The sequence below is a fragment of the Abramis brama genome, assembly GCF_963993115.1.
Source record: "Abramis brama genome assembly, chromosome: 16".
Lineage (NCBI taxonomy): Eukaryota > Metazoa > Chordata > Actinopteri > Cypriniformes > Leuciscidae > Abramis > Abramis brama.
Genome location: NC_139978.1, coordinates 26,928,710 through 27,072,888, shown reverse-complemented (window position 1 = coordinate 27,072,888; position 144,179 = coordinate 26,928,710). Strand labels below are relative to the sequence as shown.

The 144,179-nt window shown below is 38.2% G+C and overlaps 9 protein-coding genes and 1 long non-coding RNA gene across 17 annotated transcripts; 5 read left to right on the top strand and 5 right to left on the bottom strand.

Moving 5' to 3' along the window:
- Positions 1-28,151: 28,151 nt before the first annotated feature.
- Positions 28,152-30,873, bottom strand: LOC311066402. Its single transcript, XR_014603070.1, has 3 exons — positions 30,481-30,873; positions 30,180-30,364; positions 28,152-28,684 (listed from the first exon to the last, which is right to left on the bottom strand). It is a non-coding gene; the product is annotated as an uncharacterized lncRNA (long non-coding RNA).
- A 13,743-nt stretch (positions 30,874-44,616) lies between these two features.
- Positions 44,617-59,776, top strand: tab3 (TGF-beta activated kinase 1 (MAP3K7) binding protein 3). Of its 2 annotated transcripts, none has more exons than XM_084087570.1 (7): positions 44,617-44,803; positions 47,252-47,420; positions 49,319-50,468; positions 56,045-56,205; positions 56,630-56,723; positions 56,869-56,940; positions 58,905-59,776. In XM_084087570.1, the coding sequence occupies exons 2-7, from the start codon at positions 47,319-47,321 to the stop codon at positions 59,030-59,032; spliced, it is 1,707 nt and encodes a 568-aa protein (XP_083943696.1). In that variant the 5' UTR covers positions 44,617-44,803; positions 47,252-47,318; the 3' UTR covers positions 59,033-59,776. The 2 variants fall into 2 exon arrangements, with proteins under 2 accessions (XP_083943696.1, XP_083943697.1); XM_084087571.1 differs by lacking the exon at positions 44,617-44,803 and adding an exon at positions 45,778-46,031.
- A 36-nt stretch (positions 59,777-59,812) lies between these two features.
- On the bottom strand, positions 59,813-67,120 carry tmem47 (transmembrane protein 47). Its single transcript, XM_084087572.1, has 3 exons — positions 66,628-67,120; positions 61,797-61,937; positions 59,813-61,359 (listed from the first exon to the last, which is right to left on the bottom strand). Exons 1-3 carry the CDS (start codon positions 66,851-66,853, stop codon positions 61,181-61,183), a joined length of 546 nt encoding a protein of 181 aa, XP_083943698.1. The 5' UTR covers positions 66,854-67,120; the 3' UTR covers positions 59,813-61,180.
- Positions 67,121-70,529: 3,409 nt separating this feature from the next.
- On the top strand, positions 70,530-76,489 carry prrg1 (proline rich Gla (G-carboxyglutamic acid) 1). Its single transcript, XM_084087569.1, has 4 exons — positions 70,530-70,633; positions 71,197-71,240; positions 71,661-71,821; positions 73,438-76,489. The coding sequence occupies exons 2-4, from the start codon at positions 71,231-71,233 to the stop codon at positions 73,909-73,911; spliced, it is 645 nt and encodes a 214-aa protein (XP_083943695.1). The 5' UTR covers positions 70,530-70,633; positions 71,197-71,230; the 3' UTR covers positions 73,912-76,489.
- Positions 76,490-77,527: 1,038 nt separating this feature from the next.
- Positions 77,528-82,636, bottom strand: cpox (coproporphyrinogen oxidase). The gene is made up of 7 exons (XM_084086906.1): positions 81,947-82,636; positions 81,005-81,148; positions 80,663-80,773; positions 80,430-80,571; positions 79,910-80,128; positions 79,100-79,204; positions 77,528-78,242 (listed from the first exon to the last, which is right to left on the bottom strand). Exons 1-7 carry the CDS (start codon positions 82,485-82,487, stop codon positions 78,158-78,160), a joined length of 1,347 nt encoding a protein of 448 aa, XP_083943032.1. The 5' UTR covers positions 82,488-82,636; the 3' UTR covers positions 77,528-78,157.
- Positions 82,637-83,622: 986 nt separating this feature from the next.
- Positions 83,623-96,687, top strand: ccdc181 (coiled-coil domain containing 181). 2 transcript variants are annotated; one of them, XM_084138434.1, is made up of 6 exons: positions 83,623-83,771; positions 84,904-85,023; positions 85,327-86,247; positions 86,397-86,543; positions 96,116-96,273; positions 96,378-96,687. In XM_084138434.1, the coding sequence occupies exons 2-6, from the start codon at positions 84,922-84,924 to the stop codon at positions 96,547-96,549; spliced, it is 1,500 nt and encodes a 499-aa protein (XP_083994560.1). In that variant the 5' UTR covers positions 83,623-83,771; positions 84,904-84,921; the 3' UTR covers positions 96,550-96,687. The 2 variants fall into 2 exon arrangements, with proteins under 2 accessions (XP_083994560.1, XP_083994559.1); XM_084138433.1 differs by having other exon boundaries at positions 86,370-86,543.
- Positions 96,688-97,831: 1,144 nt separating this feature from the next.
- On the top strand, positions 97,832-108,659 carry fsd1 (fibronectin type III and SPRY domain containing 1). 2 transcript variants are annotated; one of them, XM_084086599.1, is made up of 13 exons: positions 97,832-97,974; positions 99,227-99,322; positions 99,555-99,686; positions 100,699-100,800; positions 101,184-101,206; positions 101,539-101,660; positions 102,715-102,924; positions 103,010-103,108; positions 104,058-104,205; positions 104,431-104,513; positions 104,620-104,871; positions 105,603-105,691; positions 106,418-108,659. In XM_084086599.1, exons 1-13 carry the CDS (start codon positions 97,960-97,962, stop codon positions 106,526-106,528), a joined length of 1,482 nt encoding a protein of 493 aa, XP_083942725.1. In that variant the 5' UTR covers positions 97,832-97,959; the 3' UTR covers positions 106,529-108,659. The 2 variants fall into 2 exon arrangements, with proteins under 2 accessions (XP_083942725.1, XP_083942724.1); XM_084086598.1 differs by having other exon boundaries at positions 99,227-99,334.
- Positions 108,660-108,826: 167 nt separating this feature from the next.
- On the bottom strand, positions 108,827-119,896 carry stap2b (signal transducing adaptor family member 2b). 4 transcript variants are annotated; one of them, XM_084086602.1, is made up of 15 exons: positions 119,674-119,896; positions 118,534-118,660; positions 116,699-116,770; positions 116,368-116,487; positions 116,110-116,166; positions 114,487-114,638; positions 113,334-113,465; positions 112,976-113,045; positions 112,386-112,488; positions 111,194-111,289; positions 110,974-111,039; positions 110,775-110,840; positions 110,246-110,302; positions 109,649-109,762; positions 108,878-109,525 (listed from the first exon to the last, which is right to left on the bottom strand). In XM_084086602.1, the coding sequence occupies exons 2-15, from the start codon at positions 118,624-118,626 to the stop codon at positions 109,482-109,484; spliced, it is 1,242 nt and encodes a 413-aa protein (XP_083942728.1). In that variant the 5' UTR covers positions 118,627-118,660; positions 119,674-119,896; the 3' UTR covers positions 108,878-109,481. The 4 variants fall into 4 exon arrangements, with proteins under 4 accessions (XP_083942729.1, XP_083942728.1, XP_083942730.1 ...); XM_084086604.1 differs by lacking the exon at positions 110,246-110,302 and having other exon boundaries at positions 119,674-119,872; XM_084086601.1 differs by lacking the exon at positions 119,674-119,896 and having other exon boundaries at positions 118,534-118,982.
- A 55-nt stretch (positions 119,897-119,951) lies between these two features.
- On the top strand, positions 119,952-125,671 carry mpnd (MPN domain containing). The gene is made up of 13 exons (XM_084086600.1): positions 119,952-120,154; positions 120,661-120,863; positions 121,228-121,449; positions 121,541-121,652; positions 121,802-121,880; positions 122,574-122,670; positions 122,783-122,855; positions 122,938-123,014; positions 123,108-123,276; positions 123,376-123,446; positions 123,643-123,732; positions 123,992-124,084; positions 125,076-125,671. The coding sequence occupies exons 1-13, from the start codon at positions 120,151-120,153 to the stop codon at positions 125,160-125,162; spliced, it is 1,377 nt and encodes a 458-aa protein (XP_083942726.1). The 5' UTR covers positions 119,952-120,150; the 3' UTR covers positions 125,163-125,671.
- Positions 125,672-125,675: 4 nt separating this feature from the next.
- On the bottom strand, positions 125,676-143,762 carry sh3gl1b (SH3-domain GRB2-like 1b). 2 transcript variants are annotated; one of them, XM_084086605.1, is made up of 10 exons: positions 143,358-143,733; positions 133,316-133,384; positions 132,213-132,285; positions 131,880-132,023; positions 131,645-131,778; positions 130,965-131,123; positions 130,141-130,244; positions 129,911-130,044; positions 129,551-129,598; positions 125,676-127,976 (listed from the first exon to the last, which is right to left on the bottom strand). In XM_084086605.1, the coding sequence occupies exons 1-10, from the start codon at positions 143,400-143,402 to the stop codon at positions 127,783-127,785; spliced, it is 1,104 nt and encodes a 367-aa protein (XP_083942731.1). In that variant the 5' UTR covers positions 143,403-143,733; the 3' UTR covers positions 125,676-127,782. The 2 variants fall into 2 exon arrangements, with proteins under 2 accessions (XP_083942731.1, XP_083942732.1); XM_084086606.1 differs by lacking the exon at positions 129,551-129,598 and having other exon boundaries at positions 143,358-143,762.
- Between the last annotated feature and the right edge of the window lie 417 nt (positions 143,763-144,179).

Sequence of the window (144,179 nt, the reverse complement as noted above, 5' to 3'; positions counted from 1 at the left end):
CTCTGTTTAGCTGGTGTATGTGTGTGTGTGTGTGGCGCGTGTGCTGGCATGTGTGTAAAAACACTGGCTCTGATTGGCTACCATGAAACACATGACCCTGCCTTAGCCAATCATAATCGCTTACCTCGTTATTAACCCACCTCCTCACTCGCTGTGCGAGCCAGGGGTGCGTTCGGATTACACAGTTTATTCAATCAATGCATAGTAACGCGCCGCATTTAACGTCCAGTAATGTTAACGGCGTTGTAACGACGGGAAAAGTAATTAGTTAGATTACCCCGTTACTGAAAAAATAACGTCGTTACCTAACGCCGTTCTTTTAAACGGCGTTATTCCAAACACTGCTCAGCAGATGGGGACAGCCGCCGTCACCCAATTCACAGGCTGTGCAAAAGTGGCTGCGCTAGGCGCCAGACCGGGCAGGAGGGACTGGACAACAAAATATTCGGCATCAGAGGACATTGAAGTGTAAATAAAGAGTACAAATAATTAAATAAAAAGGCTAATAAAAATGAATTTGTTTTAGTGTGGTGTGTTCAGTGTTTTATACGAGATTTCAAATATTCCATTACTTTTTAACATCCTGGCTGTAGATAAAGCAGGCTATTTAAATTATGGCATTACATTTAAAATTAACATTTAAAAACGATTGAAATTCCATTGAAATCACGTTGATCCTTAGTTTAGTTGAAATTTCAACATTGTTTCAATATTCCTGATAATTGAAATATCATTGAAATTCTGTTGATCTATGGACAGGATTTCAACGTTGTTTCAATATTAAAACAGGGTGCAAAATGATGTAGAATCAACATCAGAGTTCGATGTTGATTCAATGACTTATTGTTGAAAAAGGAATGTTGATTTAACATATAGTTTCAATGACTGTTTGCTATGCTGCCCCACAACCAAAAAAAAAAAAAAAAAAACATTTAAAAAGCATTTAAGTATTCAAATTCTTCTATTATCTATTGAAACCCACAATAATATTTAAAATAGTAGGCTATGCCTAATGATGTGTGCTATCATAAAAATACACTTTGGTATTCAACAACAAATATTTTAGCAATATGCATATTTTAGTAAGAATATTGTGCTCCCATTTATGTGATCATTCTCCGTCTGTTTGGTGCGCGGCCGCGCAAGTCTGTAAAGTTTAGCGGACATTTGCTTACCGAAGGCTCGTCAGCTTCTGACAGCAAAATGGAACTATTTTAATTTCTAACATTTACAGATGGAGAATAAACTTGTGAAATTTATGCACTGAGGAAAACAACAACATCTCAACACATTAAAGTATCTGTCAGCACATATACTGTACATAAATACACTTAAATATACAAATCCAGAGAGTGATTAAAATCATCATCATAGATGACAAAAGTAGGCTAGTCATGATAACAGTAGCAGACAACCAATCAATTGGATAACCATAAAGTTTGTTCAATGTTCTGTATCCTCTTTATGTCAGATTCACTCCAAATTATCGGCTTCTGTATAGTTTGTTGTTTCACTTAACCCTTCATCTGTAATGATAAAACACTCGTTCCAGATGTTAATGACACAACAATATACACACAAAGAGGACAGCATAGGCCTACCCCAAACAACAAATATGAAATAAAGTGCAGTCAGCATCACACATGCATTAGACACATGAATACGAAACGTCTCCGGTTACTTAACTGTAACCTTGTTCCCTGAGAAAGCGGAACGAGATGCTGCGCTGCTCAGCGCATTGGGAACATATTTTATCGTGACCAGCTGTGAATATTGTGTATAACACGTCAATGAAATTGACCCGGAGGTAGTATAGCCTCGGTCGGTGACGTCATCGGCGCGCCCCCGCGACACGAGGCTATAAGTAGATGAGCCACAGGTGCATCGTCAGGATATTTTGTCTGAAGAGCAGTCCTGGGACATCTTCAGCACGGCAAAGTAGCGCAGCATCTCGTTCCGCTTTCTCAGGGAACAAGGTTACAGTTAAGTAACCGGAGACGTTCCCTTTCGAAAGCTACAATCGATGCTGCGCTGCTCAGCGCATTGGGAACGAGAATACCCACGCCGCCGTGCTTGAAAATGTCTGGACCCCCACGGTTGTGCAGGTGTGTTTCACAAGAACGCAAGAAGGCCTAGACATTAGCTTGTGATGTCGACTCAAGGACATGAGAGCCCGGAGTGACATGAACATCCAAACTATAAAATCTTATGAATGTGTGCGGAGAGGACCAGCCTGCCGCATCACAAATAAACTGCAAGGGGCACCTCTTGCCAAGGCAGCAGAGGAGGCGACCCCTCTGGTGGAGTGAGCCCTTAAACCCGTTGGCGAAGCTTGGCCGCGCGCCTCATAGGCAAGAGCAATAGCATCCCTGACCCAATGTGACATGGTTGCTTAGTGGCGGCAGCCATCGGTTGCGGCCCCCACAACAGACGAAAAGTCGCTCTGACTTACACCACTAGCTAGTGCGGTGGACGTAGGCCTGAAGAGCACGGACTGGACATAGTCTATGAGATCTCTCCTGTTCCGGCATCGTGAACGGCGGAGAGCAGAAGGCCTCAAGCGTGACAGGATGTATAGCCGAAAAAGGCACCTTAGGCAGGTAATCAGGATGAGGATGCAAAATCACTTTCACCATTCCTGGGGCAAAGTCTAAGCAGGGTGGCGAAATCGACAGAGCCTGCATATCTCCAATTCTTTTCAAAGAAGTTATTGCCATAAGAAAAAACATCTTAAGAGTCAGAAGTTTGTCAGACGCTGATTCTAGAGGTTCAAAAGGAGTCTCAACCAGACCCTCTAGGACTAAAGCTAAGTCCCATGATGGGATCTTGGTTTTATGAGAGGCCTCAGTCGCCATGAATGACCTGAACGAACAGAGGATGTCTCCCGAGTGGCACCCCGTCAACCAAGGCATGGCAAGCCGAAAGAGCGGCCACATAAACCTTGAGAGTGGCGGGGCATGTGCCTGATGATAATATTTCCTGCAGGAATTCCAGAACTGAAGCAATCTGGCAGTTGACCGGATCTGCATTATGACACACCACCTTTCAAAGACACTCCATTTGTTGACATAACTTTTTAGTGAAGGAAGCACTAGCACTGAGAATGGTCTCAACAACAACAGGCGAAAAGCCCAGTGCCCCTCAGTTGGTACCCATCAGGGGCCAAACATGAAGGTTCCAGAGGTTGGGCCTGGGATGGAATATCGTGCCCTCCGTCTGAGACAGAAGGTCCCTCCTCTCCGGAATCGTCCAAGGCGAGCCGTTGAGGAGAGATATTATCTCGGAGAACCAAACTCTGGCTAGAACTCCTGGGAGCAGAGAAACTGGAGGAAAACGCATACATGCACATTCTAGGCCATGTGTGCGCCATCGCATCCAGACCCAGGGGCTGGGTGATTCAGAGATAGAGGGAACATCGCGCTTTCTGATAAGAGGCGAAGAGGTCCACCTCCGCTTCGTATCCAAATCTGTTTGACTACTTCTGGGTGGAGTTTCCATTCCCCTCTCAGTAGTTTCTGTCTGGACAGTAAATCCGCTCCCACATTCAGGTGCCCTGAGATGTACACTGCCCTGAGTGACAGGAACCTTTCCTGGGCCCAGAGAAAGATGTGCCCCGCTATTCTGTTCAGATTGCATGAGCACAAACTTCCCTGGTGATTATGTGAGAGACTGCCGCTGTGCCGCTCTAGGACATGACAGTCTCTCAACTGAGGGAGAGAGTATTTCAGGGCCAAAAATACAGTCATCAGCTTGAAGCAGTTGATGCCCCTCATTCCCCTTGAGCTGGACGACCACTTAAGACCGCACCCCAGCCCATCAGGGAGGCGTCTGCCGTTAGCATTCTGCGACAGCAAGACACACCTAAAGTGGGACCCAAAGCAAGGAACCGGGGTCTGAACCACATAGAAAGGGAACGAAGCCGCAGCGCGTAACCCTTACCATAAACATGGATTTTAGAAAGTGCACGAAGCGTTCAGCGCGTGACTCACCATAAACATGGATTTTAGAAAGGACACGAAGCACTCAGCGAGTGTTCTTGCCTTTATTTGCCCTTGGGGATTGTAGTTGAAATCCTCCGTTTTGAGCCACAACTAAAATGGTCTCATGCGCAAAAGGCCCAGAGGAATCATTGTGGACGCAGCTGCCATGAGACCCATGTAATGTCCTGACCTAGCTAGATGTTGCTTAGGATGTTAAAATTGGTCCTGACACGAGCGGGAGACAATTATGCCCGATGGTGACAGAGTCTCATTTAACCCCAAACATGTTACCCTCAGGGTGGGAGAGAGAACGCCCTTGGCGTTGACCTCAGCCCCCTAGAGATAACATGGCTAGGTCGAATGGAAGGACCCAATATTGGTAAGCTTTGCCCCCAAAAGCAAACTTGGGAACCTCCTGTGTTGTGGCAATATTCTATATAAAAATATACGTCCTTCAGATCGATCATGACAAATCAAACGTGATGTTGAATTTACGACACGATCGTCTTTACCGTTAACATCTTGAACTTGAGTGCTTTAACTGTACGGTTTAAGCCTTGAAGATCGAAGATTGGACGCAACCCCCCATCCTTTTTGGGGACCAGGAAGTATCTGCTGTAATAGCCTGACTCTCTCTCTGGAAGAGGAACATGTTCTATGGCCTCTTTTCTCAGCAGAGATTGTAGCTCTTGTGACAGTACATGCGCCAGTTCCGGTCTCACGGAAGTGAATACCACGCCGTTGAAACGCGGAGGACGATTAATAAATTGGATTCTATCCTATTTGTACTGTACTTAATACCCAAATAGAAAAACCTGGCAGAAGTTTCCACGCTGCCAGACTCTCTGAGAGTGGTATCAACTTAACACTTCCTTTTGAGGGGATGTTAGATGTTCCGTGTCCTGGATGACAGCAGAAAAGCAACAGAACATCTAACATTTCGCTGGAAACCGCTGCTCCCCGAATCACCAGAGGTGGCGAGGAAGTACAGTGGTTTCGTGAGGGTGTCAGGTAGGAGCTGTTTGATTTACATGTCTCGTCCCGTAGGGGCACACCCCCACAGACCTGGGACAAAACAACCCTCAGGATTTTGTCTTAGGTCTATTATGCAGCTGCTGAGTACAACGAGCCGGTCCCCAGTTTTCACGAGGGGGAGCGCAACTCGTTACACTCTGCTTTTGAACCCTCCTAAAATGATGATGAGCAAAAAGAAGAGAAGAAAATGTCTCTTCAGACTGGCCCATCATCGTATAACCACACACCCCTGCACCCATGATAGTCTTAATACGTCAAGGGCACAAAGATGCACGAAGAATAAGGTTTTCCCATAACCGAGTTAACGTCATGGAGATCCTCAAGGAGGGCAGTCTAGCTGTAATCCGACCATCACACAAGTCACCACCTCGAGAACCTCTCAAACGTTTTAACATAACGAGAGATGTGTTCAGAGGCAGCTTTAATTCCTCAGAATTAAATGTGTCCGGAAAACAGCCAGACAATATTATATTATATATAATACATACATATATATATATAATTATATTATATAAATATTATATATATATAAATATAAATATCAGTTCCTCAGCAATAAACACATCCCAATCAGACAAGCAAACACGGTCTGGATGAGAGGCTGTGTTTAAATCTTTCATAAGATCAACCTGGTATGCCTTTTACACGGCCATAGTGTACAACGCAGTACCAGCCTAACCGCCGAAAATGCATCTGATAAGATAATATGATCCCAGGGGAGAGATAGCCCGCGAGCGTCTCTCCAAACTGAGGCAATATCATATAATCGCGTGCCCTCGCACCCGCGATAGTAGAATGGCTCGATGTCGAGGACACAAGACATAAATATTTACAATCTTTATTTATTTATAGACTGTGTTTTATGTGACTCTTTTTGTTGTGATCAGATCAATCTGGTCACTACACGAACGATCGCCACGAGCGATCTCCTTTTATCATCACGGGAGAAACGCTCGGAGGCGACAAACCCACGAGATTCAATGTCCTCTGCCCGAGCCGAAGAAGCGCCGATGACGTCACCGACCGAGGCTATACTACCTCCGGGTCAATTTCATTGACGTGTTATACACAATATTCACAGCTGGTCACGATAAAATATGTTCCCAATGCGCTGAGCAGCGCAGCATCGATTGTAGCTTTCGAAAGGGAACAGTTCATATTCAAGGTTTTCTTTTGATGCTAAATAAAAAATAAACACACTTTGCATTTTTCTGTGGGTTTTACCTGGTCTTTTCGTCTGCAATCTCGTTACTTGTAATGCATTGCACGGGTTGATATTGTGAAGCAATAATTAGTTTTCTGAAATTTCAGAAACTAGTGCAAAGTGCCCGTGCAAAATCAGTTTTTGTGTGTGTTTTTAGTAATTGTTGGTTTGGTGTGTTTGAGTAGGCTACTCATTGTTACAATCACACAGCAAAAGTTCAGTGACATTTTTATTTGTGCATGGTAGAAAGCAAATACTGATAATGACATACAATAAATGTGGAAAATTAAACTACACGATTGAGGGAGCAGGATACACAGTGAACTCCGAGAAAACGCTACTTAAGCTCTGCTTGTTTGTTTTTTTTTTGTTTGTTTTTTGCTTTTCTGGTCCTGGGCTGTGCTCAACATAGACTGTAAAAAATAAGTGCTCACTCAGTGTGTGCAGTGTGAGAGGGGGAGTGGCCAGCGGCTAGAGTGGCAAAAGCCAGTGTGTGCTTCTTTTATCGATATATATTTAACAATATCTTTTGCATTTCTAATCCAAACGTCAAACTTGGCACTGCACTTACTCATGCCCATAGTAAGACACCTGTCAAGTTTGAAATCCATTGGACTAATGGTTCGAGAGATATGCGAATAACACACACACACAGACAGAAAGACGTTCCCGTAATTTATAGATAGATATAATATAGGCTACAGAAGTAAACGGCGTAGGTGTTATGTTTAGGTAGTATGTCAGAATGTTTACTTTTAAACCACAACCTTCTAAGTGCTTCTTTTACCAATATATTTAATGATATCTTTAGCATTTCTAATCCAAACAATGTCAAATTTGCACTTACCCGTGCCCGTAGCGAGACGCCTGTCAAGTTTGAAATCCATCGGACTAACGGTTCAAGAGATATGCGAATAACAGACATACAGACACACACACAGACAGACAGACGTTTCTGTAATTTATAGATAGATTAAAAAAAAATGTATGTTCATTTTTTCCTTTTAATAAGGGAAAGCATTTTAAAATGTTCATAAAATATATTTTATATAGCCTATATTTATAAAATTCAGAAAATTCAATAAATCATAACATAGCATAACACTGCCAGTTTATTTCAACTCATTAAGCACACAATTTTCAATAAAATTGGCAATATAAATGTTGTCATATAACCACAATAAAAATATACAATAGATTTAGTTTTCTTTACAATAAAAAAAAAAAAAAAAAAATGAAAATAACACCCCCAGTGTATGACTTTAAGTAATTCATTAAGCAGATTTTCAATAGAATGGCCAATATTATGATATATAGTTCATACTTTGGAAGCACACTTTGTCCCATCGATGTAAATGATCAGAAATTGATCCTATCAGATTGGATACAATTTTTAAAAAATGGGTTGTTTTAAAAAAAAAAAAAGGATTCTGGAATCGGATTAGATCACAAGATCCAATCTTGGTTTTGATCTGGATCAAATCGTCAGTTTGTGTTGTTTCAAAACGTTTTTTTTTTTTTTTTGTACAATTGGGATTCCCTTGTTCCAAAAAATCTGATTATCCTGATCCCAGCAGAAAGGTGGATTTCAGAAACAATATGTAATAAAACAATCAAAAATTACAACATTGTTATCATGTAATATATACATTTATTTATTTTTTATTTTGCTAGAAGTAGACATTAGACTAAGCCTTTCAGTAAAGTAAAAAGCATAATAAAATAATCCTCCAACAGCTGTAATTTTAAGGGCCAGATTTACTAACCGCTTGCACCAGCACATTGTGCATATGTATGGTATTTATTTACATTAATTATGCTGTTATATATTTTTCTTTAAAGGGGATCTATTATGCAAAATTCACTCTTATATTGTTTTTGACAATAAGATGAAGATTTGAAGATATGTGTCCGCGTTGTGTGAACACAACCACACTATATGGTAAAAAATCCATGCACTCTCTTATTTTCCCCATAATTCAGAAATGGTGTCTCAAAATTAGCAGTTCAGGAATGCATCTGTTGTGATGTCACAGTAGAACAGGCCCCACCCACAACTGTGACAATCTGCCCTATTATCTTAGCTCCTCCCCTAAATCAGCTGTACACAGCCCACCATGTGTAGCTTTTTACTTCTAGTGATTGTATTTAGGCTTCAAAAATCCTAAATCTTGTGTTAATTTGTGAAGATTATCATGATGAATGAAATGTGTATGCATCATAAACCATTGTTAGCCACATAGCTTATTTTTTGCAATAATCCAAAAGCAAATGGAAAATTTTTATTAGGTTTTTGTTGAGGGAACCAGGATAATGTGAACTTCTGGGTTGGTCTACAAAAAAACATCATCCCTGCATCACTCTATAGAGTGCAACAGTGCATGTCCACTTTTGTTAGTTTGAATATACATTGAACCAAACAATATCATAACATCTTTGTTGATAATTCAATAAACTTTATTTTTGACAAAACATCACATGTTTCGTTCGTGACAGAAATGCGTTGGTAGTGACCATATTTAGTTTGCCATGGCTGAATCAGACTGTCAACATTTTATAATACAGTTTTTCTGAATTGCTAAAACACTAAACCCCATTCTCTGAACCAAATTCTCAATAGCCTATACAAATTTGTAGAATAAATCACTCTTTCTGTAAAGCATTAGTATTTTAATATTTTTGGCTTTTGCAGTTATAGGTCCCTCTATTTTCACAGTATGTAAGTGCTGAATATACAGACATTCAATACTATACAATATTCAGTACACTATATTTGCAGTGCATACAGTATAGAATATATTCACCTTACTAGTGTAAGTTGTCATTACTATACTTTTTTTTAACGTAATTGCACAATTTGTTTACTTTGTTACAATATGTTTTTTTTCTGTAACTGCATGCTTTGGATACTGTGTTCTCCATTTTTTTGATGTAGTGTCTAATGAATGATCTGTAGTGTTTATAATATTGACTCGTGTGTGTATGATCTGAAAGCATTGTTTGATTTTGAGCACAGACAAAATGGTTTTGAGTCAAATGTTTGATTTTGACAGAAGAGTCAGATGTTCTCTGAATGTAGTTTGAAAATTTGGTTTTGTGTTTAAGGTTTTGAGAAAGTGAGTGACGGTTTCAAGAAATGTGTTTTAGCAATTCAGAAAAACTGTAATACAAATAACAATGTTGCACAAGGAACACATTTAACCTCCTAACTGTCCATTTCTGTCACCAACAGTTTGCTTTTGAGTTATTAAGACAAATCTTCAGAACCACTGAACTTTGTGTGTGTGTGTGTGTGTGATCCCCCTCAATGGAAGGTGGTAAAATATCTCCACCTCTTTTTGTTTTTTCACTGTCATCCTGTGTTTTTGCTGTCTTTTCCTCCATGCTTTTCTGACATGCCTTTGCTCTCTGTCTGTCAGATAATTCACTGATAATCTTCAACTTTCCTTCTTCCCTTCATTTCTTATTTCTTTCTCTTTCTTTTCTTAAATAGTCAAACTCATCGCATAGGCCTACTCAAGTGGGAATTTTGCCTGAAAACCACTTATTTAAAATCTTACTTTGGATTTCAAATCAAACTGTAATAGATGCCATCTGGAAAGAGTATGTTTATTCACTCTAAAAGCAAGTGACAATTTAGCTTTATTAATATCAAGTCCTTTTTGAATAAATCAGCACTGCGACACACACTTAACTAGACATAGTATTTTAATAGCTTTTTTTTTTTTTTAGCGTATTGTATAGTCCACATAGTACAGATCTGCACAGATGCACTTTCACACACTTGTTAAAAAAATCCATGTTAAAGCTTTGATATAATGTTAAAAGAAGCTCATTCCATGACAGCAGTTCATTTCTAACATACATTAGCTTGAACTACTAGCTACCCATCCTGGGTTTTCACAACACTGTTTATCATGATCAGTGATAAAGTCACATCACATAGTCTCCAAATTCAGTGATACTCACGGTGTCACTTTAACGTTGATGAATGCGATAAAACGCGTTTAGTTCTTGTAAATTAAACATACAATTTCTGTCGTCCGAACGGACTGGATCTAATCTGTTTTCAGACAAATTGATCATGTTTTGCGGCAGTGTTGTCTCGTGATGATGACGTCCCAGCTCGTTCTCATTAAAACACATGCGGTTTAAACATAGATGATTGGCCACTCTTTTATTTGTTTAGCAATATTATTATTGTATTTTAACTGCCCACTATTCATGAGACAATCAGGTTCATAAAAAAATACATAATATGCAATAGATGAACAAACAATAATCACGTTTTCATTGCGCAGTGTAGTTGTTTTGATTCAACTTTAATGAATGGGTTATTTGTGCACGTGACCAGCAGCAGCGGCGGGTTCCTTCTGTGTGACGTCACAGTCCGCCTGACGTCACCGCGTGGAACTCGGCAGCGGGATTTATAAAGCCGTGCAAACCTCGAGTCGAGTCCCTTTGTGGTGGTGAGTTTTGGAGATACTGAGTTCCTCTGCTGTGGTTTCTTGCAAAATGATACCAAAAAGAGCTACCAAAAAAGCTGGCAAAATGTGGACGACTGATGAAGTACTACTGCCGGAAAAAATATGGAAAGCATTTGTGCGTTTTACCAAGCCTGCCAGAAGGTTTGCGCGAAAACTAATGTACAGATTGGAAGATTGGTATATCGAACTGAATGCAGAAGACCCCTGGGACTGGAGGGACAACATGATTTCAGATTATAATTCCTGTTTTTTTAAGTGGGAGAAGGTGCGTCCAAAACTCAAAACCATACCGGCAGTACATCGTGAAATTCGCATTGACACATCGACTTTGTCAAAAATAACGTATTTCAGGGTGCCCGAGCCAGGTTGGGTTCCTGCTGTTCCTGGTTATCGGGGGTGATGCCGTATTTCCCAGAACATGATGTTCAAGAACATTTAAAATATATACGTAGACGCACTTACAAATACTGACCACCTCAGATTCAATTTGTACATAAAATCACGGACACGGCTAACTAAAACACTCGATTGAATGGGCGTTATCATCCATCCACATGGTTAATCACCGATACAAATACAAGAGAAGACTCCAGATCCAATCCCAGAGGAATCCAGTGGTAATCGGAATTCTACTGGAGGACGCGGAAACGTTGCGATATTTCCGGCTTGATACTAGGCTTGTTTTAGATGAGCAAAATCTGCGCAGAATCGATCACCGGTGATCAGCGCGAGATGCATGCCGGTTAGAAATGTGTCCGAGTGCGGTCCGCCTTGCTCTGATGTCATGCTGACGTATGTCAAAAATCTCTCGCGATCGCAAGGCGGATGTGTCGGATTCTGCAGGCGAGCGCAGTTGCTCTCCACTTACTGCGCTGATCAAAAGGTGTGTTCGACATCGGCTGCGGCTGGATGCAACCGATCGGCGAGAGTAGCCGCGTGCAGGCGGGGAGGAGCTGCAAACGGAGACGTGAAGTCGGACACTTTCTGGTTCCCGTAGTGACTGCTCACGTGGTATTTGCATACTTTACCACAGCTGAAGTGAAATAAATGCAATATTTGACAAATAATACACAGATTTTTCAGATACATTTTTATTCAATACTTTATTTAGGCTACTGCTTCATACAGCGTCTGTTTGAACAAGAATAAAGTTCAACATAAGCTGTTATAAATGAAGTGGAGTCTACGTTTTTTAATCTGTTTTATTTGATAAACATGACACAATATAACATGACAACGACATGAAAAGAGTGTTTACTGTTATAATAAACTGATTTGAGTGCTTTAGAAGAACTAAAGGTGTTCGAATAAACACGAAACACACGTGATCGTTGTCATGCAGTGAATCCGGCCAATCGTGGAACAGCTGTGTCGTCATCAGCCCACGTGCAGCCCAGTGCAGCCGCTCTTGAGAAGCTGCGCTGGCTGAGTTCTCCGGCTACTCTCGAATTGCCCTCGCGGTACTTTGATGGCATACGTCACAGTCACGTGGCGTCGGCGCTGCATCAAGTCGGACAAAATTTCTAACCGGCATGCACTGCTTCAAGTCAGCCGCCGATCGGTCTGCGCAGAGCTGCATGAAGTCGAACAAGCCTATCAGCATGATGGGAAACGACTTGCTGACGACACAGCTTAATGCTCATTGGTTTAAACAACTGTGATGTATTGTTCTCTTTTAAAATGTTTGATTTTAAAACTCTAATATCATGTTTTATGTGTATATTTTATGTGTGAATATTCCCAAACTATCTGACAGTGCGATCTCTTTGGGTTATGCAATTTAATTTTTATAAAAAAATAAAATAAATAAAAACACATATGTCTGTATTAAAGAAAAAAATATTGATAAACATGTATTTGGAATGGAATTAAATAAGTACTTTGGGTGTCTTGTTCATTTTATTTATTTTAATATAAAAGCAACAGAACTTAAATTACATCCAGTTTATTAGCAACACCGTGCACGAGCGTGAATATCGTGAATCCCGCGATATCCATCTTTGATCTCACAGGTGTCAGATCCATTGCGAGAAGAGAGAACTGTCCGTCTTGCCTGCGCTTTTTTCACTCCTCCCCTCACTGCAGCCGCCTACTCTCGCACACATTTCAGGCGAGGCTAGGCGCATCTCAAACAAGCCTATTTTCAGGTAAGACCATTTAAATTATAAAACCAAGCATTAATTAGTCAATAAGGGAAAACAATACATAACGTGTTTTAATGTTGCGTGACATTAGTGTTGACATAACCGCAATTGTTTGTAAACGTTATGCTATTATTAGCCTGTTGTTCCGTTGCATGCTTTATGTGAGCATTAACGTTGCAGATAACGTTAAGCATGATTAAGCATTTCATCGCTCTGCTGCAGAATTTCAACGGCATCAACATTGATTCCATGTGATAATATTAGATCTAGGGTATGATTATGAGTCATGACAATGAGTAGGTCCTGACACATGTTGTCTAACTCCAATAGAGTTAAGAATGTCTTTAAATGCCAATCCCAATGCATCTTTTTCGTTATCTACATGCATATTAAATTCACCAAAAATTATGACTTTATCTGCAACCAGTAACTCTGATAGAAAGTCAGCAAATTCTTTGATAAAGTCTGTATGGTGCCCTGGTGGCCTGTATACTGTAGCCAGCACAAATCTCAAACGTGATTTATCATTTACACTATATATTGCTGTATTAAGCACCAACACTTCAAAATAATTATATCTGAAACTAGACTTTTTAGTAATTCTAAAAATATTACTATAAATTACAGCAACACCTCCCCCTTTGCCTTTCAGAAGAGGTTCATGTTTCTAACAGTAATCTTGCAGGGTGGTCTCATTTAAAGTAATATAATCGTTTGGTTTTAGCCAGGTTTCTGTCAAACACAGCACATCTAGATTATAGTCTGTAATCATATCATTAACAATAAGTGCTTTGAAGTAAGGGATCTAATATTCAGCAACCCAAGCTTTATCATTTGCTCATTTGTGTTATATCTGTTTTTTATTTGTTGAACATCAATTAAATTTTTACCCTTAGATGGGTTTGGAAGTTTTTTGCATGTCCTAATTCGGGGAACAGACACAGTCTCTATATGATGATATCTAGGTGAAAGAGGCTCTATGTGATGGGATTTATCTGACCTTGGTGAGGTGAGACAGCTAGCAGACGATCGGTTTAGCCAGTCTGTCTGCTTCCTGACCTGAGCCCCAGATTGTCATGTTTGAGCTCTAAGACTATGTGCCATATTACTAGAGAGAAGAGCAGCACCATCCCAGGATGGATGAATACCATCTCTTTTCAACAGGTCAGGTCTGCCCCAAAAACTTTTCCAATGGTCTATGAATTCTATATTCTATATTCTATGATGCTCTGCCTCATTCAGACAGTCAGAACAGCTTTTCGTATGCTTTGGCGGCCACACCAAGGGGCTCGCCGTCTCAAAGCCGAGATTATCATGCTGGATAGTTGATGCTATCGTGCTGGCTTATGAGTCTAAGGGCCTTCATTGCCCCTTAGGCGTCAGAGCTCATTCCACGAGAGGCATGGCTCGTCTCCGTCCGCTCTGACATCCTTTATGAATGGCGCTTCTTTTTGCGCGGCTCGAGCAAAGGGAAAGAGAGAGCGGGAAGCATGGGGTGGAGAGATCCATCATGTCGCACTCAGAGCAGCCGCCCCTTGGCGAGTGCAGCTTCCGTGTGGTCACGACCCAGACAGGAAGCGCAAAGGATGTGACGGTCTCCACCGACGAGAGGGCCTTGCACGAGGCACACTTAATGCAAGGTATTTGAAACAACGCCTGGAAATTTTAGAAAAGAGTGACGCAGCTGGTGTGTGGTGGGCGTTCTGGCGCAATATGGCTGCCGTCACATCATCCAGGTGATGCTGCACATTGGTGGTGGTTGAGGAGATTCCCCCCTTCCATATGTAAAGCGCTTTGAGTGCCGAGAAGAGAGCTATATAAATGTAACTAATTATTAATACCAAGAGCTGCATCGGCTACTGGTTTGGACACCAGTGTCATAGAACTAAATTCCTACTTTTTGGGCTAGTCTATTCAGATCAAGGTGGTCAATTGAAGCATTAGTAGTCACAAATGGCTGTGAGTCAAATTATTAGTTGGATATTGGACTCTTATGTAAACACAGCTAATGTATAGTTAATGTAACCCTGGTGGTCGCTGACCACTTATTTGCCACGTGTGACAACACTGTTTTCATATATTGCCAAGCCCTGTTATGAGTTGTTTCTTCAGTGTGTGTTGGATTTTTAAAAGTAGGTTTTGTCTATTTTGTGTATAGTCAATTATTTACTATTTTTGTGGTTGTCTTCTTTATCTAAATATTGTAAAGGTGGCCAAGCTTGAGAATTTGGGTGTGGAAACAGCCATTTTATCACTTGACAGAAGTCCACATTAGAGGTGTTTGAACTGAGCAGCAAAGGAGCCACTGATTTCCTTGATTCAACAGACACTTTGCACTGCATTTCAAAGGTATTGGTTATATGAAAATCCACAGAAATAGACTCATGCCTGTAATAGTGCAAATATACATAATACAGTTTTATAAAATTAATTTTTGTCTGTTGTTACATCTGTAGCCAGCTGCTCAGCCGCAACACCCAGTACCAGAGATCATGTGCAAGAATCTATTCAAAAGTGCAAGATCTATGCAACCAAAAATATAGTAAGCATAAGTTCAAATACTTTTAAGACTGATGTAAAGAAACTGCTTATCTTGATAACCTAATATACCTTCATGAATCCATGGCATTATTATCAAATGAATAAATTATCTAATGTGCCCATCAACCAGTGGTTAAATTGGGCCGGGGCTCTCCGGGGCTCAGCCCCGGCACATAAGCCTGATCGTTTGCAGTCAGTTGCTTACTGGAAATTATGTCACATAAAATTTGATGAAAGTGATGCTTTTGAAAACATATTTCTGATTATAAATGAAAGATTTTGAAATGGCATGTCTATTTAGTCTCGGCGGAGCTGAGATGAGAACAATCGGGACACGGCCGTATTCTTGTTCAGCTGCTTAATCTCGTTGTCAGTCGACCATGATCGCGCACCGCTCGCGCATGCCATGCGCATCTATAGGCTATTTGTCAAGTTCAGCACAACGTTGGTTGTATAAACAGTGCCCTGCATTGAAAGACAAGGTAAGGAAAATATATTTGGCACATTGTATGGGTCACTATATCATAACAAGGTAATACAATGTGTAATCAAGCGTTTTATATTTAGCCTAATATGAGGAAAATAGGCTAGGGGAGCGTGGGGCACAACCTAACGCGGGGTTAGTTGTAACACGCTTGTTTTAAATACTTCCGCACATGCTTGGATGACGAAACTTTGTGTATTTACTATTTGCTATATCAACACTATTATAGAAAAAAAAATTCTGCTAAATTTTTTATTTTTTTGGAAGATATCCATAGACATTTATTAAACCATAGCAAAAGTAAATTTCTTACTTAAGTTAATTTTTCATCTCTATTTTTTGTGTTTATTTAAAATAAGACAAATCTGATATTATTTTAATCTCTAAGATGTTATTTAACAGTTGAGATAGTTCTTTAATGCTTCGCTAACTAGCAGAAGACACTAGCAGGGTTTAAATCCCAGTTGTGCAGGCGGGGCATGTTGTAACACTGCGTTACAATGTGCCCCTATTAGAAATATGCTATTATATTCTATACTTTTATTAATTTTATTGAGAAAACGTGAGAAAAAGGTGAATAAAGACAGAGTCAATGTTCAGAAATTACTAATTATTTATTTGTTTTGAACTATGTTGTATAGCTGTGTTTTCATGTGTTCGTAGTCAAAACTCAAAAATGAGTTTATATTTAATTATTAAAAATTGCCATTATTTTATATGAAAAAGTTTTTTAATTGTATTTTATTTAGAAAATATTTTAGTTTGTTTTGTATATTTTTTTTATTAGATCAGATAACATTTTAAGCTGTCATATGGTCATGTTACAATGTGCCCCACACATGTTACAATGTACCCCACCTATGGGGCATGTTGTCACATTTCACTTCCATTCTTTCGGGGTATATCAAGAAAAAAGTATACACTGTATTAATAAAACAAAAACACATAATTGTAGTAGACATGTGGGAAATTAATGTGGGAAAAAATAAATATTCTGAACCATAAGTAGATTTACACAAACTGAGAAAGTCAAAAAGCGTTACTTTGTGCCCCGCTCACCCCTACACATGCCGTGGACGTGACACAAAAAATCTTTAACTTTTAGGTGGCAAAATATTTTTTTTTTGTAATTCTGTGAATTGACCGCTGCTTGTGTAATCCGAAATGTGCATTTCTCTCTGGCGCGTTCACTACTGCAAAGATTGCGAGGATAGCATCGTCAACTTCATCTATGCAGGCAGGGCACTGACACAGAAAACACTTGTTTATTAATAAACAATTAAAATGTCTCCTTGCTATATTTTACATATTCATAATCATTACTTTTGCCGGTTTTTAGTGACAGCTTTTAGGTGCTTTATTGGCAGCGCACCCTTAAATGTTACATGAACGCGTCACCACCGCATCAGCACAGAAAACAGCATTTTTTTTCAATCCCTGTTTTGGCAGGGGGAAAAACTGATCAGAAAATGTAACGAAACGTTGTAGAAATGTAGTGGAGTAGAAAGTATAATAATTACTGCAAAATGTAACGAAGTAAAAGTCAAAAGTATGCACTATTGATTCTACTTAGGCCTACAGAAACGAAGTAGGCTATTTGTACTTCGTTTCATTCCACCACTGCTGATTAACAGTAATGTAAATGCTAAATGTCCTAATACCTGTTGATACTACAACAATGCAAATATGCTCTTAACCTTGCAGTTTTTCACATATCATGTAATACTCAATTTATCCATTTCTTTTGCACAAAACTCTGCAGAAAATGCCATTTAATAGTTTATTTTTCAAAAAAAAAAATCACGGGGGGGGGGGGGCATACCCCCGGACCCCCCTAGGGAGAGCCCCCCCACATAATAAATCCCAATTTAAACCCTGCCATCAACCATTAGATTATGACACCTTACCAAAATGACTGTTTGCAGCTTGTACACTGACTATCAACTAAAAGGGGAGAGTCACAATTGTCCAACTGTGTAACATGTGCATGCATGTGTGTGCCTGTGTCTTTCAGAGGAGGCCGGAGGTACTGGAAGGCTCCCCTACCAGTCCCTGGTGAATTAGGGCATGACCATTAAAGTTGCTGGACTGCCCACAAGCCTTATCCTCAAGAAGCCGTCCTTTTATGGAAGGAACCAATTGGAAGGCATTTTGAAAGCTGCAGAGGAGATTTCATTTGAAATAAGTAAGTGACATTACCATTGGTTTTCTTTCTCCACTTTGAGTTTTGGGAGACCATTTGGCTCTATGCAAAGTGGGGAAAATAAGTTAACTAAAAAATAATACAGGCCTACATGTGAGTCTTTGTATAGTGCTGGGCCATTGCATCTCTCTCTGTCCCTCCACCCCAAGCGGTCAAGGCGGATGGCCGCCCACCCTGAGCCATGGTTCTGCTTGAGGTTTCTGCCTCTTAAAGGGATACTTCAGGATTTAGCATTAAGCTTTGTATTAGTAGAAAACCTGTAGTATTTTCGAATTACCGTGCTTTTCACCCTTATATCCCCCTGAGACGAGAGATTTATGTATTTTTTTGTCTGGAAAAAATCCTCAGATGACGCAAAAATCGTCATTTTGCGTCATCGGAGGATTTTCTGGCCAGAGGCTAAAGACTACAGCCAGTAGTAGGGGCTGTCCCGCATGTGTTCAACCCGCCCATAGAGGGTGGGATCTTACTCACAGTATGTACACAGTGTCAGCCATCTTCCTTTGGAAGCTAAACTAACAGGCTCTAGTTCTGTGGAGAAAGCGAGTAGTAGGAGAAAGCTGAGTAGTAGGAGTTACCATTCTCTTTTTCCCGGACATGTCCGGCCGTCCAGATCATCCAAAATGTCCGGGATTCGGCTTTTGCTTTCTGCGGTCGCCATTCATTGTTTACATGCACACCTTTTGTTTCAATCTAACTGAATTCATTCCGATCGGTGAATCTGAATGTAGTGTTTACATGAACGCTAAACAAGTGATCGGTTGATGTGCGTTTTACCATTGCTAAGAAAATTCCCGCACCTCCGTGAGAGATGCGAGACCGGCGCGTCTCAGTAATGACGCCACCGGCCTCGCGCCGTTCTCCCGCGGCCATCAGCCTCGTCCTGCTCGCCACAGTAAACATGATGAATGGCGACTGTAGAACGCAAAAGCCGAATCCCGGACATTTTGGGCGATCTCGAAATCCTGGGCAAACTCGTCACGGAGACTAGTAGCCTAATCTTGTTGTTTTCAACTGCCCTCTGTAACCGGTAGGCGTGGCTTGGGAGTGGCCTCCTAGGGCAGCGAAGCAAGTGCATTCTGGGAGTTGTTGTCTTTCATCCACATAAGCCAAAAATACATTTTCTGGCTTTTCATCTTCAGAGTTACAAAGCTCAAAGTCTCAAACCCAAAGAGATATTCTTTGTAAAAGTTAAGGCTCAGCCACACCTTCCTAAAACACTTCGTTCAAACACCCCCCCCCACAAATCTACGTCAGTGTGTGGGGGCAGAGTTTTATAACACCGCCCAAATGTATACGCAAAGTAAGAAGGCCGCCATGTTGTGGAGACGCTGTGTTTTTTCGTTGTGAAAGCCAAACTACTTTGTTTGGCCTTCCAAAAGAGGGGACAGGCAAAGCAGGCGCAATGATATTACGCAGCGCCTGAAAATAGTCCCCAACTTCCAACGTGACCGGCACTAAGTTGCACGCTCCCTCGCCAGGTTGTCACGTTGGTTATGTTGACGAAAGTTAGCCTATTTTCAGGCGCTGCGTAATATCATTGTGCCTGCTGCACCGATGGTATGGCAGCAAAGTTCCTTGATTATTATGCAGGAATGAGAGTATAGTTCCAAGCCATATCGGCCTAGAAAATCGCAACTTTTAATTTTCCATCAGTCTTGGTACACAATGTAACTACAGAAGAGTCAAGTTTTAAATAGGAAAAATATTGAAACTCTTTGGTCATTTTTTTTAGAGAGATGCTAACGGTCTAATCGGATTCAATGATCTATGCTAAGCTATGCTAAAAGTGCTATCGCCAGACCTAGAGATCGGCTGAATGGATTCAAAAATGCTAAAACTCAACTGTTTAACTCTAGGGGAGTTGGAAAATGAGCCTATTTCCAAAAAAAAGGAGTGTTCCTTTAAGTTCGAGCTTAATTAAAACTACTGTTCTGAGAAGTCTGCCATTGACATTTGACACAAAGAGAAAAGCTCACTTGTTTGAAAATTACAATTTATGGATACAATATTTATCCAGGTGACATTTAAACAGAATTGGCTGTTGAGATTTAGATGCAAATAATGGGACTGTCTATTTTTAATCAATGATTTACTAATTAACTATTGACAGTATTCATGCTGACAAATTGAATTATGAATTTGTAATTAAGATTCAAAATTTGTATTAAGAAGGTTGTTATTGTGTTGTTTTGTTTTATGTATTTAGGTGCACAGCAGATGGAAGAGTCCTCAGAAGCAGCCACTACTGTAGCCATCGTGATGACTGCAGATAAAGGTATCTTTCCACATTGTGGTTATTTTTATTTACCAGGAAGTCCCATTGAAACGACTGAGCTCTTACTCATATTAGACCTGGGGCCTATACCATGAAGCCGGTTTAGGTGGCTAGCCAGCTATGTTTCAGTTTAGTTTCCGCCAACCCTGGGTTTTAGGTACTATGAAAGTAGCTTGGCTTTAATCGGTGTTCGTTGCCATGGTATCTTACGCTGCACGGCTAACCTGCTCCGGGGCAGGTTATGTTCTGGATTCGAGATCTCAGACTGAAGTTTGACCAATCAGCTGAGAGCAAAGAAACATATAGGTGACGTAACTTATTCCAAGTGTCTGTTGCAATGACTTCACCTTTTCTTCCAAATCCGGTGGACATCTCAGCGCAAATTGTTTGACGAGCACTTCGTAAAGAAAGAGTTTTAAGCTAGACAAAATCCCCTTGCCTTTCCTGATAGTTATTTGTATGAAAGATACAGATTTTCCGCGGAAGAAATGTCTTATCTTTGCGAACTTCTTGAGCCGCACATAAATAATTTAACATGTCGAATTCATGCACTTACTGTACCGCAAATATTGCGTTGCATTTTTTTGCAAGTGGTACATACTTGCACGGTGGGTGACGCACAGAAGCTAGGGGAAAACACGGTTTGTCGAACCATTCGCAAGGTGGTCCTCGCTCTGCAGGAGTACATGAATAGTTTCATTAATAGTGTTCCTCGGACATTTATCGACCATGTCCATAAAAGAGGGCTTTTATAAAATTGCCGGTAAGATATATTGATAGGGTGACATCACATGAACACTTTAAAAAAAAAAGAAAAAAAAGAAAATTTCACTAATGTACTATACAATACATGTTAAGAATTATTTTAAATCTTTTTATTATTATTCTGTTAATCTTATGATAGGATTCCCTAGAGTCATTGCAATATGTATGCAGTCTATTGCTCCAGTCTCCACTGCTCTAGGGGAACATGAGGCAGATTATGTTAATAGGAAGTCCTATCACAGCCTTAATGTTCAGGTAGAGATGATGTGAATATGTGAGATGATTATTTTCTGTGAGATGAATCTTTAAATTAATAGTAACATTAACAGATATAACAATGATCTACTAAACATTTAATCTGCAGACGACTTGTGATCATGAACGTATGATCACAAGTTTGGATGCAAAATGGCCTGGCTCCAGTGCTTGAATCACAAATTTTCCAAGAGTCTGTGTTGTCAGCACTTTGAGGAAAGCAAGTTAAATTTGGTACAGTACAAAACACTGTTAATTTGAACTGAGATAGAAACCTACACAATAACCCCCTATCATGACCCTCAGACAGGGCGACAGCACCGCTTCAATGTGGCCCTCAGTAAAACCAGAGTGAAGATAGAGATGACCTTTGGCATCCTAAAGGCACATTTCAACTGTGTTCGACGCTTCAGAGTCACCAGAGCGGGCATCACAGATAGTGGCTGCATGTGCCATTCTGCACAATATAGCCACCAGTAGAAAGGAGCGAGAAACACCACAAAACCAGCTTCTCCCCGATGAAACTGACCCGATCACACCTGACCACCCAGCTGGTGCAGATGTAGATGCAATCACCATACAATATTACACTTAATAAAAGCACATTGAAACTGCAGATATGTCTCAAACTGTTTTATTGGTTTTGTGGGATGAGAGGGAAAAAGAGAGCAAGAGAAAGTTGCATTAATAAATATTCATACTAAAGTGTTACTTGGTTAAATAAGTTCACATACTGATATCAGGTTTATCCAGCTGTTTGATCTCCATTTTTTTTTTTTTTTTTTTTTTTGGAGCCTCCTCAGCTCACAGTCAGCTCATAGTAAACAGTCTAGTTCAAGACTCCTTTTGTATTGGGCCCTGACTGAGTCTGTTTCCACCTGAAACATAATTCCACCACAAACATGATCTTTACAAGTTTTCTGGAGGCTCATCAAATCACAAAAAGTTCCTTGACTTCCTACAAACACAGGACTGACTGTAATTTATGTCAAGGGTTTTAAATCCTTACACATTTCTTCTGAAGCCCATTGAGGTAGAGGCCTCAGTTTCTGGGTCAGGTTGTGAAAAATCCTACAATAAAAGTGATGTTTAAGGGCCAGTCCCTTTTTTATGCCACACATTCAAATGTTTGCCATAATAAAAAGCCCAGAGCATTCACATCAGCAACTGTCTGAGAACACACACACAGAGTGTCTTCATCATTTCCTCCCCCCTTATAAATAAAAATAGGCCAATGTAAAACATAACTGTTGTAAAGCAGGTTATGTTTGGTGTCCTGTCTGCTGCATACTGACCTCTGTGTGGGAGACTGTGTGTGTATGTGTGCTGGCTTCAACAGGGACACTGTATTTCCCTCTACTGCAGAACATACAGTCAGCCATATTTAAAACTTAAAAGTAGTAATGTATTGCACACGTACCCAGTGTTACTTGCTTAGAGGAGCCAGCACCAGGGTCAGATTGTACAGCACCTGTAATCACATCCATAATCGGCCGTCCCTTATTGCCTACTCAGAGCCAACTCCTCCGCCAGTGTATTCTGGTTTTCTGAATTTAACTCTTTATTTCTGTTTGCTGCAAACAAGTGTTTGTGATAAAATGTTCACAAAAGTAAAAAGGTTGTGGTAAATACTCACCACTTAAAATTATATTTTTATATTTTGTCTTTATCTGCTGCCAAGAACATTTGGAGTTGGGGTTGCATCTAAAAATCAATGAATATTAATCTTTCTTAGTACATACATGCACATTTATATATATATATATATATATATATATATATATATATATATATATATATATATATATATATATATATATATATATATATATATATATATTATAAAAATAGGCTATAGGCTATATTACACATATAGGCTACACATACATATATACATAATTTTACATAAATATAGAATGTATTTGTTTAACTTACACATTAACAATCAGCAATCTTTCTCCAACAGTCTTCTCTTGCTTTGGCAGCAGAGACCGTATTGTTTCGAGCTTGAAATACATATTTAAATTCATCGTAATTCTGAATGATTATCTCTTGCTCCTCCGTGGAAAAATATATCGCTCTCGCTCTACCCGCGATTGGTTGTTCAGTGTCGACGTCACTCTTTTATGTGCACGTGCGCGTGGAGTAATCATAGCTTGAGGATCAAAGCCTGAGTTGACAAAGAAAGTTGATGAGCTGCATCATGGTACCAATAAAGCCTGATTGCATCGGTTTGGTTTTGTCAACTCAAAACCAATCCTGTAACCCCAAGTTTGTTCAGCTACCTTCATGGTACAGGCCCCTGGCCAAGACTAGCAGCAGCATAGATAAAAACAGGCAGTTTCAACAGATTACAATACTACAATAAGAACAGATATGGAAACAGAGGCATAGACTAAAACTTAAAAAAAAAAAAAAAACATTTGACAGGACAAACTGTGACAAATTGGCCTCCAATCCTTTCCTTTAGGATTTAACAGCATTTAACTAGATTCACTTTTAAGTCTTTCAAGGGGTAGATTGAAAGTGTCTCTACAGCCGGAACCGAACAATGTACTGAGTTCACTAAGCTAGTCGCATCCAAAGCAGTATCTAAAGCCCTTGCACTCTTACTATCCTCGATTAAAGTCTGGATGTGTGCCTTTAGTTCTGAAATCTTCTCCGTCAGCCTGACTGTCTCCCTGCATTTATCACATGCAAATCCTTCATTGCTGACAGACAATTAAATTACATTACATTAAAATAAATGAGTCCACCGCGCAAAATTACTGCTATAAACATGAGCTTCATTTAAAAGGAAAAGGGGGAGGTATTGCTGTAATTCATATACTTAATTTGGCCAAAGTTGCAAAGCCGACTCTGTGTTATAAATATGGTAGAACTATCACTTCTGCCAGTAAAGATTGCTTTATAAATAATCTTCCTGAACAGTTTCATCTTGTCAGCATCCCAGATAGCCTAGAAGAACTCAATGTTCCAACAGAAATGCAACCGGAAGAAAACAAAAAGTTTTTCGCATTTCGTGGAAAGAGAACACGATTGCTTACAGAAAGGCCTTAAAAACTGCTAGATCTGCTTATTTTTCAACACTTTTAGAAGAAAACAAACACAGCCCTAGGTTTTATTCAAAACAGTGGCTAAATTAACTAAAAATAAAGCTTCAACACCGGACGTTTCCAAACAGCACAGCAGTAATGACTTTTTACTTACAAGATTGATAATATCAGGGAGAAAATTATAACTATGCAACTGTCTACTACAGTATCGCATCAGGATGTGTATTGTAGTCTCTGTAAATTTAATTCATTCACTGCTATAAGAGAGGAAGAATTGTCTAAACTCGTTAAATCATCTAAATCAACATGTATGTTAGACCCTATACCGACTAAGTTACTGAAAGAGATGCTTCCAGAGGTCATAGATCCTCTTCTTAATATCATTAATTCATCTTTGTCATTAGGGTTACGTACCAAAAACTTAAAAGCTGGCTATGATTAAATCGCTTGTTAAAAAAAACGCAACTTGATTGTACAGAATTAGTCAATTACAGGCCGATCTCGAATCTACCTTTTCTGTCAAAGATACTAAAAAAGGCAGTATCCTCACAACTATGTTCCTTTTTTAGAAAGAAATGATATCTGCGAGGATTTTCAGTCAGGATTTAGACCGTACCATAGTACTGAGACTGCTCTCATCAGTCACAAATGATTTGCTCTTATTATCCGATCATGGTTGTATCTCGCTATTAGTGTTACTCGATCTTAGTGCTGCATTTGATACTATTGACCACAACATTCTTTTAAATAGACTCGAAAATTATGTTGGCATTAGTGGAATTGCATTAGCATGGTTTAAATCATACTTATCTGACCATTATCAGTTTGTAGCAGTCAATGAAGAGATGTCTCATCGATCACAAGTTCAGTATGGCGTACCACAAGGCTCAGTACTAGGACCGTTGCTTTTCACTCTCTACATTCTACCCTTGGGAGATATCATTAGGAAGCATGGAATTAGTTTTCACTGTTATGCTGATAATACTCAGCTCTATATTTCCTCACGCCCTAACGAAACTTACAAATTCACAAAATTAACGAAATGTATAGGTGATATAAAAAATTGGATGACTAGTAATTTCCTACTACTTAATTCTTAGTGAACAAACTCCATCGCACACCTGCAGGTGATAGGTGCGTAGGATAACAAGACCAAATAGGTAGATCGTTTCAACAGATAAGGAACTCCCGCACACTATCGTTACTTGCAATTAAAATGAATATTTATTAACACACAACGTTTCGGTCACAGCCAGAACCATGAAGTATGACCGTATTAGCCCAGTTCTGTCAACACTGCATTGGCTCCCTATTAAACATCGTATACATTTTTAAATATTGCTGATTACTTACAAAGCACTAAATGGTTTAGCTCTGCAGTACTTGAGCGAGCTCTTAACGCATTATAGTCCTTCACGTCCATTGCGATCTCAAAATTCCAGCCAGTTGATAATACCTAGAATATCAAAATCGACTGCTGGCGGTAGATCCTTTTCCTATTTAGCACCAAAACTTTGGAACAGTCTTCCTAACATTATCCGGGAACCAGACACACTCTGTCAGTTCAAAGCTAGACTAAAAACACATCTCTTTGACCTAACATACACAACACATTATAGACTTCTATAATTCAACGTTAGGCTGCATAGATTAGGTCAGCCGGAACCTGGAACACTTCCCATAAATACTGATGCACTCGTTACATCATAAGAAGAATGGCGTCTACGCTAATATTAGTCTCTCTGTTTATTCCAAGGTTTACCGCAGTCCGCCGGATCCAGGCCGTATCCAGATCTGATGAAGGACCTGCACCTGGACGCGACGACAACGCAGTCCTGAAGTGTCAACTAGTCTCTCCCCTGTGAAGGCCCTCTCCAAGGTCCTGGAGGCCATGAAAGGGGCCCCATTCGAGACACTTCAGTCCACTGACCTTTCGCTCAATTCTGCTCTTTTTCTAGCACTGGCATCAGTCAAGCAAGTGGGTGATTTGCAAGCGCTCTCAGTGAGCGTTTCCTGCATAAAATTCGGGCCCAATGACTCCAAAGTCATCCTTAAGCCAAGGCACGGGTATGTTCCTAAAGTGCCCTCCACTCAGTTCAGAGGACGAAAGAGACGCGAATCTACTCTGCCCTGTCGGAGCTCTCAGAGTCTATTTAGAGCAGGGGTGCCCAATCCTGCTCCTGCCGATCGACTGTCCTGCACAGTTCATCTCCAACCCTAATCAAACACACCTGAAGCAACCAATTAACGTCTTCAGGATCACTTGAAAATTAAAGGCAGGTGTGTTTGATTAGGGTTGGAGATGAACTGTGTAGGACAGTCGATCGGCAGGAGCAGGATTGGGCACCCCTGATTTAGAGCGTTCTGCCCGTTCAGGCAGTCAGAACAGCTCTTCGTATGCTTCGGCGGCCGCACCAAAGGGCTCACGGTCACGGAGCAGAGATTGTCACGCTGGATGGTAGACCTATCTCGCTGGCTTATGAGTCTAAGGTCCTGCATTGTCCCATAGGCGTCAGAGCTCATTCCACGAGAGGCATGGCCTCGTCATGGGCATGGTCGGGTGGAAAACCAATTGAGATTGCTGGGCCTCACCGTCCACATTTTTGAGGTTTTATAACCTAGAAGTAATCCCTTTACAAGCAAGGGTTCTTTCCATATAAATAAAGTGTCTAAAGCTTAATTTACCACATCTATAGGGCCTGAAATCTGTCTGGTCCTGGTTGAACTCGAACTACAGTTCTATATACCAGATAAGCAAGGAGCTTGGCCCTCTATAAGGCCATTCCTATAGTTCCCAATATGAGGCTCATCACTGGTCTGGCCTCTATTAGGACTCATAACTTTACTCTTCTATGGGCCTCTGGGACTCTGCCCTAGGCAATAGTATGGGGCGAAGTTTTATAAGCACACACAGCGTTTTGAAAGGGGTTCCCATAGCGAAAGCTACGTACGCAATACGAGAGACCTCTCGAAAGGGAACGTCTCGGTTACTAGCGTAACCTCGGTTCCCTGAGAGTAGGGAACAAATATTGCGTAACCCGCCGTGCTACTGTGCTTAGATCAGGGGATCGTTTCAGTCGATTTAAACCTGAATTCTATTGCGAAAATGGAGGCTTATATAGTCATAAGCCACGCCCATTATGGCGGGCTCTAACGTGCCTTGGCGCTAAGCGACCTGATTGGTTCACGCATCTTAGCCACCTCACCACAGGTTCGTGCAGTTGCCACAGCACAGCCAATGAGAGCGCTAGACACTCAGCTGTATGTTTGCTGTGCAGCTGCACTGCGTTTAAAAAAAAAATTGGCTTCAGTATTCTCGAGAAAAGGAGTTTTCCCATAGCGTAAGCTACTTACGCAATACAAGAATCCTCTCGAAATGGAAACAAAACACCTCTCATACACTGACCACATTTGTACATTACAATAAAGAAGTAATATCACATTATGGTAAACACACAATTTTGTAATCACACAGACTAGTGGCAGTATGTGCTTAAATACAGTACCTAAGCTTTAAAATGGATGTAAAACAACATGTCTGCACAAGTAAGGCAGTAAAGTAATTATATTCCTCCATCACCATGAAAGGTTTCTATGATCTGCAGCAACATATATATTTTCCGCTTTGTATTTACACTTTAAGACATCATTCTTTTTTCACATAATATAATTATATCAGACAGCACTGGAAATGTAAATCTCCTGTGTTCACAGCAAGGTTGAACTCGGCAGATGAAAGACAGACTGTTAACAGAGATCAGGATAATTTCTTTGGATTCAAAATGTTTATGAAGTGCTTGTGCACTGGTTTGAATATACAGTCTGAGGATTTTAGGCCAGTTGGGACTTTTTTTCTACTCTGAGAGGCTTTGTAAATGGAGGCCCTGTCCTGTCATACCAGTGCTTACAGTCGTATTTATCATTGTCATCCTCATTGTCATCATCATTATCACCATCATCATTGTATACCAGTGTCTGTATGCTTGACATGGGGAGGGCCTGACACAAGTAGGGGTTGTCTACAGGAACAATGTCTGGTACATGTCGGTGAAACATCACAGTGGCTTGATGTCGTTTTCTTTCCAGCTGTTGGAGACGTTGGATGGTCTGTGTCTTTGATGGCAGAGCACAGAAAGGCATGCTGCGGATGGAGGTGTTCAGTTACAGTTCTCATTTCCTGGTAAAGCATGCACTTTTGCTCAGCTGCCCGAGTCTTCATATGTAAGGCATCAATCCCTCGCCTTTTTAGACTCTGGAAGACAAAAGAAATAAAAAGTGCTATGTCATGTTACCAGGTGGTTTCTAAAATGATGGGCAGGTTGTTGTGGTTAGTAAGCAGTTGTGTAAGCCCGTCTATCGGTCCAATGGGGGTTTCCAATAATATGGGGAAGGTTTCTCTGCGTATTACTTGTCTTTCCTTTTTGCAACACAACAAGATTACATTCAGTATATTTTCTCACATGTATTAACTCGTTATTTCATCTGACTCCATAAATGAAAAAGATTTTAATGATGTCTGTGCATCATTAAACGTGAACGAATATTTGATTATTCTTTTAAACTCTGATTATATTTTACCCGCTTAGATCAGGAAACTATATCACTCCGAGGTACCTTTTTCCCGCAAGGCCTCACGGCACAATTTCGACAGTCCCAGTCATCAAAACAGGCAATTGGCTAAATATCTGGGATTTGCCATATTCCCACGTACACAATCGAAGATACTTAAATAGCCCCCTTGAATGCCCCTCAGGAACTTAATTCAATCGTTTTACTTTAGTAGAGGTCTTGACTACCATTAAAAGACGTTAGTCGATCAACTTTACTTTTCTTAAAATGGCTTTGGCTTGGCCAAGCTCGTGGCATTCCACATACACTTATCTAAAGCAACATTAAATTAGAACAGGTAATTAGATGCACCCAAATCTAGGTTGATCAAACAGCATTTTTCTGATTCTAGATGGAAAATAACTTATCTCCTCATCCAAGCACGCTTGAATTTGATACCAGGTATTAGTCACTAATCTCTGACGCAAACTTGTGGAAATATACGAATCCGATAATCTACTTGGGGGAAAAACAAATCTCAGAGTCAGTCAGAATAAAGTCAAACGTTTACAATTTATTGACCAGGTAATGAAACAATAATTCCAATTCATAAGAATAAAATCATCAGTTAAGCATATCATAACAACAATTCAGAAATAGAGGAATTTGTAGAAATTATTACCTGCCAACAAAAATTACACACAGCGGTTGTGTGGGAAGTCAACCTACAGACTCCCCGAACTTTTCTGCTCCTTTTCCTTATATACCCAGATAATTCAATATTCTTACCAAATGGTGGCGTCTGTCATTATAATTAGATTTTGGTTCCCTATTGAGGGATTCACACTGTGAGATCAGAATTTGTACTTGAATGGGTTCTTGTTTTACATACAGGAGGTATAGTCTGAATGGAGGATCTGGGGGAGGGAACACCTTTTAGAGACGCATCACTTTTCTCATATTTTATAACTTCTTTTAGCTTTTCATTATGGTTGGGAGAATGAGACCATTTTACCAGGTGCACTGAGACACTTTAAATGATATCAAATATACAGGAGATAGTTCAAGTGTTAATTCTCAGGAGGGCCTTTTGTTTCATCGAGGGGTCGATCAGACATACTGGCACCAGCCTTACAGTTGTAAGATTGTTTCTAGAGTGACTGCTGTGTGGTTACTATGGTTAGGTAACTAATACTTACAGCGTCATCAAAGCAGAAGTAGACATGCCAAGAGGAATCGCATGCTTCCTGAAAATCAATTGTTGCAGGGAAGATGCTCATTTGCGGTGGCCAGTGAATGCTTTTGTATTCTTTTATTGCCTGTCTCAGTCTCTTGTTGGAGCTGGCTTCCTGCTTGGACAGTCTAATGGCAATGCCCTGCCCATCTGTAGCAAAGTTAGGAAACACACATGCAGAGAAATTAATTTATTAGTTTGCATTATGGTCCTTTTCAAAGTTGATCTTAATATCTTAATGTATCTACTTATCCACAGCACTTTACCTGGATATTTTCTTTTCAGATGGAGGAGGACTGCTCTCTCCCTTGATTCAGTTCTAACCTTGCAGATTAGTTGGCCTCTGAGCTCCCGGTCAACATCTTTAAGGGTAGACTGGTAGACTGGAAGTCTGAATCATATTCTTGCCATCTTCTCCCAATCCGGTGTTTTTTCTCCATGTTCAGCAGAGAGTCCTCAATTATACAATGGTCAGCAAATAAATCTTATTAATTATTTACACACTTGCTCAGAGAACAGTGACGTACAGATTACTGCTTACTTAATCTGTTTCACACTCCATGTACGACTCACGAGTCCCAGATCTATACGTGTAGAGTGTATACGTTATAAGGGAGGCCTTGCTGATAATTGATTACTAATCACACCATATTAAATTACTGCAGTATTATAGCAACTCTCAGTGTATAACCATTGTATACAATGGTTATTGCTTCAACATGGAAGCCTATAGGTTTCATTACAGCATAGTTTTGAAGGAAACTGTTATAACAGTTTCCTTCAAAACTATGCTGTAATGAAACCTATAGGCTTCCATGTTGAAGCTCATCAGCAGGGCACTTAAAGATGCTGTAATTACCATATAGTCTTACATAAACACATTGAACTCTTACTTGAACTTGTAGAACTGAATCAGCTTGATAATGTAGTCCCTTTTCCACAGATAAAGACATTCTGCTCTAATAAAGTGCTTAATTTCATGTATTATATAGGATTATATTTCATTACTGTACACGGAAAGGTAAGTATAACATATTTGCAATATTCTTTGCTAATAATATTCATGACCTTCATACAGTATTCAATACATTCACGCATTCACTTCAGTTGCTCACTTATTGCCATCTCCCTTTTCTTCCATTTCTCCATGTCTCCCTCAGAAACCAACAACAAAAATAACAGAAAACAAGACAACATCAATACTACATACCCCGTGCAAAATGCGCTTGTAAATGGAATCTAAAATTACAACTATTGTTACCTGCTTCTTATGTGCATTGTTTACCTGGTGCCTCTCTGATGACAGATGCGATGTCTTGAGCGAGAATTGATATTTTCTCTGCTTTGTCTCTTTGCAGGAGCTGCATCTCTGCAAAGAGGGTTTAATTTACTTATGCTGACCAATTTGTGAGTGATCATCTTCACTCCAGAAAATATCAAATGTATAAACGGTGCACCATGCAGCAGCACAGAATTTTGACAGGTTATGCAGCAGTGGACAAACCTATGGTCAGTTGATTTCCTTCGTCCATAATGCAAAAGGGCATCAGTCAACAGGTCAAGGCGGTGAGATCGAGTCATCTCCTTTGTGACTCTGGCAAATCTTCGGAGAAAAGACCACAGCCTTTCCATTCCTTCCCCGTCTGTGAGCTCAAGCCCATCGAGCCGCTATAGTGCTGTGCTTGATCTGTGATTAAAGAAAAGTGGTAGAATATCACTGAGCGTGATCAATTCTGGTCAAAACATCCCTTACGAAAATGAACCATTGTTTTATTATAGTAAAAGTGTACCATGGTCTTTTGACAGATTGATTACCACTTGTACAGTTTGATTACAAATACAAATATCATGGTTAAACAAAAACATGGTTAATTTGTGGTTACCATGGTCTAACTATATTATATGTTTGTTTTGTGTATAGCATGATCAATTTTTGTAGCCTAAAGCAACTACTCAATACAATGCATGAGTTACTGGTACTTACCTAAACGGTATCACATTGTAAGGTGCAAACTCAACTATATAACTAGACAAATTAAATTAAAGGGTTAACACGTCTAATTACGTAAATAACTAGCCTACTTTAACGCTGGACTGATTCAGTTCACTCTTTTTATTTTGAATGATCGGCCAAGAAACTTAAAGGGGACATATCATGCCAAATGCACTTTTTTAGCCCTTAAATGCATTTTGTTGTATATTTGGAGTGTTTAGAAGTACAGAAAATATGAAATTATTCTCTTCAGGTGCTTCGTTGATATCTTTATATTCTGTTTTGGTCATATTTTTCAACCTGTTCCGATTTTTCTGTTATCTATGACGTTTTTTGAACTATTACGTCACAGTATTTGCAGCGGAACTGCCAAATAAGGACATTAACTTCCGGCCCAACACTTCGAGCAATCCGCCATTTTTATTTCTCGCTGCAATTTTGTAGTCCAAGCTAAAGGATGCAGAAGTTACGAGAGGGTAAGTTAAAATGTTCGGTTGTTGGATGTAGTAACCCACACGCTTCATTACACCGTCTAATGTAGATGAACTGCCGCGCTTGTTACAGGACGCATGTTTAACTGAAAGAACGAGCAGAGAGAGAGACCCGGTCGCGCGCGCGCTCACTCTCTCTCTTCAGAGCCAGGCGAAAGTGTAAACAAGACATCACCGTCTCCAAACTAGACGCTGTCTTGCTCTCTCTCCCTCGCACATATTAATCAAAATAAATCGACACGGTGGTAAAAGGTCGGAAGACCAAAGTTTCATGTGTAAATACAGTACACACCATTGCAATACATCCATATGAAGATGTTGTTCTACAGGTTCGTCGTCTTCATTTTAATCTCGCTCCTGCTCCGACTCTGGCTCGAACATGTAAGGCTGGCTGGACAAGTCTTCCATTGTTGACATTTTGTCAATAACGTGTGAATAAAAAGTTTCTGTGCCGCTAGCGGCTAGATAATCGTATCTCTGCTATCAAACTACAAAAATGGCCGAACGGGGTGGAGTTGAACCGAGTGTGGGCGGGGTCAAAGAGTATAGAAGTAACAAGAGGCGAAACTCCGTTGCAGTTTTGACAACAGCCACTAGGTGGCGCTTCGGTAGCGCGGCCGCCATTTTGGACTGAACCAACGGCTTTACCGTTAGCACAACTACTGTACAGCATTAACATTATGTCTGGAAATAATTGGAAACAAAGAAAACAGTGTTCTGCCATCAACTGCAACAACTACCAGTGTACAACCAATCAACTAGCATTTCATAGATTCCCCAAAGATCCAGAGAGGTAAAGTAGAAAAGGTTTTTATTAACTTTAAAGTGAGCTAACGTCAACGATAACAGGTGCTGTAACGTTAATGTAAGCTATCCCATAACCGCAGTAACAGTTTGCTAATGTTATGTATTTGGTCGAAATTGTCAAGACTCGAAATTGGCTTTTTAAATCGCATACTTTCAGAGATATATGAACACCTAACCTGGCAAATGACCGCTTTATTAATTCATTGTTATCACTAAATTAACCCTTTAACTTTTTTTCGCATAAACATGAAAATCACTATCCAAACTTAACTTAATGGTTGTAATTCAGGAATGCTTTGGAATTTAGACCTATGGTTGGTCTTGTTTTAATTTGTCAGATTATTGTTGAAGTGAAATAAATTATGAAAGTGAAACAGAAAAAAGTTATATAAGTTTGAGTTTATTAAAATGTACAAATTTAAAATATAATTATTTATATTTTATATAAAATATATATATTACAAAATATATTTTACTCTAGAACTGCAAGAAAATGAAAGCAAAAAATCTGAACAAGTTGTGTTCCACATTTTAGGTTGATATGTTGATATTTCGCTTCCTCACCCTTTCTGCCGTGTGCTCTACGTTACACGGTTTGGAGCTGCGCGCTCTTGCTCGCTCGCTCTAGATTCCGGGTGATTTTAGCTAATTTGCGGGCATCAGGGAGCCGCTATCAATATGCGGGAGACTCCCGGATCTTCCGGGAGACATGGGATGTCTGCTCTAGAGATATTAAAAACTAGAAACTACTTTTTAGTTCATTTAACCGCTTTTGAATTTGAACCGGTATCGTTCAATTCTATGACAGCTGTGTTGCGTTCAGTCCAAGATGGCGGAGCTGCAGCTCTGCGCATGGGTGAGTTTGTTGCAATGGAACGTTCTATTGAGTTTCGCCTCTTGGTACTTCTATACTCTTTGGCGGGGTATGAAGTGTCAATTGTATTTAAAGAGACCGCACCAAAACGATCAGACGCACATCAGAAAAGGGGTAGAAAAGGGGCCTGTGGAGCTATAATAATGAGGAATTCAGACCCAAGCATTGCAGTTCCGCTTTATATAGACTACAAATGTATGATTTATATGTAAAAAGGAACAATTTAAAAGCATGATATGTCTCCTTTAAAAGCTTCTAAACTGGTTAACATTCTTACTTCCTCCTTCTTCTTTACCCAGCTCTTCGTGTGTTCCGCCACTACTGAGTGTGATTCCCTGTGGATGTCGTATAGTGGCAGAAGCTGACAGAGTCTTTCTGCTTGGTCTTAAAGCCTTCGCGTTACGCGAACGTCTACATTTCTCTCTCACCGTCTGTGATTATGCATAATCGTCTTTCTTCTCACTCACTACACGTGTTAAAATATCTACTTTGTTTGAAATGAATGCTCATTGCTTTACTCAAAATATAGTGATTTCATATTTCATTAAAAGCTGCATTTTAAAATATGTGTGTCATTTCTAGTTCCATGGCTGAAATTGCATAATGCTGCTATGTAAGAACTAAATTCTACGATCCTGTTGATGCTGTCAGTGGAAAATGCACAAAACTTACACTATGAAATAATGATGACACAATTTTTTGTTGCATTTCTCTCGCTGCTCAGACTGACCACCACAAATTCAGCAAGTTTTATTATAACAAAGCAAACAAATGCAATAGAAAAGTATGGCTTCACAACATCTTCCTAAGTGCAACATTTAAAAACTTACTAAAACAGCACATTATAATATTAACCAGAAAAAGAAAAATGACCTTCATTTCATTTGTACAAAGAATTGTGTGCTTACTGAGGTTTCAAAAAGCTATTTTTTATAATTTTTTTGCATTAGGCAAAATTATTCTTCATCGCTGATTGGTTATATCTAAGCACCATGAGATGTAGAAATATTGTGGATAGGCAACATGTATTTGCCTCTGATCTGTCAAAAGCTGATGAATAAATGCAGGGGAAAATGTGAATGTTATTTTCTGGTTGATTAAAGTAAGTGAATTGAAAAAGTGAAATGGATAAAGTGAATTAAAAGCTGGTAAAAATCCTCCACTTCAGTGTCTATTTCCTGATTTAATCTAGAGCAAAATAATAACTGTATTTTAAACAATATCTCAGCGAAGTACACCAGCATCTTTAGCATACATTAAATGTGAAATTGACTGTGCATTTCAGATATATATATTTAAGGTTTAACCTGTTTAGAGCAGGAAGATTATAGTACACTATGGAGGATTTCTTGCATAATTTTTAGCTAAAAATGTATTATTGACCCAGTACCTAAAAAAACAGTGTTCAACACCACTTTATTCCTTTAATGAGTCAATATGATAACCTGTATAAGAGGATTAAGATGTTGATAGAGATCCCATTATTCCGTAGCACCTTTATGTTTGTCAAGATAAAATGCAGACAGTTCTAAAAACACTGTGTGTGCACATGATTTAGGGATAAGTGTGGATAATAAATGGATGGATAATTCTAATCTTGGATAGTGTTTAGGGTGAATAGTATGTGACTATATGATGTTTCGGTGTGGTTGCATGCAAACATCAATTTCAGTTGCAAAGCAATAATTTATCTTTTTTTTAAATGTAATGTAAATTCTTTAGTCCAACTGAAATCGTATTGTTTTTTTTTCTTTGTGAAGGTGGACTTTGCCATTAGTCAAATGCATCATTATGCAAAACCATGCATGAGCAAAGTTCTCTGCTTGAAAGACCCATGACCATGCAGCTACTTTTATATATGGTAGGAAGAATTGTTAAGTAAATGAAATGTGGAGTCAGTATATGAAGACATTGACCGTGACAAGATGATTGCACAGTAAAAATACAGTAAACGGTCCATGGTTTCAAGACTTGCCGACTTTTCTGCTACAGATTTAAAAACATACTTTTTCTTTACAAAACGAGTACATACTTTAATGTTATAAATAGGCGAATTTGGACATAGCACATGCACTTATATTTACTTTGTGGAATTTGTGGTTATCTGTTCAAATCAATGGTGATTGTTTGATAGACTGTGCACCGGCACTTGAGGGTTTTACTTGTCTACAGTTTACAGTCTTTAGTTCTACAGTAAAACAGCCCTCTAGAGGTGAAATAAAACCAGTCACATAATCTACATGGATTTTGTGACACATGCCTTATTCTTTGCATGTGAAGAAAAAACACTTTATGTCAGCATTTAACTTAAAGGTTATTGCACGGATTGGTGTCGCCTCTGAAGTGGCTGTAGGGGTCGTTTCTGTTGAGAACTGCAAGGCAGATCCAGCAGAAATACTGTTGACAGGAAATGCAGGTCATCTTGTTGCAGCCCAGGTCTTTCTAAAAAAAAAAATCCAGAAAAGTTGGGACATTTTGTAAAATGCAGTAAAATCAGTAATCTGTGATTTGTTAATTCTCCTGAAGCTTTATTTAACTGACAAAAGTTAATTTTTAACATTTCCAAAGTTGTCACTGACCAGCTTAATTGTAATCGTAAATATAAACAAATTTTGATGGCTGCAACACATTTAAACAGTTGGGACAGAGGCGAAAAGTGAAAAAGCTTATAGAATATCCAACAGTCCACAATTACCAGGGGAATTAGTAGGTGATGGTGTTGTGATTGAGTGTAAAAGGAGCATCCACCAAAGGCTCTTTGCCATGTGCAAAAATCACATTTCTCAATGCAACATTGCAAAGAATTGAGGTATTTCAGCATCTACAGTACATATATATTGTGAAAATATTCAGGGAATCCAAACCTCAGTCTGTGTTGGGCAAGGCAGGAACCTCCGTTGAATCTGCGTGACCTTTGAGCCCTCAGACGGCATTGCATGAGAAACCGTCATGCAACTGTGTTAATATAACCACATGAGCTGAGTTTGCTAGCTAGCTATGCCTTCGTCACGGAAATGCGTATTACCTGGATGCGATCACGTACAAAACAGATCGGTGTCCTTATTTAAATTTCCGAAAAACTATCATATCAACAAGAGGTGGATTAATTTTGTGAAGAGCCACCTTGATGGAGAGTCGAGGATCACCGCCAAAACCCGCCTCTGTAGTGATCATTTTACACGGGATAGTTTTATAAACTTTAGTCGGAGACAACTGGGATTCACTGATAATCCGCTGTTACTGGTGAATGGGGCCGTACTGACAATCTCCCGCCTCGGCGATCATCCTCCCGTCGCGCCGACAACTGGTGCCATCGTCGGCAGTGCGTGCCCACCAATGAGTGTAAGTTGCCTTGTGTGCTTATGTTATAATTATGACCGCCGCTAGCGTAGCTAGCGAAAGCGGTCATATAGGGATTGTCAAAGTTTTTTTTTTTTTTTCGTCATCTACTGAATTTTTCGTCAACGATACCAGGGACACCGAAACACCGGGGAACATGAAATTTGGTGGGCATTTCCCCAAACCCAAAAAATGCAGTTTTTCCTAAATAACTACCTGAACCGTGGCACCGAGGATGAAGAAATTTTTATGGTATGTTGGTCTTACCATCAACATAGCCCATAATCACTCATTTGTGATTTGCGCCCCTTCCCATAAAAAATGAAAATGCAATATTATTCTGCTTTAATCGCCCCTATCTTCAGTTGAGATGTTCAGAACTGCACCATATTTCATGTGTATGATTAACTTGACATCCTCTGGGGGTATGCTAAGTTTCGTAGAATTTCATCCATGGGGGGGTATAAAATAAATTCATTTATGTGCACATTTAGTGACTGTACACTCATCGGCCTGTAGATGGTGGTGTTGAGCGAAGGGTTGCTGGTTTAGGATGATACTGTCACACACACACACACATGCAGGAATACAAACAAACGCAAGCATGCACACACACTGACATCCACACGCACAGACACACACCCATACAATTCCACATGCACAGACACACACACACAAACACACACGCGTACACACATGTACGCACGCATACATACACACACACACACAGACACACACATACACAAACACACACACAGACACACACATACACAAACACACACACATACACACACACACACAGACAGACATGCACATACTACTACTTTTTTTAGGTATATACATAAACACGCAATACAGCCAAATTGCTCCACGTCATTTATTTTTGTGGAAAGCCAGTGCAGGCCCGAGCGGCGGTCATATTTTGTACCGCCATGCGGTACATCTAGTTATAGTAGGTAGTCCGGGCTCGAACATGTATGGCTTTAAAACAAATTAAGCTGCTAGGAGCATCCATTCCGGCTGTAGCGGTGACAGTTGAGTGTGGCGACGGCAGCTTTCCCGCGAGTGGGCGTGGTTTCAGCGCAGCCAGCGGACACGCCCCCAGCGTTTGAGAGCAGAGACTACTGCTCATTTTTTCAAGATTTTGATAGCTTATTTTATGTACTTGCCGGCTTTTTTTATCATTCAAATTTGGCTGGGTGGCTAATAAAACACATTTTTCTGTGGTGTGACAAACTCAGAACACATACTTAATTTTGACTTTACAGGGACTTTAAGTGTTTCCCCCTATATTCATTTATTTAATTATTTTCATTCATTCATGTCATTTTTTATATTGTCTATTTTGGTACTGTTTGTTCAGGTGAGATTCACAGTTAAGACATTAAGATGGAGAAAAGGCTTGTTAAACACTGCAATAGAGGTGATATAAATAGCTCGTTGCTCCAACGGTGCTACAGAAGGACTTCTCTGTGGGAGCGCGGGGCACAAAGTAACGCTTTTTGACTTTCTCAGTTTGTGTAAATCTACTTATGGTTAGAGTATTTTTTTCCCCCACATTAATTTCCCACATGTCTACTACAATTATGTGTTTTTGTTTTATTAATACAGTATATACTTTTTTCTTGATATAACCCGAAAGAATGGAAGTGAAATGTGACAACATGCCCCATAGGTGGGGTACATTGTAACATGTGAGGGGCACATTGTAACATAACATATATGACAGCTTAAAATGTTATCTGATCTAATAAAAAAAATATACAAAACAAACTAAAATATTTTCTAAATAAAATACAATTAAAAAACTTTTTCATATAAAATAATGGCAATTTTTAATAATTAAATATAAACTAATTTTTGAGTTTTGACTATGAACGCATGAAAACACAGCTATACAACATAGTTCAAAACAAATAAATAATTAGTAATTTCTGAACATTGACTCTCAGTCTTTATTCACCTTTTTCTCACGTTTTCTCAATAAAATTAATAAAAGTATAGAATATAATAGCATATTCCTAATAGGGGCACATTGTAACGCAGTGTTACAACATGCCCCGCCTGCGCAACTGGGATTTAAACCCTGCTAGTGTCTTCTACTAGTTAGTGAAGCATTAAATAACTATCTCAACTGTTAAATAACATCTTGGAGATTAAAATAATATCATTTTTGTCTTATTTTAAATAAACACAAAAAATAGAGATGAAAAATTAACTTAAGTAAGAAATTTACTTTTGCTATGGTTTAATAAATGTCTATGGATATCTTCAAAAAATAAAAATAATTTTGGCGGAATTTTTTTTTCTATATAGTGTTGATATGGCAACTAGTAAATACACAAAGTTTCGTCATCCAAGCATGTGCGGAAGTATTTAAAACAAGCGTGTTACAACTAGCCCAGTGTTACGTTGTGCCCCGCGCTCCCCTACAGATGTAGCGGAGGCAGTCTGGCACTTCCTCAACTTGTGAACCGTGACACTTACTGGCCAGCATGCCCTTTGAAATGTATTATTATGGTGGATATTATAACAGATCCAGCAGCAGTAAAAATAAGCAACGATTTTCATTTGTTTACACTGAATCAAAACCCTGATTAACATCCACTCTTCAAATATTGGGAATGATTTTAGTCTTCATTTAGGCATTCCTTGTCTTTTAGTGAAACTTTGTTATATTTTTGTTGTTGCAAGACAATGTTTAAAGTCGCAATGAAAAGGAAGAGGCGACAGATCTTTCTTCCATTTTGTGACGTACATCCGAGTGAAAAAGATTATTGAAAAAAGAAAAACTTGTTCTGTAAATCGGTTGCTGATTGGATAGGGGCAGATCTTAATGCGAGACTGTAAGAAAGGGGGCGGGGTTTAGGCGGACGAAATGATTGGAGAAGTCTGGCATACATCGCCAGAGAAAATGTCATTTAACCAGAAGATAGTTATGATGGATGGAGTTATTTTGATGGATGAATCATTCACAAAAATATCAAGAAGATTTAGAAAATAGATAGGGTGAATTTTTATTTAATACTGGCTTTAATGTGGAAAAATTTCTCCCATAAATACTCTGGGTATTTTTAGGGACTAATAAACTGGATGGACAAATTATGGAGCCACTGACTGTGCATCATCTTGTTGCTCTTTTGCTTGACTTAATGGATTATGTAAAGAGAAACACCCGAAGATTAATGTCAGGTTTATTGGTTGGCCATCACGAAAAGAAAAAAGAAAAAATGATGTGAAATGTCATTTAAATGTATTTCTTCTTCTCTTTGTCTGTTTTCTTGTCTGCCTCGCTCCCTCTCTCAACAAGTCAGCTGTTGGCCTAGCTGGGCATTTACTCTACTACAGGAACAGGTGCAGATCACAGCAGGACACTGGGCAGGATGGAAAGTATACAGTTGGTTTGAAAGAGAAACGGTGGCACTTGAAACACTTGTATTTCTTTCACAGTTGCAACTTAACAATTCACTCAAGCATGCTCCAATGTTTCAGGCCCTGATAGCACAACAGGTCTAGTTATTACCTTTGCTAATTTATCACAGTGATTTGTGTTATTCAAAACACACCGAGACACTTTAAATGCCCTGAAACAATCATCTTATACTGATTATGATATTTTTATAGTTTTTAGCTGTAATCAAAATGAATACATTATTGTTGTTAAATGATTCAAGTATAGTATTTTTTCAAGGAAAATTAACATATCCATTTCCTGTATTTCCTCTGTATCTCTTACCGATAGCTGACGTCTCCACTATCAGGTAGGCTACCAGAGGCAAGCTAAATTAAGGCTTGACAAGTGAGAACTGGCTGGCTGCCCAGGAGCTCAGAGAAAATGTTGACTTATCAATCTCAAATAACTTTGCTATGATCTAAAATCCTGATCTGTGTCAGAGATCCCAAATAGAAATATGACATGTAGTTATTCCACTGTGTATTTATACAGTGGCAATAGCTGGAGTCTTGAATGTGCTCTTGAGACAAACCCTCAAGACCTCATAAATAGGGACTTGGTCTGGATCTCAGTAACCTTTTTTCCTGATCTTGGCTCCTAAGCTTGTTAGCATTACATACAATTAGTCTTAGCTTGTGGAAAAGAGGTCTTCATGTCCTCTTTTGATTTGATTTGGGTCAAAGATGAATTTTTCAGTGATTTTTCATGCTAACACTTTGCATTAAGGTTCCATTTGTTAACTAACATGAACTAACAATGAAAAAATATTAATCTAAGTTAATGTTAATTTCTACATTTACTAATAAATTATTAAGATCAAACGTTGTATCTATTAATATTATTCATTGGACCAAACATGAACTAAAATGAATATTAACCAACCCAATGAATAATAAATACTGTAACAAATGTATTGTTCATTGTTAGTTCATGTTGTTATGCACTAATATCGTTAACTAATGGGACCTTACTTTTAAACTGTTTGTTTTTCAGTGTAATTTTTAGAATGTCATATGCAGGACTATTTATATCAGTTAAATAGCAATCGGTGCATAAATTAGTTGCTTTCGGTCTATCCAGAGGGAAGGTTTAGAGCTGTTTATTATTATGACACTAAATCATATTTTTAGCTGAGCTGCAGTAAATGACTCCCTCATCTGGTGAACTCTAGGAAATTCATCTCAATGCATTACAATTTCACCCCAACTCTTGATGCTTTAGGAATTTCTTAGACTTCCAATGGATCAATCTTTGGGTTGTATCTTTATTATCAAACTGGTATCAATATTAAACAGATTTAACATAGTAAATAGAAATATCTTTTCTGTGAAATCTTTACTGATTTTTATAAAGTAAACGTAAGAATAACTTTTATATTGTTAGCAATATTTTAAAATTAACATGTATCTGGACTGAAGGAACTCATTTTTACTTGATTATCCACACATCATTTTTTAGAAAAAACAAAACAAAACAAAACATAAACTGCGAGTATCAAATGAAACTGCAGGCTTTTGAGGAACATTCATTTGTATCTCTCAATCATCATTGTGTTGCATTGCATTATATGTTTTCCCCACAAAATAAAAAATACAACGCTTTGATCATAAAACATTAAAATAACTAACATGTATAGGAAATATTTTTGGGAGACAAAGTGACAAGTGATATTTATATGCATTATATGTAAATAATCTACTAAAGATCTCACTGAGAATTTTATCCTACCTTTTGGCCGTATAAATATCACCAAACTGCATATTTTTGCTCAGGTTGGGCCTCTGAATAAAATTGAGGGTTTTTACCTCCTCAAAAATCCTGATGTAGGCTAAGGCCTATAAAATATTACAGGCTGCTCAACAAATATATTACAAATATATGCAATATATATTATTTTTTTTACAAATATTTTGTCTAAAGGTTGAATAAACTGTTCCATTAAAACATATATATATATATATATATATATATATATATATATATATATATATATTGTCTTACTATTTCATTTGTCGGGCTTTGCATGGTTAAAGAGTAGCTACACAATAATGTTGTAAGTTTCCACAGGCTCATCTTCACACACAGTAATGAAAGAAGAACTTAAAGGGTCATGAAACCCCCCTCTTTCAGCTCAAGTCTAGCTCAAAATCTTTTTGAAAAATGCTACTTAAATGGGCGTGGTGGCTGTGAGAAGAAGGGAGGGGGAGTTGGTGTGGTCAAAGCCAGTGGCCAATGCAAATCGACCGTCACTGTCAGTGGTAAAACGTGAGGAAATGCTAGATTTTTTATAGCTGGCAAAGTTAAAGTCTAATGAAATACACTGACACCTTATTTTTGTCCTTAAAAAGTAACTGAATGCCCTGCTACACATATTAGCCTACTACAGTAACCATTCTATTTAAAACATATACATGTACATGCATATCGGCCATTATAAAATATATATTTGTTTATATACACTAACACTATAAATGCATATATTTGAAAATAATAAATTTTCCGCTTAAAAAAAAAAAAAACGTTCCGTAAATAGCCTAGACTACGCGCCCCCTAAACCCACTAAAGATGGACAATGAATGTGACATAAATTTGCACAAACTAAGCATGCGTTGATGTATTATCGAAATATCTACATTTTAATAACGAGTGATTATTTAACAAAAGACAAGTAAAAACGGTCAGGGTTACATTTAGACACAAACACACACACACACACACACACCTCTGAAGCGATAGAAAAGTCCTCGGGACCGCATCACTAGCAAGACGAAACCTGCATTGGTGTACAAGGCTGAAGTCCACCATTCTCCAGTTGAATGGTTGCTACACACATATAGTTTAGATGTGCCCGTGGTTGATGGCCAACCAACCGCCCGCAGTCAGAGTCCAGCCCTGGCAGCATCGCGGGGAAAGATGCACTGGAACTTTTGCACCATGAAAACAAACGCGCGTCCCATCATTGCCTCTCTCATCTACTACGCGATATCACAGTTTGACATGTCTGTCTTTGGAAAGATCCACGTGGTATCATGATTAATTCAGTGAAGTGTCGTCTCATTGGATATGAAGGCTCAGCCTCATTAATAATTATGAGAGAACGATGAGTCATCAACGGACGATCCGTACAGAAAAACGTCACATCCTGTGACGTGGACTCGATGAAGATTTCAAACCCGGAAGACGAAAATAGCCGATACAAACTCAAATTTAACCATTTATATCCTATTATTCAATTTTACAGATTATAACATTGTCTTCTATGGTGTTCAACACAACTACCTCTGTTAAAATCTCAGAAAAATTGGTTTAGGGTTTCATGACCCTTTAAGATGGCTAGCCTACTTTTGTACTGTTATGGCAAAGTAAAGCTTCTCTTTTCTCTTACCCCAGCCCGACAGAGGGCATGGATGTGCCATATATCGTTATATGAGAAACCTCCAACCGGAACGAAAGAGGAAGAGAAATAGGCGTAAGTGAAGACGACAATTTTATTGCGACTGTGCTAACCGCCGAGTTCCTTGTAGAAACCCGGTGAATCGTTGTCATTTCCTATCACTTCTGCTGTCCTGTGACACACCCCATGTGAAAAGCCTTGCTTGGATGGTCAATGGCCGTAAGGCTCCGGCGCACGGTATGTTGTCGCACATATACTGTTAACAGAACGGCGAGCAGCCAGCCGTCGTTTGTACTGCACCGAAACTGACAGCAAGTGTTCGTATAAATTCCTGCTTGGGTTTTTACGATGCCAGCAAGCTTTTGGCAGGTATAGCGCGCAGGATTAATTAAATGTCAGTCAGATAAGCACGCGGGAGCGGCGCGCGCTGCGTTTCCGTTTTTTCCCCTTTGGCTAAATACCGGACGGCTAGCGGCTATGCTAAAGCTAACGTTAACGGTTAATGAACAACCACAGTTTTTTTCCTTTCCCTTTCTCATCCCGGTGATAAGTACGTGCAAGTGAAAAGATAATGTAAATCGTGATATGTATATATGTTAAAAAGTAATGCAGAAACTTTTGTTTTATAATGAGACGCTGTTGTCTGAGTTTATCCCATTAATTGAAGCTTTCTATCTTTGTCGTCATGCAAAAATAGCGTAAACGGATTTGGCGGTGGCTTGTCGTAATTTCACCGCGATCAAGAGGCAACAGACACGGGTATCCTGCAGAACTGTCACTGCTCGACTGTAGTAATAGTTACTTTTGGTGACAGATTGTGCTTTAATGGATGCTTAGACGGGCCAGCTAGCAGGAGGCAGTGCTGAAATCAACCTGCGCTTGGTTCTTGTTATGATGTTCATGAGTTCTCTTGTCGGTTTCAGTTCTTCATGAAGTTGTTGTCTTTATCTTAGATGTTGGTGTTCTGTTTTATTTTTACTGGTGACTTAACTGCTGTTGCATTCAAATAGATTGTTTATGTACTTAGTGTTTCTATTTGAGACTCATTTCAGATTTGCACCTCATTTGAATGAGCTTGTGTTCAGTTTAATAAGGTGTTAACAGTGCTGCAATTATGCCTATGGCAGTTAGTAACACCTGTCATATGTGTGTGTTTGTGTGTGGATGTATTGAGGTCGAGCGGAAGAGGTTGTCTCAGATTTCAGGTCGTTGTCGTTGGTGAGATCGCTAAACTCAAAACAAGCCATTCTTATACGCCGCGACACACAAGAGAGCTTCATAAGCCTTTTAGCGTTGAATTTACGTCTGATTCACCTGCGATGTACCAAATAAGTGTCTTTTGTTCTGATAAATAGGAGTTTTAACGTGTCGGTATGAAAGCTCTGTTCTTGTCCAGTTGGGCGACATGTTCACACTGCGGCAGCCGAGAGTCTGAGGCCGTCTGGTGCACAAGCCTTCTTAACAGGTTTAAATGGAACAGTTTATTGAACCTTTAATATTGCTTACATGTTTTCTTGTTTTGTCATATTTGGCTTATAGCTCGTATAGTAGGCTATGATATATAATAGAGCTAATGGATTTTACACTAGAGGAGGTGGAAAAAGGCCCAAAGTGAGAAAAAATATGTCGTTTGGTACAGATATTATTTAGATGGCCAAGAAGTAATCTGACATTCTGATTGCTTGTAATGTAAATCGTACATATCAGTTGTCACTCTATATTTCCTAATGTTTTATTTAGATGATATTTAAATGCTTAGCTTATAAACAAAGCTCTGTAGTTTTAATTATGGTGGAAAACAGTGAGATGTGCAAAAAAAAAAAAAAAAAAATCTTCAAAAGTCTGTTGTATCATAGTTGGTATTTAAATTTGAACACATCGATTTTGACAATCTATTAATAAATTAATGGAGCAGTTGATGGACCCCATTGATTTCCATAGTATAGTAAGTCTTTGGGGTCCATCAACTGTTTGATTACCCATATTCTTTAAAATATCTTCTTTTGTGTTCAGCAGAAGAAAGAAATTCATACAGGTTTGGAACAACTTGAGGGTGAGTAAATGGTTACAGAATTTTTCTTTTTCATTTTTGGGTGAACTATCGCTTTAAGTGATTGTCATAGACTCATATTCCTTATATTCACTGTAAAGTCAAGCTTCTAAGCTTAAAAATTACACCTATTTCTGTTGATTAAGCAAGTGGTTGTTAACATGATAACTTGGTGGCGCCCCCAGCTTCGGACTTAAGAAGTTAAGGTTAACAATTAATCGATTGTTAATATTTTACTACAATCGATTTATGGGAATTTACGTAAATTGGCACCCCTAATGTAGAAGATTGTATACAACTTTTTCTTTTTCTTCCAGCAGTTTTGGATCATGTTGGTCATTTAGAGGCCTTAGAATTGTATCAAATATGATACAATAGGCTTTATAGTGTTAAAGGGATAGTTCACCCTAAAATAAAAAATTATCATTTACTCACACATTGTTCCAAAACCTGTAGGACTTACTTTATTCAGTGGAACATGAAAAGAGATGTTATGCAGAATGTATAATGCATTTTTTTCCCCAATGCTATGAAAGTGAGTGGTGATTTCTCTTTGTTTCAAACAAAGGTATTTTGTTGGCAGTGCTTGTGAGTGGTCAAACTCAATCTGTTTTGTTGTTCATGTGTGTTGTCAGGGGATGAGAGGAGAGCAGGTGCTGCGCTCCTGGCTGCGGACTCAGTGACTCTCTCTTTGGGCTCAGGATGGCGCAGGGAGGGCCTCAGTTGGACTATCACATACTGCAGGACCTCAAGCAGCGCTTCCCAGAGATTCCAGAGAAGGTGGTGTCTCAGTGCCTACTTCAGGTGAGAACCGTCTGGGAGGTTAGAATGTATATATGGCCTGCTCTTGGATTTTGAGTCATTTTGACCCAGAAACCCATTTGAATGAAATAATAATATGTGACCCTGGACCACAAAACATGGGTACATTTTTTGAAATTGAGATTTATACATCATCTGAAAGCTGAATAAATATGCTTTACATTGTTGTATGGTTTGATAGGACAATATTTGGTCGAGATACAGCTATTTGAAAATCTGGAATCTGAGGGTGCAAAAAAATCGCAGAGAAAATTGCCTTTAAATTTGTCCATTTATGTTCGCGATTGTGCGACATTCACTTATAAAAATAAATGTTTTATATATTTACGGTTGGAAATCTACAAAATATCTTCATGGAACGTGATCTTTACTCAATATCCTAATGATTTGTGGCATAAAAGAAAAATCGATATTTTTGACAATGTATTGTTGGCTATTGCCACAAATATACCCGTGCTACTTGTGACTGTGACTGACTTGTGATCCAGGGTCACATATATAATTATGTTTCTACTCTAGACCGTTGATTATATAATCATTTAATTTGTGGCTCTCATAAACTATGGCCTCCAAACTATTTTTGGTCTTTTTTTTTTTTCTTTTTTTTTTTTTTTTTGACAATTAGATTTATTCAAACACTATATTTAAACATATTATTTGTGCTTAACTTTATTTAATGTATTAACAATGTGGTGCATATATTTTAACAATATAATATCATAGTTATTCATATACAATGATAGTATTTATTATTATTATTATTATTATTATTATTATTATTTAGCCTTTATTTTTATATTTTCAGTTTACATTTAAATTAAGTTTCAGGAATTTTGTTATGTGCTTTCTGCTTTTGTCTTTTTCATTAGGTTTTTAAAAATATTTCTATTTAGCTTTATTTTTATTTCAGATTTAGTCAATTTTCGAACTTCAACTTATTTCATTTAGCTGCCAAGGCAATATTTTTAATTTTAGTTTATCTAAAGCAATTTTTAGTTAACAGTAACAACACTGAAATATATTTAGATTTTAGTGATATTCTCTAGTTTTCTTTCTTGCTAACTAACAAGCTATGGACACCAAATGGCTTTCCTGAGGTAAATGTCAAGTCAGGTGACATTGCCGCAAGCTGTTTTATTGATATCTTGTATTGACATGGTTGAATCAGATGAACATCTCATTGGTCGATTACATGATATATGGAATTAGCATCACCCTGTGATGTTCATTCATATATTTTTCATGCTATAACTAGTGTTAATCTGAACACAACTTAGGTGCAACACAACATTTATTGTTTGAATGTTGTAAAATAATACAGTAAATTGTAATAATATTTTTCCATAATATTAAAGTAACAATTTTTATATATTTCAAAATGGAATTTATGCCTTTTATGGCAAAGCCGAATTTTCAGCAGCCATTACTCTAGTCTTCATGAATCATTCTAATATGCTGATTTGGTGCTCAAGAAACATTTTCTTATTATCATTTTTGAAATCAATTGCACTGGTTAATATTTTTGAGGAAACTGTGATACCTTTATTCAAAAGAACAAATATTTTCATTTATTTGAAAATATTCAAAAACTGTAGAAAATATAAGAAAATATTATCTTTTGTACCATTATAAATGTCTGTACTGTTGTTTTAATTTAATGTGTCCTTGCTGAATTAAAAAAAAAATCTTACTGACCCCAAACTTTTGAATGGTAATGTATGTACACCTAAAGCTAATGATGTGCAATGACCATAAAGATTTATCAGTGATAATTGTTGCTGTGTCATTCTGGCTGTCTAATTGTTGCTGTGTCATTCTGGCTGTCAAACTGGTGTCAGATGCAAGAATGTTTACCTCACTGTCTTCCATTTCCTCTTCAGAACAACAATAACCTGGACCTCTGCTGCCATCTGCTGGCTCAGGAGAGTAATAGATACCTGTATGAGGAGTACCACAGTACAGACGATTTGCACTTAAACCGGAACCACATGCTGCGTATTAGCGTGGGTTACCCTGCTCCCGAGGGACCTAAAAACAATGCAGGCGGCCGAGCTTTGGTCCACAGTTCCAGCGACGGGCACATCGAGCATCCTCGAAGTGGTTTCCCTGAGCCCCTCTCTGCTCCCGCCACTATGGCACCATCACCCGTCTTCAACCCCTTCTACATTAACGATCAAGGACGCATCCCCACCCCTCCGCCCAGCATCCAGGGCATGTCTCCCACATACCACCCCGTCCCACGTTACATGACTCCCATAACGGTTACCCTCTCCCAGAACATCCCCTCTGCCCCACAAGCACTGCAAATCCCCCCTGGTGTCTATTGTAACAGTGGGAACACCGTGTACATGCGTCCCTCTCCTTCTCAAAGTCCTCAGCCTACTCCCTGGTCCACATCCGGGACTTCCATATACCAGCAGTCTCCTTATGCTACTCCGACGTACCAGTCCCCATACAGCTCTCCCCAACATCAGGTCCAGCAGCCGCCCCAGGTGTTTCTTCCCATAAGTCCCCCCACCCTCCCTGGGCTGTCCTACCAGCAGACGGCACCTGTTTCCCACAGGCCTTTTATATCCTCCAAAGGCCCTATGAAGAACCAGATAGAGATCACACTGGAGGGACAACGACCACGGAGCAATTCCCCTGTACATGCTCCACAGGGAACGCTCTATATGGCCAACAGCCCTTCCCCGAGCTCCCCATCCCGGGCCATCAATATGACCGGAGCCTCTATTCATCAAGGAATGTATGTCCACCAGGGTGTGGCAAGGCCCCGGCCCGCATCCTCTCCTCAGCCTGCCACCTCTGCCTTCATCAAGATCAAAGTGTCTCCTGGACAAGTACAGCGTTCGTCAAGCTCTCCACCAGTTGAGACCGAATCCCTCCTCAACATAGTGGACCAGGGCGAGCGCCATGGAGCCCCTCCTCCGATCCTGCCCATTTCTGCGCTGCCAGGGAACATCTCCAGCCAGATCAACCGCATGCCTAGACGATCAAGCTCCGGTTCGGATGACTATGCATATACTCAAGGTATGGATATAAATATTATTACGTTTTTAAAAATACAAATGTTGAAGAAAAGTAATACTTTTATTCAGCAAGGATGCATTCAATTGATAAAAAGTGACAGTAAAGACATTTATAATCTAACAAAAGTTTCCATTTCAAATAAATGCTGTTCTTTTGAACTTGCTGTTCAAAGAATTCTGAAAAAAACTCACAGTATCCTCAAATATATTAAGCAAAACTACTGTTTTCAACATTTATAATAAGGAATGTTTCTTGAGCACCAAATCAGAATATCAAAATGATTTCTGAAGGATCATGTAACACTGGAATTCACAGGAATAAATTACACTTTAAAAATATTAAAACAGAAAATATTTCATAATATTACTGTTCTTTCTAGAAATGCACCGATTGATCGGCTGGTGACCGGAATTGGCCGATTTTAACGTGATCGCCCGTGACCGGCGACCGGCCAGTCAGTCTGACAAATGCCGATTTTATGCCGGTCAAATGCACTCGGGCGCCGCATGATTAACATCGCGCATCATCAGCATCACACGTGCACACGGAACACACACACGTAAAAAACCTCGTGAATTACGTCCGTTCAGACTAGGGCTGCCCCCGACTAAAGATATTCCTAGTCGACTAACACTCCTGCATTTTAGCGATTAGTCGAATAATCGTTAATTTATGATATTAATATAAAAACTTGCGTATATACAAGGAAAGGTATAGTCCAAGTTGAAGTTTAACACTTCCATATGACAGAAAATGCTAAAGCATGATATTAGCGCGTTCAAAATGAAAATTAAGCGCTTAAAACAGAATAGTAAAGCGTTTAAAGTATACAGCGCTTACACAAAAATCAGTGGCCAGAATGTTATAGGCTAATTATAGCCTAACATAAAAACAGCAATCCGACTGCCTGTGCATTTTAATAATTTATTATCAAAAATACAAACTGTAACAGTTACATGTCAAAAAAAAAACAAAAAAAAAAAAAACAGTTTTGAATAAAATAAAATAAAATTTGTTCTTTTAAAATAAATTAAATAAACTTATTAGTAACTTAGGCCTAGTACAAAACAAGGCAAAAAAAAACAAATAAATACTGTAGCAAAAACGCTGTTTGGTATAAAAATACAGTGGAAATATAATTTTTATATTGTTCAAAAGGAAAATTAACAAAAACGAACAATTTAATTTATGCACATGGCACATCGCACAACGCCAAAACTTAGAATAAAAAAGAAGGCGACAAACAAATCAACAGCCTAAGTATTTGATTAAATATTGTTTAGAACAACTATATTTAAGACAAAATGTGGAACGAATAATTTAAAGAACACTAATACAAATAAAAAATATCAGAGCAAAGCCGCAAACTGCCATTAAGACGACGGATGAGTCTTGACCTAAAACAACAAATTGCAAACGTCAGACTAATTTTTCTTACAGAATAAAAAACAACTTCTGCATTATATAAAAACGAATAAATAAAAATAATATGTATTTATTTATTTGTATAGCCTACCCGTTATAAAAATACCCGTTTTTTTTTTTATATATAGCCTAACGGATAGCAAACAGAAACACTACAAAAAGGAAATTAAGCATTCTTACCTAAGCTTTCAATTCGATTTTATTTTTTTCATATTATGTGAGAGGAACACCAGCTTGTCCACATTGTTGAAGAAGGGAGCTTCTCGACTTGTTCACAATGAAGCCGGCCTTTGAAAAGATGCGCTCTAATGGAGTGGATGTGGAAGGGATACAGTGGAGGCGTTTAGCTGCTTTAGCGAGCTTTGGATATCGATGTTCATTTTTTTGCCACCATGCCAATGGTCCCGAATCAACCTTTGTTTAATCTGCCATGTACATTTTTAGTTCATCCTTCATCAGATCTCGTTGATCTCTCGTTGCTTTGATGTCATGTCATACACTGACTGCGCAGTGCGCAGCCCCTGATTGCGTAATTTTTTCACGTGATTTTTTTTGCGACCAACCGACTAATGAAAATGTATTCGACCAAGCCCTCTTCATATCGACTAACGTTTAGTCGACTATTTGGGGGCAGCCCTAGTTCAGACCGCAAGCGCGTATTTTTTTTCGCCGTGCATGTTAATCAATGAGTGCATTCACAACGGGAGCAGGAGCAGCGCATGAGCGTCAAGCAGGAGTGTCGCGAGCAGTGAAGCGCGTGTTTCGGCGCCGAGTCTATTTGCTGCACTGCTCACACTCAGTTAAAGGGAAAGCACACTTTCAATGGACAAAATAGCCTAAATAGGGTTTCACAAAAAAAGTGCCCAAAATGCACAGAATTTGCGTGTTTTAACAAGAACTGGAGTAGGCTATGTCAGAAAAGAAAACGAAGACTAATATTTCTAGAAAATGTACCCATTTAAACTTTTTATTCAGTTTGTACAAGTGATTGCAATAGGCCTGTGTGTGTGTGCTTTGAGAAATATCTTTATACTGCAAGGCTATATTTATTTTATTTTTTATTTATATATTATTTTATTGCCATTCCCTGTTTTCATACAGACGTTTAGTTTGCTAAATACATATATAAAAAAGTTATTGGATATTGAATGTGAAAAGGAAATTGTTCTTCCATAACACTGCACTTTAGATGTGTGTGAATTACCCACACCTGGAGTAATTTATATAGTTCTGTTTTATAGCGTTTATCTGTTCAAAACAATATGTATATGCAAATTGTAAAATGTTCTATTACAGAAAAGATATAAAATAAATATTTGTGTGCTGTAAAGTGGTTAGAAAAAATGAAATCGGAATCGGCTAAAATCGGTATCGGCAGGTCAAACTCAATGAAAAATCGGAAATCGGAATCGGCCCAGAAAATTGTAATCGGTGCATCTCTAGTTCTTTCGTAAAATGTGAAATTCCTCCTTCAGACCTTAGACCTACTGTCAATCATTATATATTTAACAAGTGGTAAGAAGAATGGGAAACGTATACAAACAACAAATTGCATGAAATCCATCCCAAAATCCCCAGCAGACTTTTAATCTCCTTATCATGTGGTGTTCACTTTCACTAGATGTCACGTGGTCATACAAGATTTACTCATGCATTTTTGCTTAAAGGCAAGACCCCTCTTTCCATTTAACATATTTTACTGGACTGTCCCACTTTTAATGCAATTAGACAACATTTTTATGTAATAAGCTCACTTAAGGACTTGTTTAGTGAGATTTTACTAGAAAAGGTTTTAGAATTTTTATCAAATGTTAATGTAAAACATCTTGTAGAATACTAACAGCTGTTTTGTTTGGTTTTTATTTCTATTGTATTTTTGAAACTCTGTTTTTGCCATTAAGAGAGAGCCTCAGATGCTGACATGGCATTAAAAAATGTATACTTCTACTACTACTGTTTTTTGTATTTTTGATCAATCAAATGCAGCCTTGGTGAGCATAAGAGACTTCTTTCAAAAACATTTCAAAGTCTTACTATCCCCAAACTTTTAAATGCCAGTGCATGTATATGTGTGTGTATGTATATATGTGAATATAAATATAAAATAAATATAATAAATTATTTTTTTCCTTTATTTAGGGTGGCGTATTTATGGCTGGCTCTTTCAAGGAGTCAAGGAACACATTTTAAAGGGGTCATGAATTGAGAAATCAAATTTTCCTTGATCTTTTGACAAATGAGGTCATTGAACTATTAAAAATATCCTGTAATTTCAGAACTCAAATCTTCCTCTTTAGTACAAAAACAGATTTTTAGAATCCAAGATGGCAAAATGACTCGTTTCGGATTTTGTCATATTACGTCATAGTGCGACAAAAGAGAAGAAAATCAACGCCTACATCATTGCCTCTTTAGCCCCACCGATTTGCATATGTCATGTAGTAGTAAATAGGAGAGAGACGCATAAACATGATTACTCATTCCAGCAACAAAATTATAGAGAAGCCTCTGGGGATTGAGACGTTTTGCAGTGGAAGTTGTGGAAAAACAGTCTTTGCATGGTCACCGTGATTTTAGTAAGACATGTTCCTGGATCAACATATTTTGTTCCTGGAACAACATTCCTGTCTGAAAATGTAGTCCTATTCCTACCCTTAACTTATCCCTAAAATCAGAGGCAGGTGATAGGTGAATAACACTGATGTAGAAGCACCTAACCCTGGTTGTAGGCTTAGACTTGATATAAACTGTAAACTTCCCTCAAATCTGATTGGTTGATTGGAATGTTGTTCCAACATGTTGTACTTGGTGACAACATACATCTTGGCATTGCCTTCCTTGTGATCCTAACAAGAAGAAAGCATGGATAAATTTTATTTTTAACGGAGTTTTAGACCACGTCAGTAAGACACTGTTCGTTTGTTTGCTTCATTTTACCTCGGATTCGTTTTTAAACAAGACACCATTCGGCACAGGCTTTTCAGAGAGACTGAAAATAAAAGATGATGCAGTGACGACTATATCCAACTGCAATGTCGCAACACACTGTGTGAGTAACAATGTTTTTACCATGTGTCACTATTGCTTTGTCTGTTACAGATCATTTGATATGTACTAAGTATTTATACTGTAGCGCTGCAATCAAACTGTAATAGTTGTGATTTGCTGTTCTTTCCTTTGCTTTGGCATTTATGGGGTTAATGCGTTGGATTATCTGATATGGAAGATGGCACATAGAGTAAGTTGCTTTTGTTATTGTTTTGGTCAAAGCCATTCGCTGTAATCCTGAATTAAAGCTTCAGTGAGCGACATCTTCTGTTTTGTCATCTGTAAGACATTACAACAGGTTTCATTTTATTTAAAACACGACACTGCAAATGACAATGCATACGTTTCACTTTATCAAAGGATGAACGATGACTGGGTGTAAGAACGACAAACAATGGTACATTCAGTCCGTCATAATTCCGTTTACATGAAACACCATAAAAAAGAATTGATCATTTGTCAATTATATCTGTGGTGACGTCAAATATTTTACTTGCCACAACCAAGACTTATAAAGCATGTGTAATACACACAAATGTTTCACATTGTTGGCAAATGTTGTAATGAGATATTTTCGCACAATTGCCCAATCATAACAGTGGGCGTTTACTTCGGAGTCTTGAATGCGGCACAACTATCAAAACATAGTGTTTGAAAGAAAGGGTCAAAAACAGGATAGAAAATAGAATCTAAATAAGAATATTTAAAAAAATATTAATAATAACATTGATAACATCATAAGTGGACCTCATAGAACATTACATTTAAAGAAAAATTCAGTTCATGACCCCTTTAACTATTCTAAGAAACAAAGTAATGTTAAAACTGATATATATATATATATATATGTATGTGTCATTTTATAAAAATAATAATAAAATATATATAGTTTCTAAAGGAAGAACTAACTACTGGATATTAGAGGGATTGTAAGGTTTGTAACATCAAATCTCTGAAGGTTATTGAGTCATTGAGAGCTCTTTCCTGTAAAAGTGGTCAGTTTCTGTCCAGAATAAGCTGTTTTTGCATCTGTTTATCATGTGTATGTGGGGAAGTGTTGTTCAGTCTTGTAGCCTTGTGTCTAATGCTGTATGTCTCCTTAGCGCTGCTTTTGCACCAGCGTGCTCGGATGGAGCGTCTGATGAAAGAGCTCAAGCTGGAGCGGCAGAAGCTGGATCAGTTGAAGGCGGAAGTAAATGAAATGGAATTTGACGCCCTGCAGAGACGCTTCAGACGGGTGAACAGCACTAGCCTGATCCCTCGGGTAAGAGACAAAAAACGGGCTTTTAGAGCATGTGAATGCATCTTTTTGAAGAGGTGCTGAACGAACACACCCACTTGTTTTACATCGCTAATAAAGGATGAATGAATCCTCATCAAATTCTCCAAATTAGCCTTGCATAAAAGCATACATACCTAGAATCTACATGCAGAACGTGCAAATACGATGAGGTGGAAATGAATCGCATCTGCTCATTCAGTTCTAGCTCATTCTGCATGCTTCGCCGACTGAATGAATCTTTTCTCATAGGTTAAACTGCTGTACATAATGTACCCATCCAGTACAAGCGTCATCTCGTTCTTTGGAGTTTAACAGGCTTCAGTAAAGTGTGTGACAACGATAAATTGCTTTTATGTGTGCGGTTAATATGAAAAATTCATGTACTTTTTGTGTGTGCGTTTGCTAGCCCGAGGATATGACCAGAATTCGGTCACAAAACAGACAGCTTCAGATTGACATTGATTGCACCTTGAAGGAGACAGACCTGCTGCAGTCCAGAGGTAAAAATAGCATGAATGTAGTCATCTTTATGACATTCAATGTGAAATGAACACTCGCACTGCATTATTTCATGTGATTGCACTCAACTTCAAATTGTGCTGATAACCATTTGCTTCATCCATGTCTCTCTTTCTTTTTTTTTAGGCAAGTTTGACGTGAGAAACATGAACAACTTTTATGATAATATTCAACCTGGCCCTGTTGTACCTCCAAGAGGTGGGAATTCAATCAATTCTGCATAATTTTTTTTATTTTTTATTTTTATTTTTTTTGACTATCTTCTTTCAGACGAACACAATCGGAGTTATATAAAAAGAAATCATTACTCTTCCAAGCTTCATAATGGTAGTGAATGGCGGTCCTGATTTTGTCAAAAAGTCCAAAAAAGTGCATCCATCCATCATAAAAGTAATCCATACAACTCCAGGGGGTTAATAAAGGCCTTCTGAAGCAAAGTGATGGGTTTTTGTAAGAAAAATATCCATATTTAAAACTTTATCAACTAAAATAACTAGCTTCTGGCAGACGGCTGTACGCATGTCGACTTATGCCAAAAGAGTAACCCCTTACGCGATGTATGACGTAGCATATAGGAGTAGCGCAAGTTTTGACACCTCTCGCGGGTCAAACTAATAGGGCTGGGCAACAAACTCAAGCTCCTCTTCTCTTATATCGAAATCCTCTGACATTCTCTTTCAAAATTCTAATTTGTGACAGGCGTTTTGCTCTATCCTTTGTGCTTCCGCGTTCGTCAATGTGTCATGCGTCGGGTCAGAGGTCATTCTTTCGTCATAAATCAATGCATACGGCCGCCTGTCGGAAGCTAGTTATTTTAGTTTATAAAGCTTACACAAACGCATCACTTCGCTTCAGAAGGCCTTTATTAACCCCCCCAGATCCGTGTGGAGCACTTTTATGATGGATGGATACACTTTTTTTTGGACTTAAAAATCAGGACCGCCATCCACTGCCATTATAAAGCTTGGAAGAGCAATGATATTTTTTAATATAACTCTGATTGTATTCGTCTGAAAGAAGAAATTGTGGGGTAATTTTCATTTTTTGGGTGAACTATACCTTTAATACCTTATCCATTAACAAATATTTTTGCTATGCTAGAAAATATCCTGTAGGGTTGTGCCTGAAGCCTAAATCTGAATTCGGAAAGGCATGGGAATTGACTCTACGGACTCCCTAAAGGGACATGGTTAGGGTTGCTTTGGTTGTTGGTTACATTACAGTACATCATATTTCACTTATCACGTGAAGATGGTAAGGAGAGATGACTGATAGGACGATGTTGGATGATTTGGTGCACAAGAGATCCTGAGCATCATTGACATCTTTTCTTGTAAAATGTGTGGTCTGTACCGCTGCTCCCTATACTCAGAGTACACGTGATAGCAAATTCAAACTGTTTTCAATACCCCGCATATTGATAGTGGCTCCATGATCCATGATGCCCGTAAATTATATACTATATAATTACCCAATTAATTGCGAGAGAACGCAAGAGCATTGAAATATATTTTTTCCTCCAATCTAATTTTTCTCCCCATCACCATGTCAACTTTAGGGCAGGGTTCCTCAAATCCAGTCCTGGAGGGCCACTGCCCTGCAGAGTTTAGTTCCAACCCTAATCAAACACACCTGAACAATCTAGTCAAGGTCTGCAGTTACTAGAAAATTGCAGGTAAGTGAGTTCGATCATGGTTTTAGCTAAACTCTCCAGGACAGTGGCCCTCCAGGGATGGATTTGAGGAACCCTTCTTCAGGGGCTCTGTAGAACGCATCATTTCCATTCCGAACATAGTATTCGGCTTCGGGCACATCCCTAATATCCTAGGTAGGTTTTTCACTAAAATATCTCATGGAATTTGTTAGACTAACCTCCCTTGAGCTAAAATTAGCCCTTTGCTCTCTGAATATCCTGTCGGATTTGTCCTGACCTCTGACTACACCAGTGGAGTGGAGGCTATTAGATTGCTTATGATCTAGTGTTTCTTGCACCCTTGTTCTATTTTCATCACTCTTTTGTTGCTATGCGGGGCCAGTGGCCCAAATTGTCAGTGGGTGTGGCAGAATGCTAGAATGCTTTCTCAAGCCCTTAAATTTAGCTCACAGCAGCAATAAATAAGTGCTTGTATGCTGTTTCATAATGTTTTGTCTCCTCTGATTAGTCAAGCCTCCGGTCGTTCAAAGGGACGAGGATTTTGAGGGCGCTCATTGGGACTGTGAAAGCTGCACTTTTCTTAACCACCCAGCGTTGCACCGCTGCGAACAGTGCGAGATGCCGCGCAACACTTGAGCCGGCTTCACCGCGACCCTTCCCGACAGGCCATGAACCTCACTCTTACTGCTAATCTTCTGTTCCGTCATGCAGCGTTCAAGTCCCGCCTATCATTTGACGATTTCTGTCCCTTGTGCCCTCAGCTTCACCCAGCAATAACTGAGCCGTACCCCACAGGAGAAGAGACAACTACTCTAGTGAAATATTATCCAATCAGACCCATCCTGTTACCTCTTGAGGAGCTTCCTGCACTTGTATTTACTTTTTTCTACTGAACGTTGCTTTAAAAGAGGAAGTAGGGTGACTTGACATAACAGAGACAAGCAAAAGGGATTGATTGATTGATTGATTGATTGATTGATTGGCACTGGAGTGGACCAAGAAGGTGTGGTTTAAGAGAGGGTGGAGCTTGCCAGATGTTCCAGAGGTATGGTTTACCAAGCTACCATTCCAAGCAGAATAAGACTGCTGAGTTTACACGAAAAAGCCCAAACAATCCTGTGCACAGGGCTTCTCTCACAAAACATTCAATGAATTGAGATAAACAGGGGCTGAATAATTTTAATGTAGACTTTACACTGTATGTGCTCACTATGAGCTCTTCTCGTGAATGAAGAACACTACAAGACCTGCATATGAACCTATACCTGGTACTTTTATGCATATTATGCCACACTGTATTCTGTGTTTAAGATGTTGATTTCTTGTGCAAATGCCTCCAGTTGCTGTACTTAATAAAGGATCTGATTCTATGTTACTATATGCTGATGTCGAGATATCTCGGCTGTAAAACCATGAACATACCACATTTTTCTTTTTATCCGTTTATTCGGTTAGTATATAAATTAGTACAGTATGTCACAACTGCATTCTGGACTGAAAAATCCTAAAAGAAAGCATGCAATCACTCAAACACGCACTCAAATGATACATGCCCCCTCATTCAAACATCAACATGTGCACAACAGACTGACAGTGCTAAGAAATAACCCTTAACTACCTGTATGGATACTTATGCAAAAGAAGACTAATAACCACTCTTCAGATACCAGTCAAAAACTAGTCTATTTGCAAGGCTTGGTTACACCACAAGACCTAGGTTTTCTACAATGCAAAGTATCTTCTACCAAATCCCTTCTAAACTGAGGGTGAGATATGTGGAAATATGTTTTCAGATGTGCACAAAGTAACCACTTGATGATAATTCATGTGCTATGTACATGATCTGTGCTTAAAATGACATCAGTCTCGGTTAGCATTTCATCTATGGATAAAGGTGTGGTCACGTTTAGAATTGTTTGGTAAATTATCACATTTTAAAGTCATTTTCATGTTTGAAATAAAGTCATTTAGGATGCGATCAGGAATTTTGCTTGAGGCAAAAGATTTCCCCAAGCAGATTTTGCAATGGGTTCAACTAATCCACATAAATTTGCCTATTTTGAAAGTGACTTCTCAAGATTTTGCTAATGTGACCGCACAAAGTGTAAGGACTTTATGACCAATTTATACTTTAATACTAGTTTATACAGTATTATACTTATACTATACTGATATTATATTATATACAGTATACCTATATTATACTGATAACTTCAGTTTGGCTGATTAGTACTTTACTGTACTAATATCTTTCTTTTTTTCCAAATTGCATGATTTCTCAATTTTATGTTCTTGGATGCATTCCAAGCAGTTTATTTTGCCTTTAAACCGTCTATCTTTCAAGTCTCAAAATGAATGTGCCTATCATGGCACAGTTTAATTCTGTCAGATTTGAAGGCTTCTGTCTGCCTTGTTTCAGATCCCGCCACAGATGGAGGTTTCTCCACTGATTACATCACAGACTGGCAAGTATTCCTGTGAACATAGGTTGACAGGAATGTCAGATGCTCATGTGACGATCAGAAGTGTTAGAATAGCACGAGGAGAGAGAGGGAGAAGACAGACGGGAAAAGAATGAGAGTTTGATGAAGAGGTTTAATTGAATGATAAAGTAATCTAAAGAAAAAAGAATGCATGTACGTATCTAACAGCTCGGCATTGCCCTGCATTTTGAGGGTCTGTGTGTTTGCGACAAGAGCAGGTTCCGAACAAGCGTTCAGTGCATGAGCTGCTATCACAACAGTGAAGAGGACATTGAAGTGCATTGTGGGTGTCGTAGCATGTTTAGTAGTAATCTTCGTAGTTCTTAGGGTTCAGGCAGTAGAGGATGGCTCCTCCGAAGGAGAAGATGGTGGCTCCCCAGGCCAGACCGTAGCCCCAGTTAAACTCGTGGTATATTCTCAAACTGATGGTCTCGATGAACTTGATGGGATACAGCACCAGACAGCAGGCCTGTAGGACCACTGTGAGAAACAGAAGCACTGGCAATGAAATTCGCAATCATCAAAGAGACAAAAGTAGGTTAAGAACATTAGAAGTCTTCTAAATCCTCAATGGGCTTTATTCCTTGATAAGTTCCTCTACAAAGTGAGCAAGAGCCAACTTCAAAGCCATGTAAAAATCTTCTTAAAAGAGAAGTGAAAATGTCTGTTTTAGATACACCTTACATCTTTTCCCTGTGATGCGTTCATATCGAGAACGACTGATTACTGAGGCAGTTGTGTGATGTGGCTTGGAAAAGAAAAACAGTTTGGATGCAAATAATGCATTCTGCTGTTTCCTGGTCCATTAGCCACAGCAATTGCGTCTTACATGAACCCTAATTTAACGTGCGTGGAGAACAGAAATGGGAAGCCAACTTGTTAATGTCTTAAACATAAGTGTGTGTGTGCCATTTCACCTGCAGCAAAGAGCATAACTGCGACCGGTCGGTAGAAGCGTCTCCTGGAGCGAATGCAGACAGACACCAGAGCCACCAGGAAGGAAAGGAGGATAAGGAAAGCTCCACCCAACAACAAAGCCAATGTGGCAATCTGCCAATCTGCATTAAATCAATACATAAAAACACAAATAGTAGATCAGTTTCATATTGCATTGCATGCATTATATTCATATTATATAATAATCACATTATATCCAATGAAAGTAAATTATCATGGGATATACACATCATTTAAACGCTAAAGAAAATTTTGGTCTGTTTCTCAAACAAAGATAATGAATGGCTTCAGAAGAATGGCTTAAAATATCAGCCACTTTTATAGTGTTTTTTGTCCTTTTTGAAGCTTTAAAGTTTCGGTCTTCACATTGTAATTGCATGGAAAACGGTAACTAACATAGTCTTCAGAATTTTTCTGAATTAGTTTGGAATGACAAGGTCGAGAAAAAAAAGAAATGACAGAATTAAGACATCCATCTAGCGCATGTTTACATAGAAAAAAATGTTTTGTGTGAATGGCCCCTTAAACTGTTCTTTTTACAGAGCCTCTAAACATGCTGAAAAGTCAATACACGCATGCCTTCAGAATGGCTCACTTGGAACACTTACATCTTGGGTTTGCATAACTGAAAGAATGAACCTCTGCGGGCAGCAGAGAGCTTATCGACAATTCTGGTGGGCTAAATGGGGCATCACGTAATGTATTCCTCCCTCCTTTTCTCTCTCCTTCAGCCCATCTTGTTTCTGCTTTTCATTCAAGCACTCAGCTAGAGTAGGGCCCAGAAATAGCGCTGAATCCTCCATGGAACGCAGGAGTGAGGGAGGGGGCAAGGAGAAAGAGTCAGAGAGGAGGTGCCTGAAACGGTATGCCTGCTTCCATATCTGACGACATGAGAGTAAATGTGTGGAATCTCACATGCACTTTAGGACAACTCCTGAGGAATCTCATTAGTTACGCAAAAGGGAAACGCATTATAAGTAGACAATCTCTGAGGAGTGACTTGCAAAGTTTCTTTAGTTACGTGGGCTGAGGGAGTTTTTTTCTTCTTCAAACAGTCATTAAATTATTTATAACTCAATATGAAAAATTGTTCAAATTAGTTAGCAGTAAGTAAATTACATTTTAGAGACATTATTGACAATTACTTTTAATTTTTGCTCTGTCAACTAAAATAGATCCAAACAAAGCCACATTAGAATGTGTCTCTCACTATGGTGTTTGTGAATGATTCAGTGTTTTTGTATGAATCAGTTAAGCAAATGATTCGAAGACTCACTTGTAAGGACAGTCACTTGTTCATCGCATGCACACTTCAGAATCTCACTGGAAGAAGTAGGTCATCAGGGTACTTTTTGCCTACTCTTTTATGAGTACTGTGAATTCGGACATGCTTCTTTTGTTTTTTGCCTACTATAGTAAGGAAATTTGCAATTTCGAATGCAGCAGTGTTTAGGAATGAGTTGGCTGAGTGAATAATTCAATGACTCATTCATAAAGGCAGTCAATTGTTTTGAATTATGAATGAATCAGTAGACAAATTGATTGAGTGGGCGATTCACTGATTCGCTCAAAGACATTTGTTTTCAATCATGAATGTTTTTGAACAAATCGGGTGAATGAATGTTCAATGACTCATAAAGTCACTAACTAGCATATCAATGTAACTTACAGAAAGGCTCACTTAAAACATTTTTTTTTAATTACAGCATGCTTTGTTGGTTTTTATTTAGCTTTTCAATATGGGAATGGAGAAAATAACTGTTAAACAACAAAAAAGAACAAGAAGTATGTTTTATCAGTGCTACCTTACATCTAAAAAAAAAATTAATTCATTTTCTATTATTCAAGTGCAAGCAAACAATCTATTGGAACACTATGCATCATAAATAAAATCATTGTCACAGAGTGTTTGCACAGTTACACAAGTTAAACAAGAACATTACAGCAACCATTACTCATTAACTATGTAAAACGTATGTTTTAGGTTTGAAATTCCTCTAAAACCTGACCACTGTCTTATTTTACTTTATAAAGAGGCCAACAATAGCGCACTATTGCATTCTGACTCTGCCATGCATTATGATTATGTATTATGTTTACAAATACGTTTGTGAAGAATTGTTTTGAGAAGTTAGAGAAATTGCTGAAATATATATATATACATACACACACACACATTAAAACAAAGACTATGGTGATGTTTTGGTTTAGTTATCATGTCATAAATGACTCAATTGCGGAACCTGAGAAAGGCAACATTTCATAAGACCTCAATGGCTGTTTGTTTAAATGAAACCATAAAAGCACTGGATCCTGTCACAGGGTTTTGTTATTACACAGTGATATCTGTAAATAGAAACATTTTCATCAGCTTGGGGAAATGATCTATAATTTTCTCTGCTGGAAAATAATCATTTCTAGCACTAAATCATGATGTTCAGAGATGGCTGAGAGCTGCTCTGGGCTACTTCAGCTCCATTCCACCGTACTATAGTTTCATAAACAAACCCTTTTACCAAATACGGTTTATGATTTGGCATAATGTGTAATAAATATGTCTGTCACCGCAGGAAGTTGGAGAGAGATGTATGAAAACCGAGCTGCTGACCTTCGCTTCCATATAAAAACAAAACTCTAACCGCTCGACCTCCGACCTCTCTGGATAGCCACCAAAAGCCTGGGAATCATCAACAAGAGTGTCTATCCCCCATCTGAGAAAAAGATTTCGACTTTATGTAACCTTGAGGTCTACGTCTGAGGGGTCTACGGCAGAATAGAGCTTATCCAAAAACCCCTGCAGGACTACAGATGGAAATGAGGATACGAGATAAAAATCAAAACATTCATTACTATAATCTGTTTTTCAGCAACCAAGTGCCCCTTGGCAAGTTCTTTAAATCTGATACCGTGATGAGGGTAAAAAAAAAAGAAGTCCAATGTCATAGATGAGAAACTGAATTCCCTCAATAAGACACAAAGTCTCCACATTCCTCGCCATTCGCAGACAGGGAGAGCAATTGGTGTATAGCGCGCGCCACAGACTCTACATCGAACCGCTGCCTCTTCTCCAGTCGAGCATAACATCCACACAAAAAGACTCTCACACACTTTCGCCACATTCCTGTTGTTTGCGATTATCTCTCCCCGAGAGCTTTCACAACCTCGGATTTCTGGTGCATGTGTGCATGTAAAAGGGAGTTTGTTTATGTTAACATATCTATGTTGTTAAATTGACAGAGATAAACTAAAAAAAGGATGCGCTGGACTCAATGAAAGGTTAGGAAGCAAATATGCTGGTTCATAGAAGACTGGAGTCCGCCGGTAATTGCACAGCTAATGAGATTTAGTTTAATGCACAGTGCATGACACAGAGAAAACACAGCGGAAATGGAGTGACTGATTACAGAAAGCCCAAAATCAATAATGCGTTGCAGAGGAAAGCCATTCACCCAGGCCGCTCCTTTGGTATTTTGACTGGGGCTTCATGACTTTATATGGAGTCAAACTGTGCTTTTTAAAAATGACGGGACAGGGTCCAGAGCCAAACAAGTTGTCATTGCAAAGCAGACCTAAAATAACATCTTAAATCTTAACTGCTTTTTGCTTTCCGAAACTATACTATGGAAAAAATGTGGCAATGAATAACTCTACACTAACTTATGAAATGGATATGCAGGAGGAACGCTAACAAACCTTCACGCATGCCAGAAGGGAAGTTTCTTTTTCAGTGCAAAATGACATTTCTAGAATGCAGCACTTGTTTCCTTGGTAACTAATCTGTCCACATTAGGGCCTCTAGGGAGCTCTCCTCTCAAACTTAACCTCACTCCTTGGCCGGTGAGGAGACATTAACAAAGGCTCATTTTGTAGACAACAAAAGCAGAATGAAACCCCAGCTGGACCACCGATTCCATCACACATTCCCACATCATCCAAAAGCCTTTCCACCAAACAAGCTGTGAATAAAATGCAGTGTGCTATTAAATGTTAAGGATCAATATCAATTAATTAATGAAGCCTTCTTCACAAACATTGCTCTAATGAATTAATCCTGGCTTGCTGTAGGCTGCGAGTCTTTTTTGATAAAACAGGACGAATTCAAGGTTGTTTCCCCTTGCCTCAAGTTGTTTTCCTTTAAACAAAGACTTATTTTTAATTACTAAATAATTAAACAGTGACTATCTTTTTAAACTTCCTATCTATATTTTATACTTATTCATTGCATACTAGTAGCAACTATTAGAAATCAACTATTCATTTCTGACTAGTATTTATTGCAAGTGTTCCTGGTACTTCAAAGATTTTTAATTGAACTATAAAGTAAAAAAAAAAGCAATTGAGACACAAAATGTAACGAGGAACAACTGGAATAGATACTTGTGTTACATATGGGCTCTTCATAGGCTAAGCTGAAATAGATACAAGTACCATTAATGCATTTAAAGGAGTAAACATTAAAACGACTTGTCATATAGGCTATCTGTTTTAACCTGACTAAGAAGAGATTTAAAAATATATTTTCTATACTTTTTCTGTTTTCTCGGTATTGTATAAGAGCTGGTTTAGCGTGAGCTGAACAATGAGTGATAATGATGCGCTAGGGAGCGACGGGACCCTTTTGTTATCTCATAAATCAAATATGAGCCTCCAGGGCCATGATGCAGAGCTCACTAAAGTTAAAAAGACTGAACACTTTTTTGTTTTTTTCTGCATTTTAAATTATGTATCTGCAGCTCATCCTGTCAGAACAATGTTTATTGCAAAGTTGCAAAAGTAGCGGGTCTCACTCACCGGTCCCCAGCGTGCTGCTGCACCGCCAGGTCGCGGAGGCAGCGGGCTTCCAGCAAGACTCCCACAGGGACAGGTGGTACTGGTCATCCGCGGTGACCCACGCCGGACTCAGCACGGCTCCGACATCCAGGCACAGCGCGAGGAAAATGCACACCAGACCCACCAACTTCAGGGGCGTCAACGCCGACACGCGCACTTCCTCCGCTCCGCTCACGGATGAGGCCATGTCTGCTGGATCCGCGGCGATGAGGAGTGATGTTGCGCTGCGTCGCGGAGAAGCCAGGAACGATGATCCCAGACAATGTCTTTGGATCCGTATTCGCGATCAGTGTTTTGAAGATTGTGGAGCAGTTGCGCGAGAGGGACGCTGTAACAGCTGCCCTCGCGCTCCTGTGAACGCGACTGCACTGCACATTATTGAAAAATCTCGGCTGCACCTGCAGGGTCCTAGTGCCTAGGACTGGCCCGTGCCTCGTCTGAACGATTCGTTTACAAACCGAAATTAAACGGCCCGTGCAGTTTTTGAGTCAACAATTCACTGACACGTTGAACGGGCACTTTTCTTGTAAAATGTGCCAATAATCTTTGTTTTATTTACCAATTCTAAAAACATTTTTTTTTTTGAATGTGGCTTCTTTATAGGCTAGCTAACATATTTTGATGAAATATGAAGGCTAAATGTTTTCCCATTCCCACAAAATGTTTGGATAGCAATAGCATTCATTTACATCACATGCAATCCAACGCTCAAGAAGGGTCTATGTGGCAAATAATCCTACAGCAGTCAGTGTTTTATTTATGCTCTAAAATTAACTGTTGAGAAAGTTGTTTCATTATCTTTTTTAAAAGACACATTACTCATTGTGCGTGTTTGTAAGAGCACGAAAAAATAAATAAAGAGAGAGAATCGGAGAAAGGAGCAAATGAGGGAAAGGTGTGAGAGAAGGCAGTGACCGGACGTCTGACATTTTTCAGCGAATCGATTCTTTCGAACAGTCCGTTCCGAACTGGTTAAAGGTATAGTTCACCCAAATATCTAAATTTTGTCATAATTTACTCACTCTCAAGTTGTTCCAAGCATGTACGAGGTTATTTTTTTCATCGGTTGAACACAAAAGAAAATATTTTGAAGAATGTTGGTAACCAGACAGTTGAGGGCACCCACTGACTTCCATAGTAGAAAAAAATAATACAATATTTATCATCTTCTAGAACTTCTTGGAGGTTTGTAACTTACTATGGCTGGGAGAATGAGACCGTTTTACCAGGCGCACTGAGACATTTAAATAATAGCCCACCAAACATGTATAGCCCATAGTCACTTATTGTACACACGGCATAGCCTATACAGAAATGGACCATGGTGAACATATTTAGACAGTTTCTGAATAACTTTCAAAAAAGTCCAGTACCAACGTTACTGTTACTCATCAACGACAGCCGTCACAGTTGCTAGGCGACAAGAGCAGTCCTCTGTAGGCTAGACCGTCCCATTTAAAACAACGCTCAGTCCGACCGTGAGTCCGCCCTGCATGGGCATGGCCTTTGAAGTCCGAGTCCCTCGCTCGAAGGAGGCTGCCTTTGAATTGGTACACATCTTGTATCTCCATCACTGAACTTATGCACATTATAACACATTTGGCCTAATTATATTTAGCCTTTTGTTTATTTTAACTTAATGTTAATTCTTACATTTAATTTGTTTAAAATTTAATTGATAGTTTTTAGATCTGTTATTTAATATTCCATTTTATTCTTTACTATTGTTTATTTGTACAGTTGTGATTTAATCTTTTTTTTAACACATTTTTGACAATTTATGACACAATTTTCATATACAACAAAGTGTGCCAACACTTTGATTTTGTCTTACCAATAAAGCACACTTAAAATGTAATTAAAATGATTTTTTTAGAGAAAAATATGTAGAAGAGTAACAGGCGATGAGTTAAAAAGCAATAAAATGTTTCACTGAATGTAGGCCCACTCAGGGTAAACATAACAATAACAATAAACATAACATTCCTCAAGAGCAATTTTTGAAGGGGACACCAATAATACAGGCAAAATTGTACTTTCTATGGATATGTGTACACAGAGGAAAGCCTTAGGCTACTACTATTATTAGTGTAGCATGGAGACCGTGCCATTATCCTTCTTCTCAAAGTTTCTCTCTGGTTCATTGAAAAAGCTGACTAAATTGACCAAAATATTCTTCATTGGTGTGTGAAATTGACAAAAAATTATCTCTATATTTTCAGGGATTTTATCGATAACGATAATTAGACAATATTTTGCTGAGTGTGTTATTGTGCTGGTAACTTGGCATGTTTAGGACTGTCGTGGACAGCCGACTCCTAAAGTTTTTGATATTCTTCATATTCGGTGTGGTGGTCAGTTCACAGCAGTGACAGAAATCATTTTTCCAATAAGTTTCAATAGATTTTTACCTTCATTAGCATTTTTACCTTTTTACCTTTATACATTTATTTTTAAACCTAATTATATGCATGCGTCATCTTTTGTGTCAATTTCATACATTTAATGACATTTAATCATAATAATAAGACACAATAGGGCTGTTACCAATCAAATTAAATAAGTATCAACAAAATCTTTGCAATGGAGAGGAAACACAGAACCTGCATTTGAAATGGCATTTAGATGCTTTTACACAGACATAAATAATGTTGTTTTTTAAAACATAAAACGTTGAATATTGATATTTGAAATGATTTAAAACGATACTAAAGATACTTTAAATGTGAAATTAAAACCGCCAGTAGGTGGCAGCAATTCATTGTTAATGAGTGAGTCATTGCGATTCAACTGATTCGTTCAAAAAGCTGATTCATAATTCAGTAAGGAAATACCTCATGTGTTTCTCAGAGACGCAAATACAGCGCTGTGGCTTAGTTTTCAATTATTTTCGTTGGCGAAATAGAGTTAAAACAGGCAATAGCCTATGGTGTCTAAAAGTCACTTAATATTAACTTTGTTTATTAAACTTTTCATTTATCAATTTATTAAATCACATTTATTATCATGTTAATATATGGAGAAAAACTGCACTCTTTGTGTGATATTAGATTAGATTAACTATATTAAATGATATAAACTGACTAAATCACACAGTGAAAGCGTGAAAATCTAAATGCGCACCCGCACTTGTCTAATCTAACGTTACAAGACTAACTTACATAATATGCGTACACTCTATGGGTGTGTGTGAGGGAACGGTTTTAAACAATCTAGCTGCTAGGTAAACGCACAGACTGTATAAAACAAGGTTATAATCGCCAACATAGCGAGGCGGACTACATCGGTGACAAAAGTACATTGGTTATCATAAAAAAAAAATTGTCATTATTTATTAATGACGCAGCATAATCTGTATTAAAGAGAAAATAATCACTTCATCCGAGGTTTAAAGTGAATAAAACAGCCTTGACTTACTGGAGTTTCACAACTGAAAAACCTTGTTCTCTCCCACTGGACTTTTTGTGTGGTGAGGTAAAAGGGGAGCAGGCAGTGGACCAAAGCACTGTGAGGCAAGGGAGGGGGACTCAAAATGTTTTTTTGTTGTTGTCCCGTTTGCACTTGTATTGGTTTACTACTTAAACAATTATTTTAAGTATATATCATTATATTATTTACAATACACATATTTTAATTACGCTGACCCCCCCGCGATTTCCGCCTATGCCGCCCACTCAATTCATGCATATAATTCACTTTTCTTTTCTGACAAGCCTCTGTGAAAGCTGATATAAGCCTAATCATTACTCATTTCTTCCTGTCTCATATATCAACCAAAAAAAAGGGGGATTTACAAAGAAAGAATCTTGTTTTGTAATAACCTACCTACTCCTCACGCCCCGAAACCCGCGTCAGCTGCTTTCTCATTACCAGAGCCATGGGCTATGTTCAGTTCATTCTGGCTGCTGACTGCGCATGTGCCAAATCAGGACATTGGGACTAGGCGTTACACGTTTGGGTGGAACGGGTAAACACAGTTTTTGCATATTTTATTAACCTAATTTAAAGTCGCAGCTTTTTCTAAATATTACATACAAAAGGCATAGCTTCGACGCGCCAATGGTTAGATTAATTTGTGTGGTTTTTAATGTAGAAAACCCCGTCGACAAGCTTTAGTCGATAGTCATCGGACTGAATTAGCGACACTATTCTGTATGCTTGTCATGTTTTTAATGTCTCAAAGGGGCAGTTTTACGTTTCGATATGGTGAAAGAACATTCGTTTTGTGCTTGTCAAAACGTTCCCTTTTTCCCTCCCGTGTGCCGTTATGTGTCCTATGCATGCTAGTAAGCTAACATTAACAGTCATTGAGACACACAGAATGATTTATGTTTTTGGACATGTTTTTTTTTTTGCTGTTTATTGTAACTTAACGTATGGACACCGTTCTGTAGTGTTTTATGTCAAAATTCATCTTGAATGTTCCTGTTGTTTTGAATTTGAGATGCTGAAAATGCATAAGCCCAAGTGATTTAAATGTGTGGTCGTTGATTAAATCTGGGTGTGTAAATCTGTTCTGTCATTCTCAAGGTCCAGTTTCCCTCTCTAACAAGCTGCAGGAATCATGGGAGCTGGTGAGTCCTTCTATGCTTTATTTCGGCCAGAGACTGTGAAGATGTGATATTCTCAAGGACGCTATTATGTGTTTCTTAACGTTGCTAAGATACGTAGTAGTCTGTATGCTGAGCCTGCTAGTGATAATGGATGTCATGTCATGTCATGTCATGTCAGTAATTTCCAATTAGTATTAATTACAGATTATCAATAGGGGTCTCAGCCTACATAGCACCTATAATATGTAATCCATGACGAATCTGATATTTATGGCTCACTATATAGCATCTGTTTTATTTCTCCCACTCTCAGTGGTGAGAAATCGTGGGCTACTCTTTTTCAAACTTCCTGTGCCAGGGAGGAACTGGCATTTCAAAGAAATTACTTTGTCAGCCCCCCTCCTTGTTTCTGTGCTGTACGCCTATTGTTTGTATTTCCAGTGTTCCTGCCAGCAGATGCCGCACACTCGGTGCTGCGGAGGCTCCCGAGAGCAAACTTCTTCTTGGAGGAGATGAAACAAGGGAACATCCAGCGGGAATGCAGGGAGGAAATCTGCAGTTATGAAGAAGCCAGGGAGGCATTTGAGAATGATGAGAAAACTGTGAGTTTGGGGTAGATTTGTGCTCCTTTTTTTTGTTGTTGCATGAACTTGAACACTACTTCCTCAGTCTTTCCGCTCTGTGGCATTCCTCTAAGCAGGAAGTGAGCATTATCGACAGGAAAGCCTCACTGGGTTCACATTTTTTCGGGATGGCTAATTATGTGTTATTCAGATTAAGGATGTTTGGGTTGTGTGTTCTTGCAGGAGTTTACAGTGTACAAAATGACAGAATAATGATAAGGTGAATATGTGATGGCGTAATGTGTGCATTTGTTGAGTCCAGGGTAAGGCTGGTTGATTTGAGGGGGGAAAAAATCGAATTGACCCTTTTCACATTTCTGGGTTTCTCAGAAGCGTAAGTCGTCATAGTTGGGTAAACTTCTTTAGTGGTAATGAGAGATTACATGAAATATTTTTTTGTGTTCCCATTTGCTCAAATAACAAAAGGAAATCTCCACAATAGTTTTTCACAACTTTCAACAAGAGTAAAAAATAGAGAGAGATTGATAACGGCAGTCAGAAGAGAGAAAGACGTCGCTCACAGCCGCTGTATTACAAACACCCTCACAGCTAACGTTACGTCAACTAGTTTTTTTTTGTAATTTGATGCAAAGGTAATATAATGCAGTATAGTGTTATACATGTACATAAAAAAATTTAAATATAAAAAACTGAATTAAAAAAAAGGATTTACGATGCAGTCTGTGAAAAAGGTCCATAGCGATTTTTCGAACATGTTTGCTGTGCTTGTTTGTAGATACGCACAGTTGGGCCTGTCACTATATGATAATAATTTTATATTATGCAATGCATAACATTATTATTTTGATTCATTATTATTATTATTATTTTGATTAGTGTTATTATTATTTTGATTATTATTAATACATAAAAAAAAAAATCATATTAAATTACGAAAATTAAAAATAAAATAAAATAGTATATTAATAATTTTAAAGTACAACTTTAAAATCAAGTGACCCAGTCTCACAGCACAGGCAGAGATGAGTTTGCATGGAGCAGCATTTACTGTGAAGTGTGAACCGAGACACTTTGAGACACTGAAAACACTAGATCGTGATCTAGTGTTTTCGCAAACCCAGAGTTTTCAAACTAAACTGGTATCTGCAGCATTTCCAAAAGCCTCCATTTTCTAAGGGTCGAAAACTCCAGAGTAGTGAAGACGCCAAGGGAAACCGTAGCAAATGTTATGCGTTCTAAATCCACTAAACGCACTAGTGTAAACAGGGCCTAAGCCAAGATTTACTATTAATAGACTTTACTAGTTAAAGCTTTCTCCAGAATTACTTTTTGAATTGTCAATACGATTTAATTGTACTACTTTATTCAAATACGAAGTGCAATTCTATGTCATGTTGGCTATCTTGATTCAAATTCAATAATTGAAGTGTAATTCAAAAGGCGTTCTCAATTCAGTTCTGTTTGGTGCACAGTCATTGCTTTGTGTTGTTGTGCAAGGTCTTGGTTATTGGTCTGAATGACATTGAGGGTTTTTTGTTTCGAATACAAACAAATGGCTTTTGCGTATTATTTACATTTATGCAGACAGTGTTCTTATGTTATTTTGTGTTTCTTTCACCTTGTGACCCTTACAGAGGCGATTCTGGGAGGAGTACCAGCGTGAGAGCAGCCCTAGGCCTGGAGGACTGGAGTCCATCGCTGGTGGCGTTCATTCCCTGTACCTGATCTTACCGCTGCTGCTGGTTTTGCTGCTCATTGCTGCGGTTTCCATCACAGTTTGGAGATGTCACTCACGCAAAAGATCCCAGCAAAGCCCTGCCATTGGGCGTCCACAAAGAGACACAACCCTATCTGTGGTGTCAATGGACCAGTGGGGTCGGGACTACCATCCTGACATCAGTCCTCACTCCGAGATCAGTGCCCACAGTAGCCCCGCCTACCCCGGCGCTGACCTCACACCTGGGCGGGGCAGTCGGGGTGACCCGCCCCCTTCATATGAGGAAGCTGTGGGCCATACAGATATACAGATTGAAGCAGAGCCTCCACCACAATATGAAGACATCATCAGTAACCACGGTAGCACGGTTGTCATCTCCCAGGGAAAGTGATGCATCTTCCAGACACCAATACTGTATATTTTTTTACAACTTCACTATTCCATGACAGGCTTTATTTTCAATTCCAGCACTAACAAAACTAAAGCTAAACTGCTTTAAAAAAAAAAAAAAAAAAGAGGGGAATTGACGTGAAGGCCAAGTATGGTAACCCATACTCAGAATTTTTCCTCTGCATTTAACCCATCCAGGTTAGTGCACACACATTAGGAGCAGTGAGTAGTGAACACACACACACACACTGCTGCAGATTTCTTTCATTTCAGAGGTGATCGCAGAACTCATGAAAGCTTGAATCTTGACCCAAGCCCTAATCCAATGACAAGGAAGTACTCAAACATGAACAACTCACACACATTCTTCCTAGTATGACTTACTAAGAAATGAGCTAAACATTATTTTCTTCAGTTGTGGCCTCTTATTGGACCATTTAGAACTATGATACTAAATCGTAAGATTCAGTGAAAAAAAAAAAATTGCACAATATTTTCAGGAAGTTGTACATTTTAATGTTTACTGACATGCTATAATTTAAGGTTCATTGTAACCTTCAGAGATAACCATTTTAGCTTAGGCTATCTCTGCAACCTTTGTAATTGCATAGACGCCTTTATGCACTGGACTCACAGCATCAATGAAACATTGATATTGGGTCTCTAGTTGAGGTTTTAAACACTGTGTTAGATTTAGTTAACATGTTGGAAACTATTCAGCTGAATGGATAACCAATTACAATGTTGGTCAATGTTATCAGCAATGCTGTTTCAAGCATAATTTCACAAATCCTGATTTTACGTAGCATCATGGTTTCTGAATCAGCCATGTGTGAAGTTTTGACTCATATTTGCTGTAGGAAATACAATACTGAGCTATTGTATTGTACAAGTGTGGTTTGAGTTTTGTCATTGCAGTTAAGCCACATTGAGTTCCATGGAAAGACATGTTAACTAAATGGTCTATGCAACAGTGCTCTCTTTTCTCCATATTTTTGGAGCAGTTTACATGGTCACAGCCTTGTGAAATTTATTGTGGCCAAGGATTAAGCAGGCATATTAAGCATCCCAAGCTGGGAATACTAGAACAAGCAAGAAAAATGTTCCACAGTGGAGGTGATTATTAAGGAGCAAGAACCATGCTTTTTGTTTGTTGTGAGCTGTGTGCAGACTTTCTTTTAGAATTGTTTTAGAATACATAACCTGTGTTTTGCTTCTCTAACCTCTAACAGTTATTGACCAAGCTTTTTACTTGTTGAAGGCTGATTTCGCACTTGATTAGATTATTCGAAACGACTTCAAGCCTTTCACACTATAGTTTTGGGTCCGAATTGTGCTACGTTTGAATTAACAGCGCGAGAATAGCAGCAGCTGTTTCCCACTATAAATAGAGTCCACTACAAAGCATAACTCTTCTCAATGACAAATAATTTTTTGGTAACACTTCACCTTGAAGCCTTTATGTATAATGCATTATAAAGGGTTTCATAATGTAAATTTTAATGCATTGTATATTTTCATAAATAATTGTAAAAGTTAAAATGCATTATATTTGCAGATTCTTTGTTACATCTAAAATGGGTTTTGTCATGTTTTAATACATTATATTTTTTACATTTGTAACAATGAATAGATAATGTATTATGTCTGTGGTTGCACTTATTCATGAGACCATAAGGTGCTTTACAAGGCATAATTAATGCATTAAAAACTACTTTTATAAATAATGCATTATATATAAAGGATTCAAGTGATGCGTTACTGATTTTGCCTGCCTGGTGAAAAGTTTCAGACTGTTAAACAAATATGGAAATTTGACACTAGCTTTCAGGTTGGGCTTGTCTGTGTTTAACAGCAAGCAGACACCTTTTAGTTTTCACCTCAGGCCTCAGCTACACTAAAGAAAAACCAAGAGAATTTAAGATTAGGATCAAATTAGGGAACAAGCCGTCCCCTAAAAATAAAAGGAAAAACTTGACAGGGAAACATTCAGTATTAAATATCAGGAAAGTGTTTGTTTATGGGGGTATGGGGGTATAATGGAAAACAGTCAATGCTTTTGTATTTATTCAGTAACTATGAGTGAATGCACTTTTTTTTCAGGGCACCAATTGCTCTTAGTAAAGGAATAATATTTAATGTGTAAAGGAATATTAATGGAAAAATGTGGCAAGGCTGTTGGATTTCTACGGTTTATATTTTCAGTTTATCAACGACATGCTCGGCTTACACAAATATGCAATAAAATACATCACCAGCACTAACTCAAGAAAGCTTCGTGAAAATCAAAACAGTCTCACTTTGCCTAAAATTGTTTGTGTTTTTAAAGATGTTATGAAATAAGACTACCGTCACTTGAAATACAGTCTGATGATGTTGCAAGTTTGGCTGGAGTTGCTGTATATTTGCAGGCTGATATTTCTGTGGTAGTTAGGAGTGACTGTGGTGGTGTTTATTGCTTAAGCCTTACTCAGAGATAGATTAAAAAATGTATATGTAAATGTGTTAAGAACAAATTAATTTTTTTGTAATGATTGAGCTTGACTTTTTATTTGTAATAAAAAGAAATGTGGCCCTCAGTCCTTTGACTTTGTTCTTCCACTGCTCGGTAAACTATTGTTTAAAATGTTTACTTTTTAGTCAAAAGGGACAGTATAGTCTTGTAACAAAAGATTTTTGCTTAAAATAAATGCTGTTTTTTTTAATTTCCTATTTATCAAAGAATCCTGAAAATAGATTGATAACAGGAAGAATTTCTTGAGCACCAAATCAGCATATTAGAATGATTTCTGAAGGATCATAGGAATGAAAAATGTAATAATGCTGAAAATTCAGCTTTGCCATCACAGGAATACATTGCATTTTAAAATATATTAAAATATAAAAGTTATTTTAAATTGTAAAAAATATTTCACAATATTACTGTTTTTAGTGTATTTTTTAATCAAATAAATGCAGTCTTGGTTGCATGCGAGATTTAAAGTTTATCATAATTTGCGATGTTTCTTTTTTGTCAGACTAGAAGTCTAATATAGCATTATGAACATATAAATATCTACTGTAAAATGTACAACGTCTTTGTTTTTTTAGTATTCCTTAAGTTAAACAGAACCAAATGAGTTCGTCTTAAGATCTAATGTTCTTCCTATAAAATTCAGTCTAGTTTCAACATATCCATTAATGCACCACATTTACTACCTGAAATACAGTAGTCAACATTTGAAGTGGATCAAACAAGTTCATCAAAGTTGTCCTAAGACAATAACAGGTAATTCATGTATAACTTTGATGAAAGGTTTTGATCCACTTCAAATGTTGACTACTGTTCATTGCCTACGTCCTAACAAGCACACAGAGGTAGTTTTAAGTTGTAACTTATTAACTGTATGAGCAGATTTGCATGCTAAAACACTGGAAATCATCACACAAAATTAATGTTCTGTTTCCTTAGATACATTTGACTATTATCATTAATGTTTGACCATGCCAAATGTGAACTTAAACGCATATTAGACGATTTAATTACACGTAAACGTTTGGCAGCCATGTTGGAACTGAATGGATTTAATGTTAATGAACACCTTTACTACTTTATTGACATGTAAACCAAATTAAACCACATTTAAAAACACTTTATTGTTTTTTAATACACAGAATAGCAACATTACAATGTCCTGAGAATATTTCTTATTATAATTTTAATATCTATAAAAAACATAAAAAAGGCCAGTAGTGGAATAGAGATCTGTTAGTGCATGACAGGAAACAAAAATGGACTTGAAGTGAGAAAGAAAAACGAACAGTGCAAGAAAAGCAATAATGGCATGGCGCTTGCATCAGCACAGGTTAAACATGACCATTTAGACATACAAGGCTGACACGTCCATTCAAAAACAGCATACCAAGGTCATTAACAGTTTCGAATACACCAGTAATCATAATTAAAGCAGTGCAAGCAGAAACAAAGCTGTAACTAAGTAACACTGTCAAAGGAGTAAACACTGCCTCTCCAGTGAATCCATAGAGAGTTCATTACAGCCAAGCCAGTAATCGTGCAGTGTAGCAGTCAGTCAGCAAAGAGCCAATGAGTCAAAGGTGTCCTGCCATAGTCTATTTTACTGAATGTTGTTATTCTATCTTAATATCTAGAGGTTGCTGATATGTTTGGTTTCCAGAGACAATTTTCCATTCTATTTTCACAGTTCCCACCCAATATTGGTGAGTGGACGAATGAATCTTCCTCCCACTTATATCCATTCTTTAGGGTTTCGTAAGACCTCCAGCATCTCTGCTTCCTTAGTGCCTTTTTTGGGCTCATGCATGTACTCCCACCTGAAATGAAACATTCACGCTAGTGAGTTTGTAATGTCAAACAATAGATAAAGTGCGGTTTTTCATCTTTATTTGATAACTTCTTTATAACTCGCACCCATAAACGGTTTGGGAGTTGAGCTCGCCTGTTCTCAGTACTATTTGAAAACAATAGATAAATACAGTAGACACAATAATTGAAAGACAAAAAAGTTCTACTTTCAAACATTACTGAGTTTTTAAAAGGGTCATATCATGAGGAAAATAATAATTGTTGTGGTTGAGATCTTTTTACATTCAAAGAGGGCTTTTCTTAAAGGCACAACAGCAAAAGTTTATTTCACAGGGTCAGTGAGTAAAGTGGATAATGCTTGTGTAAAAAATAAATTACATCTGTTTTTGGTGTGGGAAAACTTGGTATAAGTTGACCTCAAAAAAAAAAAAAAAAAAAAAAACTTTTAAAAAAATATGTATAACTCATTTAAAGGGATAGTTCACCCAGAAAGGAAAATTCTGTCATCATTTACTCACCCTCAGGTTGTTCCAAACCTGTATGAGTTTCTTTCTTCTTTTGAACACAAAAGAAGATATTTGAAAGAATGTTGGCAATCAGACAGTTGATGGTAGCCATTGATTTCCATAGTAGGAAAAAAAAAATACTATGGAAGTTAATGGCTATCGTAAACTGCCTGGTTACCAACATTCTTCAAAATATCTTCTTTTGTGAGAAACTCCTACAGGTTTGGAACAACCTGAGGGTGAGTAAATGATGACAGAATTTTCATTTCTGGGTGAACTATCCCTTTAAATTATGCAAGTAAACAAAGTTCACAAAAATAACTTTAAAAAAAGCTGTGATAGACACAGTTTGCTCATACCTTGCAGTAAGCGGTAGGGACATCAGGATGCTCTCGATGCGTGACCCAGGTGTGGCCAGGCCAAATTTCACCCCTCTGTCATACACTAAATTAAATTCCACATATCTAAGAAACACAAAGAGAGTTTGGTTACCTGTTGAACATTTATATCGATATGACATACATTTGAAGACAACTTCAGTTTAGTCTCATAACTATGTTATATTACCATAAAAAATATTTATATTAATAATGATGAAATATTATTAATATCTTTATTATTAATTCAATAATATTATTATATAAATATTATTAATATTGATAATAAGAGCATCTGAATTTGCTGAGATGAATAAAAAGCCAAAATAACTTCTATTTGTTGTATATATATTATATTGTATTATATTATATATATTTTAATATAATATTTAATATAGTTCTGTATGTTACGGGTTATAAAATGGTTCTTCAGTATTATACTTTTAATCAATAAAAATATATATTTATATACTACGTTTCGGGTCAGCAAGATGTTTTTGAAAGAGGTCTCTTATCAAGGCTACGTTCATTTGATCAAAAATACAATAATATTGTGAAATATAATAATTTATAAATTTTTGTTTTTAATATATTTTAAAATGTAATCTATTCCTGTGATGGCAAAGCAAAATTTTCAGCATCATTACTCCAGTCTTCAGTGTCACATGATCCTTCAGAAATCATTCTAATATGCTGATTTGGTGCTCAAGAAACATTTCATATTCCTCAGTGTTGAAAAGATTGATACATAAACAGTAGTGTATATAAAAAAGAACTTGCCCTTGAACTAACCTGCCTCTCCTGACTTGCTGCCAGTCCTTCTCCTCCGGGGTAAAGGAGTCATTTAGATGTTTGTATACTATGGGCAAGTAACAGGGCACCACAGTTTTAGCACAGCTCTTCACAAAATTGAAAGCCTCCTCCTGATTGGGCGAATCCAAATCATCAAAAAAGATCCCGCCAATGCCTCTCGTCTCTCCTCGGTGACGGATGTAGAAGTAGTTGTCACACCTTAAAAAAAAAAAAATAATAATAATAATTCTTACTGATGCTAGCCTAATGTTTAGGAAGCAAATATATAATACAAATATATAATACTCTTTCACGAAGAAAAGTAAAGAAAGAAAGAAAAAAAATTAAAAGGATGTTACAACACAAAAGCGTTGACTCACACAATACACTGGCTGATTCAAATAATGGGAAATCTTATCTTTGCTGAACAGTTCAAATCCACCCAGAAGATTCATACACACCCATAACAGCTGTAACACACCCGATTCACACACACACATAACAGTAATGAGATTCCTACCACTTTTTGAAGTCTGGGTAAAATTTAGGATGATGCTTGTCACATGCTTTCTTCAAAGTCTTGTGGAAATGGGCGGCATCTTCCAAATCAATGTAAACAGGAGTGAGATCCGTTCCTCCACCAAACCACCACTGCTTTGTGCCTGAGAGAAGGAGGGAGAGCGAGATGGGTGGTGGACACAGATAACAACATCTCCCTTCACACAGCCTCAAATGACTTCACTAAACACTCACCATCTGCTTCCTCAATCTCAAAGTATCTGTAGTTGAAGTGCACTGTGGGAATGTGGGGGTTTTTGGGGTGTATGACTGAACTCACACCCATGGCACAGAACGGCAACTTCCCTGGAACACAGAGATAATGCTAAACGGTAAAAACGAATGCATCACGTCACATCTTCTCAATCACTCTCAATCCCACGAAGAATGACAAATCATCACAGTGAAAGCCTTGAGACCACTGACAGTTCAAACTGAGTTTAAAAAGAAAAACTAGAAGTAGAACTGAAGATTTAAGGAACTGGTTCCTTCAGTCACACTCTGCATTCACCTCAAAATGGGAAGTCAGTCTCTCACCATCTTTCCCTTTCAGAACTTTTCCACGGCTGCGCATTTGTTTGGCGGCCTCCTCGGTGAGATTCCCAAACACCACGGACACGTTCACACCTGCTTTCTCAAAAACCTTCCCATCTTGCATCACACAGCTGATGCCCCCTCCACCTTTGTCAGACACAAGACAAACATGATTTGTTACAGTATAACACCAGCATGAAGCTTCTAGCTAATAATTAGTTTATTACTGTTTCAATGTTATAGGTTTAACAAAGCAAAACCTAAATCTTTTCAACCCCTGGTTGAGAATCACTGATCTATGGAACAATTGTTTTTATAGCAGATTAATATCATATATAATAATAAAGCACACATCTTTGGCACAATGATACATATCATGACCTATGAAGTCCATTTCTGACTTTGTTGGATAACAAAATAACTATAAAATTCATACTCTAGACAGAAGAGTACATCTTGTATAAGTGTATAGTGCATCTTCTGGGACAAAATACAAGTCATAATTTCAAGATAAAAAGTCAAATTAATGAGATAAAACGTTGAAATTGAGAACGAGTAAAAATTACGAGATAAAAGGCCATAATTATGACAAAAAAAGTCAGAAATTGGAAATTGTGATTAAAAGTTGAAATGAGATAAAAAATAATAATTATGAGATAAAATGTCTACTTTTTATATCATAATTATGTCATAAATATGATTTTTCCAAAACTTTTTTCTTATGTTCTTATCCGAAAAAAGGGGCCTCCATATACTGTACTTTTTGCCCTAAACATAAATCAGGACTTTGGACCTCTACTTATCTAAGGCTTGTTATGTTATGGTACATATTTTTAAAGTTTCATTCACACCAACACTTAACATGTTTTTATATAAATTCATTATATTTTAATATTATTTAAACGTTATAATATTAGTGAAGTAGGGCAGCAAAAACGAGCCAACCTTCTTTTCTAGTCCAGCTGTCCACCTTGAACGTTCCTCCATCCACCTCCTCAAGGGCTTTACAGAACGCAGCCTGGGTCTCCATGATGAGCATCTCCATTCTCGTAGACATCGCGTCTTTCCTCTGCTCTAAGACCTTGATGTCAGTGACTGGTGGAGACATGAACGACTTGCATCTTTCCTGCACGTCTCCCTCCACTTCTTCAACCTTGGATATCTTCGTTGCCATTTCTGCCCGCTGAAAGTGACTTACACCTGCCGCCAGAACCCCAGTGACAGCTGCTGCCCCAGCAGCCAGAAACACACCTTTCCCGTACCGCCCGAGTGAGAACCTCCCCGGCGATGCTTGAGACATCTGTCTCGTTCCTGCTATTATGAATGACCATTTTCCTCCCGGAATAAAGGCACATTTACGGAGGGTAGAGTAACGGGCTACGGAAGAGTGGAAATCAGCAGTACCATGCGCAGAGCGGGACGCTCGACACAGTCTTGCTATTGATCTCGCTGAGTTGTTTATTGTGTACAAAGCTACAGAAGTCATTTTGTCTAATGAGCAAGAACAACTGTATCTCTCCACGAGCTGTGAGCTGATAACAGGATCATAAATGGGTGTAAAGTAACTATATGCAATTTTGCACGTAGCTTCTTCAACAGTTCTACTCGCGGAGGAGTGTCTTTATTTTTGTATGCGAACCGAGGTGTATTATGGGAAATTGAGTTGTTCCACATATAAATAGTACTTCACTGGATTCAATAAGGACTACATATACCACAGACGTGACACAAAAGCTAAAACATGATACGTACTTCCGAGATTATTAAAAAGGAGGTCTTTTAAAAATGTCAAAAACGCAAGTGCCAAGCCCTTTGGGGGCGTTATAATTCACACTCCATCCCAGCCACGGACACCCACATAGGATCAGCCCTAATTTTCTCTATGGCTCTGCCCCATCCTAAAATTGATAAGGCATCTCTCTTTTATAAACACCCAATTTATACACTTTAAAAAATAATATTATAAATCCAAAATTAGTTTCAGTTACATTATTATATATTTTGTTCTACTCACTGTAGTAATGTAATGTTATGTATTATTATTTTTTAATCTAATTTAATCTATTTAATAGACTAATAACTATCTAATAACTTTTCTTAACTATCTTAAATCACATTTTGTATGAATTTATTTGTTTATTATTATTTATTTTCAGTTTTTCTCTAGATTTTTCCACAGACTCACTTGTCACTCCCTTGTGTCCCCCTGGGGGTCCCCGGACCCCAGTTTTGAACCCCCCTGCTCTATCCTTTTATAAATACCTTTAATAATAATAATAATGATAATAATAACGTACAACAATTGTTGCCTTTGTGCTAATGTTGTTGACCTGATTTTTGTAGAATATTGCCAAAGCATATAAAGTATACGAATAGACAAGAAATAAAAAAAATAAGGTAAAATAAGTACATTAAGGACATAAATTTGTTTATTCATGAAGATTTGGACAAACAAACCAAACTATCCTTTGTTGTACCTTGTTTATTTTTCCACCAACTGTATCACAGATAAAATCTGGCTGGCTCTACCTTCTACATTTACAAAGAGTCTGCGCATGCGCGCGCACCCACGACAGGCCGTGTTGTGTGTCTCTATGGCAACACCTGTTACATGCTACTTTGAGGCTGAGGCCAGCAGAGGATTAGAGCTGCTCTCTAATGTACAGGTGTGGGTAGAGACCAGCTCTCTAGAATACATAGGGCGGCTAATGAATTACCATTCATTATTTTTGCTCTCAACGCGAGGCAACACCATACAGAAGTTTTGAAGGTAAGCTGTATTCATTTCATAGTCGCGGGAAAATAATAACCACATTCTAAAAGCAAATCTATCATGCACTGAGACGAGACGGCCACCAGGTTTGGTGTTATTATTAGCCTTAATGCACATAAAAATTAGATTTTATCACGCAGATTTAACATGAATTATTTTGGAATTGCAGTTAGTAAAATTTATCTGGCATTTACAAATATAAAGCCCCCTTTAAACATATAAATTGCATCTGCAAAGTCGTAATTTACAAAATAAAGAATGAATAACAACAATTTAGAATTGTCATTGTATGTGGACCAGTGTAGTTAAAGCTTTAGTAATTTTGTTGTGTTTTAGTCATTTTTACTAGTTTCATAGTTTTATTTATTTATTTTTATTTTAGTTTTAGTTACTTTAGTACACCAAGGAAAACTGAATAATAATGAGAAATGTTGCCTTGGTAACTAGCTGAAATAAAATACGTTTTTAAAATATTTTATTTTATTTCAGTGAGAATTATGTGCTCCTTAAGAAGGCAGAATCATGGACAAATGCTGCTGGGACACAGGCCGGGGTCTGATCAACTCCGGCCGGGTCGCCTGGGCGAGGGTGTCTGACGTTGAAAGACCCGAAACACCCAATGACCCCAGGATACATCACTGATGATGTGTCCCAGCGCATCTGCATGATGTATCTTTTTAACTTTTACCTGCTGAAATAAAAGTAAAAAAAATATTTTTATATTTTATTTTATTTCAGAGAGAATTATGGGTCAGATTCCATGTGTTGCTCTTTCTGAAACACTCTGCATCTAAATCATGAGAATCCAAGCTGTTTTAATGTAAAGCCCTAATGCATATGGATTTTATGTCCATGTCAACAAACACACTAAGTGAGACGTATTTCTGTATGTCATCTATGTAATTTTATGTTTAGATATTAATATCTGTATGCTTTAATGTAACTAAAGTCAATTTAGAATTAAGAATGATCAATAAACTATTTACTAACATTCATGACGTATTTCAAATAATTATAAATATTTATTTACTCTAAAAGATCATTTTGCTCAATAATAAAATGACTCTATGATGAGCGAGACAAGTTTTTTATCTCTATTATGATCCATGTTTCATTTGCTGTGTCTTAGTGAGAAAGTGAAGAAAGCATGAGTGTTTCTGCGGTCAAAAACACTCCGGATGAGTATGAGGATGACTTTGAGAAAGACCTGGACTGGCTTATCAGCGAGGAGAGCAAGAGTGAGGAACAGGTAAGTGAGTATAATAATGCACAATGATGTCAGAAACAGGTTCATATCTTGGAGACAGTCCTCTGGAATAGTCTGTGGTATTCCATTACACAGACGCTGTACCTGTGTGTGTGAAATCCACACTGACACAGATCCATACACACTTTCACTCACCCAGAGAACTATGTCTCATGGCGTTGCATTATTCAACACATACGCTCTATGTATCTGATTCTTCAGAGATCATGCTCTCCTTAACTTGCACAATGCCGTTTTTCTTATTCTGTTTTGCTCAAACTGAACACGTTATTTTCTACAACAAAGGATCCTGATGATGATGACATTGAAGCTCAGATCGACAAAGAGCTTGAAGAAGATGAACCTAAAGAAAGAAAGGATGTGTACAAACACAGGGAAATGGATGATGACGAAGCAGAAGAAAGGTGGCCAACACCTATGGAGCCATTAGAAGGTGCATTAGATCCCGACAGGGATGACCTTATAACCTCTCCACATTTACAGAGCGACGAAGACCTCGATGAAGAGAAGAAATACATTTTGGAAAAGATTCAAGAGGCTAACAAACAACTCCAGGACCAGGATCCTCCAGACCAGAGCCGCCGCAGACGCCTGCAGTTTAAAGACACTCTGGTTGACCTGGTGGTGCCTGCGCTGGATTTCGACACTCAAGAGAGCAACAGCGCCTCCTGTGAGCACTTAGAGGAAGATCGAGAGGTATCCGGACAAATGCAGAGGCTGAAGATCTCTCAGAGAGAGGGAAGCGACATAGGAGACCCTGAGGATGAACACAACGAGGGAGCGAAAGAAGGACGGATTTTGGTTGAAAAAGATGGAAAGTTTGATCTGGTGAGTATAAAGGAGATGGAAAGTCAAGGATTGCTTCCTCCATTGCCGGTTTCTCACAGCGACATTCAGCGAGCGTCTTCACGGCAAAATGAGCTTGATCTCCATCTCAGCAAGAGTCCTGTCTCCTCTCTGAGACAGAATTCTACCTCATCTTTTCCCCCTGGCACTGAGTCTTTGTACATCCCCAAACCTCCACCGAAGCACAGAAATAGACCCAGTTCTGCCAGACTGTCCCAAAGGGGAGCATGGGTCGAGGGCACCAAGCGCAGGGTCCAGTCTGCAAATGGAGCTTCTTCACATGCCACCTTCTCCCTGTCACCACAGCAGAAAGAATTACTGGCCAAACTTCAGCAGCGGAGGGAGAGGCAAGCCAAAGAGGTGCAGTGTGGTTTCAATATCAGTATAATATCATATAAGATATAATATCTTAATGTATTATAAAATCTGATTTCAGTTTCTATTTGACAGCTTATTTCAAACAGGTCTAACGTTTTTTTTAGACTTCTCCCTCCTCTTTGCTTCTTCAGGATGAGTTGAAGAAAAAAGAGGAAGAGGAACAGAAACGTCAGGAGAACGAGATAGCCTTCCAATCGTGGCTAATGAGGAAACGAGAGCAGCTGCTGGACGAGAGGAGAGTTCAGAAAGCCCAGGAAATGGAAAGGATGAGCTGCATGGTATGTCCACTAGGGGGGGCCATTTAAACAGAGACAGACTGAATCCAGAAAAACTGGCAATGTCTATTACGCTTGAAGAAACCTACCTGCAAAGTTACAGTACTGTGAAAAGTTGTAGGCACTTGTGTAAAAATGCTGTGAAGTGAAGATGCTTTCAAAAATAATCACATAAACAGATTTTTACAATTAACTTTTTGTCCTAGTTGAACTTGCACATAGTTTTTTCAGGTGGCTTTGCAGGTAGGTTTCTTCAAGCGTCTTGGAGACGTTGCCTACTGTTGGATTTAGTCTGTCTCCGTTTATTTCTGTTTCTTCATGTAATCACAGATGGATTTGATGATGGTGAGATCAGATCTCCGTGTGGAGCATACCAGCTGTTGTCAGACTCCTTGTGCATACAAAAATATCACTGGATTATTACAATTAATGACAAAAGGAATGTTTGGACTGATATTTCCTATGATATTTCCTACTGACACACTACAGCAAAATATATAAATAACTGGCTTAAAACCTTTTTTTGGTGAAAATACTAACAGACTTTTGCATAATACTGTATACATGTGTATATATGAACATTACTTGGCATATATATATATACAGTGCAATGCATAAGTGAATACACCCATGCTAAAGTTGACTAAAAAGAGGAATAAAAAATCATATTTTGGAAATTGAACTTAATGCCTTAATTTAAAAAATTAGGAAAAATCCAACCTTTAAGGACACCAATTTTCTTTGTGAATGAATAATGTATCGTAAATAAATAAATGTTCTTCCTTAGAATACATGGTACATAAGTGAGTACACCCCTATGTTAAATTCCCATAGAGGCAGGCAGATTTTTATTTTTAAGTATTTTTTTTAAAAATTTTTTAGGATACTATGCATCCTGATAAAGTTCCCTTGGCCTTTGGAATTAAAATAGCCCCACATCATCACATAGCCTTCACCATACCTAGAGATTGGCATGATTTTATTTCAGTTAGCCTAAAAGCTAGTTTGATTTGCATTGAGAGATGATCTTATGGAAAGTACCCCATGCCAATCTCTAGGTATGGTGAAGGGTATGTGATGATGTGGGGCTTTTTTAATTCCAAAGGCCAAGGGAACTTTATCAGGATGCATAGTATCCTAATTTTTTTTTTGAAAAAATACTTAAAAATAAAAATCTGCCTGCCTCTATGGGAATTTAACATAGGGGTGTACTCACTTATGCACCATGTATTTTAAGGAAGAACATTTATTTATTTACGATACATTATTCATTCACAAAGAAAATTGGTGTCCTTAAAGGTTGGATTTTTCCTAATTTTTTAAATTAAGGCATTAAGTTCAATTTCCAAAATATGATTTTTTATTCCTCTTTTTAGTCAACTTTAGCATGGGTGTATTCACTTATGCATTGCACTGTATATATATATATATATATATATATATATATATATATATATATATATATATATATATATATAGGCCGGGAGCCAGGTCCACTCCTCAGGATGTTTTTGCTACCTTTTTTTCACTATTATTTCCTATTATCTTATACCTTGGGCCATCACAAGTTGATAATGACCACCCCCAACTCGGCCCCGTTTGGTCTCAGGGGCCAAAAAACACCCTTTTTGGGAAAAGCTTTTGGCGGAATGATGTAATTGTGAATATTAAGGTACTGCAGCTACATAAATGGCCATATAACCCTAAAATTTTGCATGGTGTATCCTGACACATAGGGGACACATAGCAGAAAAAGATTCTGGGGATTGCTGCCTTTTTGCTGTCAAATATCACCCTCAACATACCCCAAAAGACAAAAAAATGTCTGTCCGCCTGACACATTGTCATCAAAAGTGATCATTTTCAAGCATTTTATTATACATATCACTGCCTCAAATGTACATGAAAAACTTCCCAAGTTTATAAGCTTCAATTTAAGTCCAAGATGACCTTTCTATCTAGAGGATTATAGCTGGTATAACCAAAGTTCTCCACTGTACCTCAAATCGGAGAAAACAGAACTTTCAAGCATTACCATTCCATATGGGTTCCATAAGTCCACAAAGTCCTCGCAACACAAGGAATAAAGATGACTCTAGTGTGCAGTCTGTTATCAAAAAGCCAACCTTCAATAGAGTAAACGTTAGTAACCTTCTGTACAGGTAAACATTCTTTACAGCCAAATGGTGAAACTAAAATACAGCTCAAACATCAAATAGAAAACAGTTATTTGGTTTTTAGATCTTTTTGCTGCTTATCCATGCTGTACTTCGACTACTGGTCATGTTAGTGTATTGTATTAGTGTAGAATATAAACTCTCAATCATCATGTTCCTCCTCTTCCTCATTTTCATCTATATTCGTATAGATTTCATCAGTCAAATCATCATCTGTTTCATGCTCTCCATGATGGTGACCTCAAACGAAAACATTTTCAATAAGACATCAACATCTATACCTCTGTTAATTCTCAATAAAAATTTCTGTAGACGTGTGACAGAAAATAAAGTCAGTCTGGTTCGTAATATAGTAATATTTATATTCTACACTAATACAATACACTAACATGACCAGTCGTCGAAGTACACCATGGATAAGCAGCAAAAAAATCTAAGAACGAAATAAATGTTTTCTATTTTACATTTGAGCTGTATTTTAGTTCCCTTATCGGTCGGTCACTCTCTACATACATCGTGACCCGACTGATAGGAATCTCGCTATAGAGGCCAATCTACTTCAAGTGAAACTAAAACGAGCCAATACACATTGGCATGCAATCATTTGCATTAGCTGTTCAGCCCCGCAGGGCGGGAATATAATGAGCAGAAGGTGCGATTGCATTTCAGTTTTTTGCTTCGGAGCCAAGCACTTCAATGTGTTCTACATATCTTCAAGGAGATTGTGAAACTGAGCGATAGTTGTTGAAGCAGTTTAGAAAAATAGGCAGAAGATGATGCATGTGGTAGGGATTTTTTTAATGATAGTAAAAGCATAGTCCATATTAATACGTTAAGACTGCTCCTCTAAACAATTCCCAATCTAGATTAGTCTGTAGGCCTAACTGTTGATTATTAACTGGGGTGATATTAAATCATGAATATGAAAACTGATATGTTTTTATGGTCTTGGTCTCGACTCCTAAAGACTCGGTCTCGACTAGGACTTGCTTCCTCAAAGACTCGGTCTTGACTCGGACTCGACTGAATTTGAAAACCAACGGACTCTGTCTTGACTCGGACTCGACCCTTCAAAGACTCGGTCTTGACTCGGACTCGGCATAGACGGTCTCGTCCCCATCACTACTGAGCGAGCTTCTTCTTCGGACCTCTCCACACTGGTGCGGGTGACACAGCACAGCAGCGTGAGCTGTCTTTTTTCTCTCTCTTTCTTTTCTTTTTCTTTTTGTTTTGACTTGAGCAAACAAAAGCTGTTCTCACAGCTGGTAAGGTGCGCTTGAGAGCACTCAAAGGCCGTTTTCACAGCTGGTAAGACTTGTGAGTAGAGATCGCAGTCCTACTGGCGAAGGATGCGATAGAGCGGTCCCTCCAGCCAATATGAAGTCAGGGCACTACAGTCCCTACTTCATTGTACCCAAGAAAGGTGGTGGGTTCAAAATGCTCACGCAGAAACGCATTTTCAAATGCATCCGTCCCCAAGATTGGTTTGCAGCGATCGACCTGAAGGACGCGTACTTTCATGCCTTGATTCTTCCTTGACACAGGCCATTTCTGTGCTTTGCGTTGGAGGGTCGAGCATATCAGTACAAGGTCCTGCCCTTCGGGCTGTCCCTGTCTCCCCGTGTCTTCACGAAAGTCACGGAGGGGGCCCTTGTTCCCATGAGAGAACAGGACGTGCGCATCACGGCACTCACCGGGTGACAATCACACCGGCGTGCCGCCAGACCTTCAGCCCGTGGTCAGACCCCTCGTTCCTGCGGGCAGGAGTCCCCTTGGAATAGGTGTCCAGGCATGCTGTGGTGTTCACAGACGCCTCTGCCACCGGCTGGGGTGCAACGTACAACGGGCATGCAGTGTCAGGGGTGTGGACGGGCCCTCAACTGCATTGGCACATCAACTGCCTCGAGTTGCTAGCAGTACGTCTCGCTCTGAGCCACTTAAAGAGGCCGCTACAGGACAGAGACGTGCTGGTCTATATGGACAACACTGCAACCATTGCGTACATCAACCGACAAGGTGGTCTACGCTCTCGTCGCATGTCGCAACTCGCCCGCCATCTCCTCCTCTGGAGTCAGAAGCATCTGAGGTCACTTCGAGCCATGTATGTCCCCGGTGTGCTCAACCGTGTGGCCGACGAGCTATCACGAGCTGTGCTCCCGGGAGAATGGCGACTCCACCCCCAGGCAGTTCAGCTGATCTGGAGAGAGTTCGGGGAGGCTCAGGTAGACCTCCCACTGCCAGCTGTTTTACTCCCTGACTGAGGGAACACTCGGTACGGATGCACTGGCACACAGCTGGCCCGGGGCCTCTGCAAATATGCGTTCCCCCCAGTGAGCCTACTTACACAGGCCCTGTGCAAAGTCAGGGAGGACGAGGAGCAGGTCCTTCTGGTGGCCCCCTATTGGCCCACCCAGACCTGGTTCCCAGAACTCATGCTCCTCGTGACAGTCCCTCCCTGGCCTATTCCTCTGAGGAAGGACCTTCTGACTCAGAGATGGGGCACCCTATGGCACCCGCGTCCAGACCTCTGGAAACTCCATCTCTGGTTCTAGGTGACTTACCACTAGGGGTGTGACGAGATCTCGTGTTACGAGATCTCGCGAGATTAAAACGCGACGAGATTTCTCGTCGAGTGAAATTTTGTATCGTGAGTAAAAAAAAAAAAAAAAAAAAAAAAAAACTTTGTCTCGTGAGTTGTTGTGATGTCAGCGTGAGGGTGAAATTTGTATTGAAGATGCCCCTGCCACTTTTAAATCATTTGTGTGCCGGGCCAATCACACACACACTCCGCACACACACACACTCACTGTCCCTCGCTCACTCACTCACTCGCGCGCACACACACACACACACACGCTCACTCGCGCGTGCACACACGCACACTCACTGTAACCGCACTCTCACTCACTCTCGCTCACACTCAACCCGTCGTGGAGGACCGTTAAAATTAAACATGCTAGTCTTTCTGTTGTGAAGCATCACAGACGCGTTGTCGCCCACTATGACACACTATACGAAATGAAACGATCGAATCTTGCGTCCCGACGCCCGTTGTACTTTACGAGTCTCCACGAAACGGATCGTGCCAAAATAGTGTAATCTGAACCAGGCAGGTAATAAACATTTGACCTATCACGCAAAGAACCTATTAAAGCACTAAGACATGGGAACAGTATAGCTAACATTCACATATCACAAGTCATATCGACATCGCAATATTAAACAATGTTATCGCACATCGCAGCTTTTCCTCATATCGTGCAGCCCTAGTAAGTATGGTCTCAACTGCTGCCAGAAATCGTCGACATGCTTATATTCTTGAAAAAGAACATGACCATATCTTAGGCTTATCTTAGTTAATTTATCTCTTTTTCATGCTTGAAGAAAAAAATTGTTTCTGTTTGAACTTGTAGTTTTGAGAGAGCAGTACTTTGATTATGGATACACACTTACTGTTTGCATTTAAAGTGTTATTTCAGTTATTTATATTTATTTTATTTATACTGTTTTATTTTTTTATGTTCGATTTGTGGAAAGGAGTTAGATTTCTCATGTGAAATCGTACAGGGAGAAGTAGAGTTTATAGCAAAACATTTTGCAGTGTTTGCATGTCCTTTACTGCATAGAATTCATTAAAATAGAAGTAAAATAACATTCATTACAAGTTGATTTCAAAATGCACATAAATTGTTTTGCATTTTGTGATTTTCAGTTGAATAAAAGACTATTTTCCATTCATATATTTCATCATTGAGGATTTCTTAAAATTGTGTAAAAATCTCGTCTTGTCTGGTTCTCGTGAACCCAATCTCGTGTCTCGTCTCGTCTCGTGGAGTAAGCGTCTCGTCACACCCCTACTTACCACCAGAGGTACTTAACACCATCACTTCTGCACGGTCGCCGTCCACGAGACGTGTGCCTTGAAGTGGAACCTGTTCGTCGAGTGGTTTTCTTCTCGCCGAGAGGACCCCCGAAGATGTTCGATAGGGTCCGTGCTTTCCTTCTTGCAGCAAGGGTTGGAGCGAAGGCTGTCTCCCTCCACCCTCAAAGTACATGCTGCCGCTATTTCAGATTATCACGACCACATAGATGGCAAATCAGTTGGAAAGCACGACCTGGTCGCCAGGTTCCTTAGGGGGGGCGAGACAGTTAAACCCTCCTCGTCTCCCCTCCATACCCTCTTGGGACCTTTCCCTGGTGCTTCAAGCTCTTCAGGATGCTCCTTTTGAGCCTTTGCAGTCAGCAGATTTAAAGCTTCTCTCCTTGAAGACTTTGCTGCTGATTGCACTGGCCTCTATCAAGAGGGTAGGGGGCCTGCAAGCATTTTCAGTCGACGAATCGTGCCTAGAGTTCGGGCCTGGTGACAACCATGTTGTACTGAGACCTCGGCCTGTCTATGCCCAAGGTTCCTACCACTCCCTTCAGAGATCAGGTGTTAGGCTGGGTTCCATATGTGTGACCCTACGGGGATTCCATTTGTGTATACTTCCACGGCTGCTCCTAATCGAAGCCCCGTGTCTTTCCCTTGGGCTAAGTTACCCAATATTCATATGCAGTACAACCTTCGGGCTAGTCCATATGTATTTTTCCACATAACTCCCTCGAAGAAAGTGGCTTCCGCAGCGTTCCCCTTCCATAGAAAGTGTTCCCCTTCCATAGAAAGCGCTTTCCCAGTGTTATCCAATAATCTCACTGTATGGGTTATCACGGAACAACAGTGACAGATTCGCTCTGTGTAAGCCAAATGGCGAAACGTCTCGGTTACATATGGTAACCCTCGTTCCCTGAGGGAGGGAACGGAGACGTACATCCCATCGTCACATCTGCTGCTGCCTGCCGAGGAGGCCAGCTTACCAGGCTTGGCTCCTCAGCAAAAAAGGAACTCACCTCGCACCTGCTGCTCATTATATACTGTACCTGCGCTGCGAGGCTGAACAGCCGATGCAAATGACTGCATGCCAATGTGTTTTGGCTCGTTTTAGTTTTACTCGAAGTAGATTGGCCTCTCTAGCGAGATTCCTATCAGTCGGTCACAACGTTCGTCTCCTTTCCCTCCCTCAGGGAACGAGGGTTACCATATGTAACCGAGACGTTTCGCCATTTGGCTGTAAAGAATGTTTACCTGTACAGAAGGTTACTAACGTTTGCTCTATTGAAGGTTGGCTTTTTGATAACAGACTGCACACTAGGGTCATCTTTATTCCTTGTGTTGCGAGGACTTTGTGGACTTTAATAAATCTCACATTTGGTTAATTGATTTTGTGTGAATGTACCCTATGTTGCACCCTGACCCCAGTCCACCTAGGGCAGCGCTATTCAATTCAATCATCTCCATCTGGCCCAAAGTCACTCCAACCTCCCTCCGCCTCTTCTCCTGGCGGTGTGGCTACATTTGGTTAGATATGCGAGTGGCCGTAGTGGCGCGTGCAGCTGTACGTCTATACGCACAGTGCGTACCATGAGCGCTCCGACTAACCTGAGAAACGTTTTCAGTCCGAATATTTCAGCAGTTATTATGTGTGTCCTGTATTTCTGTCGACCTAACCAGCGATACCAATCATTTGTGAATGGTGCGAATCTTTTGTTCGATCTTTGGTTAAATTATTTCCTTTCCATGAATTGGCCAAATGCGCTTGCATAATGGTCTGAAACGATTCAGATTCGTTCGGACCGCCCTGTCACTGAATCATCTGAAGCTGTTTCTCGGTCAGTAACAACAAATATAGAACAAATAGCGCTGTTTTCAGTTTAGTTTCAGTTCAACTCGCAGTTTAGTTTACATTGAACTGCGCAGCACTGCCCAGTGGGTAACGGAACGCGAGCTTAAAGGAGTTGTGTTTACTCCCGGTGCTTGACACTATTATTAAACAGCATTGCAACATCCAGTGAGAAGTTGTTCAATTCGACACACCTTTGTTACAAACCACAACTCACTCAATGATTTAACTAGTTTTAAATCTGATGAAGCAGCCTCAACATTCCCAACATGACTGATGAGGTAAACAGCAGAAACATTGTGCCATGAACGAAGTTAGAAGACTTTAAATCCCCTAATCACCAGCTTTACAAACATTTACCATGAATGTACTGTAGTAATTTACTATGGTTTGGGCAGAAATGTGGAATATTTATACTGAATACTATCTTATAGTCATTTATATTGCAGTGGATTAATTAGGTGGGTAGAGGAATATACAATTCATTTTGTGTATAGTTTTTACCTGTGTTTAGGCATTTTGTTATACAGTGGTAGTGAGTGAGTAGCCATGCATGGTTTTACCTGTTTTTATCAAGTATCACTGTCAGAATATTTTCATTTAAGCCTATAATAATTATTAATAAAATAATTCTTACCAAAGCTATGATCTTGTATAATTCATATTTTTGTACATAGCTGTCAATAAGTTATTTATTAAAGACTCATAAATCTGCATAATGTTGGGTACCACATTTCCAAGTAAATACAATACTTTTTTAGGTTTACTTTAGCTTATTTATTGATACTGTTATGTTTCAATAAGTAATAAATAATGTTTCAATACATAAGCTAAACCCACCGGCCCTCCTCAACATTACTCACTTTTCATGCAATTCACTTCATATAGTATAGCAGTACATAAGTCAAGTCTCAACTCTTGTTTAAGACATGCAAAAAATATGCTTAATCCAATATGGAATGGTAATGCTTGAAAGTTCTGTTTTCTCCGATTTGAGGTACAGTGGAGAACTTTGGTTATACCAGCTATAATCCTCTAGATAGAAAGGTCATCTTGGACTTAAATTGAAGCTTATAAACTTGGGAAGTTTTTCATGTACATTTGAGGCAGTGATATGTATAATAAAATGCTTGAAAATGATCACTTTTGATAACAATGTATCAGGCGGACAGACATTTTTTTGTCTTTTGGGGTATGTTGAGGGTGATATTTGACAGCAAAAAGGCAGAAATACCCAGAATCTTTTTCTGCTAGTTTCCCCTATGTGTCAGGATACACCATGCAAAATTTTAGGGTTATATGGCCATTTATGTAGCTGCAGTACCTTAATATTCACAATTACATCATTCCGCCAAAAGCTTTTCCCAAAAAGGGTGTTTTTTGGCCCCTGAGACCAAACGGGGCCGAGTTGGGGGTGCTCATTATCAACTTGTGATGGCCCAAGGTATAAGATAATAGGAAATAATAGTGAAAAAAAGGTAGCAAAAAACATCCTGAGGAGTGGACCTGGCTCCCGGCCTAATATATATATATTGGCATATATAGATTCAAAAACATAAACAAATATTTTGTGTACAGACAAAATATTTTACACACAGACAAAATATTTTTTATGTTTTTGAAAAAAGAATCTTATGCTAACCAAAGATTGTCACTTGTACTGTTTTTGTTGTTCTGGTAGAGGGATTGTGGTGACCCAGAGGAGGCCTTTAAACATTGGCTCCAGAAGAAACAGGAACAGCAGTTCAAAGACAAACAGGTAGAAGAGATGAAGAGACTGGAAATGGAGAGCGGCTTTTGCCTGCACAGCCGAGAAGAGAGTGAGAAGGCCTTCAGGCAGTGAGTTCAGCACTATATTGCTCTTCTAAAAATCAGAAAACAGAGGGAGAATTGTATTTGAAACTAACGTGCAAGCATTTCCCTCTTGTTCTTTTGGACAATAGATGGTTGAGAAGAAAGCGTACAGAGAAAAGAGCAGAACAGCAGGCAGCTCGAGAGCGCTCACGCAGGCTCGTGCTGGAGGAGCGAAGAGCAAGACGCATGCATGACCTCGTCTGCACTGTCAATGAGATTAGACCCTTTCGATTCAGTGACCCCTGTGGGTACCACTACTGATCACCTCGTACTGTACACATCTGACCAATCTGAAGTTCCTCCAATTCAGCAATCACCGTGGTTACTGCAGAGGCACCCATTCAACTGTATCTATGGTTACCTTTCTATCACACATCATAAAAGATCTGTTGTCTCGTCTCCCTGATACAGTGGATGAAAGATCATGTGGTTAAGAACACAAACAGGAGCTTTCTTTAATTCATTTTCTATTCATCCTTTTTCAGGATACAGAGATCAAACAAGTGCTCGAGTGGATGTCCGTGATTCAACAGCTTTAAGCACTTAAAATAATTGCTACACCAAGATGATTTAATGGAGTTTTGCATAAATGCTGAATCATGAGATATTGTCATTTTTTGTTTAGCTGGCTATCCTGTAGATTTGCCCTGTGTCTGCTGCAGAACAGCAGGAACAATAGAAATGCAGCAGCTCAGACCCAAATTTTCAGTGATCTAGGGGTGGTTGGCATGAAATTCATTGCAAAGTAAAATGCTGTACTCCATTCTAAACTGCATTTCTTTTAGCATTATTATGCATGCAGATTTGATGACCTCATATTAACTGAAAGACTATATAGATTTGTACTTGATTTGTAAAAAAAAAAAAGGTGACCAGTCAGTCACTGCATAAGTTATACACATTCATACAAAATTACAAATTAAAACTTGTAATCTTAATGTTGATTAAAAAAAAGTCCATAGGCATATTATGCATCAAATATATAAGATTTCTATAGTTCAAACAAATGCTGTTCGTACTATTTATTCATCATAAAATCCTGAAAATATTGTGTTTTCAACACGGTAATAATAAGAACCATTATTAATAATTGAGCGCTAAAAGTACTTGAACTGCAAATCAACATATTAAAATGATTTCTGAAGGATCATGTGATGCTGAAGACTGGAGTAATGATGCTGAAAATATAGCTTTGCCATAACATATATTAAAATTGAAAACATTTATTTTAAACTGTAATAATATTTCACAATAGTACTGTTTTTACTGTACTTTGATCAAATAAATGCAGCCTTCAAAAACATTTATAAAACCGTAGGCCAATTATTCTAACTTTTGATAGGTATAGGCTAGTGTATATTCAACATGAGAAATCAGAGTTTACTGGTATGTGTGTAACAAATGTTCACATTTATATAATATATTTTTCAAAATTTCACATGACAACATGGGCTAGTTGAACAATAACAGTGGTGTTGCGAGATGTATTAGGAAAACTACATTACCCAGCATCCATATTGTGCGCCTGCGCAGAACTCTCTATGCCGCTAATGAGTCGTTGAGGGATGCAATGCTCCATAGCAACATCAGTACCAGCGGAGGAGCGCTATAGCGGACGACCTGGGATAAATATCCTGAGAATATCTGAAACAGGTGCTGCATGCTGACAGCATGGACGACCAGAAGGTAAGCAGCAACCGCTGTTTTAGAGAAATGATCACTGATACGCGTCTGATGACAAAGAAAGAAGATGCTGCGTTATAAAAGAGATAAGTTACTAAAGACGAAATACCGTTAGCTCGTAGCTTCACTTCCAAATGTCCTCCGCCCATTGTGTAAGTGGAAATGTGTCGTTGTAAAAGACAGTCTGGAAGTAACATCTTCACATCGTTGTGATTTCTACAATGTTTTAAATCCATGATGCAGACATGAAGATTTCCCCAAAATGTTGATCAACAACAGTCAGTCTGGATCCCCAGAAACCGCCCTGGTTCTCGCAGCTCTGTAACGTGAAACGAGTATTGTTTGAAATATTTATTAGGGGAAATGTTCTTAAGGGAGGAAATAACATTTCTGTGCAGTGATACATGACAAAACCACAAGCCAGAACAAATTTTGGTGCAGGGAAACACCAAACCGGCCTGTATTGTTAGAAGCTTCAGGCTTCAGGGAGGCGCCCCGGATATAAAGCCGCTTCTGCGTGGCTCATCATCAGTGACTTAATCCAATACAAGCAGCCTGGATGAGATGAGAATGAACCATGACATTTCTGATCTACCCTGCACGAGTAATATACAGTAATTTACAGTAATATCAGCTCATTCTCCTTCCTCTGTCTAACGTGCTTTACAAGTCTCTGCTCGTGTCCCAAGGCAACACTCAAAAATAGACAATGAAATTATGACGCCGATAGGAAAGTATTATCTGAATTACATCAAACAAATTGTGTTGAAGGTGCAGTCAGTAATTTTTTGCTAACGAAATAGATTTTTTTTTTTATTGTAAAAAATTAAATAGCACTTTTGAGAAATATTAAAATGATTCCAGTCATATCAGTCGTTTATTCCGCATGGAGTTAGTCCTCCCTAATGGGCGCTACCATGTTAAGGTCACATGACCAACCACCAGCTTAAAAAAACTGGCATGCATAGTAATAAAAGTTGTTATATATTAATTATATATAATATTTATATAATATTCTTATATTATTTTAATTAAAGGTGTAAAATTGTCTAAACATAATTTAATTCTGCTACAGAAAATGGTAATTCAAAGCAATGATACAAATCTAATAGGACTATAGGACTCCTTTTGCTTCATCTGCTTCGCGAGACTGCACGACGTGCAGCCATTGTCAACCTATTATTGGTTTGATTAAGTTTTGGTATTTTATGACTCAGTGTATGAATGTATTCCTGATTTCACATGCATGTTTCAGGAGTCACTGAGGAAGATTATCACTACGTTGGCTCTGAAGAATGAAGAGATTCAGAACTTCATCTGCTGTCTAAAGCAGAATCTAGAGAACCTAGAGGTAATCACCATAGTAAGCCTTCTCTTTTTACTCGCATTTAGTTAGTGAACCGTTTGATGAATCAGGAAATGTCTTTGTCAGCTCTCAGATGGCCCAAATGTGTTACAAACACAGTGTTTACATAGACACATTTCACTAAATCAGCAATTTGCAACAGCAATACAGTTTCAAGCAATAAAGACAAGCCAATGCAGCTTTAACTCTGCATTCACTCTGGTGGTGGTGTTTGCAGGCGAACTCAAACCGAGCGCAGGAGGATCTGGAGTCAGAGTTTAGTTCTCTGCATGCTGTCCTGGACGAATTGAAAGAGGGCATGGTGACACGCATCAAGCAGGAAAGAGCCAGCCGCACATATGAGCTACAGGTGAGAGCACTGGCTGAGCTCAGCTCAATGGAATGATCCCTGGGCAAAGTACAGATTAACAAATTCAACCTAAGTTTATTCAAATGTTTTATATTTTCTAGTCTGAGTGATCAGATATAATCAGTAAAAGGCAGAGTGAGATGGCTTTAGAACTTGTGCATGACTTAGATGTGTCATGTTAAGAGAAGGATAATAAGAAATCCTTGAGGATTAGTGTCTGTGTGTGTGTGTATAATCCATCCTTGTGTACGTGTACATCTGAAACACAGCATTTTACAACACACATAGCATTTTACAACACACATTCTTCACCATTAAACGTAGTAAAGAGCGTAATGACAGAGGTCAAAGTAAATTTTACCCACTGAAGAATATAATTTAAAAGCACATTCTCTTGTATGTATGACCCTGAAACACTGAGGTTAACCATCTTATCCGCTCGTGTTTTACCCTTGTTTTTGTATTTATTATATACTCCATGATATATATTATATTGTTCTAATGAGTATTTTGTCATATATGAAGCCCTATGATCAAGTCAATAAAGTTTTTCTTCTTTTTTTTTGAACACCATCGTTCAAAAGTTTGGGGTCTGTACGATTTTTTCTCTTACACTCACGAAGGCATTTATTTGATCAAAAATATAGTAAAACAGTAATACTGTAAAATATTATTACAATTTAAAATAACTGTTTTAAATTTTTAATATATTTCAAAATGCCATTTTTGCCTAAATGACAATAACTGGAACAGGTAGCAAACAAACTGGACCAAAGCAGCAATGTAGAAAAGCATTCAAATCAAGTGCAAATAAGGTTAAGCCTCCAGTTCCAAGAATAACAGCAGTATGCAAAATACAAGAACGCTTACAAGAACAGCAATTTAGCATCCGTGCTAGAGATAAATCAGTTTGATAAGACCAAAAGCGTATATGGTCTCTAAAGATAAGTAGAGTTATGTAAACCATTCTGGATTATGTAATTGTCCAGTGATATTCTGATTGTCTTTTCAGAGCCAGCTGAGCGCATGCACCAAAGCCCTAGAGAGCTCAGAGGAGCTGTTGGAATTAGCCAATCAGACGCTCTGCTCATCCGGGAATGACAGCTTCACTCAGGTAACGCCCACTTGGAATGTTTCCACCATTACAACTCATCTATTCAAACTAAATAACTTTATGGTGTTTCAACCTATTACCTTTTTTGATACATATTTGAATATAGTTATATTTATACAACTTCTTTTAGGACATTTGTCCTCAAATATTTACATTGTCAAAGCATTTATGATGATTATTTGATTGTGTGTTTACAACCGTTTGGCACTGCTGTTGCTTTTTCTAACAAAGTGGCAAATTGTGTCAGAAGCTGCTGGCTTTTCTTGCTAACACGTGCTGGTATGACTGATGTATTGTGTGTTGTTGAGACTCAATGAGACTCAGTTCTCTTGCTCCCTATCTCTTTCTGTCCCTTCCTTTTTTCTCTTTCCTCTCTGCTGCAGGCGGCCAAAGACATAAAGGATAGGTACTGTACAACTGTCCATACTTAGATCTTTGATTGAGTTCAATGCCCACAGTGTAGAACATCTTCAAACATTCCTCCCATGAAAGTTCATTCATTTTATTATTAACTCATTTAATATAAATAGATTTAGCAAATTATAGTAATTTTAATTAGTTCTCATTTCGTCTGTCTCCCCGGGTGTGTGCCTGTGTATATGCATGCCATGGAGTGATTTATTGTGCCTTCATTGACATTTCCTTCATTAAATTCCCATGTTCCTGTTCTCAGTCTGTCAGTTTTATTGTCTTTGTAGACTGACTATAAGTGTTTATTGCGGGTCTGTGTGTCTGCAGTGTGACTATGGCTCCAGCGTTTCGGCTGTCCCTGAAAGCAAAGGCCAGCGACAGTATGAATCACATGATGGTGGACTTCACTCAGGAAAGAAACATGCTAAAGGCCATCAAATTTCTTCCAGGTCAGTGTGGCATAAATGAGAAAAGCTCATAAACGATTTAAGCAAAGGCCAGTCGACACACCTAGATTTCAGCCTACTTTGCATGTTAGCAGTTTTATTAGCAGGATTGCCAGGTCTGTGTAACAAAACCAGCCCAATGACCATATCCAAAGATGAAAACTCAATGTATGTTGCTCCCATACCTAAAATACTTGTTTAACGTGTTTTATACACGATTTCAACTTGAAAATCACTATATAGCCAAGTACAGTTTAGAAGTAAAACTGACTTGTCTTTATGAAACAGTTTTCATAAAGGTACTCAAAGGCCCCACTCTCACAAAACTCATAATCTAGCACAGTTTTATCATTGGTAGAATGTAAAATATTTCAAAACAAGCATTTCAATCAAATAAAATGTATGCAATATGTCAAACCTTAAACTCATGGGGAAAAAATTAACCTGCAGCTAGAGTTTAAAAGCAGCCCGCTTTGGCAGGAAAACTGTGAACTTGGCAACCCTGTTTATTGGTGTTGTGTCAACGAACACAGTCAGGGAGTGTCAATATATCTGGTGTAATAAATAATACTTAATTTCACATAAATGCAGATTTCCTTGTAAACTGTTAAAACTAAACATACCAGAAGTAATCCCTCAATACAGGAATTACAGGGATCAAATTAAATCAAGTTACATTTATAGAAATTAAATACATTATAATAATTAATTTAATAAATAATTAAATATATATATATATATATATATATATATATATATATATATATATATATATATATATATATATATAATGTGTGTGTAAAGAAACTTATAAACTACAAACTAATTGAAACTAAGAACACTGTGTGAAATAAACTATATATATATATATATATATAATGTGTGTGTGTGTGTATACATTTTGAAATATACAAATATACATTTTGAAATAAAATAATTTCAGAATTCCCATGTCACATGATCCAGATTGTTGGGACTCATGAAAATGTTAGGCTTTGGCTAGTATCTCTGAACAAAGGACTCCAGTATCAGATATCTCTGTTCCTCTCACCTTTAGTGCCTGCCACGCCAGAAATTCTCGTGGCTGAATGCCAGGTGTTTGATAACACAGTCACAGTGGTGTGGACCTTACCTGAAGCCGACTCCAAAATCGACCACTACATCCTGGAATATCGGAGAACCAATCATGAAGGTCCCCCTCGGGCTCGGGAAGACTATCCCTGGATGGTGATGGAAGGGATAAAAGAAACTGAGTACACACTCACAGGTAAGTGCTGGTGTTTGTTTTGGATGTTATCTTTTCTTGAGTAGATTTTGATAAATCGGTAACCGTGATGTCATTTATTTTTCAGGCCTTCGTTTTGACACGCGTTACATGACCTTTAGAGTGAAGGCATGCAATAAAGCTGTGGCGGGTGAATTCTCAGAGCCAGTTTCTCTAGAAACACATGGTAGGCTGCACTTACACATATACACACACACACAGAGGGTAATGAGGCATGAAGTTTCTTCTCCTCACAGAAAAGAGTCTTTCGGAGGTTACAAAGCACTACCTCTACTAAAACTGTTTGTTAAAGACTGATTTAGAGACCACAACTGTAGTACGTCTGCCTCTTTGTGAAATACAATTTAGGGCTGTCAATTTAACATTAACTTAGTGTAATTAATTTTTAAATAACAATAATGATATATGGAAGTAATTATGCCCCCTATACATGAATGCCTGTTCAGTGCATTATAATGTCTTTTCTGAAATTTCTTTATTTAGAGTATGTTGATTAATTGGCATATAATGTAATTATAATTTGAAAAAGGCTCAGATTAAGCTGCATGTTTCAGAGTGAAGCGTGGTACTTTGTTCTTTTACATTCGAGAAGCTCATTCGTCTATGTTTTCAGTGTTTTCGAGTGGCTCGGTTCACAGTAAATGCTGCTCCACACAAACTCCATCTCTGTTTCTGCTCTGAGTTTGGGTCATTTATAACATACAATTTGGAAGGCAACATCATGCACCATCCATCTTCCCAAACTTGTAATGAGAAGTGCTTATAAACCTACTTAACACTCAACTCACCAAAAGAGAAACTTAAGGGCAACCTGCAGTTTTGCTTAATATCTTTACTTGGTAATAATAATAGTAATAATAAGTAAAACATATTATCATTATTGTTTTTATTAATATTATTATTATTATTACATAGTCCTATTGATATACAATTTCAAAACAAGCACAGTAAAACTTTTTATAAGAAAAATTGCAAATTGCAATTAACCCCCCCCCCCAAATCATGCAACCCTAGGAGTATATTTCATGTAACATGGGAGGTGTTGAAAACATGGAAAAATCAAGAAAAATAAACTTAACATCTTACCTTTATCTCTTCTTCTTGTTTGCTTCCAGCATTCGTCTTTAAACTTGACGCAGGTTCATCCCATCAGAACCTGAAGGTGGAGGATCTCAGCGTGGAATGGGACAGCAGTGGTGGGAAGGTCCAGGACATCCGTAAGGAAAAGAACAGGACCAACTCTCCCATGCATTCTCCTGCAAGGTCAGATTCACACCTTCATATCTTCTCACACTTAAATGTGCTGTACATTGACAGCAGTGCCACTGAACAGCTGTTGCCATTAAATGCATTTGTTTGGTTATTGCTTCTCATGGCTGGTATATTCAGAAAACATGCTGTGAAATGTTTGTATGCCAGCCTTTGCCCAGCCATAAGCCAGTTAAACTGTCGCGCTTGTCCCATCTCATAATTTGTTTTCTCCCTCAGGACAGCCATGATGTCCCCCAAAAGAGCTCCATCTGCTAGAGTGGGCCGAGACCGCTTCACAGCAGAGTCTTACACTGTCCTGGGTGAGTCAACACAAACATATTACACAGAAGAGCTACAAGACATCGAAGAACTCTCGACTTTGAGAGTGTTCATTCAAAAACTCCCCAATTTCTCTTCAATGTTCAGGAGACACCATGATCGATGCCGGGCAGCATTACTGGGAGGTACGGTTTGATAAGGAGAGTAAGGCGTTTGCAGTGGGGATCGCTTTGCGGTCTCTAGGTCGCTTTGATCAGCTGGGGAAGAGTAACGCTTCCTGGTGCATCCACCTGAACAACTGGCTTCAGCAGAGCTTCACAGCCAAGCACAACAATAAAGCCAGAACACTGGACTGCCCCATTCCGGACCGCATCGGCATTCACTGCAACTACGAAGAGGGTGAGTTAAACTATAAAAATGACAAAATGAAGGACAGTGTCACAGTTTGCCTGTTGTTAGCTCTGAAACTAACTTGGTAGCTATGATGAAAACAAATTGACAATGTTTGCAGTGTGAGAAACAGCTAGTTGCAGCAGTCCCTTATTGTATATTTTATATAGTGGTCAAGCGATATATCAGCTTTGGTTGGTATTTGGAATTTTTTTAATGCATGTTTTGGCCGATAAGTGTTGGAAGCGGGACTTTTATTTTGACAGCGCCAGAACTTTTATACAAATTTGTGTGGACAGGAGAGCTGTCACTGGACGTGCATGAGCCATCCTTGATTTCAAACTATGTTGGCACTATATCCATTTGGTCACTATGCCAATATTCATGCCATACTGTGTAGTGTATGTAAAATTAGCATTACCTGGTCTTTATTTAAGAAAATATGACTCCCAGACAGACTTAATAGATTACTGAGTGCACTGTTGGCTACAGTGTTTACTTCCTTTTTTTGTCAGTTTCTTTTTTTGTGAAAAATACTTTAATAATATGTCAAATATTATTATTTTTTTGTTATTTTCTATCTTTAAATTAAAGCTAATGTATATTTATCACATAACATAATTTATATCTTCCATTAGTCATTGCTCTCAGAGTTATTGGCATTAACCATCAAAAATTCATATCAGTCGACCACTAATTAGTAACTACTAATTGTTCTTGTTTTACCTCACCTATTTCAGGCACATTGTCTTTTTACAACTCCAGAACCAAAACTCTCCTTCATACCTTCAGAACCAAGTTCCAGCAGCCTGTTATACCAGCCTTTATGGTAAGATACAATATTCTGTAGCTCATTTTGTATTTTACAATTAAATCACACATAAATTAGGGATATTTTGAACACAGTCTTGTCAGCTAGTCAGACTGTGTGAGCCTTGTATAATTAAGCTAATCCGACGTGTTTCAGAGTCCTTTATGTGAGATGCATTCCAAAACATCATTCCGTTCCGCTCAAACAGATTGAGCGGAACGGAATGGAACAGAAAGAAGAGGTCTATTTTTAACTTGACACGTCATCATAAAAATGGCAGGTCATGGCACAAGATGTGCAGAAAAAAATACAAGTCACAACACGTTTGACTGCATGTGTATGGTTGAAAGAGCATTGCTTTATGCAGTGATTTTATAGTGCCTCTATTATGCTATTTTAAAGGTTACTAATTTTGTTTTTGGAGGTCACCTGCCATAGGTTTACATGCATCCAAAGTCAAAAAGCACTTAAATTTTCTCATAATATACATTGCAGCATCACCTCTTTTCTCACAGTGTCTGAAAGGATTCGATAAAGAATTCGGTCTCTCTAAACCCCTCCTTTCCTCTGATTGGTCAGATGGCCTAGTCTGTTGTGATTGGTCTACTGCTTGCAGCGCGTGTCGCAAACAAAACACCCGAATTTCAGCTCAGGAGATCTCCTCGGCACTTGTATACAGGGTGATACAAACAAATTTTTGTTTCTACAAAAACACAGCCTCATGCTCTCTTTCACCCCCTACAGGTGTGGAATGGGAGTTTCTCAGTGCAGACGGGCCTTCAGGTACCCAGTATCGTGTTGAGCGGTCAGAAGAGAAACAGCAATACAAGCAGCTCCAATGCCAGCCTTACCTAGATCATACTTCACTGATAAACATACACTCTAGAATTGCTACATGTATGCATAGGTTTGGAGAATACCTGGCTAACCCTGACACAACAAGCCTGGAGGCTCTTCCTATCATCACTATGTCATGCCAGCCCAGGGGGAGAGCTGCTCTAGTTGGCCTTCCTCATTCCTTTTAGCTCACTGGTCTGGATTCTGTGCCTTTCAGTGTCCTGAATTAAGACATGATGGGGGTATTACTCTATTTCAACATGCAATGAGCTTTTAATAGCCTTGAGTTCATGTGTATATCACTAGGGCCAAACGTTGTATTGTTTTTAGCATTCAAACCACAGTATTTGAGCCACATTTGAACAGTTATTTCAATGCAACAGCAGCATGTCTGAAATCTCAGATGAAACTGTATTATATTTACACACTGAATGTCTTAAATTATATGCCTCGAATTCTGCTACATTAGCTGCTTCCGTAAACAAACCTTTTTAAACTTACACTTAGTATCAGAGTAGCACAATAATCTTAAGCTAAATTGTCAACGTCAAATGCCTTTTATAGAATGTATTAATTCAGCAGTTCCAGCATCTGAGGGAGGAGGCAGGTTTAACAAACCATTTGTGTGTGTTTGTTTGTGTCTATGTTCATGATCTGTCACCCAGAAAGGTACATTTTCAGTGTTCTTGATGCAAATATTTACCGGAATTTACTTTTCTGTATGCCTGCTGCAATTACGCATTACATATTACAGAAGACAGATTTTTTGCCATATTGCGGTCCTCTTAAAAGGGATAGCTCACCCAAAAATGAAAATTCTATTATTCACTCATCCTTTTGTTCCAAACCTATATGACTTTGTTTTGATAGTTAAGTAAAGAGTTAATATTCCCCTAAAGGTGCAGTAAGCAATTTCTGAGGTATACTGTTGATATTTGAAAACCCAAATAAACACATCCCTCCCTTCATTGCTCCGCCCCTAAAATACAGGAACACGCAGTGCAAGAGTGGATGTCTCTTTATCATAGCTGAAGTGAAGCAAATTTATGCTTAGTGAAAAATAAAGCAAAGTTGATGAACGAATGACAAGGAAGAACAAAAAATGAACATGCAGCACACAAGAGTATATACAAGCAAGAGTTCGTTGTTAAGGTCCTTGCACACTGAGTCCGAAATTCTCACACGTTAAAAAATAAATACAACCTCACGTTGTGTGAATCACATTTACACACTGCCTCCAAAACTTTCTATCCGTTATAAAAAAAATTCTGATCGGATTCAATTTTCTGTGTTTTTCGCATCTGTAGCAAGCATTTTTAGAGGTGTTTTGACAATTCAGAGCCACCGTACAAGCGAACGCCAAAATCCAGAACTGTTCAGGATCAATTGGTTCACGGAAATTTATGGTCTTCTTTTTAATATGTAGCTCCAGTATCGCTAGCAAAGCATCAAACTGAGCCACTGACATCCTGAAGTAAACTTTGAATCGCTCGCGACAATCCCGCAGCTCCTTGTCCTTGATAAGGAGGTGGAACTCTCCTTCCTTTCTGCGCAATCTCAGGATTGGATGGACCCAAAATTTCCTCTTTCTTTTTCTCTTTTTAAGAAGAAAGAGGACAACAAAACCAATGTTACTCTCCCTCTTTCTCACTCTCTCTCCTCCCCCATCGTGAGTGGCCACGCCCCCTACTGCTAATTGGCTACAAGTGTTGTGGCGCTTACTGCACCTTTAAGTGAACTGTTAACTCAAACCACTTCAAATGGATCATTGCTAGATTTAAACTCCGGAAACAAAATCAGTCTGAATCATGTCTGAATTAGATTGTCCAATTCATTGAAAAGAGCCGACTCAAGATTATGATTCATTCATGAATCGGACATCACTGCTACTTTCATTAACTCTCCAAAGAGAACTAGGATTTTTTGTTTTTTATTGAAAGACAAATTAAATTTCAGTCTGTTCATCACACAAAGCTATCAAATGACTCCTAAAGAAAAATATCCCACTCATGCTGGTTTCAAATGATTTGTAAAGCCTGAAAGCTCCATGTTGTAACTGCATTGAAAAGAGCAATCTCAAAAGAAAGTCAGTCATTCAGTTTTGAAGCGACACGAGGATGAGTAAGCTAATGTAATATAATCTGCAATGCTTTTAATCAAACATCTGAACATTTGAAACATTTCTGTCTAAAGAAAGTCAAACTGTAAAGTCGTACTATTACGCCACCTGTTACGTCAATAAAACAAATGCCAAACATACTTGTTGTCTTGCACATCCACACAAGGAAAAAAGTATGACACAGTGTAAGTTTTTTTCCGTGATCAATGTATTGTTATTAAAATACATAGAATAAACGTCATGTTTTAACAGGAACAGAAAGACAACATTCATTTGAGCCGTTTCTCTATCTGGAGAAAGAAGACCTGCAACTTCCCCACATAGTAAAGTCAGAGTATAATTCATCATATCACCAACAACCCTTATTTTAGCAAGCCTGATATTTTTTTATATCAGAGGCAGAGAAAAGAGACATAGACCAGCTAGCCAATACATAGGAATTCAAGACAAAATATTTATATGTGACTATTCACATGAATAATCTCTGAAATTGTGATAAATCAACAGTATGTGTCAGTGAGATAAACTTGCAGTTTGAGTTTGACTACACAAACAACAGTAGTGATTTACAATCAGCAGCTACAAAGGGCACAATGTGGCACACAATGATCGATATGTTGGTCTAATAAATTATTGTAAATAACTAAGATCTTAATGCTGAAAGGATCAATAAAGAAAACTTGATTCAAGGGCCTTTTTGTTGATCCAGCCAACTGGACAAATCTCACAGATACAGCGTTCAGGTGAGTAAAGTTGTATATCTGTACATCTGCTGGCTTAATACTAAGGAATTCTTCCTCGTTCAACAATGAAACCATTATTATTATTATCATCATCTTATTGAGATTAAGATTATTCCTGGATACCTCGTCTCCTAAAAGCGTCCTGGAGCTCACCTGTTAAAAACAAAACCATAGTAAAAAAGAATCACAGATATCAGAAGCAGGAAATGTTGGTTTGATTTGAAAGTACAAATATTTAGAGTGAAACAATGGCTAAAAACAAAGATTTGTTCTTACTTATGTCAACACTAAGCTCACGCTTGGAGAATTTCTCAGGCAAGCCTGACAAACTGTTGCTTCGGGAAGGTATTTTAGAGTAGCCAGGAGGTACCAAAGCTTTTCTTTCACCATCTACATCAAAGCAAAACACATTAGAATGGTTTTCTTTGAGATCATTGGTAACAAAATCCAAAGATCCAGCATAACACTGGGACAGTGATGACAGCGCTGGGATATTAATTTGGACTAAATGCCTCGTATTTGCACCAAGACATGTCAAACTTGCAATAAATAGGGTATATGTGTAAACAGAACAGAACCAACATGAATGTATACAGATATCGTTAATTCAAGATTTTAAAGTACTACATAATTCAAGAATTTATTCTGATTCAAGGGGAATAAAAATGCCAAATCTTGACTGGATGAGAGGAGGAGCTGGGGATGTAGGAGGGTGAATAGCTCCTGAGAAACACAATAGCTGTTGATAATACTGAAGGAGCTTATATATACAGTGATAGGCATCGTATTCCTATAGGTAGACGTGGATCAGCTGATGCGAGCTTGACTAACGTGACCTGCCAGAACTGACGCTACGCTTGATATTGAACACACCTGAATTGGTATTTAGGTCTACGGGCATCGAAATCTGATGCGGCAAACACCGCCCTGCTAAAAAAAAAAAAAAAAAAACTAATCAGAATGATATCTGGAAGTCTCTCTAATTTTATAAGTAATATAGTGAAATATTATTACAATTTAACATTTCTATTTTATATTTTAAAATGTAATTTATTCTTGTGATGGACTTATTTGGTTCTCAAACATTTATCAATAATGAGATTTTTTTTCGCCATTATTTTTGTGGATAATTTTTTTTTTATTCTTTGATGAACAAAAAGTTCTAAAGAACAGCATTTATGTGAAATATATATATTTTTTGTAACAAAATACCTTTACTATCACTTTTGCTCAATTGAATGCATCCTTCCTGAATAAAAGTATTGACTTCTATTAAAAAACATCTTACTGACCCTAGACATTTAAAATGACATATTGTACATTGCACAACAAAAAGGCAACTATTAAAAATAAAAAAAGAGGAAATGCTGGAATGGAAAATTGTAATGCTTATTCGTATCACCTGGAGCACGTGGTAGGACAGGAGGTCTCATACATGTGGCCTGATCCTCCTCATAATCTGCAGTATCTGGAAAAACATACTCAACAGGATCAACAACATGCTTTAGAAACACAATTTAAAACAATTAATCTAAGTAAATCAACTGCAAAACACTGAAGGAAACTAAAAAATGCAAAACACTCAGTGTACAAGGACTCACCTGAACAATTGAGGTATTCGTTTTCATGAGGGTAGGATTCTGAATTGGGCCCGAGATTCTTTGTGCCTAAACATACAAATCAAGATTGATTTATTTTTCTATTACATTTCATGTTTTCTAAAAGTAGAGCTGTCAGTTGAAGTTAGACATTCATTAAACCCAATACAATATGTTTTACAATTTGTATGTGCGCTTTTAGATGATGCTAAAGATGTATTACCTGGTTTGGGGGGAGGCATCGGAGGAGTAGGCGAAGGGACATTTCTGAGACAATGTTCACTTATCTCACCATTTTCTTCATTGGACTTAACAATTACTGAGAAAAAAAAAAAAAAAAAAAAAAGAACAGTACAGATCAGGCCTATTGAACTAGCTTGTGCAAGGTTGCCAGTTATTTCTCCCAGACTGCTTTCTTTGTGTTGAAATAAAGTAATATTATTATTTGCCGTAAAACTCGAATGCCTGCCCTGCTCTGTGGAGAATGTGTGTCTCAATTGTCAATCAATACAAACACTGCTAGCTGTCATTAAGTCAGAAAAAGAGAGAAGAAACACCACCAGTTTCAACTAGAATGGAATGATAAGTATTAGTTCACATTACAGAACGAACTAGTTCTCAACCAGACGATTTTATTTTCATAGTTTCGGCTCCGGCAGCAGTTTGTTTTACTCTGTTATGGACCAGTTTTGAAAGCACTTTTTGGATGATTTTTAAAAAAATGTTTTCTCATTTTAACGTTATTTTTCTCTACTGGGTGTTTTCTCATGAAAAAAATAAAATAATAATAATTCTTAAAATACTTTTGTTTTATGTGATGAAGAAATATGTTTAGTCTAAACATGGCTAGACAAATAAAACAAAACCGAAAAGAACTTGAAAAGCAAACATTTAGAAACTGCACAAGAATATATATATTTTGTGCAATGTATTTTTGTATGTTCAAAGAGCAATCTGACCTGAATGTGTAGTTCAAATAATATAGCAGATTCTTTTTGTTAGCCAACTAGAAACCCATGGTCTACACCATTCTTATTCACCTCTCATTTAACCTCTGATTTTAGGGATAAGTTATGGGTAGGGATAGGGTTAGGACTGTTTATGGACAGTCAATGTCTTGACAAAATCATGTTGACCGGAAACCCATGTCTAACATTAGTTAAAACTTTTTCAAAAAGAGCAACAGTGGAATAGTGAGAACAGCGGATCTCAGTTTGTCAATCATTCTTTAAGTGCCACAGATTTCTATGACCTGGTGACGTATTTAGGTCTGTTTTGCAACCTACTGTACATTCACCTTTAATTGTGTTGTAAACATTTTCTAGATTAATGATTCATACCAACAAGTATGTCAGTCTGGCTGACAAACAAGCTTTTCCTTAAATACTTTCCAAAAAACACAAATAGTTTCTTACCGAAATTTTTCTCATAGTGTTCCTCTATCAGAAGAGGCACCAAAACCCCACCGGCCTTCTCCACCAGGTAGTTGATGACGTCATGTAGGGTGGCACAGGTGATCTGTGTGTTTGTGAACATGGTGTGTGAACAAACTCACATTGTCTGATACATCAGTGCACATTTCTTATCTTCAAATCAAAAACTTAAAATGAACAAGAAGGAAAAATTCAAGGGTAAAATATCAAGAAAGAAAAAAGACTAGAGATAGGGCTGCTCAAAACACAAATTACCTAACATATATAAAGCTCTGTGGTAAATGCCAAGAAGTATATATAACACCTCAGCTGTACTGATTCCCAAAACTGACCCATAAAACTTTCTTATCAGAACTTCCTCTTTGTTTCCAAAGTAATCGCACCTTAAGCCTTTCCCAAGAACACAGAGTTCCCACAAAATTACAAGTTTATAGATGGTTAAATGACTCCTTAGATGTTCTGGAGAGTATAGACTCAAGCTTTTATTGTGCATATTGTGAACATAATCTTCTATTGATCACAGGCTTTTAATCTAAAGTGATTTGAAAATGAAAGAACAAAGTATTACTTACAGGAGTCTCAAGGGCAATGAGGAATCCTCCTTCAGGCCTCCGAGACACACGATAATGCTTGAATACTGGTCTGTTGGGATCAAGAGTTGACTCTTTAGGATATTCATTCTTAACTGACACAGCTATATTCAGTTTTATTCAAGCAGATCTTCCCAGAACATGCCAACTATTGTGTAACACGTTTTATTCATCAGATCAAAGTGCAAGGTTCAAGACTATTGAATCAGACTGAGGAGCAATTCAGAAGATAAAGTGAAGGGAATAAAGCAATCTCTGATAATGCATTTACAAGCTGTCTGTCCAGCAAATAGATTCAACATGGTTCTGTACTGAGTATAGATGAGAGTGTGTGTTTTACTTGTTAATAACTTGGCGAGTGGTGAGAGCAAAAGACTTCCCATCGCTGCTCGGCCGCAGCAGTAGGTTTCCCAGATTGGAGTTCCTTTCCAATAAGATTTCAGCTTCGACATGAGTGACATTATGATAACACCTACACAAAGCATCATTGAAATATTAAACAACAGGCATGATTGTATTCATTCAGTCAGTCAGTCACTATGTTCACACGCACACCAGAAATTGCAAGAAAGTTTTCTTTTAAAGTCTATAAAGTTGGCATGAAACAGAAGTTGCAATCATCTTTTTTCCCTACTGAATTAATGTGCATGTGAATTTAAAAAAAGATGTGCACAGATAAATAATTTATAACAAATACTGCCGTATTTCATAAAAAAAATCAAGAATTGTCCATTTTCATTTCATGGTTATTTTAAAACATGAAAGCGGTTTTCACACGTACATGCAAGCCCTCCTACATGCCGTGCCACCAGTAAGCCGTTTTCTGTTACTTTTATAGCATAGTCTTGTGTGTAAAAAATGCGTTTACATGACCATAATATTAGCCACGTTTCGAAACCCAGGTGCATTTAACTGCTTTCTCTTAAGCCAAGGTCACACAAGACTTTGAACATGCACAATTTCATTGAACACCGCAACAGAGGTGATATGACTTCATGCTGCAACGTCTTTTTTAAAATATAAATTCAACACATAAATAAAAATAAACCCGCAAAGTAAAAATATGACGTCATATCACACATGTGCATGAATGGAAGTCAATGGAACAAAAAGTTGTGTGCCAACCCTTTGTGCTAATCCTTTAAATGCCATTAGGAAATGGAAAAGGTCACATTTTCGAATGCATGTAAATGTGGTCACTTACAGAACAATGCATTATTAAAAGTGAAGTGTGTAATTTCCATTGAGTATTTTTCCTACTTATTTCACCTTATTTCACCTTATTTCCCAGATTAACACTACTGGTTGAGCTAATGCTGTGTTGGGTTGGTCAACAACCAATGGTGTGAGTTTGGAGTGGGACTATCTGTTTGATGCCTCTGCTTATTAAGCTGGGATAGGAGAAGGTATACTAAACATCAAAGATATTACACACATCACCTTTAATCTTTAACATTACATTAACGCTAATAAAACAAGTGGTTTTAACTTACAAAGGCATGTCTGGCACTACGCTAACATATGGGTCAGAATCCTGGGATGGTGGCGGAGCTGAAAGAAGCCGCTGCCTCTTCGTCTCTTTGTCAATTATTTCCTTCATCATGTGAATCTGGCCAGGCAGAAGGTTCAGAGTTGGCACAGATAGCTGAAGGACAGAAACAGCGAGAATTATTTATCTGGGTACATTTCATTCAGCTCCCTATTGTGAATCAGTATATCATGTACATGAATTCGGGCACTGGTAAGGACCCTGACTCACTACACATTGGGACACTGATGGCTCCATTTTCCGAAGTTCTCGATGTTCGGCGTCTCTACTGGCATTTATGAACAACAGCAGCAGAGATATCTTTCTGACGTGTTTATGTAATTTAAAAGTACATTACGATAAATTCTTTGTTACATATCCCTGCAACATTTAAGCCGTAAATTAATTATAAATGTTAGCTAGAGTGGGATTACAAATTTAAGAATTTGTTTAAGATCTGCTGATCCTACATCCTAACATAACATCACATGAAAAACTAAGGTGAAGTACATTATATTTAGCATTTAAGGTTAAGATGATGATATCAGATGAATGACTCCTAGCAGGAGGTTTCTGCCAGTCCTGTTCTCTTATTTTAAATCAAATGAGCCAGATTACGGAAACTCTCACCTTTTGTCTTTAATGGCTCTTGAAGCCCCTGTCCCATTCTTTGAATATTATGCTGATTGGATTAGGACAGGTGATACTCTAGAGTCTGAGGTGGGTTCCTATAACTGTATACATTATTTGCATACTTTGGTCAGCCAGGTGCTTTGTCTCCATTTCTAAGCACTGCCCATAAAATCTATGTAAACTACAATGTATACTGACTTAGTTGGACTTGATGACTGCAGCAACGAAACGGCACATTCTCAATAAAGAATCCTGTTGAAGATACATCCAAGTTTCCTGGTCTTCACTTCTGAGTTTCCTACACTACATAATGTTCATTACCTGTCTAGCAATGCATGTTCATGCTAAAACATAATAACATTTTGTTTTTCAAAACATCTTTCGCATGTCATGACGTGAGTTGGGTCACGTGACACGCTTCAGAATTTCGGTGAGCATCGATGCTTCCCTGGTTTCGCTTTGTGGGACTTTTTAGTGAGTGAACATTTCAGTGCACCTGAATGATTTTGCGACTGAGACAGCCCTTAAAATGGCCGACTCCCTGATCAGTGCCCTGACTACTGAAATAGGGAGCTGATTGAGACATGTACAAAGGACTGTTTTTGGTGGTACATGCTGACAAACAAAGACATATAGAGAGGTACTGACAGTTCATCACATAGATGATTGCAAGTGAAAAACTCTCTCTGGTTTGGCAAACATTAACCTTGGGAGATCAAGAAAAAAGGGATAAGTTGAGAAGATCAGAAATCACCACCCAATTATTGGCTTTATATGTGAATAAAACAAAGCTATTACATAAGTTCCCTTTTGCAAAGTGGGTTTATCTGGCTCATAAAAGTCAAAATATATAAATAGTATTAAAAATGTTAACTGTTACATGATATGCTCTGAGATTTTTAGACACCATTGTATACTAAAGATTCTTTTTTTCTTTTTCAAAAGCACAACTGACCTTAGAAACTGAGAGCATGAAGCCTTTCCACAGTTCTCGCGCCTCAAGGCTGGGCGCCTGAGAAAAGAGAAAAGGGACGACAATGCATGATATTGGGCGTGTATTAACAGATCTAAATAACTCAAGGTTAAACAGCTGTAAGGGTATTGCATTAAAATCAATGGAAGATTAGTTTGGCAGACTTGTGTAGTGTGCCATCACTTAAATGACATAAGGAAAAGGAAAATGGTGTCATCTTGAAAATCATTAATCACCTACAATCATCTTGATGTCTTCATTTTTCATGTGCAGAGTGAATCCAGCGGCGTTCAGGTTTCGGTCACGACAGCAGACATCTGACACGGAGATGAGATCAGAGAGCTCCAGCTTCTCTATATACTGCATTCACAAGCACAAGCAAACAGTTGATGCACAAATAATCCATTCTCTATGTAGACAAACACATACAAACAAACAGCCTTCAGGACTGCAAGCTTGCATTTAAATACATTTATGCCAATATACATACGTTACAAAATGTACACACATATCAAAATGATTTTCTAGTAGTCAAAAGTAAACTTAAAAGGCAGATTGTAAAAACACTTACGACACTGTCTTTGGTGTTATTGTAGAAAAAGAGTGAATTTCCACACAAACTGGTCCAGAGTTTACGACCCATCTATGAAAAGAAATGGAAATATTTACTGAAAATAAATAATTTCTGAATAATAAAACAAATATTTACTGAAATAAATAACTACTGAACAACTATAAATATTTCTTATTAATTTTACACCATAACGTTTATATGTATTTACAGGTTTAGTATACATATAGCGTTTTCATAAACTGAATATGTTTGGAATTACTGACAATGGTTTATGTTGATAAAATGTTGGCAAATTATTATTTGAGTTAATGTTGACAAATTATCACGAGTTAATTCATTAAATACATACTGAATTGGTTTGTACAAATGAAAGGAATGTAGAAAACAATGGAACATTCTTTTCTTCAGAAAGAACATTACAGAAACAAGATTTGACCAAAGGCGCGATTATATTTGATTTGATTTTAACCAGTTTCAGTCTTTATATATCTTCAGTTATAATCCCAAACTATCAAGAATGTCTGTCATCAAAGCGCACATCATAATGCAAAACATTTAGGTAAGCTTGGTAAGCTAAGACCCAATTTGTAAAAACAAATACCACCCTTTTACTAAAAACGTCTTTACAATGCAAATCCTTTATCTGTAGTGTTTGATCTGCATGCAAGAACGCCACCAGACCAGTTTTTGTTGACAATTTCACATTTGTAGGGAAACAGTTCCCATGTTGCAACAGACACTAGTGTGACGCTCTTTTGATGACAACTTCTGCTCTCTTGATGATTACCAGTCACTTTATATTAGGTGTCTTTACTATTAACTTTTTTTTTTTTTTACAATTTGGTGTCTTTACAGTTTGCTTACATTAAAATTTAAAGCATTTGCCAGAACATATTGTGTCCATAAATACTTTTCTGTGAAGCTATTACAAAATGCACATTTGTTAAAGTCACTGCAGGTCTCAAATAAACAGTGTATGAATATTACATTTCCTGTTTATTGAATAAAATAAAAATGTAAAAAAGTTTTTAAATCAAAAGTTAACATTAGTTATTGCACTGTGAAATAACGTGAACAAACAATGAACAACTGTATTTATATTAACTAACTTTAACAAAGATGAATAAAATGTGTAAAAATGTACTGCTCACTGTGAGTTCATGTCAGTTACTGCATTAACTAATGTTAACAAATGAGACCTTATTGTAAAGTGTTACCCATATTTCCAACAGAAAAATACATAGGTATAACTAACAGATGTACAGCTTTTGAAATATATTTCAAAATAAGCAGTTAAAGACATAAGAACTTATGTTCAAGATTAGTCATGAAAGAATTCAAATAACTGTGCCATTTAAAGAGGGATGACCCTTCCACAGAAAACTGAGATACAAGTTGATTAAAGATTTACAGTAAAACTACAAATAAGTGACAACAAAAGATAGTAACCAATGGTCATGATAAGAAGACGGTCCACAATGGTGACTCTAGCTGAAGCCAAGTAAATTAAATAAGTTCCTTGCTTTCATGAAAACACGAGATTTAAAATGATTTTCTTTTTGAAGCTAATGGGTCTAATAATGAACTGGTTTAAAAACTACTAATACATGACTGAATACATCTGACTACATAGAGTTACACAAATTAATTTTATTTTTAATAATCCGATCAATTAGAAATAGTTTTGTAAACTATAAACTTTTCACTTTTTACACTGTATAAGCCAAATAAAATCATTACACATGATGAAGATACATATATATATATGTATATGTGTGTGTGTGTGTGTGTGTATAATTAAATAAATTGGTGGTTTAAACCATTACACTCACCTTGTCTTTGATGGATTTCTTTTCCAGAAAGCCTTCGTGATAACATGCTGGCAGCTGAGATCTTGCTCGTCTATCGCGATTTGCTGATGCCATAACTTCAGAATACTCTCCCGCCAACTACAAACTTCTTATAAAACAATTCAGGTGTTTGAAAGACGAAGCTTCACTGTCCACATGCACGTTTAATGCTTTATTAAACGGTCAAATAGCCTACATCACAGAGTTCAGGTGCTAAAGCTTTATAAAAAGTTAGTGACGAACAGAAACCCTGTGGAATAAAAATGAGTATTTGAAGAGTTCTACGTGCTGTCACACTTATCTCCCACCCCCTTATCTGTACTCAGGTGAGTCAAGTTCGCTCGAAGTTGCCGGAAGGCACGAAAGTCACGCCCATAGAGAAGAAACGTAAGGCCAGACAAAAAAAAAAAAACATCACCGCAGGCAAGTATACGAAACCATTCGAGGAAATACCATAGATATAAATACTATGCAAAACAGATTTCCTTATTGCTAGTTTCCAATAAGGCATTTCAAAAAACAGGCTACGATAGCATACTGTATCGTGGAATATAATATGTAGAATATGTGCCATTACGTTTCAGAGAAAAACTCTGAATAACCTGATTCGGTAACACTTTATTTTAGTGTCCTTGTTACATATGTTACGTGTACTTACCATATTAATAATGATGCATAATTAGGCTACATGACACTAACCCTCAACCAAATCCTAATCCTACCCTAACCCTATTAAGTACATGTAGTTGCTTAATATTACTAAGTACTTAAATATATAATTACACTGTAACAATGACACCTTAAAATAAAGTGTAACCCCTGATTCATATCGGTACGAGATTATGATTACGGTATTTAAAATACATTTTACCAGTGTGCAATGTGTGCGTGTATCAGAGGCAGTTTAAAATAAAAAATGTCGTTGTCTTAAACATTTCAGGATTCGGCTGATGACATGATGATTGATGTTAATAATTTTCAAAAATGTTTTCTATTTTTTCATATGCACTGGAATAATACGTCGTTCTTTGGCGACATCTAACGGTGAGAACATTAACAGTCACACTACGTTCCATTCATACCGTAAACCCTATATTATACACGCATTTTGCCCAAACAAACCATCTGTCCACTGCTGGGTCCCAGTCGACTGCTCATTTGACCGTGGTCCAGGGCCATTAGAAACTGTATCTAAACTGATATAACCACAAAATGGTAAACAATCGCAGTCAATTTGCTAGTAATATTTCCGCGAATATGTCTTCCTTTGTAACAGCAATGCAAACCACATCCGTCCTCCTGTGCTACGACCACAAACACCGCTAATTTATAAAAGAGAGTAAATGACAAGGACGGGTAGGAAGGAGAAAGGGGAGGGGAATTAACATTAAAGCAACACTACACAAGGAAACCACACACTGCAGACACAGACACAGACACACAAGCCTTCATTTTATGTTTTTGAATAACAGCCTGGTGGCGAGTGTCCGCACAGAAGTGTTATATTAACACCGCTAAACTGAAGTGGCGGAAAGAAAGACATCACATCAGTCTGTGGAGCAGTTTCAGGTCAAAGCGTTTTCCGACGATTATCACGAAATGGGTGAGAATTAAAAAAAAAAATAGTGATTTTTAATAAGCGGGTGAAATTAATAATTACTAGGCCGCGGGGTTGCGGAAAGGAGCGAGAACCGTTTCTCGACAAATTATCAGAGCGGTTTTGTTTTAATTTCTGGGGAAAAAAAGCTTATCAGATGGAGATGGCAGCGGACAGTCGCTGATTCCCTGATGTGAGATTCGCTGTTTTGACCATTTTTTGGCCCACAATAAAAAGCATTTTTCCCCCACATGAGAGTTCAGAGTCCCAGTACTCTGTTCTAAGGATATTCTAATTTTATCATGTACACGTTTGTGAGATTATGTTTGAAAACTGTTTTAACTTGATCTGAGGACATTATAATGTAATTTTGTAAATAAAATATAAAATTTCCTTGTGAATTTTCTTTTAATACCTTGAATAAGGTTTAGATGATTCCAACCAATTAATAATGATTCTCGACGCATCCCTGCCTGTATGAATTCATTATTTCTGTCTGTTGTTTGTCCCAGGCTCAGAGCCACCCTCGTCTCCTCAGGTTGTTGAAGAAGGAGCGGATGAAGAGGATGAGGAGTTGAGTGGGGCTGAAGATGCTGACCTGAGGGCTTCCTCTGGGAGGGGTTCCCTCCTGACCAGGAGAGGCATCACACTAAGAGTCCTCTTGAAGGATGGTCTTGTGGAGCCTGGAGATGGCGTTCTGTCCATACACTACCTGGTACTGTCCAGAAACTTCATCATAAGGGCTATTACCACTTATACCTTTCATCGTTAAAGAAATAGTTCACCAATAAATGAAAACGGTAGCATTTATTCACCCTTCCAGACCTGTCAAAACATGGAAAAGTGTATTCAAAAAGCCTGTGGCACCTACAAGATAAAAAATTATCTATCAGAATGTCCTAGTTAGCTCCTTTCTTTTATTCCATATAATGAAACGGTGAATGGTGACCACGACTGTCATGAGGGTGAATATTGACAGAATTTTTGGTGAAATTATTTCAGAATTTTTCATTTTTGGGTGAACTATTCCTTTAATACTTCTCTGGTCAGGTGCAATTACTCTGTCTATGTCTCCTTAGGGTAAAAAGTTTGTTGGAGATCTGTTGAATGATGGGAAGATCCGTTGGGTGGAGACCGGGCAGATCTTTAACTCTCCAAGCGCCTGGGCAACACACTGCAAGCGCCTGGTGAACCCGGCCAAGAAGTCTGGCTGCGGCTGGGCTTCGGTGCGGTATCGTGGACAGAAACTGGTCCAGTACAAAACCACCTGGCTGCACAAATACCAACCCAGTGCCGACATGGTGAGCAATGGAGGGAAATTTATTAAGAGCTTGCAACATGTAAACAATAGTAAACTTAAAAGGGGATAAATTATGAATAATTACTGTGCAGAGCTTGATAAGTGAAGGAGAGGATGATGAGATGGGAGATGATGATGAAGAGGAAGGGAAAACGGCCATGCCAGTAGAGGACAAGAATAAAAAGTCCAAACCTGAGCTGCACGGTATGATGTTGTTTACCTAAACATTACATAGAAAAAAACTTCACCCAATCGCCCTGATTCCTCATAAAAACATGGCACCTGAGAAGTGATGACTTGATCTGTTTAAAGTTACAGCTTAGTAAGCATAAGTTATTTCATGTTCCCCCCAGACATTAGCCTGATGCAGAGGAGAGAAAGAGAGAGAGTTCCAATTAGGTATTGCACTCTTGGCACCAGAGATGCTACAAGGTAATTATTATATTGTGAAATATATTTGAACCACATATTATGTCCCCAAGCTTCCGGTTTGTTCAGTTCTGAGTTTTGAGGCAGAAAAACACTGATGAAAAATTCTAAGACGACCACATTGTAGTGCATTATGGAAATGATGCTCTCTAACAAACACTACCGTTCAAAAGTATGGGGTCGATAAGATTTTTAAAAATTTTTTTAAAGAAATTAATTCACCATTAAATTGTTCAGAAATGACATACATTTATATTTTAAATAAAGCAATTACATTTTCAATGAATGTTTTACTTTACAACTTTATATTTATAAGAGCATACTAGCTTCCACAAAAATATTAAGCAGAACAACCATTATCAACACTGATAATAATAAGAAATGTTTCATGAGCACCAAATCAGCATATTAGAATGATTTCTGAAGGATCATGTGACTAAGTAATGAAGTTACATAAGTAATGATGCTGAAAATTCAGCTTTGCCATCACAGGAATAAATTATATTTCAAAATATATTAAAATAGAAAATATGATACATTTAATATTCTACAATATTACAGTTTTTACTATTTTTGATCAAATAAATGCAGCCTTGGCAAGCATAAGACACTTTCTTCAAAAACATTCAAAATACCTACTGACCCCAAACTTTTGAACAGCAGTGTACCTGAATGTTCCTGTGTTTGTCTTCGCAGGGATCCACACACTCTCGTAGAGCTCTCCGCCTTTTCTGCGATCAACCGCTTCCAGCCTTTTAATGTAGCCGTTTCCAGCAATGTTCTGCTGCTGATGGTATAAAGTGCTCATGGATTTTTGGTTTTACAATCTGGTCAATACTGATGATATGAAAATTTGTTTTAACAGTTGAAGGCAATATATAACACTTACCCACATCTATTCTTAGGATTTCCACTGTCACCTGACCACAAGTGAGGTGGTGGGGTATTTAGGGGGCCGATGGGACACTAACACACAATGTAAGTGTAAACATTTTTGTAACTACTGTAATAGCAAATTGGAGGTTAGAAACACTCAAAATAGACATTTCATGTTCATCAGTGCTTACGGTCTTGCGGGCGTTCCCATGCCGCACCCGCTTGGCTGATAAAGACGCTGCCCCAGCTGTCGAAGAAGAGGTTAGTCTGCAAAACTATTGTGTTGGCTGTAAAAACATAGAAATGTACCATAGTCTCCATCAATTTACCTTTTGAACTGTTTGAACTATGCAGATTTGTCAAAATCTCTTCATGCGCGGGCTGTCGTTGGTGGGATGGTATCACAGTCACCCCCGAGGCCCCGCCCTTCCCTCTCTACAGGACATCGATTCGCAGATGGATCACCAGCTCCGCCTACAAGGCAGCAGTAACGGTTTCCAGCCCTGTCTGGGGATTATCTGTGGTGCGTGATGGATTTAACAGATGATCACTGTGCAACACAAACCGTCTTATTAAATGATCAGTGATAAGTCTTTTCTTTCCTTTGTCTCATCACTTATAGGACCCTATTATCATGGCAATCAAGGTGTGGCCTCCACCATCACACCATTCTGGGTAGTTCCCCCTCCTGAGGTAACTGTTCTTAAACATTTGTTAATAATTGTTTGCTAAACTAGTAGTTTACTCGATTACACTTATAAGGTGTCCGTGTTACAGTGTAATTACACATTTAAGTACATGTACTTACTAAAGGGTTAAGATTAGAGTGTGGTTTAACAAGGACACTGTAAAGTGTTATCGCTTAATCTAATTTTCCCCTTCCATCTAGCAACGACCCAATGATTACGGCATCCCAGTGGCAGTAGAGGTCACATACGTGCAAGACAACTTCCTCACTACAGACGTGCTCAATGAGATGGTATGATTACAACTAGCATGTTATATTTAAGCAACAACATCCATCTTTGGAAAACAGGAATTTTATTCCCTTCTACAGTTCAGTATGCCTCAGAAGTAATCTTTTTGAAGCGAATCACTCACTGGTGGTCTTTTCCTGCAGTTCTAGATAACACCTCACTCTAGATTAGATTAAATCAACGTCTAAACTACATCCTGTAGAAAGTCTTTTTGATGAGCTAAGATCTATTCGTTTCTTATTTTTATATCTTTCTTTGTAGATGCTGTTGGTGGAGTTTTATCGGGCTGCTCCTGACCTGGTGCAGTTCAGTCAGATGTGGAGTCCTAATACCTCAATACTCGACAAAATCAAGGTCAGCCATAACTTCTCTCCCTCCTACATACACTAAACAAACAAAACACAATCAATTTCATGATTTACAATTACATCATTAAGATTATTCTTAAAGGTGCCACTAGTGTCAGGATTGCAAATATAATTCAAACAGGTTTACTGAACACTCGCTCGGTCTTCCTTTACTCAAAATATAGATGCAAACTCACATTATTGGATGAGCCAATGTCGGACAGGTCGGGATGCTCAAACGGTTATGCTTTAAAAGCACCGAAATCAGACTGGTATGATTTCAGTCAGACTAAAGTTTTTCATGAAACTTTAAAAATAAATTATTGCTTTAATCTGACTGAAATAACACTTTTAAAGTGCATGTACACAGACTTAACGGTGTACAATTTTAAGAGAAATCAACCTATGAATGTTTTTAAAGTTGTCTTTGCATATTATGCTAGAATGGAAGGCTATTTTAACATCCAAAACATTACCTTTAAAGCAACACCAAAGATTATTTTGTACCTTAAAATAATGTTTCCAAAATCGGCACTTCTGCATTTGCGACCCTCTATCGCTATAATGTAGCGGATCTGTAGTTCGAATGAAACATAAGAAACTACAAATTTGACTTGCTTTACGGAAAGCGTTACAATAGCAAAAAAATAGCAAGCAATGTCATTGTTTTGTTTTTCTTCGCTTCTGATGTCGCAATACATCCTACTTTTATAAAATCAAGCAACATACTCTACCTTGTCTGTGGACATCGTTATTTCCAAAGCCGGTGCTGGATAAACAAATAGCGTGCGTGCGATGGTAGGCTAAATTATTTACGACGAATAATGGACAATTCCGCTTCCAACCTGTAGGGGGACCGAAGAGGAAAAGTGCTTTGGTGTTGCTTTAAAACATTATCATTTGCATAATTCAGTGCCATTAACAATAATCTCACAGCAAAGAATAATTATATGTCTGACTAGCAATGTTTAAAGAAACACTTGTTTTCTCTTTCTCAGGCTTCTCTGTGTGGCCACGCACCCAAAGACCAGGCGTATGCACAGATCCTGGAGCACGTGTACAACCAACTGCGAAACACTCAGTGACCAGAGCGGTTTATGTCTGTGCATTTGTGTTAAGCTGTAGAACTGTTGACCTGGGACCTCTTGCCCTGTGCATTACCGTCTGTGCACTGTTATACTGTATATGAAATGCCTTCATGGAGGATATATCATATATGGTTCCGTCCAAACTGTTGCCTTTAGGACTGTTAGGTCTGTATCACTGGCTGTGGTTTATGCGTTTCTGCCATATCTGTGCTGTGAAACTTGTCTTCCTGTGTGCTAGGAATGTCTGGTGGGTAGTTAGGAAAGAGAAAATGGGTAATTGAGTTCTTTCTCTTTCTTTTGACTAGTATTTATCTGTTTGTGTGGTTAGATTTGTGCCATGTTGACTACGCAATATGGGAACAATGCCTTTTACCTGCTGAATACCTTAAAATATACACTGGAACAAATGAAATGTGCCGATTCCATTTCCTTCTGACTTAACCTCGTAATATCATGTTTTTCTTACCGTATAATTAAAGAAACAGTTCATACTCATACAAGTGAAACAGATTGAGTACTTTCTTGAATTTATTTACTTAAAGACGAGTGGACACAATAAGATACAAATATTTAGAGTTCGGAATACTTAAGAATAACAATATAATGCAGTTAAATCTGAGACATACAAGGGGAGACTTTAAAACTAAAACATACATCAGCCTGCTATTAAGCTAACATGCAAAAATCATTAATAAAAAAGGTTGAATGGTTTTGTATGTATATAAAAAACAATATAATACTAAAAAGAGTAGAGCCAGCATGATTTCTTTTCATAAAATCATTCTGGTACCCTCATTCCATTAGACAGAAATAACCCACTTGCTGTTTTCTTAAACTTGTAGTGTTGCAAAGGCACATTTGTACTCATGCTTGTACATCTGGTCACAGCTCATGCCAAATACTGAAACCAACAAGCCCTTCGTAAATAATGAAAGAGGACAGACATAGAAACTACATATTAGATCGACAGTCATATTTAATATTTTGTTTGGTGTTCTAGATTGATTCATGCCATCGAAAAGGCACTAAAACCCTTTTTTCACATTGAAACGGTCACCATAGCCTGTCTGATTCAGCACATCTACAATAGTCTGTTACGGTGAGCAAAACAAACCGTGGACAAAACATGTAAACAGACACTGGGAGGAAAAGGTCACAGAGGTGCTCTGTGCAGACAGGACATGGAGTCGGGGTGGAGGGACAGATGTTGGTATGTTCAGAACCACCAAGATGGTGTGTAGGTCCATGCTTTTATGGAGTGCAGTATTTGAAATGAAAAAAAAAAAAAAAAAAAAAATCCTAAGAACTAGGGAACACGAGTAAAATAGATAAACTAGATCTGCAACCACTTTTAAAGCTATAATAATACTTTAAAAGTGATGGGTGAGAGCAAGAGATGTAGCACCATCCCTTCATTTCTGAAGATGAGAAGTAGTATTTGTTAATAAAGAAATTCTGTGTAAATTAAATTTAATACGGGGCTTATGAGCCAACATCCACCCTAAACACACCCAGATATACACACCTGAAATAATGGGACACTGCCAGCAGCATCAGTTGTATTGAATACCGTAAACTGACTTCAAAAGAGGAGAAAGAGAGAGGAAGACTCTATAATTCAGGCTGCCAGAAGAAGACATTTCCATTTAAATAACTATTTGGCTGTGTTTCCTTCAGAAAACAGTACGCAAATTGTTTATTTGCCGCCCTCTGGGTTAAAAGTTGTAAAAGGGGAAGCATAGTGTTTCATACTTTATAAACGGTTGTAGTGCGGTAAAACCCTCTCCACCTGACTAAACACATACATTAAGTGTTTTAGCTCACCTTTATGATGAGATTCAAGGTGCAATTCAGCGTCTAATTTATTTTATCTTGTAAAAAATATACATGAAAAATATTAGATGACGAAAAGCTATGTTAAAATTATGGAGCATAGAAAAGGGCTAATTTCTCTCAACAGGTCTGTGGCTCAGGATTGCTGCACATTGGGACATTTCACACACAGCCCCAGTGCTAATGTGTCGTTACAGATACAAGGCTGTTTCTCCTTAATCTGAGGCAGGTCAATGTCGCAGCCTGACCAGCAGGGGGCGGTAAGGGGACCAGTCGAGTCAAAATGCAACTTTTCACAATCCAACAGTTGAGAATTTGTACGTAGGTAAATAGATTAAGACTAGCCTGTCTACTCTTTAAAAACATGAAAATTGTATCACAGGGATATCATGATCTGTATTCATTTCTTTTCAGTTAATGCAGCACAAACAGTATGAAACATTATTAAAAGACTTGGACGATGAAGTGAGTTAGAGTGTCTGAAATTTTAGCTTAAGGACCAAGTTATACCATCCGTACGTCAGTCAACTGGTCAGTAAGTCAGTCAGTCCTGGAATGTGAAAGGTCGTCATTTCCCAAAGTTCCCTCCTTCAAAAATAAATCAATGTGTAAAAGTGCCAGAGTACAGGTACATTTGGATCAACGGCAACAATGTGGTGAGGATGAAGACCAAGATGATTTCAACTGGCTCCTTTCTCCCTACCTCACTTCCCTCCAGCTTTCTCCCTTTCACTTTTTTATTGCTCTTTCTCTCTCTCCCCCTCTTTTCCGTGACAGAGGTCACTTAGTGTGGCAGAGGAACGATCACCTCCACGTAGTTGAGAGGGAAGAATCCGGATTGGCCACGCAGCATGCCTTCATACCAGTTTTCATCGATCTGATTGGTCAGATTGATGATGTCACCCTCGTGGAAGCCCAACTCGCCTTCGTTCTCCGGATCAAAGTCATAGAGCGCTTTACAGCACGGCTGCTCCGCGGCTGAGAGGACAGATGGAGAGATTTAATGACAATGGGATATTAAGGAGGGATTTGGGGAATGAGGGATATTAGTTTACGGCAGTAATCTGACATTCTAGACAAAAACATAAGACAAAGTATAGAGTCCTAAAGAAATTATTTACTCTAAAATGTCTCGTTCAGGTTGTGTATAAACACCCAAAAATATTTTAAGGGAATTTACATGATTTTAAAAATATATATTTTTAATTTCTATTTTGAAAAACGTACAAAAAAAATAATTAAACTTTCATTTTTAATGAAAAGCATTAAAGAACAAATAAAATGTTTAAACACTAAACATTTTAAACACTTTCATACTTTATAGCAGGATTTGTTTCGGTAATTGAAATAAAGATGAAATAAAATAAAATATAAATATTAGATTGATGAAAACTTGAAACAGTTTTTATACCAACAGTTAGCCTTGGCAAGATGAAGTTGAAGTAATACATTTAATAAAACTGCAATACAATTAAAGCTAAAAAGCAAAAAGTAATAAAAAAGATAAAAGCACATAACAACATTATTTAAACAAACTAAAATTAAAATAAATACTGACCAGCAAATACCAGTTAATTAAAAATATTAATAAATACTACTAAAATAACACTGCTTGAGTAAATTAAGAAGTTTTTCAGTTTCCTGACAAAGAAACATTTCCCAGTCCAGTCTGTCAAACCAAGGTCAAGCCCTCAGTGAGCAGTGCCGATATACGTGTTAGTTTAACACACAGTTTTTTTTAATCCCACTACAACCGTCTGGGTTAGGACAAGATGCTCTGTGTTAGTGAGGGGTCGGGTGGCAAAGCCTGGGTCTGTGGTCATGTGACAGGAGACCTCCAGTTTCAGTCTGTAGCAGGGGCTCACTCTGTTAGGTGGAGCAGCACTTTGTGCTTGAGGCCAACATACATGCACACACTTTACACACACACACAAACACAGAGACACCTGTACAGTCTTCTCTTACACACATACACACCTCTTTCCTGTCAAGCACACATCCCCATACAAGACACTATGTAACCTGTAGTTTGCTGTATGTCAGTGCAATAAACTATCAACTAATGGAGAGCTGAACTTTGCATGTTTTGGACAAATACTTCCCTTCATAAAATCATATTTTCACAGCTATGGGAAAAATCCACTGTAGATGTAAATAATCTATGTAAGTAAATTAGAGGAACTTATTATCATCACCGATGGTGGTATTACAGAAGGAAAATTTGTTATAGTATATTTGCTTGCCACTTGCTGTTGTAATGTGCGCCTTTTTGTAGTTGTGCCACGTCTTAACTATTAAAACCTTTTAACTTCCTCCAAACGTTCCTATTCTGTTCTACTTCATACAATTAGATAACGGAAATCTAACTGTGAAAAAAAATTACATTTATACAAATATATCCTATCTCTTTTGATTCTTATTAATTAGAAGACTTGTTAGAAAATGTGCAGTTTTGCTCATTTCTCCTTCCTCATTTTTTTTCTCCACCACAAACACACGAACACATACACTTTCCCATGCAAACATACAGAATCACACACTCTCTGACTCACGCAATCTGGGTTTCCATGTGGATATTCTGCCAAACTGGTGGAATGGCTCTGATGACGCAATGGGAAGAGAACACAGAACAGGGTCACTGGCTGACGAAGAGAGCAGCTGACAGCTGTCCATTTGGCCTGTCTATCCCGACACACGCACAGGCGGTCTCATCACACCCTGCCACGGGGCAGCAACCGCACAAAGCACAATGTGCCTTTCTCTCACTAGTCCAAAGCATTTCCTCAATGTAATGAAGATCATCTATCCTCATTCAAGAATAGCTCAATCCCTCATGTTATTCTGGCTACATAATAGGGCAAAAGGGCATTTTATGACTTGTTTTATGAAGCAGGTCAAATGTCTGGTCTTACCTGTATTGCGCATGGGTGGAGCAGATGTTGGGGTGAAGCCACCGTTCGACTGTTCGCTGGGGTCTCCAAAGTCAATTACAGGCTTGGGCTTGGGCATATACTCTTTACGAGGACGTGACTGAGCATCTTTCATCCTGGGCGGTTAAACAGGAGTCATTTATTGCCTCTTTTGATAGAATCAAGAACAAACAGACATGCTGTGAAAGGAGGACACGTGCTCACATACACACCTGTCTCTGAGTTTGTCAGAAAGTTCGTCCAGGATTTGAACAGCCTGTCTGTGGTACTGCAGCTGAGACTCAACCAGTGACGACAGCTGGCTCACCTGCTCAATCTGCACAGGAGCACACATACATACAATATATAAAGATATATTTATTTGTCACTTATGCACATCCACGCTTATGGTCACACTGTGCAACCACAACAACCTTCATTAAAAATAGTCACAAATAGTTAATGAGTAATTCCTGAGGCCTTGAGTTCACACGGGTCTCACTAGACTGCTGAATTTAGACTGGGAGCTCTGCTAGCAGTTCACACTAAACGTTTACTATCATTTAAAACTGTACCATACAACATCTTAAGTGTATTACTTTACATCTAGAGCCTGATGAGTTTAATATAGTCTTTCCATAGACTCCACTAGCAAATGTTTATTCCCTTATAACGTTATTGTAATATCGAACCAACAGATGGCGCTCTGACATCTCCATAAAATATTAGATAAAAGCTGCAGCCAAGAAGCAAGAGGATTTTTATTTTTTAGGCAGTTTTATTGGATTACCTGTCTTGACCCCACCCCACTGATGGGCTGGAGTCAAAAAAGGAAAGGAAATTTTCATCTTCGATACTGCTAATTCTAAAGTGTCAGTCTTTGCCAGAATTACTTAAGAGAGACAGTTGAGTTGGTATAAAATCAGTAAGGCAAGGTGTTACAGAAAAACACTGAATTATTCAGTGCTGCTAATAGGATTAGAACAATCCCCAAGACACCCAAAAGCACAAAAACACACTGAATGAAGCATCAAGCTGTCAGATGGTAAATCCTTACATCAGTTTCCAGAAGGTTGTACATGCTGATCTCAGCCACTTCCTTAGATTCATGAAACTTCTCCAGCGCCTGCCTGACCTCTTCATCTGGAATTTTCCCTTGACGTTTCTTCTTATAGTCAAAATCTAGCCTGCGTCCTTCAAGTTTTTTCAAATGGTGCTGAGAAAGAGGGAAACACTTTCAATATAACTGGTGTGGAACCAGACCACATTAAAACATAGAAAAGGAAATGAACTCTAAATATAAAATCTATTCTTCAAGAAGCAAAAAGAGGATTTTACTGTACAGTTCTTCATAAATACAATCTTTATTTCTTGTAAATAGTCTAGAAATAAAGACATTTTATCACATTTTATCTGCTAAGTCACATTTTATCTGCTAAGTCAGAAAAGAAATTGCCAAAATTGTACCTTTAGGGGTACAACAGCTTTTCACTGGGGCAGGGACAACGTTGTACCTTATCTACCACTAAAAGGTGCATATTATTACCTTAGTATATACCCTTAAGGTACAACTATGATCCTTTCAGGGGTACTGCTCCAGTGACAAGCTGTTGTACCCCCCTAAAGGTAACATTTTTGCAAATTTCTTTCTGAGAGTGTGGGTGTCACATAAAAACATTTTCAGTTATATACTGTAGGTATCTCTATATGCGTGTGAGACAGAGAGTGAAAGCAAACCTGTATCTCTCTTAGGTCCTTGTCACACAGGCCTTGTAAAGGGTCGATAAAATTCTGTTTAACATCAATGTCCAAAGAATCCTTCACCTCTGCTAGCCTCTTCATACTTTCACCAACATCAAATAAGGCACCACCTACAGACACAAATGTGGTTTGTTTTGTGCATTTGGTTAGCTGGAGAACAGCAAATGAAATCTGTGAAGTTTTAAAAGCTGCACTTATTTTGTAAACCCACCAAAGTTTGTTTCCTCTCCAAGTTCTCTGCCATACTTTGCCATGCATTCTCCCAGCAGCCCCTCGGCCTGTGGATAACCTGGGCTCTTCACCTGCCCTCTGATCTTAGACATAGTGTTTAACATAGATAGCTTTGCACGAGATGCTGTGTGAGACAGAAAGGCAAGAACAGTGGCAACAACAGAGAAAGAGAAATAGAATGGAAAAGACAGAGAAACGGTTTACAATAACGATCAATTGTGTGCATGTTTTGTCAGAAAAAACAAACTTACAAACTTGTACAAACTTTAGACAGCAAGCTAAATAAAAGCTCCAGGGATGTCTTTGGTCTTACCTGGATTGGGCTGCAGGTACTCTGATGTCTTAGAGATGACTTCTACCACAGCTTTATTTGTCACATCTACTTTCTACAGAAACACAGAGGGGAGGTCAATGCACAGAGAACACGTATACATGCAACACTACAAGCAAAACACAATAACCAACACAGAATAAAAAGACAAAATGGCTTTTTTATAACGTGTAACAATAAGAACAGAGTCTAATTAATCAACGTCTAAAACTAAATTAAATTACACGACACTCTGGAATGTTTCAGATTCTTGATTCTGATCGCAGCATTCCGTGGTCAAAATTTTTTGTATAACAATGCTAAACTATAGCTATGTTTGAAAGTTATCTAAGGCAATCAATCTCCTTGACTGTGCTACTTAAATGGCTTTTGTAGCACTGAAGTCTCTTCTCACATAATAAGGCCATTTCAACAAATCAATATTTCAAGTTCAAGTTCAAGTTTCAAGTAATCTAGAGTCAGCTGGTCATTATTTCAAAATAAACCCCTTCAGGATGATACATGACAGCAGGCTTATTTTGTAATGTTGACCAGTAGACTGTACTTTATGCCTTATTGCCTTCCTAATCAAGGGAGTAGCTGTATTGAATTTCCCTACATAAGATCTATCAGACTACTGTTCTTCAAGTCATCTTTATTTGTGTGTATTCTATTAAATCATCTACTAAAACATGTAATTACAGAGGAACTGAATGAAGAGGCATCTGTCAAATCTGTGAAGACAGAGTTTAGTGTTAGAACAAAGTTAAATGTATATCATTGAGCAATATTTTAAGGAGACCTCTGATGACATCATTCATGTTTAAAGGATTGGATTATTAAAATAAGATTTTAGCCAAAGACACTGCAGTGAATAAATATGTCCGATAATTATAAAAACATAGGCTACAATCATGGATCACTGCAGCCACACCACTTTCACTTTGAAAATAAAATAAACTTTCCACAAAAACACAGGTAGTGTAGAAAATCTCATTGATGGATGTGTGGGACAGAGGTCAAGCCTTTGAATCACTTTATGTGTTTAAAATCTATGTTTTTAGAAAGACTATTGGCAGCTGTGTGGGTAAATTCTCTCCACTTACTCTCTCCAGGTCCTTGAACTCCTCGTCCAGTTTAGTTCCCTCAGCACCACCAACCTTCTCACTCACCATCTGACACAAACAGAGAGAGAAGCCCTTTTAAACCAGTATGACTGTATTAAGGTTAGAACTTGAATAATTCTGGATAAATTGAGAATACGTTTTTTTTCCCACGATTTTGAACAGACAACTAAAAAACATAACATGGAATTTACTAGAGGTTCTGACAAAATGTTAATTGCTGCAGTCTATTAAAAATGTTTAATCAGTTGGAATGCATTTTAAACGCTCCGTGTTTCCCAGCGACAGCCCAGAAACCTGACTGATCTAGAGAAGATCTGTGTGGAGGAGTGGGCCAAAATCCCTCCTGCAGTGTGTGCAAACCTGGTGAAAAACTACAGGAAACGTTTGACCTCTGTAATTGCAAACAAAGGCTACTGTACCAAATATTAACATTGATTTTCTCAGGTGTTCAAATACTTATTTGCAGCTGTATCATACAAATAAATAGTTAAAAAATCATATATTGTGATTTCTGGATTTTTTTTTTTAGATTATGTCTCTCACAGTGGACATGCACCTACGATGACAATTTCAGACCCCTCCATGATTTCCAAGTGGGAGAACTTGCAAAATAGCAGGGTGTTCAAATACTTATTTTCCTCACTGTATTTTATCATCAGAGTTTTTGTCATAGTGTCTAAACTGTTTGCATGAAGCATTGTAAAGTCATATTTTAATCAGTGTTTTCTTAGCTTCTAACAGGCATAGCTAGCATGTGTCAAAGCTATTGTGTTAAGCCAGCAGAGCAAGTTTTATCATGGCTTTCACTGTAAGGAGTAGGGAAAGTTGCAACATGACGTTCTGACAAAATCTGCAGGACAGTGGCCCTCCAGGAGCAGGATTGGACACACCTGCACTAGATGTTTTGCCAGATGTTTAAAAAAACATGTTTCAGATGATTTATAAGCCCTTTTAACTAGTGAGGACCAGTAAAATGTCCTCATTAGTCAGTTGTCATAATATTTCACTACATAAGTGAGGACATTTGACCCTCACAAGTATAGCAACCAACAGAAGTTACGGTGGCCGACAGTAAAATATGTCGTCGTCTGAGACAGCAGAGAGTAGCCAGTTAAGAAATGAGGTTTCTTTACAAAGATAAATTAAGAAATTAGGTTTACTTAATTATTCAGTAAAACGATAGTTTAATTAAAAATTTAAATTAGCCCATGATTTACTCACCCTGAAGCCATCCTAGGTGTATATGACATTCTTCTTTCAGACGAATGAAATCGGAGTTATATTAAAAAATGTCTTGGCTCTTTCAAGCTTTATAATGGGAGTGAATGGGTATATTTTTTTAGAAGTCCATCAAAGCGCATCCATCCATGATAAAAGTGCTCCACACGGCTCTGGCGGGTTAATAAAGGCCTTCTGAAGTGAAGCGATGCGTTCGTGTAAGAAAAATATCCATATTTAAAACTTTATCGACTAAAATAACTAGCAGATGGCAGACGCATCGTTTACGGCGAAAGACTAACCCTTGAACTTGATGCACAACGTAATGACGAACGCGGTTGCCCAGCCCTGTTTGTTTGAACCACGAGAGGCATCAAAAGCCCTATTCGGATGGGACTAGTTTAACATGGAGAGGTGGTGTAAAGTAGTAATTACCAGAGCTTCTCTGTGATTTTAGTCCCGTCCGAATGTGCCATCTCAGTAATCATTACGGACAATGTCAGTAAAGATTACAGCGACTTTTACCTTCAGTAAAAAGGTCCGGAAAAATTACCTCAGGTAATACTAATCCCGTGCGAATAGACCCGCTGTAAATATGTACGTAAATATTTTGTCATTTCCTGTTTAAAAGTAGTTTGCCACGTTTTTTCAAGAATGGAGACGCTTGAAAAAGCATTCAGTTGTGTTCTAGACGCTAGGAGGAGTCTGTGGCAAAACTCAAGTGTTTTCCACACACCAAATTTCAGACCAGAAAGAAGATCGAAAGCAATTGTTAGAGGCACGAAACATCTTTTAGCGTTAGGTAAGTGCCTATTACCAACACAATCCAAACTAAAGTTAATTAACACATCGTTCGACCAGACATAACTGTTTTATATATATAAATATAGGTTGTTTGCACACGTGATATCAGGAAGCAACACACATGATGACACGACAGGAGGGTGACGGCGATGCGCAAATCGAGTTACTCCTCCCACTTCTGCTAGTTTTACAGAGATGAGATATCTTATCCCACTGGCCATTAATATTACAGACGTCCTGTGGTAAAATTACATTACTCCATCTACCCTTGTAAAGTTAATCCCGTCCGAATAGGGCTTAAGCTTACGCTACTCCTACTTCCTATGTCATACATCGTCAAGTGTTACTCTTTTAAGTCGACTTGCGTACAGCCGTCTGCCAGAAGCTAGTTATTTTAGTCGATAAAGTTTTAAATATGGATATTTTTCTTACATGAACGCATCACTTCACTTCATAAGGCCTTTATTAACCCGCCAGAGCCATGTGGAGCACTTTTATCATGGATGGAAGCGCTTCGATGGACTTCTGAAAAAATAAACCCAATCACTCCCATTATACAGCTTGGAAGAAACAGGACATTTTTTAATATAACGCCGATTGTATTCGTCTTAAAGAAGAATGTCATATGCACCTAGGATGGCTTCAGGGTGAGTAAACCATGGCCTAATTTTCATTTATGGTGAACTATCCCTTTAATGTATTAAAATTTTGCCCAACCAATACAAACAGTCTCTGAGAAACTTAAGGAAATGCAAATATGTGTCTCCACTCTCCCCTACTTCTGTGATCATTTAAATAGTTTTGACATGGAAATGATGACACTGTGTGGCTAAAAAGACTATTTGTGAAACTGTTTCATACCTAGATAGCCTAACAGCTTTCTCTGCATCAGTGGCAGCGCAAACACAGATTTGAATGTTACGGTGTGATTTTGTCAAAGCTTTAATAGACGTGGCCGAATCATTGTTGTTTAGGAATGAGATGTGGGTGTGTGGGTGATTGAATAGAGATTGCAACCTTTTAATGATTAATCGTGCAGCTCTAATTAAAATGACTGTAAAATATGACATTTACAAAATGTAACTGGAAAAGCTTGTATTGATCATACCACAAAACACACGGAGACCAGTTAAATACAATTCATCAACAATTCGTATAATTTTACACTTTCCCTCCACCTCTGTATTCCTCACAATATATAAACTGCAGAAAATGGCTAACTTTTACAAGGAACTCATTTTAGCACCGCACACATGTAAATCCAATTAGCCCTCCCTGCAACTCATTTCTCTTGCGCTCACTTGGGAGGGATCATTTTTCCCCCTGTACTTCCATAGCTTTCATTCTTAATACTTTAAATAGCTCCATATTTATTATCCAAATTATTCTAAGAAAATCATTGAGAATATTATACAGCATATAATGCATTCCTTGCCAACACCAGTGGTATTAAAAACAAAACAGCTCTGTGTGAACCTGTGTCTGCCACAACAGTTGTTATTCTCAGGTCTTGGTAACACATGCTCATCCACTCACTCTTTATGTCCTGAACATGCAACAAAGAACCTGAGACAGTGATCGTGCAACTGTTGAAACAAGGCCACATGTTAAATTTCAGTCCTCACTAACATATGTTGTTTGTTTTATATCTTTTCTTCACCCTAATTGGAGGAAGCATATATTTCAACATGGAAAGCACTGGATGTTTGTCATATTACATCATACGAACATTAAATCACAAACACATGTCATTTTATGGATGTAACTTGCCATGCTTAGAAGTTCATTTTGCTATTTCTATGGCTGTATTAAAGATTATTTATCCATAACAACCTGTTTCCTTGAGTTTTTCTCTTACTCTATACTGTAAGCATTCTCTATGATCTAAACATGCATGTCTAGTTTGTGAACAACACACTTCAAATGGTCTTTTAAGTCCAATCAAAGTTTAAAAAGACTTTTTCATAAAATCATTAAAAATACACTATGGGAGGTTATTGCAACATCTGCTATATAGATTACAGTAAATAGCTCTTTAAGACAACCCTTGCTGGCAGTAGAGGTTAAAAAAACCAACAAAATTTGCAATGAAATTAAAACATTTTATACTAGGGCAGTCTATTGAATTAACAACAGCTTTAATTTAAATGTAATAATCACAATTATATGCAAAATATTAGATGACCAAAGCCACCAAATTAAGATAATTCAAAGACATGCCATTATTGTTGCAGACAAAAGCAATGAATAGATATAACACACAGGGCCTTTAGAAGTTAATAAATTGTTGCTTTCACATCAATTAACGTAAGCCTATCAAGCCTGCAATATTTTTTAATTGTTAGTGTAATGTACATATGCAGATTGGTGTCTTATAAAAAAATCCCAATAAATGAATGTGTTAAAGGATTAGTTCACTCCAGAATTTAAATTTCCTGATAATTTACTCACCCCCATTTCATCCAAAATGTTCATGTCTTTCTTTCTTCAGTCGAAAAGAAATTAAGGTTTTTGAGGAAAGCATTCCAGGATTTTTCTCCATAGCGGACTTCAACAGGGACCAATGGGTTGAAGGTCCAAATTGCAGTTTCAATGCAGCTTCAAATGGCTCTACACGATCCCAGCCGAGAAATAAGGGTCTTACCTAGCAAAACGATCGGTCATTCTCTATAAAAAATAAATAAATACTTAACCACAAATGCTCGTCTTTCACTAGCTCTGCGATGCGCGTTCACGGCTTCACGCATTACGTAGTCACATTGGAAAGGTCATGCCACGTAGGCGGAAGTACAGAAAACTCCATCGCATTTTCTCTTCCAACTTCAAAATTATCCGACATCGTTGTTTTACCCTTTATTTTTGTAAAGGGCATTTGACATTGGGTTGATACTTCCGTCTATGTAACGCGTGACCTTTCCAATGTGACTAAGTAATGCATGAAGTCGTGGACTGGCATCACAGAGCTAATGCAAGACGAGCATTTGTGGTTAAAAAGTATTTACATAGCCCTCTGAAGCAGCACTGAATCTGCAATTTGGGCCTTCAAGCCGTTGGTCCCCGATGAAGTCTACCATACGGAGAAAAATCCTGGAATGTTTCCCTCAAAAACCTTAATTTCTTGTTCACCCAATGAACATCTTGGATGACATGGGGGTAGGGATGTGACGGTGAGGATATTTTCACACCGGTTAATCGATGTGTGACAACAATACCAGAATCACCGGCAGGGGCTTTTTAATTACTAATTTAAAAGCGAAACTAAAATGCGCACGTCCGCACGGGCATTCATAATGGTGTGGTTCAGAGCGAACGTTGTCAATTAATTCCTATAGAAATTAACTGAAAACGTACGCTTTGTTCTGCTCCTTCCGTGCCCGTGGACATTTCTCAACAATTGAACAACAATTTAAATTGACGGTGGGGGGCAGTGCCGCGATGAACCGGTGTTGCTTCTGAACACCGGTAACACCGTCAACACCGACTATCGTAGCAAGCCTACATGGTGGTGAGTAAATTATCAGGAAATTTTCATTCTGGATTGAACTTATCCTTCAACACCACCACTACCATGCACAAGAGCAATCATGAACAACTTGATACAATTGAATCAAGATGAATAGCAGAGTTATTTTAAGCCAAAGACATCAGCACAAGAACACTCCATTACAACTATAGCTGTGTTTGACATGGAGGTGTCTGCTTGCAGTGACCTTTTCACTCTATATCCTCCAAGAATGTTTGCATATTTGTGCAATTCAGTTTGTTTGGCAGACCAGGCAGGAACAAAGGAAATTAGTAAATAATTAACCAGTGTTTTGTGGCATGTCAATGGGGTGCGTCCAAATGTCTCCAATATGTTGAGATGGTGAGAGACAGTGGATAGAATTAACGCCATAAACTAGGTGGAAAACATGATACGGCTAAGATTAAGGCAACAGATAAAGACTGACATGTTCAAGTTCCCATCAATATAACATTTAGGCTAAATGAAGGCAATATTATCAGTGCCACCTTTCTATTTAAAAACAGAAGATGTTCTGTAATGATCTAGATAGGACACTCCCGCAATGAAACTGTAAGCTCAGTCCGCTGGCGACATGATTATGTATATTTATGACTGAAAGAGGCTTTATCAGCAGGTAAAAAGATAATACATAGGCTCAGCTCTTTCACACACTGTTGATAAAGAATGCAAACAACTGCTAACTTTGACACAAATACGCACACACAAACAGCCGGCCACATTGCCGAAGCAGACCCAGCAGGCGCACTGAAACCAAGTCCACACTCCATAGATAATGCTGTGCTTGTGAGTCTAATGAAGAGAAGAATGCATGACTGTGAGTCAACTTCTACAGAAACAACGCAGGAATTTCAGAACAATCCCTCTTGCACAATCCTCAACAAATGTTAAGTAAATGTGTTACTAGGTAGACACCTGCTTGGATGGATCTGCTTTTTTTGTTAAAAAATTACTTTCTCCTATCCCATCTTACTATGCCCAGAAAACTGAAGGCATAATTACTCACAGAAGTGTAAACGATGTGTCTCAATTAAAACATTGCTGTTTGTAGTAGCATCTCAACAAGCCTGACACAGCAACACTGGCGTAACCAGTGGCATCTGTTTTTCCGACCACGGGAAGTATTCAGGAAACCTGTATGAAAACATTTCACTGTTTATTTTTACTGCAGTGGTGCAGAAATTACCAACTTTATGGCTGGCATCATCCAGAAAATGTATGCTCTATTGCAGCGATCTCACAGGTTGTTGGAGAGGAGGGATTATTGCCCTGCCCTTGCGGTGCACATCATCCAATTCGAATCGAAAACAAATACTCTCTGATTATTAGGGGTGTAACGGTTCGCAGTAAGTGAATGAAACAGTCGAGGCATGTGCATCAGTATCAGTGTGTACTGGATCCGTGCATTATATCTTAAAGTAACAGCGTGCTAATACTCCTGCTGTCTGAGGTTTTAATGTTAATCAAACAACAAAATACAAAGAAAACCCTCCCTGCTCTAGATTGAATAGCTTTTGAACTTTAATAAGAATTCGTCTTTAATTTATACAGTCAAATATGCAGTTATTTTACAACTTCTGTACCTGAAACTAATGCAAGACCTACCTAAAACACCTGAAAAGCACTGTTTATTTTATTTGTATCTTTGCTCTATTGTATTTATTTGTGCTGTTGCTTGTAGTTAGATTATTTGTTATTATTTTCTTCATTTTTATTTGACAGTAGTGCTTTTTTCCCTGAACACAGCACATACAGAATCGTACCGAAACCGTGACCCTAAAACCGTGATACAAATCCGTGAGTAATTTGAACCATTGCACCCCTACTGATTATGTAATCCAAATGAAAGGTGCATTTCTTTCTATAAGCGCAAGCGCGTTCACTATACTAGAGATGACGAGTCAGCAATTTCAACTTCATCTTTGTAGTCAACACTGACTCAGAAAACACTAGTTTATTAATAAACAATTAAAATTAGTGGTCGACCGATTTATCGGCAAGGCCGATATATCCGCTTTTTGCGAGCGCTTGGGCGCGATCAATCTCAAAATAACTCAAACAGTTCTACGGACAGCACACCTAGAGGAAGGCTGGACTGAGGGTGGACTGGTATTAAGAGTTTGTCTTTTGGCAGGGTGTCCGGCTTATGTCAAGTATTGATTACTGTGGAATGCTGGCATGAGTTCTCTGCAGCACTGCAGTCCAATAAAAAGAGCCAAGAAGAGCAGGCGAGAGCTCTCCAACCCCCCTTAAGTGTTGCATGATTCATACTCTTCTCCGGCCCAAACACTGGCCATTTTCCTCTGCCCTGCTGCACTCCTCCACTCATGTAGATCCCCCACTGGGGATCTGAACATGTTCCTGACAGGAAATTGGGCAACCGTTTGTCCCTTCCTGCTGAGATCACCGAACAGTGACAGACATGCGCTGCTTCCCCTACATCTGTGACCATGTGCCCTAAGGAAAACACAACCACTGGCAAAGAGAAACTAATAAATTAATTAACAAAAAAAAAAGTTAATTCTTGTCTTGTCTTGTTAAACAAGTCTTGAGTTAATTACACCATGAACCATAGACAAAGAACCTCCTCACAACACCGCCAGAAGAGCAGCCAAAATCAGGGAGAGGTTTTCCTGATAACACATTTGATTGTCTTCACAGGGTCAAAGTGAGAATTTTGGCACATTTAAAGCCAACACACTGCCTGCTGTGAGCCCACACTCAGGTTCTGTTTCATTTTGCCATTCCCAACTTAATAACAAGACAATATCTAGCCAAACTAGATGGACAAGCTTTATTAAAGCTTTTCTGGCCAGTTATATTGAAACTAAATTTTCTCCAAAGATTTGGTGAAACTGAGTTTTTGCTGTTATGCAGTTCACTTTCATGCTCCCATTAGCCTATATGTATTAATATATTGGACGGACACCATATTAGTCAGTTTTCTTTTACCATATCACATCACATTTATATGAAAATAGGGGAGAATTTTAAGTAATTTCTCTATTTTCATCAAGCTGATACTGTGAACATCTAACATGAGAAAAATGAATTCAAAATATTTCCAAGTGTTTCTTCATTTTTTCCTTGCTATAATCAAATTGTATCAAACAAAACATATGTTCTTGTTAGTAGTGTTTTATTTTACAATTATTTTATAGTTTTCTGTTCTCATTTTCACCCTGTTAGAATTGTAATATCCAATTAATAAAATAAAATAAAAACACCATTTCCTTAATGACATCACAAATGTAACTAAAGGAAAAATATCAGCACAAACATGAACAAATATGCAATGTGTGATTGACTCTAAGATGTTTTGTATTTGTAGTAAAGCTTTGTTTCAACTATAAAAAAAATCCTGTTTGACAAAATTACAGAGACTGGTTACTATTGCTTGTTATTTTCATCCTGTTAGGAATTCTCAAAATGTCTACATTTTTCAGTCTGCTAATTGTACTGTCATCGTGTAAATAATAAATAATAATTAGCTGAAGTACCCAAGCTTGACCAAAACATAGTTCTGAAACCTTGCAATACACTTTTATAGAAATAATTTCAATGCATATTAGCATATTCAAATATGCAATATATTTATATGCATATTACATTTTAAAAGAGCTTAAAGATACTAATGACCCAAATGGTGCTTGTTCAATCACATGCAGGTTAATTTAACCCACTGACAAGTTACATGGCTGACTATTTGCCCATTTGTAAAATGAAAGCCAGTGTGACAGTGTCATATTTTCCAATTACATATTGCCAGCATAAAGTTTGAACCATAGAAACAAGAGAGCTGCAAACACAACATCCATAGAAGACGTGATTGTCCAACAGATGCTAATAAAGGGAACAACGGTAATCTTTGGTAAGCCTGATGCTGCAGTATATTTTTGGCGTATTTCTACGCAGAATTAGCATATACATGTACATATTTTAAATAACCCGGTTTCATGAGTAGATCATATGCTCAGTGCAAAATCGTTCATTTAACAACAGTAAACGTGGCAAATGGACTGATATAGTAAGGACGGGGGCGTTGTATTGCAATACCAAGCTAAGAAAACAGACACTCTTCTGCATATTTTAACACATTGCAACCTCTAATTAGGTCTGAAAGCGTCCATAAAGTGACACTGACTATTTATGAAAGCTTTCAAAAATATTAAATATGGCAATGACTGTAAGTTAGGACAAGACCGATCATTAAAACACAAAGCAAGCAGTTTATAACTCTGCAAAGGTATGACATTTAACAATAGCACGATTTATATATGTAAATAATTAGAAAGAGTTAATTACAACAAGGAGAAAAACACACAATACACTTTTAAAATGCAGAATAGCGGGCAGAGATGCCGCATTTTCCGCTAGCCCTTACTGGAAGTTTAGCGCAGCGTTAGCATGCTAAGCTATCTGGCACAACACTGCGGTCCAATGGAAGAAAACAACAGAAAAAAGTAACTCGCAAACCTGGCTGGCTTTGTAAAACTGCTTCTTTAAGCCCGCCACGGACATCTTCAAGGCGTAATCCCCTTTTCTCGACGAAAAAAAGACTTGCAAAGTAGGTTTTATACTGACACAACAGTGTGATAAAAGTCAACGGTCGGTGAGTGAAATATAAAACTCAAGCCCTCAGATAAACGATAAACGACACCCACTCCACACAAAAAAAAAAAAAAAAAATATTCCAGGTGGCTTTTGGGAAAGTTTTTATCAAGTTATGATATTAAATGTTCTTCTGGTGGCTTTCTACTAATATGTGTCTTTAATACGGTTAATAGTCCATCCACCGCATTTGTAAGTCTTGAGAAACTAGCGGTTTCCTGCGCAACGCAAGCACATTCCTAGCGCGAGCGGAGAAGGGACTGGAAAAGGGACCGAAGCGCCTTCTACCGCTCACGACATGTACTGCACCCACAACTCCAGTGCTTCTATTGACCAGATGATGGAGCCAGGTGTCTATTGTAGTAGAGTTCTACAAAAGGCTGATAGTTTATTATTAAATACTATGCTGAAATGATTTTAATGTTTTTAAAAAATCTCTTATGGGTTTCAATCTCTTCCAAGGCTGCATTTATTTGATTAAAAATACAAAAAACAGTAATATTGTGAAATATTATTACAATTTAAAAATAAATCAATACTTTTATTCAGCAAAGAAAGGATGCAATAAATTGATCAAAAGATTCTATTTCAAATTCATGAAATAGAACTTTCTATTCATCAAAGAATCCTGAAACAAATTGTACACAACTGTTTTCAACATTGATAATAACTAGTGCAAAATGCCCG

Bases quoted from the DNA above. Each gene is read 5' to 3' on its own strand.
- sh3gl1b (XM_084086605.1), bottom strand. From the start codon at position 143,402: ATGTCCGTGGCGGGCTTAAAGAAGCAGTTTTACAAAGCCAGCCAG. The intron at 131,124-131,644 runs GTTTGCTTTCAC...CCTCTTTCTCAG, and splicing joins AGGACCTAAGAGAGATACAG to CACCATTTGAAAAAACTTGA. The intron at 130,245-130,964 runs GTAAGGATTTAC...GCTCCTGTGCAG, and splicing joins ACAACCTTCTGGAAACTGAT to ATTGAGCAGGTGAGCCAGCT.
- tab3 (XM_084087570.1), top strand. From the start codon at position 47,319: ATGGCGCAGGGAGGGCCTCAGTTGGACTATCACATACTGCAGGACCTC. The intron at 50,469-56,044 runs GTATGGATATAA...ATGTCTCCTTAG, and splicing joins TGACTATGCATATACTCAAG to CGCTGCTTTTGCACCAGCGT. The intron at 56,206-56,629 runs GTAAGAGACAAA...TGCGTTTGCTAG, and splicing joins GCACTAGCCTGATCCCTCGG to CCCGAGGATATGACCAGAAT.
- ccdc181 (XM_084138433.1), top strand. From the start codon at position 84,922: ATGAGTGTTTCTGCGGTCAAAAACACTCCGGATGAGTATGAGGATGAC. The intron at 86,544-96,115 runs GTATGTCCACTA...TTGTTCTGGTAG, and splicing joins TGGAAAGGATGAGCTGCATG to AGGGATTGTGGTGACCCAGA. The intron at 96,274-96,377 runs GTGAGTTCAGCA...TTTGGACAATAG, and splicing joins AGTGAGAAGGCCTTCAGGCA to ATGGTTGAGAAGAAAGCGTA.
- mpnd (XM_084086600.1), top strand. The intron at 123,447-123,642 runs GTAACTGTTCTT...CCTTCCATCTAG, and splicing joins GGGTAGTTCCCCCTCCTGAG to CAACGACCCAATGATTACGG. The intron at 123,733-123,991 runs GTATGATTACAA...CTTTCTTTGTAG, and splicing joins CAGACGTGCTCAATGAGATG to ATGCTGTTGGTGGAGTTTTA.
- stap2b (XM_084086602.1), bottom strand. From the start codon at position 118,626: ATGGCATCAGCAAATCGCGATAGACGAGCAAGATCTCAGCTGCCAGCA. The intron at 116,488-116,698 runs GTAAGTGTTTTT...TTGTGAATGCAG, and splicing joins ATAACACCAAAGACAGTGTC to TATATAGAGAAGCTGGAGCT. The intron at 109,526-109,648 runs GTAAGAACAAAT...TGTTTTTAACAG, and splicing joins TGAGCTTAGTGTTGACATAA to GTGAGCTCCAGGACGCTTTT.
- cpox (XM_084086906.1), bottom strand. From the start codon at position 82,487: ATGACTTCTGTAGCTTTGTACACAATAAACAACTCAGCGAGATCAATA. The intron at 80,774-81,004 runs GTGAGAGACTGA...TCTGTGTTCCAG, and splicing joins AGTTCTGAAAGGGAAAGATG to GGAAGTTGCCGTTCTGTGCC. The intron at 78,243-79,099 runs GTATGAGCAAAC...GTTTCATTTCAG, and splicing joins TCCCTACCGCTTACTGCAAG to GTGGGAGTACATGCATGAGC.
- tmem47 (XM_084087572.1), bottom strand. From the start codon at position 66,853: ATGGCCTCATCCGTGAGCGGAGCGGAGGAAGTGCGCGTGTCGGCGTTG. The intron at 61,938-66,627 runs GTGAGTGAGACC...GATTTAATGCAG, and splicing joins CAGCAGCACGCTGGGGACCG to ATTGGCAGATTGCCACATTG. The intron at 61,360-61,796 runs GTGAAATGGCAC...TGTTTCTCACAG, and splicing joins AGTTATGCTCTTTGCTGCAG to TGGTCCTACAGGCCTGCTGT.
- prrg1 (XM_084087569.1), top strand. The intron at 71,822-73,437 runs GTGAGTTTGGGG...TGACCCTTACAG, and splicing joins TTGAGAATGATGAGAAAACT to AGGCGATTCTGGGAGGAGTA.
- fsd1 (XM_084086598.1), top strand. The intron at 101,207-101,538 runs GTACTGTACAAC...GTGTGTCTGCAG, and splicing joins GCCAAAGACATAAAGGATAG to TGTGACTATGGCTCCAGCGT. The intron at 104,514-104,619 runs GTGAGTCAACAC...TTCAATGTTCAG, and splicing joins AGAGTCTTACACTGTCCTGG to GAGACACCATGATCGATGCC.